At 48.8% G+C, this 130,589-nt stretch overlaps 2 protein-coding genes across 2 annotated transcripts in view; one reads left to right on the forward strand and one right to left on the reverse strand.

Moving 5' to 3' along the window:
• The first annotated feature begins 9,787 nt into the window (after nucleotides 1-9,787).
• On the forward strand, nucleotides 9,788-121,410 carry ABHD2 (abhydrolase domain containing 2, acylglycerol lipase). Its single transcript, XM_039216739.1, has 11 exons — nucleotides 9,788-9,904; nucleotides 37,404-37,504; nucleotides 40,345-40,544; nucleotides 77,531-77,706; nucleotides 80,697-80,864; nucleotides 97,297-97,480; nucleotides 105,989-106,081; nucleotides 109,031-109,141; nucleotides 111,181-111,250; nucleotides 112,932-113,016; nucleotides 115,596-121,410. The coding sequence occupies exons 3-11, from the start codon at nucleotides 40,351-40,353 to the stop codon at nucleotides 115,790-115,792; spliced, it is 1,278 nt and encodes a 425-aa protein (XP_039072670.1). The 5' UTR covers nucleotides 9,788-9,904; nucleotides 37,404-37,504; nucleotides 40,345-40,350; the 3' UTR covers nucleotides 115,793-121,410.
• Nucleotides 121,411-127,482: 6,072 nt separating this feature from the next.
• RLBP1 (retinaldehyde binding protein 1) overlaps nucleotides 127,483-130,589 on the reverse strand; it is a 13,387-nt gene continuing 10,280 nt past the window's right edge. Inside the window, exons 6-8 of the mRNA XM_039216667.1 lie at nucleotides 129,604-129,762; nucleotides 128,308-128,418; nucleotides 127,483-128,036 (exon numbers count right to left, since the gene is read on the reverse strand). Coding sequence (XP_039072598.1) covers nucleotides 127,878-128,036; nucleotides 128,308-128,418; nucleotides 129,604-129,762 — 429 coding nt within the window. The 3' untranslated portion in view covers nucleotides 127,483-127,877. The remainder of the gene's footprint in view (nucleotides 128,037-128,307; nucleotides 128,419-129,603; nucleotides 129,763-130,589) is intronic.

Here is a 130,589-nt window from a genome sequence, read left to right on the forward strand (position 1 = left end):
GTTAAGAGGAGTCTGGAGCTCCACTCAAGCAAGAAGTTAAGCTGCAGACAAGCTGGACGTTTCCTAGAGGGAAGCAGGGAAAGAGCTACAGGCTTCTGGTTGGAAGCCTCAAAGACTACCCGATGTGGCTGGACAAGACTGTGGAGCAGTTTATGCCCCGGGACAGTGTTAAACCATACAGCGACCAGCCGGCAGCTGGTGGAGGCTAACAGCTGGGTGTGATGCCACAGGAGGTAGCCAGCCTAACAGAGAAATCAGGTAAAGAGACAAAGAGAGCCTTGTTGAGACCACTGTTGTCCCAGAAAGACTGGGCACATACCCAAGGCTGTACCCACGGAGAAGGGCACACTCTGGGGGAACTGACTTCACCAGAATAGCCCAGCCAAGTATCTGAAAACTGAGCAAGGAGACAACAAGCCCCAGAGTGAGGAGGCATCTATGTCCAAAGTCACCTAAAATATCCAGTTTTCGACAAAAATTATGACACACGCAAAGAAACAGGAATGTACGGCTTATATACAAGCAAAAACTCAGGCATCAGAAACTGCCTTTGTGAGCGTTCAGCTGTCAGACTCAGCCAACAAAGGCTTCAAAGCAGTTATTACGAACGCGGTCAAAGGAATACAGGAAGCCACGTTTAAAGAGTAAAGGAAGGTCTGGTGACTGTGTCTCATTAACTAGAGAATCTCAGTAGTCAAGAGAAATGATGAAAAAAGCCAATGAAAATTCTGGAGTCAAAAAGTTCACTAAGTGAAATGAAAAACTCCTTAGGGGACCCAGAAGAGGCAACACCACCTTGAAAAAGAGAACTAAGTTGGAGAACTCACACTGACCAATGTTTAAAAACTTGCCACAAAACCACAGTAATCATGGCAATGGAATACTGGCCTCATGAGAGACATACAGATCGATAGAATAGAATGGAAAGGCCTAGAAGGAAACCCACACATCTCGGGCCAATTGACTTTGGACCAGCATGACATTTGAGGGGAAAAATAATTGATTTTCCATAAATGGGGCTGGACAACCGGATACTCACATGCACAAGAATGAAATTGGCCGTCATCCTCACATCACACAAGAATTAACTCAAAATAGGTTGTAGACCTCAATGTCTGAGCTGAAACTGGAAAACTTTTAGAAGAAAATATAGAAGTAAATCCTCGCAGATCTCAGGTCAGGAAAAGCTTTCCTCACTATGATACCAAAAGCACAAATAGAAACAGATGAACTGGACTCCATCAAAAGTAAAAACTTCTATTTCCAAGGATACCATTAAGAATATGAAGACACCTCACAAAATGGGAGCAAGTATCTGCAAATCATATAATCTGATCAGGGACTTATATCTAGAATACATAAAGAACACATAACTCAGTTTAAAAGAGAGAAATGAGGGGTGTCTTGAGTGGCTCAGTCGGTTACAGGGTAGACTCTTGATTTCAGCGCAGGTCATGATCTCATGGTTCAGGAGATAGAGCCCCACACTAGGCTCCACGCACTGTTGGCTTTTAATTCCCTCTCACTCTCTCTCTCTCTCTCTCTCTCTCTGCCCTCACTTGTGCTCACTCTCTAAATAAATAAATATACTTAAAAACTTTTTTTTAAAAGAAATGAAATACTGATACAGGCTGCAATGTGGATGAACTTCAAAAACATCATTTTAAGTGAAGGAGCCACTAGTCCTGGAAGACCACATATTATATTATTTCCTCTATATGACGTGTCCAGACTAGGCAAGGCTAGAGAGACAGAAAGATTAGTAGGTTGTCTAGAGCTTATGGGGGCCTGTATTTGGGGAGCGACTTCTAATGGAGAAGAGATTTCTTTCGGGGGTGATAAAAACATTCTAGGACTGATTGTGGTGAGAATTGCACACTCCGAATACATGAAAACCCATTGAATTATACACTTTAAATGGGTAAGTTGTATAATGTATGAATTATATCTCATCAAAGCTGTAGAAGACAATCACGATAATAGCAATAGTTATCAGTCATAGAGCACTTACAATATACTGGGTATTAAGTATTTCATACACATTATCTCATTTCCAACATTATGACATGGGTACTACTTTCTTTATATTATAGATGAAGAAATAGAAACTTCTACAGTCTTAGTTTACTTCTCTGGGAAAACACAGCTAATCATTGCCACAGCCTGGATTTAAGTTCAGATCTTTCTGCTTCTAAAGCACATGTTCTTCGATTCTTTCTTAGAAGAAGACAACTCTATGGGCGCCTGGGTGGCTTAGTTGGTTAAGCGTCCGACTTTCGCTTAGGTCATGATCTCGCGGTTCGTGGGTTCGAGCCCCGCGTCGGGCTCTGTGCTGACTGCCAGCTCAGAGCCTGGAGCCTGTTTCAGTCTGTGACTCCCTCTCTCTCTGACCCTCCCCTGTTCACGCTGTCTCTCTCTCCTAGAAATAAATAAAACATTAAAAAAAAAAAAAAGAAGAAGACAACTCTAACTCCTTTCCATTTCATTCAATGAATATTACTGACCACCTACCATGAGCTATGCCTCATGTTTTCAAATGTGGATTGAGATGTATCACAGACGATCTTGACAAAAAAATTAACTTTATTGTGGCGAAATATCCACAAAGTTGACCCTCTCAGCCACTTTCAAATGCACAATTCAGCGATACGAAGTATGTTCACGCTGCTATTCAACCATCACCACCCTCCAACTCCAGAACTTCTTCATCTTGCAAAAGAGGAACTCTGCACTCTTCAAAGAACAACCTATTACCCCCTCCTAGCATTCTAGTAGTCTCCATTCCATCTTCTGTCTCTTCAAATGTGACTATTCTGGGTCCCTCGTATAAGCGGAATTGTGCAATATCTGTCCTTTCGTGACTGGCTTATTTCACACAGCATGACTTCTTCGAGGTTCATTCATGCTATAGCATGTGTCAGCATTTTCCTCCTGTTTAAGGTTGGATAAGCTTCCATAGTAGGTATGTGCTATGCTTTATCCCTTCATCCATCACTGGATGGGTAGGTGATTTCCACCCTTCAGCTATTGTGAATAATGTTGCAGTGAACATGGACGTACACATATCTGTTTGAATCAAGTAGCATAGGGAAGAAGAGTGTAAAATGTAATGGCTGTGAAATTATTTTAGTGTAAAGTAGAACAAAATAGAGCCAGCACATCCAGTCTGTAATATCACAGATATTATTGCTTAGATGTACAGGGCTTCTCAACCTGAGTACCACCGACATTTGGGGCCAGAGAAGTCTTGTTTTTTTTTGTTTGTTTGTTTGTTTTTAATTTTTAATGTTTATTTCTGAGAGGGAGAGAGACCGAGTGCGAGCAGAAAGAGAGGGAGACACAGAATCCAAAGGAGGTTCCAGGCTCTGAGCTGTCAGCACAGAGCCCGACATGGGGCTCGAACTCACGAACTGTGAGATCATGGTCTGAGCCCAGGTGGGACACTCAACCGACTGAGCCACACAGGAGCCTCCAGAGAAGTCTTACTGTGGCGTCTGTCCTGTTCAGCAGCATCCCTAGCCTCTAACCACTAAATGCTAACAGTACTCTCTTGAGTTGTGACAACCAAAAAACATCTCCAGGCATTGCCAAGGTCCCCGTTTGGAGGTGAACTCGACTCCCCCCCCCACCCCGGTTGAGAACCAACAATTTAGTATGAGGCTGAAGAAGGTATTTAATTTAAAAAGTGAGTGAACTTAATGAAACTGTTAACAATAAGCAGGTAATAAAGAGAGAGGTTCAAAATTGTTAAAGCGACATGCAGATGTCTAGAGCAGGCTGTGTACTGTGCTTCCATGTCCAAATACTCAGCAGCCGAGATGAACTCAGATGAAGGCATGATCTGCCGTCTATCACGGACCCCTGCCTGCCTTTGCATCTTCTCCCTGGCTGATTCTCCGCTCCGACTCTGCTCCAGACAAAACAGCTTGTTTTCTTCCACTTAGAGGCCTCTCTGTTCCCGTTGTCCTCACCTGCTGGGAATGCCACCCAACTCCCACCCCAACGGCAGCCCCATGGGCCTTCAAGGCCCAGTTCAAATCTCTAAGAACCCACATTGGAAAAAATTGAAAAATTGTTGCCTCCTCTGAATACTTGTTCGCAATGTTGATTACACTCTATTGGTTACCGCTCAGCTTTTTTCTATCTCTTACTGTATCTGTCCTATATCGAGATGGGACTTTGGTTTATGGTTCTGTCTCTCCTGTTAGTACTATATGTCCTGTGCAGTCTGTGCAGTAAAAATATTTACTATCTTATTAATTAATTCAAATATATGGGAAAACAACAGAGAGATTTCTGGTAGGATGCAGCTTTAAAAAAGCTCAATAACATGAAGTTATCCACATCCTTTTAATGCATCCTTATTTAATGCACAAGTTTTATGGACTCCTTTTGAGTTGATAGCATGAGGAGCTCACTTTTTATCACTGTAATTAAGGATGACGTCAAGAGGAGGAATGCATGGTGACTAAGAAGTCATCTTTAGCAAGCTGCCCACCTGATACTCTGTATCAGATAATAAGGCTGAAACATTTGCTTTTTGCCTGGTGTGTGTGTGTGGGGGGGGCGGTTCATGAGCATTTTCAGTGATCGGTCCTATGTATGTTATGTAAGTGTAAGTATCACCATGTAATTTATCACCCAAACTGAGTCCATTTGAGACTAAAGGAGGGCACTATTAAAAATTTTCCAAGGCAGGGGCGCCTGGGTGGCCTAGTCAGTTAAGCGTCTGACTTTCACTTAGGTCATGATCTCGCGGTTCGTGGGTTCGAGACCCGCGTCGGGCTCTGTGCTGACTGCCAGCTCAGAGCCTGGAGCCTGTTTCAGTCTGTGACTCCCTCTCTCTCTGACCCTCCCCTGCTCACGCTGTCTCTCTCTCTCTCTCTCTCTCTCTCTCTCTCTCTCTCCTAGAAATAAATAAAACATTTTTAAAAATTTAAAAAAAATTTTCCAGGGCAATAGGCATAAACCAAGACTATCATGGGCATAAAACCACCCTATGTTTTTTTATAGACAACTTCATAAGGAAGCAGCCCAAACACAAAGTTATGAGTCATCACTGCTTAAAACAGCCGGCAGGAAGCTTTTCCATAACAAAACAAGCCAAACCCTTGAATTTCCTCATAGTTCGCTCTCCTGCAACTATTGCATCCTGGGACTTAGAGCTTCTAAGCAAACTTCATCACCATTATCAAGAAGAATCGAGCCAGGAAGCCTGGCCACGGAGAACTCTGAGCTCCCTGTCTAGACTTTACACAGGCAGCGCTGGGTGTGAAAAGAAAGTAGCAATTTTTGACTCATTAGAGCCGACACTCTTAGGCCTTCTGAGAAATTTCATGAACATCCAGACTGCAGTTTTTAGCACTGTTTTCTCAGCCACATCCTTTCCCATTTTCCTCTCATTCATTATGGTGATGAGGTCTAGCCTCAAAAACCTTGACTCCATCCTTGGAACCCTCTTTTGGTAAGGATATTCCAACAGAGAAGTTTCACCAGCTGGTAGATATTGCTAGTAAAAAAAAAAAGAAAAGAAAAGAAAAAGAAAAATGAAAAAAAAGATCCTGCCTGTTCTGGGGAGGGGATGGATAAATGGGAACTTTCTGTATTCTTTGCTGTGAATTTAAAGCTATTTTAAAAAGTGAAGTATAGGGGCACCTGGGTGGCTCAGTCGATTGAATGTCCAACTTTGGCTCGGGTCATGATCTCACAGTTCATGGGTTTGAGCCCCACATCAGGCTCAGTGCTGTCAGCTTGGAGCCTGCTTTGGATCCTCTGTTTCCCCCACTCTTCTCTGCCCCTCCCCTGCTTGTGCTCTCTCTCTCTTACAAATTAAAAAAAAAATTAAAAAAATAAAGTACATATGACAACAAATCCTAAAGTCTGTGATTACTGTATCTAGGGGATTTAAAAAATGATCACCTTGGAGAAAGGTTCCTTTTTTTTTGAGAGAGAGAGAGCTCACGCACACAGGTCCGGGAGGAGCAGGGGGCGAGGAAGAGAGAATCTTAAGCAGGCTCCATGTCCAGTGCGGAGCTCGACATGGGGTTTGGTCTCAAAACCCCGAGATCCTGGGGTGCCTGGGTGGCTCATTCAATCAGTTAAGTGTCTGACTCTTGATATTGGCTCAGGTCATGATCTCGTGGTTTGTGAGTTCGAGACTTGCACTGGGATAGCATGGAGCCTGCTTGGGATTCTCTCTTTTTCCCTCTCTCTATGCCCCTCCCCTGCTTGCACTGTCTTTCTCTCTCTCTCAAAATAAACAAACATTAAAAAAAAGACTATGAGATCCTGACCCAAGTGGAAATCAAGAGTCAGACGCTTAACTAACTGAGCCACCCAGGTGCCCCGAGAAAGGTTCTTAAGTGGTTTCCTGTCATAACTCTGACAAATATTTATTAAGAGCGAAGTATATGCCAGGCACTGTTTGATGCACTTAACATCTATTATTTGCTCCATTGGGGAAGCATCATTACTGTCACCTGAATTGTACAGAAGAAAGTGGGACACAGAGGTGTGGTACTTGCCCAAGGACACCAGGCGAGGAAGGGTGGAGCCAGGATTTAAGGCCAAGTAGCAGAGCCTCCAAAGTCAGTTGCTCTCAACCATCCCCTAAAGATAGAGAACAATGAAACTGACCAGCTAAGTGAATCACTGATTTTGCAAGAAGAGAATAAACAGAGAACACTATCTGCTTTGACTACCGCTGCTGGCTGTCTCCTGGAGGACCTCACGGATTTTTCAGAGGGTTAGGAAATCCTGTGGAGGAGCCCCCAGGTGACTGTAGAGCCAGTTTGATTTTAGTCGAGTCTCGGAGCTTTAGCCTTTCCAGAACAGGAGTGGGTGTACACATTCTCTCTGATTCTCTTTATAACAAGGCACTCTCATGCTTCCAGAAATATACCTCAAGGATTTATTTTTTATTTTTTTAAGTTTATTTATTTTGAGAGAGAGAGAAAGCACCCATAAGGAGAGAGAAGGAGAGAGAGAGAGTCGCAAGCAAGCTCTGTGCTGTCAGCTCAGAGCCTGACGTAGGGCTCAATCCTGAGAACCATGAGATCATGACCTGAGCCAAAAATCAAGAGTCAGACGCTCAACCGACTGCGCCACCCAGGCGCCCCCAGAAATATACTTCATAGCCATGTTCTCAAAACTGGCTATCCCAGGCCAAGCCTCACCAAATCCTCAGTCCCCATAGGCTACTAACCCAGAAGGCAAAAATGAGTCCATTCTGTCTCCTAAATGGCCTCGCACAGAAATACTTCAGAGAAGGAAATAAGTGATTCAACAGAATACGGCAAGAGCCAGAGAAGAGAGGAGGACACAAACCAGCAACAAGTAAGAAGAGTTCCCTGTGTTGAGGAAGGCAGTGGATGGTTCTATAAGCCAGCCCGAGATGCATGCAATCCTTTCCCTCTTTCTCCTCGGGGCTCATTCTGCAAGTCTTTTTGAGCCTTTGTGATGCAGGTGTGTTTCAGAATTCCTGAACTGGATGACTGTCCCCTTCCGGAACACTTGGCTAAGCTTATATTCCTGACAAGGGGGGAACAAAATCCATCCGGTAGAGTCATCTACTTAGAACAGCTGCTTTCGTGGCTCTGAATCCAGCTGGAGAAATCTTCCCAGATCTCAAGAGCCACTCTACTGTCTTGCAGGGTCTAACAAAACATCTCGGTCTCCTTTAGCAAACACGGCAGGAGCTACCCGCAGCCACGCCGGTTTCCCCAGCACGTGTACAGACATCTGTATGGCCACCAAACAGTCCTGGATGGCCACCAAACATGTCTTTCATTTAAAGACATGAAAACTGTGGAGCAGAACCAAGTGTGTGCGCATGCATGTGTATGGGTGTGCACGCGTGTGTGTGCGCACACACACACACACAGAGGCACACACAACTGGCAGCCCAAGCTATTTTCTGGTAGCCCAAGCTATTTTTTTTAAAATGTTTTATTTATTTCTAGGAGAGAGAGAGACAGCGTGAGCAGGGGAGGGTCAGAGAGAGAGGGAGTCACAGACTGAAACAGGCTCCAGGCTCTGAGCTGGCAGTCAGCACAGAGCCCGACGCGGGGCTCGAACCCACGAACCGCGAGATCATGACTTAAGTGAAAGTCGGACGCTCAACCGACTAAGCCACCCAGGCGCCCCTAGCCCAAGCTATTTTAACAGGAGTCAGAACTATGGCACTCGCTCACTAAAATTCTTTGCCTCTGAAGCCTGGCTTTTTTGCTTCCAAGTTGTTAAGAGAATATAGAGGAATAAATAAGTGAGGCGCAACATTTTTTTAAGTAACGGGACATCTGGATGAAAAATACAGCAACAGCAAAGGATTCTTTCTCCTTGTTCACCCTGGAACATTTTGGGTGGGGGGCTCTCTCAAAGGCAGACCCAAAGAGTCTAGGGCTCAATTCAGGCCAGAGGCTATTTCTGTTCACACTCTTGGACTTCTATGCCTTGAGGATGGGGACTGGGCTTCAGGAGTCCCTGAAAGATCTTATGCAGTGGTTTCTGGTCCAGTGCTGATCAGCCTTCAAAGGGTTATTTGGTCACGCTCCATGAAACTTAAGCCGTTGGACACTTGGAAAGCTGAACAGGATGGGGAAAGCTCCATTCTTCCTTGTCATGATCCTGAAATGTGCTGGGAAAAACGTAACATTGCTACCAATACTGCTTCCCTTCTCTCACTAAATGCTCCTTAAGTCTCATCCTCCCCCCTCTCTCTCTTCCAGCCCTACTGTGGCCTGGTCAGGTGGCCCTGTCCACCCCTTAAAAGGAGTTGCATTTCCAGTCAGTCGAACGTTCTATTCTTAGCAAAGCACATGCCATTGCAAAAGCAGTTTCAGGCTCATAGAATTTTAGAACTGGGCCTACTTCTATGGACCCATGGAGGTGAGTGGGTGGAGAACCAGCTTTGATTAGATGCCTGCTGAGTGCCAGGCACGTCGTGTTTACCAGATTTAATCTCCTCATCAACTACCATTCTTAACTCCCAGTGGCGAAAGGAAGAAATCGGGGTGCATGCGGGAAGGTCAAGCGACTTGCTCCGAGCCACGCAACCAGTACTCGTCAAGGGCAGGTCTGACTCTAAAGGCTGCATTCTTCCAGGCTGCCATTGGGCTACTGTCATCTTAAGGGCTGAACAGGCAAGTGGGACAGTAACAGGTCCACACTGCCCAGCACGTCCCCATCACCCTAACCTAGCTGGAAGGGGCCAGAGGCTGAGGCCTCCACATCCTTTCCTCTCCTTGTGGCTCGGTGATTCACCAACCTCCCTCCCCTCCCGGTTATGACCAGTGTCGCGGGCCGTGTCCTGGGCTACAGGTGAGTGAGTCGGTAGGCCGGGAGCCATCAGATTCTGCAGCCGAGCTAACCACCAGTTGGCCTCCCTCCTCTCAACTCAAGAGACACCTGAACTTAGCCGGCGCCCCAAACAAGCTCGCGGTCGCAATTGCCTCCCTCTCTGCACCCCGCCCCCATCAACAGCAAACAAGACCCATCTTTTAGCCCACCTCCCCTTTTCCCCGCCCCCTCTTTGCTGGCCTCATCCAATAGAGTCTCAGCCCACGGGCTAAAGACGTCAAAAGTAACCAACTGTGGAGGAGTTCTTTGCCGAGGGTCCCGCCTCCACCCTGAGAAGCAGCTCCGCTGACCAATGGAGTTCCCGCTGGTTGCAAAGGGCTCGTAGAGCGGCGGCTTGGCCGCCCAATAAGCAGGCGGGTTCCGAGTCAGGGGCGTGGCAGAAGCGGTTGTCAGGGGCGTGGCGGCAGTTGCTTGGGCGGGGCCGGTAGCGGCGGGAGCTGCACTGGCCAGGGGTTCCGGCTGCATTTCCATGAGCGCCGCCGGCAGCCGCGGAGCTGCGGGAACCGGGCTGGGGCCAAGCCGGACCGCGGCAGTCAACCACGCGCAGGTAAAGCCACGACCGAGCGAGCTCCGCTAAGCCGAGACCGCTCCCTCTGCCTGTCCGGCCGGATCCCTGAGACCCGAGGTCCCTGTCGTGGCTCGGCCCCATCGCGCCGCTGCCTGCGCCTCGGATCCTCCGGGGCCTGTCACCTGGCGCCGCAGGGGTCCCCACGGCCGGCTCGCCCAGGGGCGGGGAGGGAGGCAGCCTGGACCGCGGCGCGAGGGATACGCCTTTTTTGAAAGCCCTTTGTCCCCTCCTGCCCCCGGTATCGAGGTTGGGGCCATCCCTGACTGCGGCCTCCCTGCCGGCTATGCTTCCAGTGGTCCTCACTCGTGGGACCTCTGGGGTTCGGGGAGGGGGTCTGCCGACCCAGGCCTGGTGAGGGAGGTCGGGGATCCGCACCGGGAAGGAGAGGGCCGAGGGGCCTGTTTACAGCTCCAGATATCCGAGGGGCCTCTGCGTTGCAGGGCTCCAGTAATGCACCCCGGATCGGTGGGTTCAAGTTGTAAGGAGGCAGCTTTTGACCCAGTTGGAGGCGCTCTTACTGAGCTTGGCCCCGCGCCAGGCACTGTTCTAGGCGCTTCGTGGGCTTTCCCCACAGAGAGCTGTCCAGCAGCGCAAGCAGCCGTCTGTCCGGCGAGGCAGCCGGTGCCTCGACCTTGGGAGTGTCTGGCAGAGCCCGATGACAGCCACCTGTCAGGGATGCTTAGAAAGGACTCTCAAAGGAGGACTGCATGACCCACCTGTAAGATACACTCTGAGTGACCTTTAAGGCCTAGCTTGAGGAGGATATTTCTGGGGGTCTGTTGGTTTGGAAGCGGGTGTTGAATTCACCGTAATGAATTTTGGGGTCTCAACTCGGAAGAGTGGGTGTTGGCAAAGAGAGTGGAGTATACCAAGAAGACAAGGTTTATTTAGCCATCGTGAAACTGTAATTGGAGCTACCTTGGAAATTCCATGTTTTAATCTCCCCAGTTCCTCTCTTTTGGTTGCCCCACCTCCAGTGTGTCAATTTCACCTGCATTCCAGTAACCAGATCCAATGGTAGGTTCCAGGAACAGGCTCCTGAGAGGGGCCTGGGGTTGGTAGGTTTGGCACAGCTCATGTGGTCTGCGCCTAGAGCTTTTCCAGGGCCATTCATTACAACCGCATTAAGTCGAGTCCAAAAGAGAGACCGTACAGTACCCCTTTCATTACTCTCTGTCATTTGCCTGAATGGAGAGGACATAATAATCTTCTGAAGGTCAGGAGGCAGAGAAAGGCCCTTACTACCACTTGCTGCCTGTTTTAGGATGAATTAATCTTTGAATATCCTGGTCAGAAAACAGACCGGGCCATATACTGTAGATCGTCGGCATGCACGTGGGGCCGCTTAGAGCTGCCGATCCCTTGGTTAGAGCTCACCTAATCTGGCTTTTCAGCGCACAGGTGAGGAAACTAAGGCCCACAAACTGCTCATCACAGAGCCGTGACTAAGGGGTGAGCTGCTGACCCTGGATTTCACACATACATGACTTGTATTTCTCTGGCCCTCTTGATGTTTAAATTCTAAGGGAGTCCAGAGAGATTAGGAGCAGAGATTTTGGTGCGAGTGCCCGGGTTGGAATCCTAGCCCTTACTTCTTACAATCTGTAACCCTGGGCAAGTAAGTTAACCTCTCTGTGCCTCTGTTTGCTCACCTATAAAACAGAAATGATAATGGTACTTAGATTAGAAGGTTGTTTGGAGGTTTGCATGAGTTACTATATCTGAAGCATTTAGAACGGAGCCTGGCACATAGTAACCGCTTTTAATGTGCTAAGTTCGATATTCAGTTGCCTTTTCCTATGTCCCCCCCCCCCATATCTACCATCCAGTATTTTCTATCAGGAGCTAATTTTTTTCACTGTCTCCTCCCCCTCAATTCATTAAACATATTTCAGATTTCATTGTAGCAGAGACGTCTGTGGCGTTTTCTGTCACACTGCATTTTTATAAACATTTTTCTTTTATAGAATCATGTAATTCATTTCCTGTTCGTCCTCCCCTTTGTAATTAACGGCTTTTAGACCACAGGTCTTTTTGATTCTCTTTAAAAACGGGGGGAAAGAAATCCTTCAGTGTGATAAACAAAGTCCCTGATATCCTTCCAAATATCTGTTCCCTCTGTTCAGCCTTCCTGCCCATTTGTCAGCGTGATGCAGCTTGATTATAAATGGATGAACATTTTTAGATGAAGATTTCATGAGCCGCTGTATTAAGTGCTTTTTGGAAGTTCAAGGATCGTGTGTCAAATGCATTTAAGCAAGTTCCTTAGTCATTGGAGCAGCGGGAGCACCCACAGCGCCTCTCCTCCTCGGCAGGAGCACAAGCGTGTGACTGATTTCTGCTGGGGATGTAGCTTCTTCACGGGCTTTCCTGTGTTGTCCCTGTTCTTTTCTCAAGCTTGAAATAAACAAGAAAGTGCAGTAGGATGACTTTTCGTGGGGAAAGTTCTCTTCTTTCCCTTTCCTTTTGCCCGTATTTTCACGATTGCTTTCGTGGTTCTGATAAATATCTTACCTCATTTTGCCAGCCAATTCCCTTTTTGAGTTTCATTTAAAAAACAATTTTTTTTATTCTTTATTTATTTTTGAGAGAGAGACAGAGTGCGAGCGGGGGAGGAGCAGAGAGAGAGGGAGACACAGAATCCAAAGCAGGCTCCAGGCTCTGAGCTTGTCCGCACAGAGCCCGACGGGGTGGGCTCGAACTCACGGACCTCGAGGTCATGACCTGAGTTGAAGTTGGACGGTTAACTGATGGAGCCACCCAGGCGCCCCAGGCCTTTTTTTTATTTTTGAAGTTTGTTTATTTATTGTGGAAGAGAGACAGAGGGCAAGCGGGGGAGGGGCAGAGAGAGAATGGAAAGCAGGCTCCTCACTCTCAATGCGGACCCTGATGCGGGGCTCAATCTCATGAACCTGTGAGATCATGATCTGAAACCAAGAGGCGGACACATAACTGACTGAGCCACCCAGGTGCCACAGCCAATTCCCATCTAACTGGAAGATAACCAGTCATCTTTATTTCTGGCAGGAAACCTTTGGTTTTGGTTTCTCTGTTTTTATGAGTTTTCTAGAATGAAGCAAAGATTAGCATATTCATTGATGGACACCTTCTTAAGAGTTGATTCTGAGTTTGCGTTTTTGTTTTCGATAACCTAGAGTTCAGCCATCTTAGAATAATTGTTTCCCTTTCTCTGTGTGTTAATATGGGGCCCCTTTCCCTCCACCTTGCTTTCTTTTCTATAACATCTGGGCGAAAGGCTTCTCATTCACAGTTATTCCTTAATTCTCCCACTTACGCCTTCCTCCTGGTAATCTCTGGAGGAGCCCAGAAAGAGCATAGTGGTTCCCCTCCGCCCAGAACATGAGGTTATTTCTTTGGTCCTCTGGAAGACAGAGGTATAGTCTGGCTTATCTTTTGCGCAAAACCTGGCCCTTTATTAAAAACCCCAGCAGAGAGACCTCTAGAATAATAGAATTTCACGTAGCAGAATTTCTGCTGTGATCTACTGCTAACGTTATTCTGGTTTTTATTACAATGTGGGGTTTGAGCCCTCCTTGACCAATTCGAGAGTGAAGATGACCAGGGCATGCGACGTTTAAGCCTTCTGGTCCCGTTTTGGGCTAAACTGTCCCCAGGAACAGAGCGCTGGAAGTTCGGGCCACCGCTTGCTGTGGTCTGGCTTGAGAATTTTAGAGCAGCTTTTCATGTCCCAACCTTTTTGACCGTGCATGGACATTTTTAACCCCTGTGCTGCTATTTTTGGGTCGATGCTGTGTTCTTGCCGTCATCATCTCCCTCCAGGATCATTTTTCATATCTGCATATTTATTTTTCATACCTACATATTGGTTCCAGGGCATCATATGTTTTGGATTCAAAGGTTTCTTTCTACGAAATGGCTGGTGTGGACAGATGATCAGACCTGTCATCATCTGTGAAGCTTGTGCCTGGGACCCCGCTGGTTGCAGAGCTTGTGATATAAGGGCCCCCTTTTCCGATCTGTGGTAACAGGGAAGCGGCAGACAGGTAAAGGGCTCGCCAGAGACCTGAAACCTTGACATCCTCTGATTTGCCTTGTTTTTGGTTTTCTCTTGTCGTCTTTAAGTCGGGGCTCATTAAGTCCGACAAACGAGCATCTGGCGTGTGCCAGGAGAGCAGCTGTCCGGATGAACAAGTGTGTTCGGTTTGCTGCATAAAGACGGGTTTGTTTTTATTTTACGTTGAAAACGTTTTAACGTTTGTTAATTCAAACTTGAAAAATCGGTAGTGCATGACAAAAGAACACGTTTTGAAGGGCACCAAAGATGAGGCCCTAGACACACCTCTGTCCACGCCTGACTCCTGCTGCCTAATGTGTTCGACCAGCGTCACTGATCTCTTTGTCCTCCAGGGGTGTTCCAGGTGCGGCAGCAAATTTCCCATGAAGGTCTCCTTCCCTTTTGCACAAACGGTAGCGTACTATATACATGCTATTTGCAATCTTGCTTTTTTTTTTTCGTTTATTATTTCTTGGTGGTATGGAAAGGAAGCTTCAGTGTCAATTTTTAAATAATGTTTATTTATTTTGAGAGAGAGAGAGAGAGAGAGAGACGGAGAGAGAGAATCCTAAGCAGGCTCCATGCTCTGCGCAGAACCCAATGCGAGGCTAGAACTCACAACTGACCGTGGGATCATGATCTGAGCCAAAGTCAGGAGTCGATTGCTTAGCTTTAACCAACTGAGCCACCCCAGCACCCCTCAGGCTCATTTTTTATGAAGGTGGTCTATGTTAGCTGTTTTCTGTTTCTGAGGATGCTAAGAACCAATCTTCTTTAGGCAGCAGCTTTGTGTGGAGGTCCTGAGGCATTTTGTGGATATTTGGGGGCGAAGCTGTTTCTTCTCTACATCTTGTAGCTCTCAGCCTGAGAAGAGGCCGGGTGAGGTGGAGGGCTGCTCCTAAAGGTCGTCCTGTGAAGGGAGCGTGGGAGAATGAGGAACTGTCACGTTGAGCCCTTCACCTTCACCCTCAGGGCATATTGTGCTAGAATGGCCAGGGAAGGCTTGTTGTGTTTTCTCTGGTCTCCAGGGAAGGCTCCTGGACCTTTCCGGTACCCGCTTCAGCACCTCTGTCACATCTAACTCTGCCTCCCGCACCGCAGCACTGACTGTGTGTCCTTGCCCCTGAGCATCAGGGAGGAACTGGGCACCTCACTCCCAGATTTCCTGTTTGGGCGGCTCTGCCAAGTTCCCTGCGCCTTGTCTCTCACCCCAGGAAAAACCAGCTCTCCCACCTGCGCCTCTGTCGAGCCTCTGTCCTAAACCAGCATGCGGGAATACAATTTCTGTTGTTGCCCTTAGGAATGTTTCCCAAATTCTCTTACTTTGCCATTTCAAGGTCTGAACCTGACATGGCCTGGCCAAGCTTTCTTCTGGCAGTGACTCTGAGAGTCCCGGGGTCCCTCGTATTTGAATTTTCTAAGGCTGTACTTAGGTTCTGTGTGACGGCACTGAATGATCTTCTGGCCTTCGGTGGCTCCCAGATCTTGCCCGTTCTGTTTCCCTCTTCAAATGTGCCTTAATCTTCATCTTGCTTTTATTTACCTCTGAGTCTAATTTAAAACTTATTTATTTATTTATTTATTTATTTACTTTTGAGAGAGACAGAGACAGAGTGCAAGCAAGGGAGAGGCAGAAAGAGAGGGAGACACAGAATCCGAAGCAGGCTCCAGGCTCCGAGCTGTCAACACAGAACCCGACGCGGGTCTCGAACTCAAGAACCGCGAGACCATGACCTGAGCCAAAGTCGGACGTGTAACTGACTGAGCCACCAGGCGCCCCACTCTGAGTCTAATTTACAGGCACCTTGAAATTGAATTGAAATCTCCAAGATCTGAGTCAGCTGGTCTAATCTGGAGTCATTACCTCCTAGTCTTTGCTCAGCGCTGTGCCACACCGCCCGTCCATCATGCCACAGATACTTGTTATGTGATTCGAGAGGGGGGGTGGCTTTATCAGTTGTGCTTTTTCCCGCCTCCTGGGGGTAACAGAGAGAGAAACTTTGAAAATTACCCCGTTTGTGCACACTCGCTCCTGACGTGTATTTATGCACTGTTCACTTAGTCATGGCAGAGCATAAAAAACAAGTCAGGAAGTCCAGCTTAGGATTGTCACGTGTTAATCTTTTCAGATAAGAAACTGAAAAGCCTTGTCATCTCCTATGTTGCCATCTTTCCACTTGTTTACCTATTTGTTTATTTATCTATTTTTTTTTAAATGTTTTATTTATTTCTAGGAGAGAGAGAGAGACAGTGTGAACAGGGAAGGGTCAGAGAGAGAGGGAGTCACAGACTGAAACAGGCTCCAGGCTCCGAGCTGTCAGTCAGCACAGAGCCAAAGTGCTTCTACTTTTTTAAAAGCTCTATAATATAGTTTAATTTTTACAAAGCACTATCTAGAAATACATAAAGAACTGTAAAACTTCTCATACACTTTGACCAAGTATTTCCACTTAGAGAAAACATCTTAATATAAAACATACCAATTTTTGGAAATGTCAGTTTGTACAAAGCTTATACCACCACAATTCCAATTGTTTTTTTAAATGGAAATAACTCAGAGACTTAATAAGAATGTTATTAGTGAATCAAGTTATGAATCCTATATGGTGAAATTCTAGAATTCAAATGTGGAAAACTATCACATCATTAAAAAAAGTATGCATAACAATAAGTAAAGTCATATAAATAGTTTAGAAATAAAATAGTTTACAGCTACATNAAGTCGGACGCTCAACCGACTAAGCCACCCAGGCGCCCCTTATTTATCTATTTTTAAGTAAGCTCCACTCCCAACACGGGGCTTGAACTCACAGCCCTGAGATCAAGAGTCGCACATTCTGATGACTGACTGAGCCAGCCAGGTGCCCCTATTGTTGCCCTCTTTTAAGAAAAGATATTTTAATACCAAAAATGCGGGAAGGTCGGTGTCCCAGGGTAAAGAGCAACCTTCTAAAACCTTCTAAACAGAGCAGATTTAGATTGCCGGAAAGCTTGAGCTAGTGGAGATGGAATCATGGCTTTAGGGGAGCCTGAAGAAGAGGGTGCTGGTCAAGGAGGGTTCCACTTTTCTGGGTTCCTTAAACGGTGCTGGGAAACCAGGCCATACATGTAGCCAAGCTGCCAACCCCCTCCCCGCCCCCCCCATGCATCGTTCAGTGTGGGTTTGTGCCTGGTGTTTTCAGGTGGTGTGGACTACACAGTGTCATAATGCAGTTGTAGTATCTTAGAGTGATATGAGCTGATCCTGGAAGTTGTTCTTTGACTCTGTGGGGTCTTGATTTGTTTGTCTAAAGTACTGTGCTGTGGTTCTTTTATTTTTTTAAGTTTATTTTTAATTTTTTTCTAACGTTTATTCATTTTAAAAATATTTTTTAAAATCTTTTTTAATATTTTTTATTTATTTCTGAGAAAGAGAGACAGCGTGACCAGGGGAGGGTCAGAGAGAGAGGGAGACACAGAATCCGAAGCAGGCTCCAGGCTCTGAGCTAGCTGTCAGCACAGAGCCCGACACGGGGCTCGAACCCATGAACCGTGAGACCATGACCTGAGCCGAAGTCGGATGCTTAACTGACTGAGCCACCCAGGCACCCCACTAATGTTTACTCATTTTTGAGAGCAAGACAGAGCATGAACAGGGGAGGGGCAGAGAAAGGGAGACCCAGAATCTGAAGCAGGCTCCAGGCCCCAAGCTGTCAGTGCAGAGCCCAACGTGGGGCTCGAGCTCATGAACTGTGAGATTGTGACCTATACACAAGTCTGACACTCAACTGATGGAGACACCCAGGCACCCCTGAAGCTTATTTATTTATTTTGAGAGAGACAAAGAGAGCAGGGGAGGCGTAGAGAGAGAAGAAGAAAGAGAGGGAGAGACAGAGAGTCCCAGGGCTCGAACTCATGAACCATGAGATCATGACCTGAGCCGAAATCAGGAGTTGGATGCTTAACTGACTGAGCCACGTAGGCCCCCCGACCATGTTGTAGTTCTTCTTTTTTTTTTTTTTTAAATTTTTAATGTTTTTATTTCTGAGAGAGAGAGAGAGAGAGAGACAGTGTGAGCAGGGGAGGGTCCGAGAGAGAGGGAGACAAGAATCTGAAACAGGCTCCAGGCTCTGAGCTGGCTGTCAGCACAGAGCCCGATGCAGGACTTGAACCCATGAACCATGAGATCATGACCTGAGCCGAAGTCGGACGCTTAACCGACTGAGCCACCCAGTCGCCCTATAGTTCTTAAGGACAAGGAGAGTCGGGGAGGCTGGGACGGGACCTCGGCCACTCATTGGAATGGAGACCCTTCAGTGTTTCTATACATCAGCCTCCTGAAACATATGCTTAAACCTGTTCTTGAGTTAATATTGTCAGGCGGTGGCTCATATTGTTTCCAAGGTAGATTGTGACTTGTCATCCGAGCCCCATGGTACTTCCCGCGCTACTCCAGTAGCACTGTCACACTCCATCCCAAATCAAAGGACAAGGATATTTTCTAGAAGTTCCTTGCGTTCTCCTTAAATTGAGAACATTCAGACTTGTTGGCTTCATGTTAACACTAATGGGAAATATTTACAAAGCCTGTCCTGGGTCATTGGGACGGCCTCATACTGTCAGGGTCCAGCCACATGGCCTCGGTGTCCCCCACCTGTGTGTGAATTTCCTGTGAGCTGGAGCCAGGTAAGCCATCCCAGAGAAAAGTACAGAAGGACTTAGTGTGGAGAGGACGGGCTAGCGTCGGGGAAAGCCAAGGGAGAGCACAGAGCACTGCGCAAAGCAAGGCTTCAGCGACGGTCCCAGCAGAGAAGGGGGGACGCGAGGGTGCGGCTGTCGCGCTGTGCCTGGCACTCACAGGACCTGTCGGAGCAGGCAGGAACACGGTGACATCGTCCAGGGCTTTCAGGCCTGGAAGACGGCAGCAGCCTCACTGTGCTAATGTGGTTAATCCGACTCTCACTGTTTGAGGAATATTATTTGTATTTATTTGTACATTTGTCTCGGTCGCCATTGTTGTATAAGTGCTAAAAGAAGTTTATGCCACATTTTATGTTTGGACATTTGGAGAAATCGTATAATAAATAATCATTGAAAATATAGCTCAATTTAAATTTGAGGATTGATTAAAAAGTCCTCAGGGGATCTGGAAGGACTATTTTTCTTCCTCGTCAGAGGGGACCATTTAGCACCTGCGTTTGAACACCGCGCCGCCCCCACCCCCGCCCCCGCGCGTAGGAACCCTAAGCTCTGTGAGGCGGACACAGGTTTCCTGTCATGATTGTGCCACTCATGGCTCCTTTCCAGGAGGCGAACACTTTAGAAATACTAATTGGCACAGTCGGTTGAGCATCCAGCTTCAGCTCAGGTCATGACCCAGGGTTCATGAGTTCGAGACCCATGTTGGGCTCTGTGCCCACAGCTCGGAGCCTGGAGCCTGCTTCAGATCCTGTGTCTCCCTCTCTCTCTCTGCCCCTCCCCCCCCCCCCCGATCGCTCTCTGTCTCTCTCAAAAAATACATAAACATTTAAAAAAATCAGAAGTATTGTTTGAATTGAAATGAAAAGTTAGTCTGCGTCCTTGGTGCCCTGCCTTAGTAAGAGCCTTTGTGTGTGTGCAGCTGGCACTAAGTGTCTACACCAAGGGAGAAGGGAGCCCCCCAAAAGCAATTTCTTTGGTTCTTTTTGCTTGTTTAATTTTGGAGTTGGGTTTGGAGTTCTTTCTCCATTGAGATTTGCACCACCCGGACCGTAGGAGGAGCAGCCCACGACTCGTTTGCCAGAAGCAGCTATTATTTGCCATCATTGTCCCAAGGACCAAGGAGTCTTGACTATCCCGGAAGTTGGGTGTGAACTTGAGCCTCAGTGACTACGGAGACTATTTGTTGTGTAGCTAAATAATCATTAATTCGTTTATTAGCTTTTATTATGGGAATTTTAAAGGGAGACGGAAGTAGAAAGAGTCGTATGGTGAACGCCCCAGGCCCATCACCGGCTTCCGCAGTGACCAGCTCCTGACTCTGTTCTAGCTGCTCCCCCGCCCACAATCATTTGGAAGTCGATCCCAGACATCGTGTCATTATATCTCTAAATGTTTCCATGATATTTCTTAATAACAAGGATCCTCTGGGGCGTCTGGGTGGTTTGGTCGTGATCTCGTGGTTCGCGAGTTCGAGCCCCATGTTGGCTTCTTTGCTGTCAGCTCGGAGCCAGCTTCGGATCCTCTCTTCAGACCTGTCCCCCAACTTGCCCACGAGCTCGCATGCACTCTCCCTCTCTCGCAAAAAAAAAAAATAAAAATAAGGGTCCCTTTATTAAACATGACTGTAATACTATTATTATACTTTAAAAAGTTAACAATGATTTTTTTAATACCATCGACTATTGAGTCATTATTCAAATTTGTGATTGTTTTAAAATGTCAGAAATGCTTTTCTTCTCCCTTTTTTATTTTTATTTTTTGTTAATGTTTATCCATTTTTGAGAGAGAGACAGAGCACGAGTGGGGGAGGAGCAGAGAGAGAGGGAGACACAGAATCTGAAGCAGGCTCCAAGCTCTGAGATGTCAGCACAGAGCCCGATGTGGGACTCAAACTCACGAACTGTGAGATCATGACCTCAGCTGAAGTCAGACGCCTAACGGACTGACCCACCCAGGTGCCCCCCCCTTCTCCCTTTTTAAAAAATATTTATTTCTTTTGAGAGAGACAGAGAGAGTGAGAGCAGGGTCAGGACAGAGAGAAAGGGAGAATCTCAAGCAGGCTCTGCGCTGTCAACACAGAGCCGGATGTGGGACTCGAACTCAGGAAACTGTGAGATCATGACCTGAGCTGAAATCAAGAGTTGGACGCTTAACCCACTGAACCACACCCAGGTGTCCCACAAGTGTTTTTCTTCTTAAGCTTGATTTTTTTGAATCAAGATTCAGATGCAGAGATTTTTATTTACTTTTAAACAGGTAATACATTTACATGGTAGAAATTCAAAAGGAATGATAAACAGTAAACAATAAAAGACCATCCTCCCCAGAAGCCATGAACGTTGCTAGTGTCGTGTATATTTTTTCCGAGATACTTGCCGCGTACGTAGCCCAGCTAGTGTGCGTGCCTGTCCCTGTCCTAGACCTTTCTTTTTTACGTAACTGGTAGTGTATTGTGCATGTGGTCCTCTTCCTTGCTTGGTTCAGTTAACGTGGAATGATGCATCTTAGCAGATTTACACATGCATTGCTTGGCATCCTGTTAACTTTCTCAGATTTCCAATTATGATGGAGGGAAACCTAACATGCTGAGGAGTATGTGATTGTACTGGTGTTTTTCGTTTGTTCAGTAGACATTGATTGAGCTCTCTGTCTGCGGGGCCACTGCTGTCTGGCCCTTGCGTGGGGGCTGGACCCTCTGCCCCACCATTAGCCCATACTTGGCCCCGAGGTCACTTTCCATAAATACCTCCTCAGCCTCCAGCTCCTCACAGCTAGCTCCCTGTGTGGCCCCAACTGGGCTCCCACTGTGGGCTTATGCCCTTCTCCATTCTGATCATGTAAATAAAGTGCTCACTCTCTCTGTCAGTGCCCTTCTACCACAGTGAAAAATATGTCCTTCTAAATAGTAAGATGTTGGTAAATGCCAAGTAGCTTATAGCTGTGGATATTTTCCCCAATTTGGAAGACACAACCCCTTTCCCTTGGTCTATCATTAATATCACTCATCAATCTATTTATTGACTCCACATAGAAAGCTGGATGTTGCAGCGAAATTGCCAGAGAAATCTTGACTTTGCCACCAAAGAGCTTCTAAGAGGAAGGCAGGGTGTTTTTAAGGCTCTCTTTGGATGGAAGAGGCTCAGGAAGCACCTATTGACAGGGCTAAAATAGTTGGGATCCATCCAGCACTACAAAGGGCCTCTGAGATGTGAAGGCGCCTCCCCTCTTTGTATTGTATTCCTAGAGCCTTACCCATAGCTGGGCACTGGGAAGGTCCCTGGGCGTCAGTTTCCTCACTTGCATTAATGATAACTCAAAGAACTGTTTTGAATACCAAATCAAATGAGGGAATGTCTGAGGACGCATGTTGTAAACAGTACATTAGGTAATTTGTCTCCACTGTGAACTTCAGTGCATTTTGTGATTTGCTTGAGGAATAACTGCTGTATTTAAATCAAGAATTTGATACACTGTAGAGTTACACAAATAGGAATTTTTATTATCATCTGGTTCTCCTCCTTCATTTTCCAGATATAGTGACTTGTTAACTTAACAACAGCCAGAGAACACCCCCAGGGGCCCAGGGTGAGGGTCTTCAAATCCTAACCTGTGGTTTGCAAACTGAATATTTTCTCTGGGTGGCTGACAGAGAAGCTCATGGGCTGGGATGGGAATATAGGTGTGTCCACGTATGACCCACTGGTCACCTGGAGAAGATGGTTAGATTGGCTTGGTCGTGATTGCACCCAGGCAAGTCTGGGAGCTGGGCTAACCAGGCTTGCAGACCCGGACATTTGGCTCTGGACTGGGATTCTTGAGCCTTGTTGCAGAAAGCAAGGTTCCCCTCTGCTTCTGGTGAAGACCCCATTGCCAAGTTCACATTGTGTTTCAGTTTTTAATTATTTAATTTAATAGCCGGACATGTAATGGGTAAGGGAACCAAGGTGCAGAGAGGTTAAGATGCTTGCCCCAAGTCACACAGTCACTAATGGTACAGCTGCGTTTCAGGCCAGGTCTGTCTGTCCCCATAGCCTATGCATTTCCTCGCCCTATTGTGAACGGCCTCACTACCCAGCTGTCAGTCCACACCCACAGGAAGCATCCAGATGATGTAGAAATCTCTGTAACCACAATTGTTCTGACCTATTTACACAGATACCCTAGATGTTTCAGGAGGGAGTTTTCCATTTTCCTTAGATTCCAGAAAGGATCCCTGTGTCATAATTCCACCAACGTTTCCACCTAGGTTCATTTAGGATTCATCGTTTTCAAATTTATATTTATTGGATGATGTCAGAAGTTCACGTCAGTTGGAAAATACCAGAGACGATTGTGTCGCCCCAGATGCTCTGGAGTATGTTAGCAGACATTGTGGGTCTTCCGTGGTCTTTCGGGATTCATCGGAATCCCAACAATCAATAGGTACCTCTCTGTCTGCCTTCTCGTTGGGTCCTTTGCTTCCTTCTGCTTCCTGCAGCAGCCTGTTCAGGCTTTGGGTTCTCTTTATGTGTAAGCAGTTTCTGAAGTAGACTGATTTATAGCTTCTTGAACTTCCTAAGATCCTCGAACTTACTGTGATCTGCTTTAGACAAACGGGGGAAAAGGTAAAAGAAATCTGGCATCAGATTTCCATCCTCTCTGAGTGATGGAAAGTGGAAAGCGTTCATTGAGATGGATTATTATTTGCCCGAACTCTGAGATGTGCTTTAATACCCAAAAAGGGCTGCCAGCCCGAGACCCACTGAGCTTTTTCTCTCTTGCTTTGCAGTAGTGCGGCTGTTATGAACCCCCGTACCTTTCAGCCTAAATTAGTCATCATTTCCTTGTAAGAACATTCTGCTCAAGGGATCAGGGTGGTGGTGTGTTAGGAACTTCCCACGGACTCAGTCAGTAAATATGTAGAGAGCGCCCCCACTGCATGCTCAACACCATGAAATTTAGACCTGTGTAGAATTTGCACAAGGATTGACTTAGAAGGGCATAGCATCCCCAACACAGACGAAAGGAATATGAAGCGCTACTTTTAGGTAGCGATGAGGCTTACAGATTTTTCTCATTATGAAAGGGTGCCTGCAAAATGAAGAGGTGGGAGGTGGTATGATTTTTAGGGCCTTAAGGGGATGGGCCCCTGAATGAAGATTCCTGTGTAGTTCAGCAGGTCGTACAAAACTGGTTGGTGGTAACACTGTGTGTGAAGTATATTTATTAATAAAATATAAATTATTTACTGAAATTAATTAAAAAACCAAACTATTTGAATGCCATTGAGGGCTCGCAGATGGTGAACCATGATGCTTGTCCAACATCCCTTAGACCATTACATAGAGCCAAATAAATGCTTCTCACACGTGCTGCCTCGTGCACTCAGACCCTCCGTGGGTCTGCGTAGCACGCACAGCCAAGGCCATATATGTGGGGCACCATCTTCTTGTAAGCAGAGGTCTTGGGCCTCTTGGGCCACACTCTTGGGCCGGGACTCAGCCTGGGAGCTGATGTCTGTACCCACCCCTGCTTCTCACCTTCCCTTCTGTCCCATCTCTTCCCATGGGCCCCTAGCCATGAGTCCACCTCCCCCTTCCTTCTGCGTCCTTTGTTTGACTTCCTCCCGTATCTGTAGTGGGTACTTTAGGATCTCATACTTAAATATGGAGGGATTTGCACTGCTTTCCAATTATTCCATGGAAGCCATGTGTTATATATACTTCTTTCATAGTCCTCACAGAGCTTAGAATGAAGCTAATGCCTTTGGTACTCATGGAGAGCAGGGTGGAATGTCAGGAGGGGGGTGTGAATTTGCATTACATCCTCCCCACCCCCTGTGGTATTGACACATTTTGGGGGGATCGGGGGACGGTTCTCTCCTCTTCACTTACCAACCACTGCTTTATCCATGAGGGTGCTCCCAACTAGTACTGGTAAATCAACTTTTCAGAAATGGGATCACTCTCTTTCCCAGTTATGGAGAAGCAGTTCCCTCATTTCCGATGGAAAAAACCTTCCTTGACAGCTGGTTCCTCGTCTCTCAGGAGACACGTGCACAGGGGGGAAGCTCGGGAGAGGAGGGACCCCGCAAAGTGAGCTAGTGGCTGAGACGCACCTGTCATGGTCCCCCGTATCTTGTGGTGTTGGGTGGAGGCTGACCAAGGTGGACTCAGAGCAGATGCATGGCTGATACGGGTAAGGTTTAGCCAAAAACCCAAGCAGGAGGCTATGGGTGACAAGGGCAGCAGTTGGGACTTGCCCTTGGGCTTTAAAGAAGGCTGAGAAAGCTTGCTTCCCGAGTAGGAGGCAAGACTGGGTGAGGCCTGGAATAACAGTGAGATGTTTGTGTCTGATGTCCAAGGAGACAGGAAGATTTGAGGGTGTGAACCTGTTTCTGACTCTTTGCTTTGAAAAGGAACCTACTTAACAAAGACCCCAAAAAAATCAACCCAGAGGGCTGCCCTTTTCCTCTTAGAGCCTTTGAATTTTTATTTGTTTTGCAATTTCAGTGTCTTCCGTACAAGGATCTGATAAAGCCAAGCTCAGGACAGCCTGAGGGACCAATTCCATGCTCTTCAAGTATTAAAAGTCCCTAGCTATTGCTTTAAAACTAACATTATTATAATCTTGAAATACTTAATAAGACAACTTTCCTCTAAAAACCTCGAGGCATTTTACAAACCTTATCTTGAGTATATTTGTGGGTATTTTATAATTATAAAGCTTTTTTTATCTATATAATTTCACTAACTACCTTCTCTTAATAACCTGTAATGTATATAACCTCTTCTCTCCCATTTTATAGAAGAAAAAGCAAACTTTCATAAACCTTAGATAATTCTGGACACCTGGGGGGCTCAGTCGGTCAAGCATCCGACTTCAGCTCAAGTCATGATCTTACGGTTCAAGGGTTCGAGCCCCACATTGGACTCGCTGCTGTCAGCATAGAGCCCACTTCATATCTTCTGTCGCCACTCTCTCTGCTCCCCGTCCCTGCTCACGCTCTCTCTCTCAGTTTCAAATAAATAAATAAATAAATAGAAACATTAAAAAAAATAAAAAAATAAACTTAGCTCATTCACCCAGGGCTACCTAAGGTCATTTGTCAGAATCTGAACTTGAACCCAGTCCTCCGATTCTAAAATCTGTTGTTCCGTTATACTACATGGGCTTCTAGGGTAAGCTTCAAAATCCTCAGAGAGGGCAAGTGATCTGCCCAGATCCGCACAGCACAGCATATTCAGAGGAGAAAATAGTTCCAGATGGCACTGGAGGCAAATAGTGTGGAGATGCAAATGGGACCCTTCCCTCTTTGGCCCGCTAAGATCCAGCACATCTTGGGCTGTGACCTAGAAGCTGAGGACGAGGCTCTGTTGAGTGCCCGGAATCAACAGAACGGATGGCAGAGGCTGGGTCGGGCCTCCATGGAGACCAGTGTGGAGGCTGGCTTGGTTGGGACCAGATGGGTGACTCTCACCATATCCTTCCCATCGTCTTTAACCCGAGGGCTTGAGCATGAATCAGTCCTTCATATTTATCCGCATTTCGCTGGTGGAGTTTGTCTTCTGAGACTTGGGCGTTTGTCACAGTGGAGTCCACGGGACCTTTAAGCCTCCTCTAGGCTGGCATGCGCTCCTGTTTCTCCTCACAGCGTCTGAGGTATTTATAAAACAGAAATAAGTAAAGCCTGCCTCGAAATGCCACGCACATTGTATACCCTTGCCTCCGCAACCTTCTTAGCCTTGGAGGGACAAAGAGCCCAGAACCTTTCCTGCTTTCTAGGCCTGTGTTAAAGGGTCTGTGGCCGAGCCCCGAGGGACAGAATTCATCCTCAGAGACCCGCAGAGCCAGGAGGTGCCAGAGAGCGAGCGAGCTAGGCCTGCGGGCAGCGTCTCTCCCGTGGGGCAAGGGCAAGGGGCTTGACCTGTTGGTATGGTCTTCTCACACATCTCATTCATTCATTCATTCATCCCTTTTAAAGAGAAGAGAGAGCTCTTGAGTATACATGGGCAGGGAAGGGGCAGAGGGAGAAAATCTCCAGCAGGTTCCCCGCTCAGTATAGAGGCCGACACTGGGCTCGAACCCACAGCCCTGGGATCATAACCTGAGCCGAAGTCAAGAGGCAGACCGTGAACCATCTGAGCCACCCAAGCGCCCCTCACACCTCTACTTCTTGGTGCCTGCGCGGTGAAGGGCAAGTGCCAGAGTTGTGGTGGGCTGCGTATGTTCCTGCTCTCACGGCAGGGTGTGGACCTCGGTGTATTAGCCACGTAGCTGTGCTCTGCTGTGGCGCAGGCTCCTTTCCCCAGTTCCCTCCTTCTGGCACTTTGCTTGCAGACATTGAGGACTTGGTGGCATCCGTACTGTTCCCGGGACACGCCCGGGTAGTTTCTTTTGTGCAGTAAACTGGAGATGCTCTTCTCTCCAATTGTACCCCCCCTTTTTTTTTTTAACGTTCCTTCATTTTTTTATAGAGCGTGAGCAGGGGAGGGGCAGAGAGAGTGGGACAGAGGATCCGAAGTGGGCTCTGTGCTGCCAACACAGAGCCAGACGTGGAGCTCGAACTCACGAACTGTGAGATCGTGACCTGAGCCGGAGTTGCTCACTCAACCCACTGAGCCACCCAGGTGCCCCTCCAATTGTACCCTTCTCTTTTTTTTAATTTTTTTAAATATTTTTATTTATTTCTAGGAGAGAGAGACAGCGTGAACAGGGGAGGGTCAGAGAGAGAGGGAGATACAGACCCTGAAACAGGCTCCAGGCTCTGAGCTGGCAGTCAGCACAGAGCCTGACGCGGGGCTCGAACCCACGAACCGTGAGACCATGACCTAAGCGAAAGTCGGACGCTTAACCGACTAAGCCACCCTGGCGCCCCTAATTGTACCCTTCTCTTAAAAATTCCAGGAAACTGGGCATTTGAGTTTCTTGGGTTCTGGTAAACTGAGATTTGCTTTTGATATTATAGAATGTGATTACGAAACAGGTTTTGTAACACCATATTTGGGACTATCAGGTATCTTTGTTAAAGTGCCCGTCCTTTTAGAAAATTCTAGGCTCTCTGGGGCACCTGGGTGGCTCAATCGGTTAAGCATCTGACTTCAGCTCAGGTCATGATCTCACGGTTCGTGGGTTTGAGCCCCGCGTCGGGCTCTGTGCTGACAGCTCAGAGCCCGGAGCCTGTTTCAGATTCTGTGTCTCCCTCTCTGACCCTCCCCTGCTCACGCTGTCTCTCTCTCTCAAAAATAAATAAAACATTAAAAAAAATTAAAAAAAAAAAAAAAAGAAAATTCTAGGCTCTATAGAGGAAACTCCTGGCTCGTGATTTTCCGTTTGTTCTCAGGTAGGGATTAAATGGTTTCTCTGTGGTGGAGAAAAGAATTTTGCTTGTGATTTTACTAAGTGCTTTGCCCATTCGTCTTCTGGTAGGAAGTATGGTGGTGTTTCAGCAGAGCTGTTTGCTAATGGAGAGGCCGGCTCCCTTTCTGTATTTGAGTAAGGGCTTGTAGAAGAGCTCGATTAAATGTGCGTGCTTAACTGTGACTCAGTCTCCAGCTATTTTTAGGTTAGTGATTTTCTTTCGGGAAAGCTGGTGGGTTAGTAGCCGTCCCTGACGTTGAAATGAGCGGGTCACGTTTTCTCACCGAGGGTAGCTTTCCCCCGACTAGGAACTTGGCGGACATCTTCCGAAACGTAGCCGGTTTGGCGTGTGACCTTATGACTCTGTGGAAACATACAGTTAAATAGAACAGTTAACCCATGAGTGACTTCGCTCAAAGAGGCAATTTCAAGGCCCGAATTTTGGCCGCAACTGAAAACGGTGTTAACAGAGATGTAGTTAATTACCTGTAAATTCTTCCCCCTTCTCTTTACCAAATTGTGTGTGACCCTTCATTCTGTAGCATCTGATTTGTAGGAGGTGCTAGATCCCCACGGGGCTTTCTGCTTCCCGGCTGTGTCGTCCCCTCCCATCAGCCCCTTCCTGTCACCATCACACACTGTGCTGGTGGCCACCGGGTCTGATTTGCTGGAGGACACCTAGTCCAAGTCCTTTGTGGTCAATGTTCAAAAATACACCTGCGGCATCTGTTGAGAACAGGATTGGCCCTGTCGCTGCCCCAAGGGCTGTCTGTGACTTCGGGCTCGAGGTGGTCACCCCGAGGGCCCATCCAGCAGAACGGTCCTCGGGAGAACAGGCCTGGAACAGCCTACAAATGCTAAGAGGTCGGTCTGTGGGCGGCCGGCCGAGGGGCCAACCCAGGGCATGGAAGCCTCCCCGGGAGCGAGAAGGGGGCTCCACGTCAGCCCAGGCTGTCCGAGGTGCGCAGCTCTGGGTGGACTGGGACGTGCCGTGGAACCTTCTGGAGATGCCTGACGCCGTTCCAGCCCTGTGGCCAGGAGCGCACAGGCGGCTGGGCTTTGTGCGATCAATCTGCCCTGGGCCTGTGTCTCCCTGGCCTGTGGAGTGGCTGCTTAAGATTGTTAATTTAATTTCTTTTTTCTCCTCCTGCTCTGCCTTCTTTAGTTAAATAGCAGACAACGCAGGGGAGACACGGGCCCTTTCCCTCCCCACTTTCTCCTCAGCGTTGTCACGTCATCCACGTGTGGGGTGGACTGTGTTTTATCTAAGCCACCACTGATAAAGCCCTCATCGGGGTGACACTAGGTTTCGGTGGGCCGTGCGCCGTGGCCTCCCACCGTCCCGACGGACCCTTCTCACGGGGCCTGCGGAGCCTGCCAGAGGCTTCCAGTGTGGGCCTGGGGCTTATTTCAGGGCACCGGCAAGGTTTGTCAGCAGAGCCAAGCCAGGCCAGAGTAAGTTCACCTGCAGGAAGGGGGTGCGGGTGAGGGGTCAGCCCCTCCAGGGGAAAGGACGGACCTCCCTCAGCAGGAGAGAGAGGGCGCGTGTGTCAGGAGCACGGCCGGAACCCCTTTCCGCACAGAAACAATCTTGGACCTGTTGACAGAACTTGGTGAAGAACACTTAATGGTCCAGTGACTCATTAAGTATAACTTGGTTCCACATTAGAAGACTCCAGAAGAGTGTGTCCTGGGCTGAATTTCGGGCTTGTTGGAGGAGGGCCACGCAGTTAGTCAGCCAGTTACTTCCTTGTTGATGAGGACTCTGTGTCAGGTGGGAAAGAAGATCTTTTAGGGTGATTTCTGTCAGAGAAGAGAGTTTACTAAAGAGAACGGGAGGAGGGCGTGGTGGTGGTGATGGTTTTGCTAATATTTGGGGGCACTTCACGCCATCCCAGGACCGTTTTTAAGATACTGTCTCTGGATCAGCTCAGTCAGGTCGCAGATGAGGCCCAAGGACAAACGCCATAAGTGGCGGGGCCAGGGTTTGACACTGAGCTATCTCGCTCCGGGGCCCGAACCTAAACAAAATCCACATCCAACCAGGCGGGAAGAGGAAGAGAGAGCGATTCCTCAGGAGTTTGCTTTGGTGTGGTTTTCCTTAAGACGTATTTACTGCGCAGCCCACGGAAGGACTGGAGCTTATGGGTCAGGTCCTCCAAGGTAGGAGGAGACACCCCCTCCCCAAACGTCTCCATCTCGGGCTCCCTTACGTCACCGATACTGGGAGAGGAAAGGGTGGTGTGACCGCTGAGCCACAGAGGCAGAGAAGCCAAGCCGAGACTATGTGTGCACCGAATACAGTTTGTACTATGTTAATGAGTAGCCTGTGAGTGTTCCTGTCAGTTAGCTGACTGGGGCCTGAGTTGGTTTTGGAGCTTCTGTGGGTGACAAGGAACCTTTCAGAAGGACGTGACAGAAGGTGTCTTCGGCCTCTGGGGACAGAAGTGGGGAGCTACGGAGTCGTGAGAGGTAATTTGGGCCCGTTCTCTCACAGTTCAGAGAAGGTCTGAAATCAAGGTGTCGTCAGGGGGGCTTCCTCCCCGAGGGCTCTGAGCGAAAGTCTGCTCTGTGCCCTGCTCCTCATTTCGGTTACGGGCAGTCCTGGGTGTTCCCGGGCTCAGCGACGCACCGCTTCAGTCTCTACTTCCATCTTCAAGGTTATTTTTTTTTTTTAAGTTTATTTATTTTGAGAGAGACAGAGAGCACGAGTAGGGGAGGGGCAGAGAGGGAGGGAGAGAGGGAATCCCAAGCAGGCTCTGTGCTGTCAGCGCGGAGCCTGACGCAGGGCTCAAACTCCCGAACTGTGAGATCATGACCTGAATCGGAACCAAGGGTTGGCCACTTCAGTGACTGAGCCACCCAGGCGCCCCTCTGCTTCCATCCACCTTTCAAAGGTCTTCTCTGCATGTCCATCTGTGTGCAAACTTCCTGTTCCTTCCGGGGCCCCCAGTCATGGAGTTAGGACCAACCTTAATCAGTGTGACCCCGTCTCCATTACATCTGCCAAGAACCGATATCCAAAGGAGGTCACGTGCACCGATCGCGGAGGGTCAGGAATTGGGGGCAGGGGAGCGGGGGCCGCTGCACGATGCATCCGCCACCCCACGTAATGAGTTTTCTGTGGTTGAGGTCTCTGCTTGGTTTTTTCTTTCTTTCCTTTGCATTACCAGTGAACATTAATATTCCAAAGCTGACATCCTCACTCACCCGTGCAGGTGGAAGGAATATGACAGAATTATTGGCATAGATGATGCAGCCGCAAATGTCTAACCATTCAGCTTATTTGAAGGAAGAACAAAGGCCATGAGGGTTGTTGTTCTTGTGGGTTTTGTTGTTAATGGTGCACAAAGTCAGGTGGCCAACGGGGGCCATCTCTTGTTACAGAGCACAGAGAGTTTTTCCTGTGCCCATTAGCCAAGGCCTGCAATTCCATCCCTAGAATCTCAGACATTTTGAGCTGTGGGAGACCTATGGCATCATCTGCTTCTAACCTAATCCTCTCATTTTACGGATGAGGCCTTTAGGGCCCACAAAGGTGAAGTGACTTACTCAAGGTCACTAACTAGGATGGAGCAGGGCAGGCACTAGGACCCGGGTCTCAGAGTCCCAAGGCTAGAGGCTCTCCCAGCCCCGGGGCCTTCTCTCCCTGCATCTGTGCGTCCATCTCAAAATAACACCCTTAGCCGTGGGAGAGCAGTGGTGGAAATACTAGTCAAGCATGTCGTAGAGACTGAGGCACTCCTGAAAGTCCATTTCCTGGTGGCATTTTGCAGCACCTTGTACCTTGGGCTTCCTTGTTAATGGAGAGATGACACATGGGATTTTAACTATCAATTATAGCCTTTTGTGAGTAAATCCACTCAAAACGACTGGTGGGGGGCAGGAGAGGTGTGTGGCTCTCTGGCTGAGGGCGGATCCACCAGATATGTGGTAAGCCCAGCCCTTCTTTCCGTGGAGATGTTGGAGGTGGGGTGGGGGCGGGGGAGATGCTTCCTTTCTGTCTAGCACATACCCAACCCCCACCCCCACCCCTCAGCATCGTCTGTGGCTTCTTTTCCCCACCTGGGCTGCCTGATGTTCATATTAACCAGACCTCGTCTGCCCAGAAAATGGAGAGGGGGCACCCGAAATAGTACAGTGGCAGCTTAGTTTGCTATGCCTGGAACACGTTCGGAATATTAATACTTTGTGGCAGATCGAACTTGGAAAAAGAGAGCACCATAAAATAAAATGCAGCAAGGTAGATTAAAATGAAGGTCAAGAACTTTGTTCTGAAATTGCCAGTTAATTAATGCCTGGTTTTATGCACATGCACATATTCCTGTGTGTGTGTGTGTTAAGTATGTATTTATATATATAATATGTATAGACTGTACACACACAGACTCTCTCTCACACTTACATGTATGTCTTCTTAAATTCTGTATTCAAGTCCTAGTTGTAGATCTAGCTGCTCCACAGTCCTTCCTTGGTTAATTTTTTCCTAGATGAATTTATTCTTGTCCCCAAGTTTCTTAAAGTATAGATAGCCTTAAGATAAACTTCTTTTCAAACTCTTCTTGCACAACAGTGCAGTGGGAATGCAGAGAGGTGCAGCCACCGTGGAAAACAGTACGGAAGTGCCTCAGAAAGTTAAAAGTAGAATGACTAAGGCGCCTGGGTGGCCCAGTCGATTAAGCGCCCGGCTCTTGGTTTTGGCTCAGGCCATGATCTTGCGGTTTGTGAGTTTGAGCCTGACGTCGGCGCAGAACCAGCTTGAGATTCTCTCACCCTTCCTCTCTCTCTCTCTGCCCCTCCCCTGCTCGTGCTCTGTCTCTTTCTCTCTCTCTCAAAATAGATAAATAAATATTAAAACAAAGGTTTGTTAAAATAGGACTACTTTAACGATCTGGTAATTGCACTAGTGGGTATTTACCCCTCAAAGTACAAAAGCACTCATTCAAAGGGAAACATGCACCCCTGTGTTTATAGAAGCATGATTTACAACAGCCAAACTATGGAAGCAGCCCAAATGCCCACTGATGGATGGATAAAGACGGAATATTATTTAGCCATGAAAAAGAATGAAATCTTGCCATTTGTAATGACATGGATGGAGCGAAAGAACATCATGCTAAGCGAAATAAGTCAGAGAAAGACAAATATGGGGCATCTGGGCCGCTCCGTCGGTTAAGCGTCCAGCTCTTGATTTCACCTCAGGTCCTGATCTCACGGTCGGTGAGATGGAGCCCTGCATCAGGCTCTGCAATGATGGCCTGGAGCCTGCTTGGGATTCTCTCCCTCCTCCTGCTCTCCCCACCCCCCCCCCATTTGAGCTCACTCTTTCTCCCTCCCTCTCTCTCTCAAAATAAATAAACTTTAAAAAAATGGAAAGGCAAATACCAGATGATCTCACTCATATGTGGGATTTAAGAAACAAAACAAACGAGCAAAGGGGAAAAAAAAAAAAAGAGAGACAAACCAAAAACCAAATTCTTAACTATAGAGAACACGCCGCTGGTCACCAGAGGTGGGGGGGGAGGGGGGAGGGGGATGGAGACTCAGGGGAGCACTTGTCACGATGAGCAAGTGGTGATGTATCGAACTGGTGAATCACTGTATTGTACACCTAAAACTAACGTAACACTGTATGCTAACTATACTGGAATTAAAGTTTTTTTTTTAATAAGCTTCTTTTCTCCCTGGTTAAAATGAGAATTCTACATCATTGTGGTCCTACGCAATGGTTAGTATAGTGCCAGGCACATGTTAGATGGCGGGGTCCTTGATCCACTGAGGTGGCCCTGGGGACACCCTGCTCCTTGGGACTTCAGGTCCAAGCCTTGGATCAAGGCTGCATATTTGGGCCATAATAATTAAAATCTCTCGTAGGGTTGCCTTCACGGAGTTGAATTCAATTTAAAAGGCTTGGCATTTTTGGAGGGTTGGGGAAATTAATTCTCTATTGCATTTGCTATTAAAAAAAAAAGTTGTAGGAGGACATTGCCTATCACATCATTCAAGGCCTCCTTATATAAAGTCCCGCAGAGGTTTTGTTTTTTTTTTTTTTAAATAACTCTGGTGCCAGAAAAGCCCTGCTTCCCCTTCGTGTCTGTCATGCTTCCTGGGATAAGAGCACAGTACATGTTCTGTTTCTTTCCATTCTGGAGAGCCATAGGCTTGACTGGGTTTCCGTTTTTCCTCTCGCGCTCAGAATGCTCAGGTCCATTTCTAGGCTGGTTCCCGTCTGTAATCGTGTATGTTGAAGAGGTATTTTTCTTGTGTAGATATTTTAAATTTATTTTTAGATTTTGTTAGTGGCTGTTTTAAAGCTTCCCCTCCCTCCAGTAACAAAAATATTTATTATGAATTTTGGAAAAAAAGAGAAAAACTGCCTATGCTCTAATAACCCAGTGATTGTAGCATCCGGACAGATTTGAGCATAGAGTATTTCCTGGGGGCGCCTGGGTGGCTCAGTCAGTTAAGTGTCTGACTTCAGGTCACAGTCTCATGGTTTGTGAATTCAAGTCCCGGGTCAGGCTCTGTGCTGACAGCTCGGAGCCTGGAGCCTGCTTCGGATTCTGTGTCTCCCTCCTTCTCTGCCCCTCCCCTGCTCACACCCTGTCTCTTTCTCTCAAAAATAAACATTAAAAAAATTTTTTTAAAAGTATTTCCTTCTGTATCATTAGAAATTGCAGACCAGAAGATTCTAGAAGTAAGCATGCAAGGGATTATTCTCTCATGTAAAAAAAAATCCGGAGGCAGGCACTCTAGGTCTGATATGACGGCTCCATGATGCCATTAGGGACCCCACGCTCCTGTCTTTCTACTCTGCTGTCCTCTTAACATGGCTCTTAGACTGACCTCAAGGGCACTTCATGGCCCAAGATGGCTGCTGGGGGTGCAGCCATGTTGCCTACATTCCAGGGATGCAGGAAGGGAAAAGGGTGGAAGAAGAGTTAATTTTCTGCCTTTTAAGGAGCCTTCGGAGAAATCAGACCAGCACCTTCAGAATTGACTAGAATTGAGTCACGTTGACTCACCCACCTGCGAGGGCATCTGGGATCTGTAGTTTTCTCCAGTGAGGCAGGCCCGTTTTACGGGTCTCTGTTACAAGGAAGAAGTAGAGGCTTCCTTTTGCGAAGCAGTGAGCTTTCTGCCACATTTCTGGATAGTTCTCGATGCATATCCATTCAGTGTTTTGTTGAAGCCGTCTCAAATAGCGCGTGGAAAAAGTCAAGGTGCAGGTAAATGGCAGTGTGAATGACAACAAAATGCCAGGTCTGAAGCGCCACTTCCGTAATTTTTCTATGAATTTATTGTTTATCTGTATACTGGCAGTGGACGTTCTGAATATTCGGTCAGTACAGACCTATCCAGGGCCAGAGGGGTCTTAGGCAGGTCTCTCCTCAGCTTGCGTATTCCAATGCCCACAGGCGCCACTCAGGCGTCCTGAATGGTTAAGCAGGCTGGGCGTCTGTGTCGCCGACTGCGATGGAGAGAGGCAGGGACCGTGGCGGCTTGGAGGTCGTAGGCCCCATCTGGAGGGGCGGCTGCCTCTCAGCTCCATCCATTGTTGCCAAGTGAGAACGCAAGCTCGGTGCTGCCAAATCTTCTGATTTTTTTCTTTTTTCTTTTTTTAATATTTGTTTATTTCTGAGAGAGAGAAAGAGAGCACAAGTGAGTAGGGGAGGGGTAGAGAGACAGGGGGACAGAGGATCTGAGCTGTCAGCACAGAGCCTGATGTGGGGCTCGAGCCCACGAACTGTGAGATCATGACCTGAGCTGAAGTTGGACGCTTAACTGACTGAGCCACCCAGGTGCCCTGTAATTTTTTGTTTTCAAGAGAAATCAGAAATTCAGATTTTTATCTGAAATCTCCAGTTGTTTATAAGTTGGCAGTTAATAAACTCAGTCTTTGAAAATGCCAGCCACTGGCAGTGCCATCCGGGGGCTGCTGCTTTAGGACGTTCTGTCTGCTCCGTCCCATTTCCTGGCTGGCAGCCCAGGAGAGGTCATCAGGTACACTGTGATGTGGCTGGGGACTTTGCTCTTTGGTCCCCCCCCTCAACAAAGCCTGGTCCTCCGTGGCTGATTTGTCTCTGAATATGAAGAAATAATAAAAATCTGAGGTTGAGCAAGGCTACTCTGAAGGTTAATTGAGTCCCCCCTTCAACTGGCTTTCATTTCCTGTTGAAGTCATTTCAGCATGGTGGAGTCGGAACACTGGGCTCGGCTCCCAGCTCTGCTGTCTCACCGCTGTGTGACTTTGGGCCAGCCGCTGGTGTCTCCTCTGTGTTTTCGGCCTTGTCCGTTTTCTTTCTTGCCTGCTTCTCTCTCTCTTCCTTTCAAACAGCACAGCATGGTGGTTAAAAGGTGGCTCCTGGGGGCACCTGGGTGGCTTAGTCGGTTAAGCCTCCGACTTTCGCTTGGGTCATGATCTCGCGGTTCGTGGGTTCAAGCCCCGCGTCGGGCTCTGTGCTGACTGCCAGCTCAGAGCCTGGAGCCTGTTTCAGAGTCTGTCATTCCCTCTCTCTCTGACCCTCCCCTGTGCACGCTGTCTCTCTCTCTCCTAGAAATAAATAAAACATTAAAAAAAAAATCTTTAAAAGGTGGGCTCCTGGAGTCCGAGACGAATCCTGGTTTCTCTAACTGATAGATGGGCTGCCTTGGACAAGTTTCTATGCCTCAGTTTCCTCATCTGCGAAATGGGGATGATAGTAGTGCCTGCTGCATAGTGTGCAGCAAGGATGGAATCCACTGGTGCACGTGAAGCACCAGGGACAGAGCTTGGCACGTGGATCACGCTATGTAAACACTGGTCGGCCCCTCTCCCCCACCCTTTTCTCTTTCCTATTTCCTCTGCTGCTTTGGAGGCCATGCATTTTCAGCACAGTGGGCCTGCTCTGGGTCCCCGCTCACAGGGAGCACCTTGCGCCCCTGGCCCCCGGCCCTCAGCCCCAACGCAAACCGCGCAGGCAATGCGACTTTCCACTGCAGGCTTCCAGTGCTGTGCTGCTTCTGGTACGGGGTCTCTGAGCCGTCCACGCACTTACCCTTGTGACATTTTTTTTTCTGTCGTTGCTATATGTTTGGGAGAGAAGGAATGAGTCGATTGACCGCTGTCTTGACCTAAGGCCGTGCTCAGTTAGTTCGTTTGGTCACCCAGGTGATCCCTGTCAGGCGCTTTTCTGAAGATGATGCTATGAGATAAAGCATGTGAGCCGTGTGGATTTGCTTTAGCCAGAGCCGCCCGTGTGTGGCTCCATCAAGACTGTCCCCAGCAGGTCTGGCCAAGTGGCCAAGAGTGTGGCACCCGTGTTGATGAAAGAAATGGCCTTTCTCCCTAGAGACTCAAAGTGAAGAGAAACTTAGCCCATGCCTTTATTTTAATTCCGTTGCTTTCTCATCCTTTAGAACCTGACCATCCAATCTTTTCAGCTTTTAGGGTAATTTGAAGAAGAGATCTGACCTGAGCAGCCCCGCCAGACAGCTCTGCAAGGACAGTTAACCTTCTCCGTAGAGAGGAACAAGGGACATAGGTATGTATGGCCCAGACTTCTGGTTTTGCTTCTCTTCACTTCCCTTTACGTGAGTAGTGAGAGGAAGTGGGGAAGGAGGCACTTATTCTCTTAATTCGATAACATTTCAGTTCTTGACCAGCGAGGAAACTGGTAACGCCATGTGCTGTGTTTCTCTGTTCTCTTTCCAACTAAGGGGACGAGAAAGAGCATATGACCAGCATTGTGTCAATGACATTGGAACTCTTGCTGGATCTTGTTTTGGACCCTTTGCTCACTACACTTAAAAACCCATATTCATGCCCAGCGGCCTCTTGGATGTTTGTCTCCCATCGGCTCGATGGCCTTAGGTGGCGGGGCTCCCTGGTAGATCGAGGGACCAACGCTGTGGGTGATGCCCTTGGAGTGCGTTGCGGCTCTACGTGCGTCCGGAGGCCACAAACCCCATGGAGGACCTGATTACATCTGCAGATCGTCACATACACACAGACCTTCACAGAGAATTTCAGGGTGTCCCCTGACCCTAGGATACCCTAGGGGACCCACAGACCCTAAGTTAGGAATCCTGTCTTAGGGGGTTACAAACAGTCAGACTTTAGGCTGGTCTCCATGGCCCCAGGAGTGACATGTGTCCGTAAGTTAGGTTTTAAGGCAACTGTATGATCATAGAGGCTCAAAAGTTGACAGAGCTAAACGTATAACTTGAGATCTAGCCTTGATTCAAAATTGTGTTGGATAAATTTTTTTCAGGTTTTTTAAAAAAGTTTTTATTTATTTATTTTGAGAGAATTGACTGAGTGGAGGAGGGACAGAGAGAGAAGGAGAGAGAGAATCCCAAGCAGGGAGCCATGAGATTGTGACCCGAAGTCAAGAATTGGTCACTTAACCAACGGAGCCGCCCAGGCACCCTGTTTTGGATACGTTCTTTAAAATTATTTTCTTGTCTCGGTGGTGGAAGGCGAGCTGAGCCATGATCTTTGGCTGCCTTTCCTCCCAGAGCTGGAACCCCGCCAGAAATCATCGGCAGTATGTGAGGGTCCTGTATCTGCCAGAGTCACCTTGACCTTAGAAGAGGGTTTCTGGGGAAGAGGAAAAAAAAGGGGGGGGGGGTTTCTGAGTCCCCTTTGGCCCCGTTGTAGGACTCTAGAGCGTTCACGCGGTCACGCCCCACACACGTTTTCGGGAGATGGCTGTGTCTTGTCCCTCTGTCTGCACTGTTGGCCACCGGAGTTCTCTGCTGCCTGTTTTTAGTGGAGGCTACTTGACACCATTCCAGGGAGGCTGTTGCCATAGCTACCTTGGCTGTGAGTTACCATTTTCTCCTTTTTGTTTGCTTGTGGTTCTCCTGATTTTTAAGGTAACAGCCAATGTGCTGTTTGTCTTCAGAGCAGCAAGGAAAAGACTGGATTTTTGTTGCTGTTGCCTTTGTTGCTGACATTTGGATGTATGTGTTTGGAAGGGGTGTGTGTGTGTTGTATATAAGGTAAAGCTGCAGCAAAAGATAAAATATTAGGAGAGCTTGAGGGAAAAGCCAGGCCTGTGTACACATTTTCGACACTCCCAATCTTCAGTTTTGGTCTGGCGGTCCACTTTGACCCTGATGTGGGGACGAGTGGCTGTAGTCAGGTACCTTCGGTGGGAAAAATATTGGCCGGGTTCCATTCCACACTATACGAGACCCCCAGGATTAAAGATCGCCGCCACCTGGGCAGAGTCTGAACTTGACTCCAGCACCGGGGCTGCCTTCCCCCCCCCCACCCCACCCCCACCCCCCGCCCCAGGAGCAGATGGCTGAGTCAGGCCTGGGGCGCGCTCTCTCCTCCGGCTCTGAAAAGAGGGAGTAGTGCCTGAGGACAGCATAGTCACACCTGTAGGCAGGAGCGTCCATCTGGGTCTCTGTTCCAGGCTGTAACCATGACACTTGGCACACGCCTGGCGCAGGGCGATTCAGGGCCGCCTGTCCACGGAAACCGGTGTGCCGTCCCCGGTCCAGCTTGAGCCTCTCTGGCTGGACTTCTTTCTCCTGCCCCGCAAAGGATGCTCCTGTCAACATTTTCTTTTTTTTTTTTTTTTTTTTTTTTAATTTTTTTTTAAATTTATTTCTAGGAGAGAGAGAGAGAGACAGCGTGAGCAGGGGAGGGTCAGAGAGAGAGGGAGTCACAGACTGAAACAGGCTCCAGGCTCTGAGCTGGCAGTCAGCACAAAGCCCGACACAGGGCCCGAACCCACGAACCGTGAGATCATGACCTAAGCGAAAGTCGGACGCTTAACCGACTAAGCCACCCAGGCGCCCCTCCTGTCAACATTTTCTAATGTGCTTATCCTAGAAGTGCTCATTAGATTAAAAACCAAACAAACAAAAAAAGCCCTGCCCAGTTTATCAGTGCCCAGGACTGTGTGTGATTTGGGTTGTCGCCAGTCTGTTGATGGCTCAAAGGCCGTGCTAGCTGTTACCCCAGGTGGCCCGATGGCCACATGTCTGGATTGGGACATGTCATCACTGGCTTTGCCTCTAGCATGGGGGGCTCCTCCCCTCCTCACTGTGCTTCTTCTTTCTTTCTTTCTTTCTTTCTTTCTTTCTTTCTTTCTTTCTTTCTTTCTTTCTTTCTTTCTTTCTTTTATTTATTTCAGAGAGAGAGAGAGACAGCGTGAACAGGCAAGGGTCAGAGAGAGAGGGAGACACAGAATCTGAAACAGGCTCCAGACTCTAAGCTGGCTGTCAGCACAGAGCCCGACGCGGGGCTCGAACCCACGAACCATGAGATCATGACCTGAGCTGAAGTCAGACGCTTAACCAACTGAGCCACCCAGGCACCCCCTCCTCACGGTGCTTCTAACCCTCAACATGTGCTTCTCCTCAGATCAAGATGAATGCTATGCTAGAGACCCCCGAGCTCCCAGCCGTGTTTGATGGGGTGAAGCTGGCTGCGGTGGCTGCCGTGTTGTACGTGATCGTCCGGTGTTTGAATCTGAAGAGTCCCACCGCCCCGCCTGACCTCTACTTCCAGGACTCGGGGCTCTCGCGCTTTCTGCTCAAATCCTGTCCTCTTCTGACCAAAGAGTGAGTAGACCTCGCGCCCGCCGAATGGCCATCTGCTAATCCTTGTGGCTGGTGCAGTGTTCAAAGAATCGTCTCGTGTTTTGTCCTGAAGGCGTCCGTGTGAGATCGGGTCATTGGTGTGAAAACCGCCACAGCTTCAGTACAAATCTGGTGTTTGGGTCCTGGAGGGTACGAGACAGGGTCAGATCTTTGTTGCCTAGAAAGATCCTTCGCTGCACGCTGTGGCGTCAGCATCCGTGACCAGAGCTTTGCGGAAAGCAGTCGTCATTTTTAAGTAGATTCTGAACCTGTGGATGGTATTCTAGCCCTTTATGGAATGTGCTGTGCCCATCCTCAGACAGAAGAACCGCCCTCACCTAAAATAATCAGTAGGTAAAAGAAAGCACTGACTTCCTAGTTGGGCTCTCTCCATCTACGTTATTGAAAAATGTACTGAACATTAGCTAACCTGCCTGTGAGGGGGCCAGGGTTCCCTGCAGAAGCCCCGGGCCTGGAGTTTGGAGACGGCAAGGGTGAGCTCTGCTTCTGACAGAGGAGCCCTAATGGTGAAGTGACGGGACTCTGCGTTCCGTCCCACCTGTTTTCACAAGGTGCGCGGTTTAATTTTTCCCTGGTGATGTCTTCCGAACACCTCTGTCTTCCTCTAGGGCTCGGGCCACACCTCGGGCACGAAGCATTCCCCGCTGTCCTGGGTCTGAGTCCCTCTCTCCCTTCTCCTTATTGCCGCTTCACCATGTGTCCATCTTCTGGCTGATTCCACTCTGCCAGGTGCATCTTATCAGATGAGAGCCGCTTGCAGAGCTGTCTTACGAAACCGCGTCCCCTCACTCAGCGCAGGGACTCAACTCCATGGGGTTTCTGATACACAGTGCATAGCAGTAGAAGATTTCCCTCTTTCCTGATATCACCTCTCACCCTCTCTGGGGGGCTGGTGGCATGGGGTAAATGATCCTCTTCTAAGAGTGGGCAAAAGGGCAACAGACACATCTAAGAGTTCGGGCTCTTGCTTTGTCTTGGGAGATTGTCTAGTTGATTTTTCCTTGCTCTTAGCCAAGGGTGATGAGCTGCCCTGTGGACTTTACTTGTTTGGGGTGTTTGCGGGGAGTTTTCTTAGTTGCAACAGTGATGCCAAGACCCAAAAGTTAACTACCAAGTTGAGAGTGACTCATAACTCAGTCGTGTGGCCTAAAATTGTGGAGTGCCGCATACAGCATAGGTGTCATCACGTTGAACTTGGAACCGGTGGGGGGCTTCACATCACCATGGGGGGATTGGACAAGTGGGTGGTAGAAAACGCATTCTTATTCGCAGCGTTTGCAGTGAGAAAGCTCCTCCCTGAGGGGTGTGCACAGAACCTGTATGTATGCTTTCCAGATCAGCCAGCATTTTTCTTCACTACTTAATTTTTTTTTTTAATATTTATTCCTTTTTTTTTTTTTTTTTTTTGAGAGAGAGAGAGAGAGCGCATGAGCAGATCAGGGGCAGAGAGAGAGACAGAGAAAGGATCCGAAGCAGGCTCTGTGCTGACAGCAGCAAGCCCGATATGGGGCTTGAACTCACAAACCATGAGATCGTGACCTGAGCCGAAGTTGGACACTTAACCAACTGGGCCACCCAGGCGCCCCCTCACTACTTAGAGAGTTCACTAGTTTGGACTGGCAAGTACCATTGCCACCTGTTTTTGTATTGAGTGGAACCCAGCTAGACCAAGTCCCTTGGCCATCTTATTTTTAGAGAAAAAATGAAGGTATTAAGTAACTATATAAGTTAATGTGTCAATGAGTGTAAATTTCTACCCATCATTGTTCCTGAGTAACTAGAGGAAGCCACGGAAAAGCTGCTGTTGTCCAGGCTCTGGAAAAACATCACATGTAGTTTGATTTCATACTAATTGTTCCAAGCTTAAAAAAAAGTTGATTATGGCAGATTTTTACCTCTTGTCATGTTTTCCTTTAAAATATAACCTAGAAACATAAAGCCCAACGGTTCTCTTTGTTCTTTGTCCTCCCTGGCACACTCACTCCCTGAGCCTGAGGTGTGTGTGGCACCATGTGACGTCCCTGTTGAGGTGGCCCCGCCCACCCTCCTGGGGTAGAATTGGGTCCCTGGCCACAGCGGACTTCCACCGCTACACCAACGCGGCATTAGCCGCCGCATGCTTCCTCCTGGTGAAGCCCAAATTATGGAGGGGTGGCGATCAGCCTTGGTTACTTACCCACAGTTTGAAGGGAGTTCCCCCAAAACTGTTTCCTTCCGAGACCTGTCCCTTTGAGAATAGGACCAGCCTTCTCTGAACATGTTGGAACACTCCTTAAACAGTAAAATTCTAAACATCTGAGCTCTCTGACTTGAACATGACAAATGATCAAAGAACGAAAGGATTCACTTTTTCCCCTCCATCTTTTAACCTTTTTTTTTTTTTAATGTTTATTTTGAGAGAGAGAGAATAGGGGAGGGGCAGAGAGAGAGAGAGGGAGACAGAAGATCTGAAGCGGGCTCTGGGCCGACAGCAGTGAGCCCAATGCAGGCAGGGCTCCAACTCACAAACCATGAGATGGTGACCTGAGCTGAAGTCGGATGCTCAACCGCCTGAGCCATCCAGGCGCCCTGACTAACCTCTTATGCTTTATTTAGGTTCTAATCTTAGGAATAAGCTACTCATATAGCTCATCACCAGAATGTTCTCACGTCACCCTGTTTTGTCTGCGTTTCTTCACTTTAAAGAGGTTTAGCGTCTCTTGTAGACATTAGGCATTTAATCTTCTTAATGACTTTAAGGTTGGCCTCATTTTTCCTCTCATTTTGAGGATGAGGAAACTTCCCAGGAGCAGAGATGGTAACTGAATCCAGCCTTGGTTCCCCTCTTACGCATGGAGAGACATGGACAGACTTCTCAGGGCGCAGAGAAGTGAGCACAGAGCCGTAAGGGGCCAGCCCGAGATGAGAGTCTTTGGCAGGACTGGCCCCAGAGTGGCCTTCCGATTCCCACGTGACCCTTTTTCTATTTTAATCACTCTGCTGGGAGCCACTGTCCTTGATGTTCTTTCTCTGTGCCACATTTCTGTAACGGCCTCCCATATATTTGAGGCTAAGGACAGGAAGCATGTCTGTTACGGGTAAAAGTGCTTCTCCTGAGACTTTGAAGATTTTTTTCCTAGCGGAAGCCTGTCTGCAGCCTTCACAAACAATGGTCTGGGCTAGAAAGTTCAGTTGACTGATTTCCCACAAGCTAATGGTGTTACTCGGTAACCCTGACTGAAGGCAGCCGGTTATTATGACTTAACGTGTGGAATCAGATCTTACCCCCTGCTGTTCGGCTATAGGAAAAAAAAGCTGATGAAAGGTGAAGATTGAAAACATGTTATGAGAATAAAGACCTTTTTTTCCCTTCCTTTCAACATTAAAGTTCGGTTTTGAATCTGTTTTAAGATAGTCTATCCAAAGATACATTAGAAACCCATCTTTTAATGTCTAGAGGAGAACATGGCGTGATGCATTTCTTGATCACTTAGCAACAGATCAATATTTACCTAGTGATTCACTTTTTTTGTTCTCAGGAAATGTCTGCTTTCAGTGAAACAAGCAGACTAAAGCTTGGTTCAGAATTGGGAGAAAATCCCGATGATGCTACAAATCTCCACTTTTTTTCTGAATTAAAAATGTAACGCACGTTCATCTTCTAAAAATGAAAAATAAAGGGAAGCATATGAAAATCATCTATCATTCTCCTACTCCAAGTTACATCCTGTTACTACTTGGGTGATTGTCCCTGTGGGGTTTTTTCTTCTGTAGGTACTTCCCCCCCACAAGATCAGGGGTCTGTATAGCGTTGGGTGGCCTGCTGTAATACTGAGTACACCATGGACGTTTGCCCATACTGCTATGTATTTTCTGACACTTGATTTTTAACAGCTGCAGAATCCTGTCAACCATTCAAATTTCTAATGGCTGTTGGCAGCAGCGGTACAGAGAAAAAGCCTTGAATTGAAATGTGGCCTAGGATGGAAATCTGGGTCTTCTACTTCAACCTAGCTGCGGAAACCAGGACTGTGTGACAGCCCTCCTGGCCCCTGGCTTCCTTCTGTGTAAAATGAAAGAGGCAGCACTCCCGTGGTGCCCTTCAGCACTAGCAACCTGCGTCTAGTACCATCGTCATCACCACGCCTCAGAGAAGTCCTCTTAGATGGAGGACCCTGGGGGTGGGGATCCTGGCTATAGAGTAAGGACAGAAACCCAAAGAGAAGGTTTTCTTATGTATCTGCCATCTCCTACCTGTTTCCATCCCCTGTTTTCTAGGATGGGCTGGCAGTAGCCCCCTTGGGCTTTTGGGCTTTTTTAAGGACTTTTTTTTTTCCCCAGTCTTTTTTGTGCATACATGTTTATTAACATAATTGATTGACACTATACCAACTCTTTGGCCACCTGAAAGTTTCAATTAGAAACATATGTCATAAAAAAAATTTCATTGATAAATTTAATGCCATTTCATCGTGTAAAGCATCATAACATATTTAACCAGTGTCCTATTTTATTGGGCATTTGTGTTTCCATTTTTACATCTTTGTAATTTTAACTATTGCTATGGTGGATGCATATATAGATCTGATTGCTTCCTAGGGTAAATTCTTGTTAATATATTTGCTAAATAAAAAGAAGTACACAGTTTAAGGAATTTACATATTTTGCCAAATTGTTTTCCAGAGGAATTTTTACAGTTTGTTTTTTTTTTTAGTTTATTTTGAGAGAGAGAGTGAGAGAGCACATGAGCAGGGGGTGGGGGGTGGGTGGGCAGGGAGCCAGAAAGAGAAGGAGAGAGAGAAAATCCCAGGCAGGCTTTGCACTGTCAATGCAGAGCCCGATGCCAGGCTCGATCCCACAAACCGAGAGATCATGACCTGAGCCAAAATCAAGACTTGGACGCTTAACCGACTGAGCCCCTCCCCGAGCGCCCTGGAATTTTTACAGGTTATAATCTCAGGAGTGTAGTAGGTTTCCCTTTTCTTCATATTGTTGCCTCTGTTTACTCGTCTGCAAAACAGGAATAACTATAATACAACCTATTCCCACATTCTGGGCTTATTGGAAAATAGGTTGCAATAGCATGTGACAGTGGTTTCTATAAAGAATTAGAAGCTTGAAGTTCCAAGATCCTGGTGGACTTTTTTCCCCCAGTAAACTGCCCTTCTCTGCCTTCCTGTGGCTTCCTTCAGCCTCTCCTGTAGTTGCTGATTCTCTCTCTCTTTCTCTCTCCGCCCCCCCCCCCCCATTGACCTCCGTGCTAGCCAATCACTTTACACTCAGTACAAATAAGAGAGAGAACCTGGAAAGGTGCGATCGTGACCCACTCAGCATGCCAGTCTATGCAACTGCATCTCCTCTGTATCTACTTTATCCTTAAAGTAGTTAGAAATAACCTATCTCCCTCCCAGATTCTCCAGCCTGCTCTGTGTAAGGCCCAGAAAAATCCAGCAGGTTCCTTAATCTAAAGAGGGGAATGGGTCATTCCCTCTCTTTGTGTGCTCCACATACAAGGGGTATTTTGAGTTATCATTTACATATAGTAAAATGCACAAACCTTAAGTATACAGGTCAGGACCTTTTACATCTGTATTCGCCAGTGTAACTGCCACTCCCTTGGGCTTTTATAGGAGTGTCTCGAGCCACCTCCTTGCCTCTGGCTCACCCATGTGTCACAGCACCACTTGAAATGGCTTCCTCCAGCAGGCCAGCCCCCAACACACCAGTGTGACCCCAACCTACCTGCCCCACCTCTCCACCTGTGGCGTTCTGCTGCCTGCAGAGTGCTCTGGCCCCAGGCTGTCCCCAGATCCCCCTCCTTCCTCCCTCCACCAGAGTGCCTCTGTCTTAGCATCTATCCTGAGAAACTCTCCCTGATGTCTCTGCACCTCTCTCCAGTCACAATGAGCCCTTCTTCTTCCGCCCTGCGTATCTGCCCAGCATGGGGTTCCTGTGTCCAGTTAGCCCGTTCCACCTTGTTTTCTAGAAAATTGTATCTCTCTCCTTCCTACATCTGTAAAGAACCGGTGTCCCAAATGCAGAGCCACACTTATGAGGAGAAAGGGCAGGATCCCTAGCACATCCAGATCTTAAGTATAATGCCCTTCGGTCTTTTGTTTCCCATCAATAGGCGTGGGTGAGGGATGTTCCCAGTTTGGTGAGTGCCCTGTGGGTTTGGGCGGGAGAAACCTCACTACCTCCAGCTTACGAAACCAGGACTGCCAAGGGGCGCAGGCGCTCCAGAGAATCCACTTGCCTTTAGCTCTGTTTTGGGGGACGTCACTTACCCTGTTTCTGAAAGAAGATGGATTGGGGTTTGGTTTTTTTTTTTAATATATATGTTTTTGGTCTTAACTTAAAGCAGGGCAACCCCGGATATAGGCATAAAGGCAGTTTGCAGCCTCCACCCTTCCCTCGGGCCTCATCGAAGTTTCCATCACCAGGCCCTGGTTAGGAAGATAGGAAGCAGGTGCCCCCTTTCGGGAAGCCTGCTGTTGAAATTTCCATATTCCCGGTGGGAAGCCAGGCTTCTGCTTTTTCACTCTTGAGCGGGCCTGTCGGTGTGGGTCATAGCGTAGCGAAGGATGAAGGTGTTTAGGAGCGGGATGGAGTGCTTAGCGAATAGACAAGCCCAGAAACAGATCACAGAGGTGCTTTAACTGGGCACAAGAGATGCCTGGAAACCCTCAGCATCTGGGAAAGGAAAGCAGTGTGATCCAAACCACAGCCGCATGTTTGTGGCCCTTTCTCCTCCGAGGCTGTAGTCTCCTGCAGCCAGCGAACACCTGTAATCACAGGAGCTGGGTAATTGTCCTCTGTAGGTCTGAGGGAGCGCTGAGACTTGGAGACTTGGGCCACGCCCATTCCAACACCGAGCCCAGAATAGGAGCTGACTCTGCCCCGAGTCATCACGCCCTCCCTCAGCACTTCCTCTTTGAGGCTGCTTCAGACACTCGCAAGAGAACAGTAGAAACCCCATGACCTTTCCATAGAAGGTTAGTGGGTTCATGTTCTGTGCTTTCCCCAGTTCTCCTCCTCACTCACCAGAGTACAAACCTCAAACAAGGATCCTGCTGAAATGTTGTGCTTATCGTAACGAGCCCGTGCCCTTGGTTTTCTGCCAGTGGTCATCCCTGAGTCTCAGTTAACAAACATTTGAGGATCTACTTCTCTGATTCCAGTGTCGGAGGTATTAAAGGGTCATTTTAAAAAATGTTTTCATTGTCAGGGCACTGGGTGGCTCAGTCAGTTAAGCGTCCGACTTCAGCTCAGGTCATGATCTCACAGTTCGTGGGTTCGAGCCTGGCGTCGGGCTCTGTGCTGACAGCTCAGAGCCTGCAGCCTGCTTCAGATTCCGTGTCTTCCTTGCTCTCTCCCCTTCCCCCACTCATGCTCTGTCTCTCAAAAATAAACATTAAAAAAAATTTTTTAAACGTTTTCATTGTAGAAATTTTCTAGAGGCACTTTTTTTTTTTATCGGTTTCTAGTTATTTCTGAGACGGCAGGGCAGATCTGCTTTCTGATTTTCCTCTCAAACAGTATCAACTCCCTCCCTATTGCTTTCTACATAGTCTACTTCCTCAGAGTAAATATTCATTTCTCTTATCTACCCCCAATAAAAGCCTGATTCTCTATATAAAAATACGATATTTGTCGCAGATGGGCAAGATAGGCTATTTTTGGGTATCAAGGATGTATTAAATAATTAGAAGTCCACTACAGAGAAGCACTAATTCTGATCACATATATAGCACAGTATATGGAGTTATTGGAGATCCTGTATCGTTGCCATTTCCTTCCTTGCCCCTCTTTATAAGGCTGTCTATTTGGGGCGCCTGGGTGGCTCAGTCGGTTAAGCATCTGACTTTAGCTCAGGTCATGATCTCACAGTTCATGAGTTTGAGCTCCTCATCAGGCTCACTGCTGTCAGCTCAAGAGCCCAATTCCAATCCTCTGTCTCTGTCTCACTCTGCCCCTCTGCCGCTCGCTCTCTCTCTCTCGGTTTCTCTCTCTCTCTCTCAAGAATGAATAAACATTTGGGGCACCTGAGTGGCTCAGTCAGTCAAGCGTCCAACTTCAGCTCAGGTTACGTCCTCAACAGTGTTGAGAGAGAGCCTGCTTGGGATTCTCTCTCACTCTCTCTCTCTCTCTGCCCCTCCCCCACTTGTGCCTCTTTCAGAATAAATAAAAGCTTTTTAAAAATCTTTCAGGGCCACCTGAGTGGCTCAGCCAGTTAAGCATCCAACTTGGGCGCAGGTCATGATCTCACAGTTTGTGGGTTCAAGCCCCACGTCAGGCTCGGTGCTGACAGCTCAGAGCCTGGAGCCTGCTTCTGATCCCATTTCTCCCTCTTGCTCTGCCCCTCCCCCGCTTGCAGTCTACCCCTCTCTCTCAAAAATAAGTAAACATTAAGACAATTTTTAAATGTCTTTAAAAAATTAATAAACATTAATATATATATATGGCTGTCTATTTGCAGTGACAGCGCCAGAAGGGGAGTTAGGGCACGGGGCTCAGATACGGACCACTGATGTTTGCTCAGTCTCCAGTACAACATTCTGCAAACGTAGCGTCATGCGCTCCCTTCCAGAAGATTGCTGCCCCCAACCCCCCTAACCCAGGGCGGAATTTCTGGAGCCAGCACTGCTTATTTATAGTGAGTGCAAGTTGAAAAGAATTTCATTATCTTGGGCTTAAATTTCTCTTAATTCCCTCTTGTTCGCAGAGACATTCCAGATCGGATTTAGATCCTTTCTTCCTTGGCTGAACACTAAAGCTTTGTGCTTTTTATAGGATAAACTCCTAATTACCAAGTGTCTTAGTTTCATTGACCTGCTAAGTTACCCGTTGTAAGAGCCGTGCAAATATTTCCTTAGACGCTTGTGGTGAACCATTACCAGCTGATAAGTCGATCTGTAGCGCTGAGACGCTCCTTCCGTAGACACCAGGCCTTCAGAGCACATGTACCTAGAAATCTACATTGTAAGAGGGCCCTTGAAAGATGAAAGGCTCAAAATCTTCTTTACGGAGACTGATCATTGACGGTGAGGTCCCGTTTTCTGGTGACTTCATCTTGAAGTTGCTGTGTCTGATGAAATGGCCCAAACCCAAACTGTCAAGGTGAGAGTTGCTAATAAGCCCGGGATCCTGTCCTCAGTGTCTACGCCAACCACACATCCCGTCTTTCCCAAGGCTGATGGGTTTCCTCGAATGTGGGGCTTTCGATGTTAAACGGGGGCAGTAACAGACAAACGGGAATGAGCTTGCCCCTCTCTGTGTTACTCACCGGCTTCTGCCATCAGATGGTGAGGTTTTTATAAGTGGCTGTGCATTTGGGGGCAGGTGGTTGGTGGGCAGGTGGCCAGTTTCATTGAACTCTTAGCTGTTGCCCACCTGCACTGTCTCTGCTCTAGCAGGTCCCCCATCCAGGAGGCGAGAAGGAAAGTGCTGTCATCCTTGAGGCCACTTGCACTGAATTAAGGTGACCAAGCTGAGGCCGTGGAGGAGATTCATCTATGTCCCCTAGCCTAGGTAGAGACAGATTGTAGCTCCCCGTTAGGGAGTGTGCCTTCGGGCGGGAATTGCTGAGAGATCGAAAAGATTCGGAATCTAAACTGTTCAAGATTCCCTTGATTTAGCTTAGATGGAAAGAGGCTCACGTTCCATGTGCCTTGCCCTCCTTAAGGCAGTCGCTTCCAGTTTCTAAAACTTGATAACCCACCCACTGCCCTGTGGTCAAGCCTGAGTTCCTTCCCCGGGGCTCTTCCATGTTTTTGAAAAAGCAGAAGCGGCATGGGCTACCACTGACATCATCACACAGACTTAAACCCAGCACCTCCGACGGGCAGGTGGGCCTCTGCTCCAGGCAAGCTTGTCCCATCGCTGGGTCACCCCCACTTCCCGGTCTTTCCCGGACTAGGCTCCGGGGTCCATCTTTGTCCACCAATCATCCTTACCTTTGCTTAAAGTACTTTACTAAATGGAATTTTCTTACTGGGACTCGCCAGGGGTCAGATCCGTTTTGTGGTCCTTCCCGGTACGTCGTTGGCTGACAACTGGTCCAGTCCTCAGGAGCAGGAAATGGACCTTATTTTCCAGTAAGCCTAACCTTTCTAAGAGTAGCCACCTTTTCTCAGCTTCTCATGTTCTATTGACCCTGTAACGCTGGTGGTTACCAGTTCTGATCCCAAACTGGGATCTTTTTCTCTGCCCACTTCCTGGCATGTCCCCCTTCGTTATGATAGAGAGGGCACTTTATACTCCAGAGCAGTGTCTACTTTAATGGTAAAGTGTAATTAAGATAGTAACATGGACAGTGTCTTCTAGAAGGTGAGTGAGCGTGATCCCTGTTTCCGTGCAGCGCGGTGGTGCTAAGAGCTGACCGTGGTCCGCATTTCGCCCTCGTCTGAGGCACAATTACAGGACCCCAGTCCTCCTCAGCAGCCTTGAGAACGACTTCCCACCACGTGGAGTCTGGTGAGGGCATTGGGCTCTAGGATCACAACCTACGAGGTGCCATAATATTTATTCAAGGAAGGAATTGTCCTGTGTTTCTAAGGGAAACCTGATGCTCTGCGGAAGTCTCAGAAGGGAGGCTTTCACTGCCACAGAAAGCTGTAATCCTTGACGAATCGATGTCCCGCCTGATTGGGTGAGAGGCCGTCCCTGTTGCCACCCCAGATGACTGTCTCCCAGGTGGAGGAGCACTGCCCTCTCTCCGGGGCTGGTCATCTGCCCAGGGTGGCTGCCTGCAGTATGGCCAGGAGCCACGGGAATGAGTAGCCCTCAAGGTAGCCTTTGAACCACCCTCAGCCTCTGCCAGTTTCTAATCATGGAGCGAGGCCTCCAGGTCAGTGTGGGCACACAGCGTCCAGCCAGACCGCTCAGCTTGTGAGGTGGCCGTGAAAGGAGGCCGCCCTCCAACACATTTGGTAAACCTTGGTGCCTGGAGGCCAGTGGTTGGTCCAGAACCATCTGTGGCCTCCTGGAAAGGCAGAGATCCATGAGAAGCAGCAGGTCACGTATTTTTCCATCTTTCTGCTGCCCACTGATGCCACGGCCACACTAGCCTGATATTTCTGTGGCTTTTAACCCCAGATTCTCTGGTGACGAGCCCCTGAACTGGCGTTTTCAGCCTGATCACCAAAGCTTGAACACGAATTCCTTTCTGATATGAAGTGAGAAACCATGCATGTTTTTTAAAAAAATTTTTTAATGTTTTTTTTTTTAAATTTTTTTAATGTTTTATTTATTTCTAGGAGAGAGAGAGACAGCATGAGCAGGGGAGGGTCAGAGAGAGAGGGAGTCACAGACTGAAACAGGCTCCAGGCTCTGAGCTGGCAGTCAGCACAGAGCCCGATGCGGGGCTCGAACCCACAAGCCACGAGATCATGACCTAAGCGAAAGTCGGACACTTAACCGACTAAGCCACCCAGGCGCCCCTTAATGTTTATTTTTGAGAGAGATAGAGTGAGAGTCGGGGAGGTGTGGGGTGGGGGGAACACAGAATCTGAAGCTGACTCTGGGCTCCGAGCTGTCAGCACAAAGCCCGACGTGGAGCTCAAACCCACGAACCGTGAGGTCATGACCTGAGCTGAAGTCGGAGGCTCAACCGATGGAGCCACCCAGGCGCCCCTGTTTTGTTTTTGTTTTAATTTGAAATCTGCCAAGCATAACAGTTGGGACTTTGCCTTCTTTGGCATTTCGATGAAGAAAGATTCCTCTCCGTGAATAAATAAACATTTTTTTTAAAGTTCGTCAATTAATATTTAGTAACCTGCTCTTCCAGTCTTTCCCCGTGTGTACCTCACACTCTCCTTCCCTCATACACACAGAACCCTTTTTCCCATATTTCTACCTTCCCGATGCTCCCTCAAGGCCGCCTCGCCTGCTGGCTTTTCCAGCATTCTCCAACCCTTGCCCTCTGCTGTCCCTGTGGCTCCCACCTGACAATAGAAAGGAAAGCGGTATCTTTCCCTGTCTCTCTCTCTCTTCAGGCCAACTCTATTCTGAGAGGCTTAAAGAGCGCTACTGTCTTAAATGAATTCTCTATGGCCGCCCCATCGCACCCATTTGGCACTCATTCACCAGCGTTTGCAGAGAGTTTTGGTAGGAACCCATGTGATGAAGGGTCCGAACGAGCAATTCAGTTACATGTTCAAGGCGTTTAGAGAACGCGGGAGATGGTACTCTGGTGGCTTGGATGTTGAGGTTCTGTGTGGCTCTGTAAGGTGAGGCCATTTGGACGCGTGGGGCCATATGAGAGAAGGTAGAGACGTCAGGGTGAGTGAGAACCGGAGGGATCCGCCATCTGGAAGAATGGGGCCATATGAGAGAAGGTAGAGACGTCAGGGTGAGTGAGAGCCGGCGGGTCCGCCATTTAAACAAGCACTCGTGGGAGAAAAGTGACTTAAGTTTCCAGCCAGCACTTCTCATCTACCCACTTCTTTCCCTTGTCCTGCCAGCCCTCTGGCCAGCCTGTGTGGGTCACAGAATGACAGAGGCTTTGCCTGTTTGGCATACTTCCTTGTTGTCGCTGGTTTGCCCTGACCCCACAGCTACCCTGCCCCCCTGCCCCCAGATCCGTGGCTCTTCATTTGGCTGGACTTGGACCGTCTCCCTTGTAATTCCTAACGATTTTTTTGGTGTTCTTTGTGTGCTCTTTGTACCTGCCACTCTCTCTGCCCTTTGCTTGCTGTGCCCTTGATTTTGTTTGCTTATGTGCTTTGGCCCCGTCACTGGCCTGGTCTCCACAGCTGCTTCCTGGCCAGCTCCTTGCCAAATCCCTCCGTCGTGATGAGATGTAACAAGAACTGTCTGATTACAGCAGAAAGCCCCGGGTCTTTTGGGGAGAAAGAGGTCAGATCACATGGGGTCTCAAATTCCCAGAAAGGAGAAGTTTGGACTTGATCCCATGAGCGCTTGTGGGGTTAGGAAAGAATGGAATCAGTAGGTGTGGTGGAAATGGAATGTCCTTGGGTGTTGGCAGAAGGGGCTGAATCACAGATAATGTGAAGGGAACTGAATAGAAGAATAGAGTCGTGGGCAGAAGTAGGGAAGTCACAGGAAGCTGCTTCCTCGGGGCGAGTTCTGTGCTTTTGGACACTGTGGGTTGTGCGGGGGACAGGTGGCCGTGTGGCAGTGGAACCCGGTGTGAGCTGAAGGCCAGACTGTGGGGTCCCGATGAGCTGCCAGCCTGGGAGAGGAAGGCAGAGAGCAGAGGGAGACTGGGGGCTGGGGGCTGCGGCGGGTGAGGGCGGGAACAAGCGCCGGTGAATGAGCCAGAGATGGGCAGCGAGAAAGGTTCGGAGGAGAACCAGGAGCCCTGAGCATCATAGAAGCCAGAGAAGGAAGGCATCAAAGGATAAGGTGGCAGAAAACACAAAAAGTCAGGGGCGCCTGGGTGGCTCAGTTGGTTAAGTGTCTGACTTCGGCTCAGGTCATGATCTCACGGTTCACGAGTTTAAGCCCCACATTGGGCTCTGTGCTGACAGCTCAGAGCCTGCTTCTGACTCTATGTCTCCCTCTCTCTGCCCCTGCCCTGCTCATGATCTCTCTCTCAAAAATAAATAAACATTAAAAAAAAAAAAGTCAGCTGAGAGCAACCAAAAAAGTGTGGAAATGAAGGCTGAAGAAGGAAGGAAAAAGGCAAAAAACTGGGTGAGAAGCCAGATTGGATGAAGATTGCGCCCAGATTGAGAAGGGGATTGTAGAGGTGGAGAGGGAGAAGTTAGCCGCCTGGAGCCCCTGCTCTGCCCCCTCCTGGCTGGGCAACCCCACCCGGCCCAGCCTCCCTCCGCCTCCCCCCTTGTAAGATGGGGATCGTAGTACTTTATAGGCTTAGTATGAGGATAAGGAGAGACAGCATGTGAAATGACCTATAGAATGCCTAGCGTGCGGAAGCCTTGGGTAAGCATAGCTGCCATCATCAGAGCTATTTTTACATTAATAATAACATTAGCCAGATCAGTGGCAAAAATGGCAAAGGGCATAATGTACGAGTTCCCTTGGGTATACGCGAACATCGCGGATGTCAGTGAGCCCGCGTAATACTATGATATAATCAATACAAAACTCAGTTGGACACAGTATGAATCAAGAGAGGCTAGGGTCTACCGTAAACCTCCATGGCCTCTTTTTCATCTGTTTTTGTTTTATTTATTTTTGAGACGGGCAGAGTGCAAGCAGGGGAGGGGCGAATGTTTTTTTTTAAATACTGTAAAAAAGGAGTGAGCGTGAAGCACCAGGCCATCGAGTCTAATTCCTGGAAGGCCCCAGCCATGACCGGTTTCCCCGAGGAGCTGGGAGGCTTCCCCTTTGGGGAAACTGACCAGCCCAAGAGAAAAGTCCCAGAGACACTAATATTTGGGGGTCCTCTACAGAGAGCCCACCGAGCCCACAGGTCTGCCCATGTTGTCAGAGGGCTGTGCATTCGCTTTTCAGTGCCTCTCCCTGCAGTAGGAGCAAACAACCAGGAGTCGCTGGACAGGGGAGGAAAAGCCTTGAACCTGAAAGACAGGTCTAGAGCAAGCAGAAGAAAGGAGGTGGAGGAAGCAGTAAAATGAGCCAAAGTAAAGTTAAGAAAACCCATAATGAGCATAGTTGGAGAGAGGAAAAGGTATATATCCATGTGACAAGAAGAGACTACAATTGGAACATTCCAAGAACAGAAAGTGCTTTTGGAGCTCAAATGAAGAAGATTGATGGAGGGAGTCAAAGATAAAATTGAGGATCGCTTCCAGAAAGTAGAAGTAGACAAAAGATGGAAAGTGGAAGAGAAATTAGAGGAACAGTCCTAAGAAACCTAATATCCCAATAATAGTAGTTCCAGAAAGAGTCTAGAGAAAGTGAAGAGGAAAAAGTGATCAGAGAAATACCTCCCAGCTGTCTCACAAGCATAGGGCCTGAACTCCAGACTGAAAGAGCTTCCGAAATCCTAGCCCAGAGAAGGAGAATGACCCAGTGGAGGCTCTTGGTGAAATTTTGGGACACTGGCCACAAAGCAAGATCTCAGAACTTGCAGAGGGTGAGGAAAGAGATGGCACATTAGGATCAGACATCAGAATGACCCCAGGTGCCACCAGAAGACCAGAGGCTGGACAACAGTAGAGCAAGGCCTTCCTTCAAATCCTGAGGTAAAAAGGGTTTCTAACTTAGAATTCTATACTAGCCAAACTCAACCTAGTGTGAGAGTAAAATAAAGGCATTTTCAGATATGGAGAGCTGCTCTGAGAAAAGGTGTTTTTTGGGGCGCCTGGGTGGCTCAGTCAGTTAAGCCTCCAACTTCGGCTCAGGTCATGATCTCTCAGTTTGTGAGTTCAAGCCCCGCATCGGGCTCTGTGCTGACAGCTCAGAGCCTGGAGCCTGCTTTGGATTCTGTGTCTCCCTCTCTCTGCCCCTCCCCTGCTTCTACAAGCTCTCTCTCTCTCAAAAATAAATATTAAAAAAAAAAGAGAGAGAATAAAAGGTGTTTTTCTTTTTTTCAAATCACTTTTTCTCAAGAAGCTAATGGAAGCTGGCCTCTACGAAAGAAAGGAAGCCGAGAAAGAGTGGCCCAGGATGCAGGAGAGAGGTGAGGGGTCTTCGCAGGATGGAGGGAGGGCTCCCCGAACAGTGTTTCCAGGAGAACATGAACCCAGTGATTGCCTGACGTCTCTGTGCAGAGACCTAGAGTCCCTCAGAGTTTGGAAATACTCTGGCGGTCGATGCGCTGAGCTAATGAGGAAATGACAAGAGTGATAACCTGGAGAAAATAAAGAGCTTTACAAAAAAAGGAGACCTTTCCTTTACAAAAAGATATGTGACTGAGTTGTGACTAATATTTACATAATCATATGAGCACTGAAAATTAATGTAACCAAGGGTGTTGTTATAACAAGGTTGAAAGAATGGAGGAGGAGACGGTGTGCTTTAGAGGTGGGGTGTATTAGAGCTGACGGCCTCCACGGTAGCAAATTCAGTAGGCTACCCAGAAACTGGCGTGGAAGAGCCAACGGGCCACGCATGGCCTCCAGAAATACGGAGGCAAGTATGGGGTGACAAAAGACTTGAAAATAGTGGTCTCTCAGAAGCAGGAATTGGGGGTGGAGAAGGGTGAGGAGGCATCTTGTTGGAATACGGACACATATGTTGACTGAAATGAAAACCACTAGAAAGGGAGCAATGAAATATGGGAAGATATTTTATGGTGGTGGGCAATGGGCATAGACGTGCCCCACGCTAGAGGCAGCGATAGTGTGATGCAGGGGAGAGAACGTGGCGGTCAGGTCAGACACACGCTGGGGTTCAAAGGCAAGGCCTATGCTTACCAGATCTTTGGATGCTTGGTTTCCTGGTCTATAAACAAAAGGTGTTTCCCAATAATAAGAGTTGCTGTAAGGGGTGAAGCACATTACAAAATGCACCCATAGAAGGTACTACATAAATGTTTGCTCCCTAAATTATAGCTAATAAACAGGATAGAATTTTGTACAGTCATCTATAACTGAGTATAATGACATGGATATGGAAAAAAAAAGCAGAGGACCAAATTATATTTATATATTATTATTATGACAAGGTAAATACTCTATATTCAAATAAATACAGATAAAAAGAAAACAAAAATGAAAATAGTTCTGTAAGGGTTGTGAGGATATGGATGAGTTTTGAACTTTTTATTTCTTCTAGCTGTTTCAACTTGATATGAAATAAAGTCAGAGGACTCTGAACATACATTTCATCCTCCATAGTTTTGAAAGCCATGTGTAATTCGTTGCCAATAATGAGTATAAGCATTGACACCAGCCACTCACTGCCTTTCGCATTTGTAAAGAGAGATAGACTTTGCTTTAGCAGAACTTTCTAGAACGTGCTTGTCTATATGGTTTTGTGGTGCTCTGTCTTGTTGTATGGACAAGAACGAAGGTTTGGTGCCTGGGCTGTGGTGACTCTTCCCAAGGGTGGAGTTGCTGACTATTTGAGGAACTATTTTTCTGCATTCTCATATCACAGGAGAAGGCAGCCATTTTGGCAGAGCGACCCCACAACCATCAACAGTGGCTTGTATCAGCTTTTTGGAACCGGGTTCCTCTCATTGAAGCTCTGGGGCGGCTGTATCATTTCCTTCCTCTTACTTTCAGCACGGGGCTTACCTTGCTCAAGAAGCAATGGCTGATTCCCAGAAGTTCTCTCAACCAGTAGTCTGTGACCTTGCTTTCTCCTCCAATGTTGTCCTTCCCGTCATTAGGCTCCGAGTGCATTTATCATCGTATTCGTTCCCAGTTTCTTGATTATTTCATTCAAAATCAGCACTCACACACACATACACACTCACATACTGCTTTTCCTTTTATTGTACGGAGTGGCATACCATATATGCTGTGTACCTTGCTCTTCATGAAATACCACCGAGAAATTTTGCCATGCCGTGCACTTCGTGGTGGCTTGCTGTTCCATAATGGAGACGCCTCTGTTTCGTCCCTCTGCTGATGGAGGTTTCATTGGTCTCTAATCTCCTTTCACATCGCTGTAGCAGGTCATTTTGCATTGACGTTATCATGCACACCTGTACGTGTAGGAAAAACTGAAAATGGAATCGTTGGGTCAGGGGGGATGAACTTGGAAAATGTCAGCTGGTGTCTTTAGGACTGTCCCCACCAGCTCCAAGTGAGAGCATCTCTTTCCCCCATACCTTCCCAACAGAAGGAGGTCTCCTACTTTTTTATATTTGCCAATCTGGTAGGTAAAAAGTATTTTCCTACTGTGAGTTTTATTTGCATTTCACCTTATGAAAGAGGCCGCCGCGCATCCTTTTTACATTTAAGAACAATTTTTCTTTCCTTCTCTGTTAGCTGCATATAGGTCACCACTTCCCATTTTTCTGACAGTCCTTCTTCCTAATCACCTCGGAGAGTCCTTTATGTACTGGGGGTATGAGCCGTAAATATTTATTCTCACATTGTAATTTGTATTTGACTTTGCCCATGGTGATATTTGCCATGCCACATGTTTGTTTGTTTTTTTTTAACAAATAGTTTATTGTCAAATTATTTTCCACATAACACTCAGTGCTCATCCCCAAAGTGCCCTCCTCCATGCCCATCCCCCCTCCCCCCCACATCCATCAGTCCTCAGTTTTTGTTAGCATTCAAGAGTCTCTCATGGTTTGCCTCTCTCCCTTTCCCCCACCATTTCCCCCCTTCTTCTCCCCCTTGGTCCTCCGTCAAGTTCCTCCTAATCCTCCTATACGTGCAAACATATGATATTTGTCCTTCTCTGCCTGACTTATTTCGCTCAGCATAACACCCTCAAGGTCCATCTATGTTGCTACACATGGCCAGATTTCATTCTTTCTCATTGCCATGTAGTATTCCATGGTATAGATAAACCACATCTTCTTGATCCATTCATCTGTTGATGGACACTTAGGCTCTTTCCATGTTTTAGCTATTGTGGAGAGTGCTGCTATGAAAACCACACTGAGATACCACCTCACACCAGTCAGAGTGGCTAAAATGAGCAAATCAGAGAACTCTAGATGCTGGCGAGGATGTGGAGAAACGGGCACCCTCCTACACTGTTGGTGGGAATGTAAACTGGTACAGCCCCTCTGGAAAACAGTGTGGAGGTTCCTCAGGAAACTAACAATAGAACTCCCCTATGACCCATGCCACATGTTTTAAAAACTGTTTGCATAGTTAAATCTTATGATTGTTTCTTTTGGCTTCTGGGATTTCTGTTTTTCTTAGAAAAGTCTTCATTGTATGATTTTTTTTTTAATTCCACATTTTTTTCTAGCACATGTATGGTGCCATTTTCTATTTTGAAATGAGCTCTCTCTGGAATTTCTCCTGGTGCAAAGTGTGGCCCCACTTTAATTTTTTGGTCAATGGCTACCCTTTACCCAATACTATTTATTTAACAATCCACCTTTACCCTGTTTACTGAAATGTCACCTTTCTGTCCTGCTAAATTTCTCAGATGTTTTTAGGCACATTTCCAGTCTGCTACATTCTGGTGATAATCCTGAATATATACCATTAGCACATTTATAGTTTTTAAATGTTTTTACTATAGGCAGTGGGTGTGGTGCTAATCCCTCCTCACTTACTCTTCTTTTTTGTAATTTCCTTGGTGATTATAGCTGGTTCAGTTTTCCATATGAACTTTAAGAATGCTTGTTTGAGGGGCGCCTGGGTGGCTTAGTCGGTTGGGCGTCTGACTTTCGCTTAGGTCATGATCTCGCGGTTCGTGGGTTCGAGCCCTGCGTCGGGCTCTGTGCTGACTGCCAGCTCAGAGCCTGGAGCCTGTTTCGGAGTCTGTATCTCCCTCTCTCTCTGACCCTCCCCTGCTCACTCTGTCTCTCTCTCTCTCTCCTAGAAATAAATTTAAAAACTATTAAAAAAGGAATGCTTGTTTGATTTCAAATATAAAAAAAAATTTTCTTTTACTGTGAATCTGTTAAATTCATAGAAAACTGAGGGAGAATTAGCATGTTTGTAGTGCTGTGTTTTCCAATGCAAGCTTTGGATCTGATCTCCCTGGGAAGGAACAGAGTCAAGTTTTGAATATGGATTCGTAGTGATGACATTTGTAGTCACTGACAGAAGCGTAGTTTTTATTAAATATTTTAAGAACCCATCTTTCTTTCTTTTTCTTTTTTTTGCAACTTTTATTTTTATTTGATTTTTTATTTTTATTTTAATTTTTATAATTTATTGTCAAGTTAGCTGACATACAGTGTATACGGTATGTTCTTGGCTTCCAGAGTAGATTCCCATGATTCATCACTGACATACAACACCCGGTGCTCATCCCAACAAGTGCCCTCTTTAATGCCCATCACCCGTTTTCCTCGCTCCTCCCACCCCCCATCCCTCCCATCCCTCCCCACCCTCAGTTCTATGTATTTAAATGTCTCTTATGGTTTGCCTCCCTCTTGTTAACTTTTTTTTTCCTCCCCTTCCCCCATGGTCTTCTGTTAAGTTCTCAACTTCCATATATGTGTGAAAACATATGATGTCTATTTTTCTTTGACTGACTTATTTCACTTAGCATAACCTCCAGTTTCATCCATGATGTTGCAAATGGCAAGATTTCATTCTTTTTCATTGCTGAGTAGTTATCCATTGGATATATATCTATATCTGTATATCTCTATATCCATATGCATCTTTATCCGTTCATCAGTTGATGGACATTTGGGCTCTTTCTATAACTTGGCTATTGTTGAGAGTGCTGCTGTAAACATTGGGGTACATGTGCCCCTGTGATTCAGCACTCCTGTATCCTTTGGATAAATTCCTAGTAGCACTATTGCCGGGCCGTAGGGTAATTCTATCTTTAATTTTTTGAGGAACCTCCGTGCTGTTTTCCAGAGCGGCTGCTCCCACCAGCAGTGTAAGAGGGTTCCCCTTTCTCCACATCCTCGCCAGCATCTATTGTTGCTGAGTTGTTAATTTTAGCCACTCTGACAGGTGTGAGGTGGCATCTCAGTGTGGTTTTGATTTGTATTTTCCTGATGATGAGCGATGTTGAGCATCTTTTCATGTGTCTGCTAGCCATTTGGATATCTTCTTTGGAAAAATGTCTGTTCGTGTCTTCTGCCCATTTCTTCACTGGGTTATTTGCTTTTAGGGTGTTGAGTTCTTTATAGATTTTGGACACTAACCTTTCATCCCATATGTCATTTGCAAATATCTTCTCCCATTCATCTGGTTGCCTTTTAGTTTTGTTGATTGTTTCCTTTGCTGTGCAGAAGCTTTTTATCTTAATGAGGTCCCAATACTTGATTTTCGCTTTTATTTCCCTTGCCTTTAGAGACGTGACAAGTAAGAAGTTGTTATAGCCGAGGTCAAAGAGGTTGTTGCCTGTTTTCTCTTCTAGGATTTTGATGGTTTCTATCTCAGATTTAAGTCTCGCATCCATTTTGAGCTTATTTTTTTTTTAATATTGACTTCATGTTTTTTTTTTTTTACAAATAGTTTATTGTCAAATTAGTTTCCACATAACTCCCAGTGCTCATCCCCACAAGTGACCTCCTCCATGCCCATCCCCCCACCCCCCCACATCTATCAGTCCTCAGTTTTTGTTAGCATTCAAGAGTCTCTCATGGTTTGTCTCTCTCCCTTTCCCCCACCATTTCCCCCCTTCTTCTCCCCCTTGTTCCTCAGTTAAGTTCCTCCTAATCCTCCTATACATGCAAACATGTGATATTTGTCCTTCTCTGCCTGACTTATTTCGCTCAGCATAACACCCTCAAGGTCCATCCATGTTGCTACACATGGCCAGATTTCATTTTCTCATTGCCATGTAGTATTCCATGGTATAGATAAACCACATCTTCTTGATCCATTCGTCCGTTGATGGACACTTAGGCTCTTTCCATGTTTTAGCTATTGTGGAGAGTGCTGCTATGAACATTAGGGTACATGTGTTTTTGAGCTTATTTTTGTGTGTGGTGTAAGAAAGTGGTCCAGGTTCATTCTGCATGTCGCTGTCCAGTTCTCCCAGAACCATTTGCTAAAGAGACTGTCTTTTTTCCATTGGATATTCTTTCCTGCTTTGTCAAAGATTAGTTGGCCGTACATCTGTGGGTCCAGTTCTGGGTTCTCTATACCGTTGGTCTACGTGTCTCTTTTTGTGCCAATACCATACTGTCTTAATGATTACAGCTTTGTAGTACAGGCTAATGCCTGGGACTGTGATGCCTCCAGCTTTGGTTTTCTTTTTCTACATTACTTTGACTATTCAGGGACTTTTGTGGTTCCATACAAATTTTAGGATTGTTTGTTCTAGCTCTGAGAAGAATGCTGGTGCTATTTTGATTGGGATTGTGTTGAATGTGTAGAGTGCTTTGAAGAACCCATCTTTTTCTAACACCGAGGCTTGCCATTTTATGAATTATTTTCTGCACATGAAGGAAAAGCAAGATATGAGCTTGATGTTGCCATGTCAACATTTTAATTCTTAGAAGTCATCTCTTGATTAAAGCATTCCTGAAGAAAGAGCATTCCAGGTAGATAATCCAGGACCTTCACACTATTCCAAGTTTCCCCCATTGGGAATAGTAGCAAATACAATGTGACTCTTCAGCTCCATCTTCCCTCCTGCCCAGGCCTGGCGCAGATTTCGAGGTGGCCTCGGGCTGAGAAGCAGACAGAAGGCAGTCCTGGATCAGGTGAAGAGCAGATGGCTGACATCTGTGTGGGTGACGGGGGAGGGGTGGCGGGGGAGACAGGGACAAGACAGAGGTGTCCGGCGTGCTGGGCACTGGCACAAATCCTGTTTGGTCGACACCAAGCAGGTTTTCCCAACCCATACTTCAGCAATGGGAAGGGTGAGGCCAGGGAGGAGGGGGCCCTGGGTAAAGTACAGATGAGCCGAGTGAGCCTGTCCTACCTCAGTAACTAATATTTGACTGGCTCTTGGCAGGACAGGCTCTTTCATTTGGTGACATTTGTCAGGCAGAACCCTGCAGCCTCTTAATAAGCTACAAGCCCACTGAAAGCAGCATGAGGACCAGGTCCAGATATACAGGAAAGAGGGTTGTGCTTTCCTCTGTGTAGGGAGGGGTGTGACCAGCCCTCAAAGCTGTTTGTGAAGCAGAAAATAATGGGATCAGATACATTTAACACGTGAATACAATCCTGAGGGTTTCTAACTGGTTTTCTTCTACCCTGAAAATGGAGTTTATTTTTCCTTGAGGCAAAAGAGAGTGGTTTGTTTGTAAGCAGTTTGATTGTGCCTCCTTTGCCTGTTCTGTCTAACATTCTTGGCTTATAGCTCGCACAGAATATAGGTTGGGTCATAGATGTGCCACTTTGGCCTGGTGGCCTCTGTCCCCTGTTTAGAAACCAGTTACGGGAACAGAAGTTGATTTCTCTCTCGTTTCCTTGGGCCACTTTTGGTCACTTCTGGCAGAAACAGAAAATATCTCTGCATTGGAATTTTCCTGTGCATAATCCTGCAGTTCAGGAATAGAGCCATCTAGCAGCGACAGTGACCATGTAACGTGGGACAGCTGGGAAGAAATATTTGCCTCCAGTGGGAGAAAAATGCTGTGCGCAAAGCAGATTTCTGATGAATCTATTAATGGGTGTTTGGGAAGTTAAATCTGCCACTTGCCACTTTGAGATGAAAGCCCGGAAGCAAATGATGAAGTCTTTTCCCGGCCTCCCCTGCGGGACCGCTGTGATGTGGTGCATGGTCTGCTCCACAGTTGGAGAAGGCTGAGCCCGGGGCAGGGGGGGGGGGGTGTGGAGGCTCACATCAGCTGGATGAGGGGAGAGAGGCCGCAGAGGAAACCACAGGGGGCTGTAGTAGGAAAGTTCTGGCAGGTCAGGATCCAGGGTAAATACCTGTAAATGTTTCCACTGACCTCGAAAGGGCCCTACCCATTCCCTGCTTGCTCACCTCCCCTGTGTGCGCACGGGCCCAGGCATGCACGCACGCGCATGTGCGCACACACACGAAGGCCTGGAGCTCCATTTTCCGACTTCTGGTGCTGCCAACAAAGCTTTGCTCCCTGCATGCGCCCCCTCTAGCCCCCCCAACCACTGATGCTCACCCTAATTAACTTCTCCTCCCTCATTAACACAGGATAAAAATGCTTCCCCAAACCAGACACTCTTGCCTTTCCACAGCACCTCCGTCCTCTCTCCTGGGTCTCATTACTTTCAGGGAGGTACGCACTATGATTTTATTAACACTCCGGCCTCATCTTAGAAATAGTCAAATGTGAATTCAAGTTAATCACCCTTCAGATGAATCTCCTGCCCCCCAAAACCTTCACTGACGTTAAGAAGTTGGCTACAGCTGCGAAACCCATGTACAATCGAAGAAATGGTTTTTTTGTTTAATGTATATGAAGAAAACCGAAGTGAAGTTCTAACAAATTCAGCTCTCAATCGGGAGAAACATGACTTAATGTAACATTCGGACAGATGACCAGACAGGAAAAAAACCAGGCACAAAGACGTTTGTGATTCTAACCTGTGTTTGAGGGAGTCGATGTGTCCTCACTGCGCACAGTAAGAAAAGCTCTGAACCGAAGTCAGACACTTGTCCCCTAGTCCTGACGCTGTGAAACAAGGCCAGTCAAGGCTCTGTTTCTCTCATCTGTAAGACGGGCGATGTCGTCACTCAGGGCTGGTGAACAGACTAAATGAGAGGACAAGTTCCGTCCCTGACACGGAGGTCGGATGCGTGGAACGTCCCTGCTCTCTGAGGACCCCACACTTAACGCGGACTGCTAGAACAGAATGCCGTAAAATTGGTGACTTAAACAACAGGTGTTTATTTTTCACTGTTGTCGGAGGCTGGAAAGTCCAAGATAGGTGTCCGCAGACTCGGTTCCCGGTGAGAGCCGTCTTCCAGGCTTGTAGATGACCCGCTTCTCGCCGCGGCGAGGCGGGAGAGCTCTGGTCTCTCTCCCTCTCCTTACCGGGACATCAGTCTCTTCTTGGGGCTCTACCCTCATGACCTCATCCACCTAATCACCTCACAAGGGTCCCGCCTCCACATACCCACACACTGGGGGACAGGGAATATTGAAGGAACACGCACATCCAGTCCTTCACACTCCCTATCACACACCGGGTTATACTGGTACTTCACAGCTATGTGACTAAGCTTCCCCATAAGATCACCCCTTTCTGCCTTTCTGACCCCAGCGCCCACTCCTCTCCCTGACAGTAGTTGTCTGTATACTCCTCGTGTGCTTTCACCCCCAGATTGTGAGCCCTCCACAAGCAGGCCCCATGTCTTGCTAGTCTCTGAATTTTATTGACTCAATATAGAAGAACCAAAAGAAAATATAGGCCGAGGCAGGCTGTCCGAGAACAGGTCTTTGGTTCGGTCCCAGACGCCAGCCGCTTGCTCCAGGAAGCATCTGGTCCATGTTGTCACTCGCAAATCAAATCTCTTGGTCAGGGTAAAGATCATCTTTCTGCTCACTGGAGAAATATTTTTCTTGGAATGGAAATGTTTTTCTTTACCTGAGTGTGTGCTCGGAGCAGAGCAGAGGGCCTCAGGAGATGGGCATTCTGTGGAAATTGAGACCTCCTGAGCCCATGTCTCCTTAACAGCCCCAGCACCTGACTGGTGGTTGGCACAAAGCCAGCCAAGGACGCTGGCAGCCACTTGAAAGTGAGGTTCCCAGGACGATGTAACTCCTCTGCGGTTTGCCCTGTCACTGAAGTGTCCCTTTGGTTTGGGCTTGCGGAAGGAGAGGGAAACGTGAGGGGCAGAGTATAAAATGGCAGACCTGTATCTCTAGAGTGAATAGCCTGCAGGGGACAAAGTCAGGGCCTGTAGACTTGGGAGATTTCGAGTCAAGTGCTGTGTTCACAAATGCTAACATACCGAAGTCACAAATCCTGAGAAAATGGCCAGTCATTTTATCAAACGATCTTTTAAACCTCAACAGTAAGTTCTAGACGAATAGCCAAGGTGGCCGTGGAGGCCTCATGGAATCCTGCAGATAGAATCCTGTGTGTTAGCTCCTTCTTCTGCCTAATAACCTATGAATTTAGGCAGGGTGTGAATTAAAGAGGAATTCCTATTTTTTTTGTTTTTAATTTTTTTAATGTTTATTTATTTTTGAGAGACAAAGCATGAGTGGTTTTGCGGGGGGGGAAGCAGAGAAAGAGAGAGACACAGAATCTGAAGCAGGCTTCAAGCTCTGGGCTGTCAGCACAGAGCCTGACGCAGGGCTCGAACCCACGAACTGTGAGATCATGACCTGAGCCAAAGTCGGACGCTCAACCGACTGAGCCACCCAGGTGCCCCCTTACTGCTTTTTTTTTTTTTTTTTTAATGTTTTTATTTATTTCTAGAAGAGAGACAGACAGCATGAGCAGGGGAGGGACAGAGAGAGAGGGAGTCACAGACTGAAACAGGCTCCAGGCTCTGAGCCGGCAGTCAGCACAGAGCCCGACGCGGGGCTCGAACCCACGAACCGCGAGATCATGACCTAAGCGAAAGTCGGACGCTTAACCGACTAAGCCACCCAGGCGCCCCCCTTACTGCTTTTTTTAATTTAACTATTACCCTGAGAGTCTTTCTGGCGGAGTTACATCACACAGCTATTTAACATTTGCACATTCAACTGTGTACCCCAAGAAAGGACCGTGCACACGCACACATGCTCGTAAGCACGTGCACACACTCATGCACTGTGCAGGCACACATGTGTAGACACACGTGCGTGCACACACGTACTGTCACACACGACTCCATTCGTGCTGGCCTCTCAGCACTTCCCCGCTCGGGTGAGCAAGTGCCTGTCCCTGCTGGCCTGTGCGCCTCTGCAAGCTCCGCAAGACCCGAGCATCTTGCTGCATCCTCACCCAAAGCCGTGGTCTTTTGTTTCACAGCACAGCCCTGGCCTCAAGGGGCCCTCTGTGCTTATGCAGCCCCAGCCACCTGCCGGGTTCTGGGGAAGCACCCCTGGGCCCTGCTTGCTGAGACTGTGTGTTCCTCCCTCAGGCATGTTCAGGGGTATTTGATTCTAGTTAGTACTTTCACCTTTTACCTTGAGGACCGAGCAGAGCGTGGGGGAGACGTGACCACATCGCACTATAGTGGAGGAACAGGTCACTCCCGAATGGCCCATCGTGACAATAGTTGTCTTGAACTCCAGCAGAGCCCTGGAATTTGGTCCGAGTGCTTGTCCTTTCCCCTGTTTGTTGTCAGCTTCTGGGCCTGGGGGCCTTATTCACTGTTTCTCAATAAGCAGATTTATATCAGGAATAAATACCAGGACATGATGTTGCAAAGCCCCTGGTTGGCAATAGCTTTAAAAATGGGCAACGCCTTGGGGCGCCTGGGTGGCTCAGCCGGTTAAGCATCTGACTTGGGCTCAGGTCACGATCTCATAGTTTGTCAGTTTGAGCCCCACGTCAAGCTCTGTGCTGACAGCTCAGAGCCTGGAGCTGCTTCAGATTCTATGCCTCCCTCTCTCTGCCTCTCCCCCACTCATGCTCTGTCTCTGTCTCTCTCTCTCTCTCAAGAATAAACAAACATTAAAAAAATTTTTTTTAATGGGCAACACCAGAATATGCATATGTTAATTTGATATATTTTTAAAGCTAGAGGCTGGCTGTTGACTATTTAAGATATGTGAAGTCCCATTTATGTTGGTTCTAGATAAGTCCAATATTTTTTTTTAATGTTTATTTTTGCAAGAGAAAGCATGTGTGCATGAGCAAGGGAGAGTCAGAGAGAGAGGGAGACAGAGGATCTGAAGCAGGGCTTGAACTCAAAAACTGTAAGTATGTGACCTGAGCCAAAATCAGACGCTTAACTGATGAGCCACCCAGGTGTCTAAGTCAATATTTTTGAAGGATGACTAATGGAGCCCTAGGAATCTCTGTAATGAAAACATCTCCTTGTCCTCCTCAGGCCCATTTTATCATCCAGGTCATCACTGGACACAGTGGTTGGGGACCCAGGTGAAGTCTTAACTCTGCCCTTGATTAGCATAGTGACCATACCAAGCCGTTAACTCTCTGGGCTCTGGGTGCCCATGGTAAAATGGGGCTAACAGCATTTGCCATTTCACAAAGTTTAACCAAAGGCAAATGAGATCATATCCAAAAAGAACCTGGAAAAATGGTTATACATAAATAAAATGTGTTATACATAACAAATACATAATAAAATACATAAATAAGAAAGTGTTATACATCAATGACAGTTGAATTTATCACGCTTCATGTTCAAAAGAGGTAATTATATTGATGGTGTTAGAGTCACAATTACTACCTCAAATACCCCTGACTTCTTTTGTTTGGGGGCTTGGGGGAACATCCTTAATGTGCCTGCAGTCACTAAGGGAGAGGCCCAGGTTTGACTCCAAATGATATTTCCTTTTTTTAATTATTTATTTAAAATTTTTTGATGTTTATTTTTGAGAGAGACAGAGAGCGAACAGGGGATGGTCAGAGAGAGAGGGAGACGCAGAATCTGAAGCAGGCTCAGGTTCTGAGCTGTCAGCACAGAACCCGATGCGGGGCTTGAACCCACGAACCGCAAGATCATGACCTGAGCCGAAGTCGGACGCTGACCAGACTGAACCACCCACATGCCCCTCCACGATCTCACAGTTTGTCAGTTTGAGCCCAGTGATGTTTGAGTCAGTAATGTTTCTTTGCTGTAGTAAGATCCCAGTGGCCTTGGCCTGTATCTCATTCTTGCAGACAGTTAGAACATGGCAACTCTTAGCTCTTCCCTTGTTCTCCATGAAATCATGAGCCCTGTGATTTCCATCTTGTAGCGTAAAAGCAGAACTACTCAGCTGGGCTCCCTGGAGCTCCTCTGTCAGCGGCCTGCCCACCCACCCCTCCACAGACCCTGAATGGCCCCCACATTTATGAGTCGTCTACCCTACCCATTTCTATATTACCTTCCAGCTCGTATAGTCTCCTTTATTGGTTTCAAGTCTCTTGCCTTTCTTGGCCCAGGAAGGAGAAAATGCAAGAGTAGAGTGTGAGCTGGGTTCTAGCCACCTGCACTCCCATCAGGAAGAATCAGGAGGGGCTGAACCCAGGGACGTTTAAAATACAAGTATTTTCACCAAAGTTATGCTAACATTAAATCACTTCAGAGAATATTTTCTGAACAAATTCTGCTGACTCAGTTTGATCCCATGATGATTTTTTAATGCAAGATAGTTCAATTTTATATTCATCAGGTTTGTTTTTCATTTAAGTTTCACTACGAAGCTTCAAATCAGTTTTTTTGTCCACGTTATGTATTACTAACTATAGCTTCTGTAGCAAGTTCTCTCGTGGCTGCTATTTCCGCCAAGTCCAATTCTCTCAGTTAAATTTTGCAAGCCTAAATACTTTTAAAAAAATTTTTTTTAATGTTTTATTTATTTCTAGGAGAGAGAGAGCGTGAGCAGGGGAGGGTCAGAGAGAGAGGGAGTGATAGACTCTGAAACAGGCTCCAGGCTCTGAGCTGGCAGTCAGCACAGAGCCCGACGCGGGGCTCGAACCCACGAACTGCGAGATCATGACCTAAGCGAAAGTCAGATGCTTAACCAAGTAAGCCACCTAGGTGCCCTGCAAGCCTAAATACTTTTACAAAAACTGGATTCTTTCATCAGTTTTTAGACAGTCCTACAGTATACCACGTGCAGTTTTGACTGTTGCCGATTTTATTCTGATTCAGTCCCTTCTACCGATAATAGCCATTGTAGGAATGAACGAGACTGATTGTATGTATTTATTTCTCAACTAATTCATTTTAAAAATTGTGATAAATATTAAACGTAGAGATGGAAGTAGAGACAGAGTGAAAGAAATGGCCTGGAGTCAAAAGAGTAGGTTTAATATCACTAAGATGCTATAACAATTAAAAAAAAAAAAAAAAGCAGTAAAAAGCAAGTGTTGGTGACAATGTGGAAAAATTGGAACCATCATGTATTTCTGGTGGGAAAGTAAAATTGTGCAGCTACTATGAAAAGTAGTTTGGAGGTTCCACAAAAAGTTAAGCATAAAATTGCCATATGACCCAGAAATTCTACTCCTAGATATATACCCCAAAGAACTGAAAACTGGTATTCAAACAAAAACTTGTATACAGATGTCCATAGCACTGTTTATGGTAGCCAAAAGGTGGAAACAACAGTGTCCCATCAACTAATGAACGGATAAAGAAAATGTGGTAGGTATATGCATACGATGAAATATTAATCAGCCATAGAAAGGAAGAAAGTACTGATACACACTACAACGTGGATGAACCTCGAAAAGTTTATGCTAAGTGAAAAAAATCACAAGACAAGAAGTCACATATTCAGTGATTCCATTGATATAAAATATGAAGAATACATAATTCCACAGAAGCAAGAAGCAGATTAGTGGCTTCCGGGGGTGGGAGAGAAGGGAGAATGAGGAGTGGACTGCTTACCACACACGAAGTTTCCTTTTGGAGTGAAGAAATGTTCATCACCATATAGAGGTGATGAATACGCAATATTGTGAATGTACAAAATGGCATGGAATTGTACACTTTAAAGTGGTTAATTTCAGGGGCACCTGGGTGGCTCAGTTGGTTGAGCATCTGACTCCTAATTTCGGCTCAGGTTATGATCTCACAGTCATGGAATTGAGCCCTATGTCCAGGGCTACTTAAGATTCTCCCTCTCCCTCTCTTCCTCTCTGCCTCTCTCTCTCTCCTCTCCCTCCCTCCGCCTCTGCCTGTCTTCTGCTCATGCACACGTGCCCTCTCTCAAATAAAACCGTAAAAGGTTAATTTCATTGTTTTGTGAATTTTACCTTCAAAAAAAATATGTGGGACAAAGTGGCAAGTTGCAAAAAGTGTGCTTCTTTAAGACCAGTAAAGATTGACCAGGAGTCATAAAAACTCTACTTATCTAGATTTCTCCTTTAAAGAAAACAGCACCCACTCTTATATGTGATAAACTTTGCTTTCAGAAAGATGGGTGTGTGATAAAAAAAAAAATACCACTCGAGCAAAGGAGGTGCCTGTTTCTGATCTACACTGTGTGAAAGGTGAAGCAGATGCTTCAGAGTAAATGCATTTGAGAATTATGGGAAATGCCAAGTTGGGACCAAGGATGGGAACAAGGATAGAAAGAAGAGACTTTGGAAGAGCTAGATGGGAATGGGGTGGTTTGAAGGGGGCTTTGGGGGTATCGTGGGCACTAAAGAAGCCTCTCGAAGCAAAGACAAGTCGAGCCCAAAACCTTGCTGGGAGCATCTGTCACTTTCTGGCCGCCCAGGACCCATTCTTCCTCTCCAAGGGCATTTGGGGGAAGTCCTTCTCTCCCATCATGTGCAGGTAATAAGTCAAGATGCCCCGCCCACCCTCTAAAATTCCCTTCTTCCGGACACCCTCCTCGTGGGGTGCTGCTGTATAAGAGGCACATGCGTCCAGTACCCCCAGTTCCTTTCCTGGAAGCCGGTCCTCCAGCCTCTGTTCCTTTTTTTTTTTTTTTTTAATGTTTTATTTTTATTTCTAGGAGAGAGAGAGAGACAGCGTGAGCAGGGGAGGGTCAGAGAGAGGGAGTCACAGACTCTGAAACAGCCTCCAGGCTCTGAGCTGGCAGTCAGCACAGAGCCCGACGCGGGGCTCGAACCCACGAACCGCGAGATCATGACCTGAGCGAAAGTCGGACGCTTAACCGACTAAGCCACCCGGGCGCCCCCAGCCTCTGTTCCTTTTGATGAGCAGCCCAGCATAGTCCCTTCGTAAGTTAGTCGGAGTTGGACTGTGTTACTTTAACCAAAGCATCTTGTCTGAAACAAAAGTAAAATGGTAGCCAAGGGGTAGCTGCTCATGAGCATCTGGTTCACTGGATGGGACCTGCGGGGAGTAGGGGTCAGGGCCCAGGCCTCTGACAGTTTGCTAGAGAGCTGCTGGGGGAATCCGAAGGTGAGATAGCTCAGTCCACGTTCATCGCTATAAAGTAGTTTGATGCACAGCCAAGGAACCCTGGCCCCAATGGAAAGAATCTATTGGTCACCCGCAGATTGAGGGCAAAGATAAGCATTAGTCAGCTCTTTTCCGGCTCTTTTGTAAACAGCCCGGCAACCATCTGTCCTTGCTGATGTGAACTCGGTCTGTCCAAAGGCAGCATGTGTTTGTCTGGGGGGACGTGGGTGGGAAGGAGATCCGGATTTTCCCTTGCGGTCTTTCCCACTGGGCGATAGCCAGGTGTGGTTTATAGATTCAGAAGATAAGGACCCCCTGGTGTCTATACTTTGTGATGGTCTAGCTTCTTTCTTACTAACAAGCATGTATTAACCACTGGCCACAGCACGTGGGACAAAGCCCCGTAAGTGTTAGTACAGAAGACGTAGCCTCTGCTTTCAGGGAGTTAAGAGTGAAATGTGCCCAGATGCTAACTCTAAGAATAGCTTTTTTAAAAATGTGGAAATTTAAAAAAAGGAGTAGAAATGTATGCAGATTCGTGTAGTAAAATCTGAGCACTGGAACGCAAAGCAAGCTATCAAGTTTTACTGTAGGACACAAATACTTGAATAACATAGAGATACTGCACGTTTTTTAATTGGACAAGTAAAAAACTGTAAAAATGTCAGTTTTACCCAAGGTAATATATGACTTTGGTGTGTTTCCAATTAGAAATTCCAAATTTTTCCTGCAACAAGCTAATCCTGTAATTCATCTGGAAAATAAAATGACAAAAATCTGCCAAGAAAATTTTGAAAAAGACAAGTGAGGGGGGGTCCTGCATTGTTAATGCTCCAAGTGGTCCAAAAAACTATATTCATTAAGGCAGAGTCATATTGGCATATGAACAGACAAATAGATCAATGAGTCAGAAAAGAAAATATAGAAAAAAATTTAAATATATAATTGGGAACTTGGTACATATTATAAAGATGACAGTTGGAATCAGAGAAAAGATGAACCATTTGCGATATAAAGTCAATTTAGCTGTCAGGAAAAAATGAATTAGATCTTTACTTTGCACCATTTACAAAAATAAGCTGATTTAAGGGTAATACTTTTTTTTAAGTTTATTTGTTTTTTAAAGTTTATTTATTTTGAGAGAGAGACAGAGTGGAGGAGGAGCAGAGGGGGAGAGAGAGAATCCCAGGCAGACTTCACACTGTGCAGAGCCCCATACAAGTTTCAAACCCACGAACCATGACCTGACCATGACCTGACCCAAAGTCAGATGCTTAACTGACTGAACCACACAGCTGCCCTAAGTTTATTTATTTTAAGAGAGAGAGAGAGGGAGGGAGGGAGAGCATGCATGCACAAGCAAGCATGGGAGGGGCAGAGAGTGAATAAGAGAGAGAATCCCAAGCAGGCTCCATGACGTCAGCACAGAGCCCAGCACGGGGCTTGATACCACGAGCCATGATATCGTAACCTGAGCCAAAACCAAGAGTCAGATGCTTAACTGACTGAGCCACCCAGGCGCCCCAGGGGTAATACATTTTTTTTAACTATAGGCATAATATAAGGAAATATTAGGTAATATATTTAAAATTGGGTGCTAGAATAGCTCTTTTAAAAACAAAATGCAGAACACAAAAGTTTTAATAGAAAAACCTAACAAATTTGAGGCACCTGGCTGGCTCAGTCAGAGGAATGTGTAACTATTGATCTCAGGGTTGTGGGTTCGAGCCCCACATAAAGTGTAGAGATTACTTTAAAAACAAAATCTTAGGTGCATCTGAGTGACTTAGTTAAGCACTGACTCTTGACCTCAGCTTAGGTCTTGACCTCAGGGTTGTGGGTTCAAGCCTTACATTGGACTTCAGGCTGGATGTGGAGCCTACTTGGAAAAAAAAAAAAAAAAAACTAACAAATTTAACCACAAAATATGAAAGTTCTGTAAGATAAAATTGAAATATACTATAAATTGGGAGGAACGTTTGCAACATAAAATAGAAAATGACGTGGTACAGGGGTGACAGTACCTACGAATGAGATGGAAAAAGATAAAAATATAACAGAAAAATGGACAAAGTTTACGTAAGAGAAATGTGAATGACTAATAAACATATGGATCAGGAAAATGCAAATTCAAATAAGAAACTCATCTTCCGTAGATTGGATCAACCTTAAGAAACACAAGCTGAAGTTAAATACCCATTTTTTGCCCATCAGGGTGGCCCAAATGTAAAAGATTGACAGAGCTAATTATTGACGAGGGTGCGGAAGACAGGCACTTGCGCACACAATAGTTGGAAATGGAAATTGGTCCATCTGTTTTGGAAGACAGAACGGTGATGCTCTGAATTTTCAATGCACGTAGTGCTCAATGCGGTGTCTCATCTTCTAGATGCCCTTGGTGTTGCCTTTATCACTGGGTATTGTTGTCCTGGCTCCTTTACAAAATGGCGCCGGACTTCCAAGGAAGGTGCCAGACTTCTCTTTGAAGGGTCAGACCCAGCCCTGCACAGCAGCCCTTCTACCATGTTTTACCAGCCTAAACTGGTCCTAGGCCTGCCCCGACTCATGGCAGGTGGGGAGGGGCGCCCCTACAAGAAGAATGGCTCAAGGGTATGGGGATAGGAGAGGTCACTGACAGCCATATTTTCAGATTAACTGTCACCAGAGTAGTTGGAATAAAGCAGTTTCCTCCACGTACACTTCAGTAGCATCTCTTAAGTGCTTATATGTTTATATCCATTTCAAAAGAGTCTGTTGTTTTGGTCCATATTTCCTCCTTGACCTAGACCACGTAACTTCCGGTTTTTCGTTTTCTTCATTTTTTTCGTGTGATCTGTGGATGACTTCTGTAAACAAAGCAAAACACACAGCAAAACCTGGCTGTCTAAACATTTGGTTTTGTAAAATCTGGTGTTGTGTTATTGCAAAGTTAATTATAGGCAGCAGTTTACCAGTAGATGGTATTGCGGTAGAATTAAAGATTGTGAAACGTCCAGTGCGCACAACTGACCTTACACTGAAGTGAGAAGGTCTTGAGGGCAGTCACTTCTTCTCACGCCCACATGTGTACGTACACACTTATGCCCACACGCACACCTTCAGGATTTTCTCCCAGCCTGGTCTGAGAATGCTACCGGGTAGTCGTGAAAGACAACAGTAACCAAGCCCTGATCATGCTACAACCCAACTCCCATTATCATGGTGCATATTTTTTAAGTACATCTGTGTCTTCTCAGACTTACTAAGTGGGTCTGTACTCTGTTCATTCAGCAGCCCTTCCAACTGCTTAGTGTGTGGAGCGCCCTGGGCACGGGCACAAAGATGACTAAGCCTGGCTCCCGCAGGTGGTGGGGAGGAATGTTCCAGAAAAGAGCCCTGATAGCAGTCGAGCCTCCTGGATGCCAGGACGGGGCTCTGCACAGGGGACTTCGCCAGGAGGCACAGAGAGGGGGCAGTTCCCCCAGACACCTGATTGGAAGTGAGCTTGAAAAACACAGGAGCTGGTGAGGAAAGCATGGGTGTGGATGGAGAAAAGGAGCGTATTCCAGGCAGAAGAAACAGCTTGGCATTTGGGATAAAAATAGCTCAGCACGAGCTCGGCTCCTTGGAGTGGAGACGGGCCAGTGGCTCGCGTTGGTCGGAACCTACATGGAAAGGCATAAGCAGGCAGGGACGGTGGGCCTCCTGGGCCAAGTTAGGGCCCGTGCAGGGGACAGCAGTGGCCAGGTTTACACATGTTGTTTTCCCTCATCCACTGACATGTGAATGCTGGAGTAAGTGGGGACAAGAACAGGCTAGAGGCCGCCTCAGAGAGGGGATGTGACTCCGAACTGGGAGCGCAGCATCAGGATGACCACCCATGTCATAATTATGTGGCCCATCTGTGAATCACCAAGAGAAAATTTTATTTCTTTTTTCAAAAAAAAATTTTTTATGTTTATTTATTTTTGAGACAGAGAGAGACAGAGCATGAGTGAGGGAGGGGCAGAGAGAGGGGAAGACACAGAATCTGAAGCAGGCTCCAGGCTCCGAGCCGTCAGCATAGAGCCCGACGCGGGGCTCGAACCCATGAACCGTGAGATCATAACCTGAGCCGAAGTCGGACACTTAACCGACCTTATAAGCCACCCAGGTGCCTCAAGAGAAAATTTCATTTTATTCTTTCGTCATGTTTTGAGATTATACTGTATTCTAGACAGGATCAGAAGATAGGTATGTGAAATTTAACCCATTCTTCTTCTGACCTGTTTAACCTCTCACAATTCTATTTTAAATTTATATCGTTAACTAGATTTTCTTTGAACTTTCCTCCAGGAGCGACCAAGAATTTGGTTTCTTGGATCACTTCTCTCCCCCCATGCATACTTTATTGTTCAACTTGGTCGTCTGAAACGCTTTATAAATTCCGTATCTAAATCTTGTGTAATACTGAGTTGTCCAGCTGACGTTACTTTTATGAGCTTGCTTTTCGTCACTGTCATAATCCTCTTATAAATCCTCTTATAAATGCCTCTGTCTGCTTTCCAAATGCCGTAGCCTCTGCGCTAAGATTTGCAGAGGTGGTGGTGTCATGCTGGCAAATGGCTTCATGTCCTCAGGTCTTAAAATACTCTTTCCTCCCTGCCCTCCCAGACGAAGTTTGTGTGGGAACTGGCTTGCGTCATGTGATAGCGTCACTTTCTTAAATTTGTGACTTAATGAGTTACAAAAAAGAAAAAGCAAATCTGGTTTAATTTAAGGAGGGCTTTTAGGATCTACTGGTATGATAGAAAAGACAGGCATGAATTGGGTAATAGTTTAAGGCAGGCTCTTAATAAAATGCTCCCCACGGTGAGATCATACAGATGCGAAGGATGGATGTGATTACCATATTTTATGTTCTGTGACTCTATACAGAACTCAAATCCTAGCCACGCCCCAGACCTGGGCCCCAAGCTGTGGCAGAGAAACCAGTGGCTGAAACGGAATCATCCTTGCACTGTGGTTGTGAACTGTAATCGTTTCTTAGTTGTAACCAGGAGCACCTTGTTTTCCTGGTAATTAACTAGTTTATGATATTTGCATTTACTCCCGGGGACCAGAGTCACTCCGTGTTTGCAAAGGCCTGTTGTTAGGGTTGGCGTCGTGACTTGCTTACAAGCCTTTATCCTTCATTTAACCCAGTATTTACACTGCTCTGCCCTTCCAGCACATTCTCCAGTGCACCTACAACATGCGCAGAAGACACCTATAGGCTCTTAGGAGACCTTGCAGCCCTTCCCAGTGTAACAGGGAGCAGCAAGTTAGGTCAGTGGCGTGACCGCCGTCGCCGTGGCCCCTCTTATTCGGGAAGGCAAAGAAGTGAACATTAGCAGTGTGCATCGGTACATTGGCTCATTTGAGAAGGAGGCTAACCCTTTCAAGTATAATATGTTCAAAATGTATTACTTGCTCTCTTTTTAATCTACATTATAGAAATAACCCATATCAAATTACTTAACACTGTAAATTTGCAGTCCTGTCTATGGAAGCACGTCCTGGTGATTTTTAAAGCCAATCTAGGGAGCGTGGGACAACTGACCTCTCCCCTCCTTCTTTCTTAGATACATCCCACCATTGATCTGGGGGAAGAGTGGACACATCCAAACAGCCTTGTATGGGAAGATGGGAAGGGTGAGGTCGCCACACCCCTATGGGCACCGCAAGTTCATCACCATGTCCGATGGAGCCACTTCGACCTTCGACCTCTTTGAGCCCTTGGCCGAGCACTGCGTTGGAGGTGAGCTTATGTAGGTCTGTGACTGGGCCATCACTCGGCAAAGGAGCACTGGTCCGGGAGGGAGCACGGTGTAGATCACCGTCACACCCTGCTGTGGCGCATCACTTAGGGCCACCTCAGGGATTAGCTCCGTCTCACGCTTGCGAGTCACCACGTAGGGCTCGTCAGAGAGCATCGTTGAATAGTTTGTGAATCCTCTTGTGTGATACAGAGGCCAGGCACAAGGGGGTGAGGGAGAACCTGGGGCCCAGGCCCCCCCGGACCACGCCTCTGGTTTGATGACAGCAATAAAAGCTAGATTCTTCTAAGTGCTTTAAATATCCTGTCGTCTCACTTACCCCCGACAAGGTTGGTACCTTGTTATCCTTACTTTACAGATGAGGGAACGGAGGCTCAGAGATGCAGTACAGGGCTGGTCTTGTTTGTCGGGTACTAGCGGGATAGCGCAGGCTCTCAGGTGCCCTCTGCTTAGCTTTCCGTGGACGAAAAGCCACGTTGAGGTCCATTTATGCAGGGGTCTGGGACACCCGTCTGTAAGAAGCCACTCCATTGCCATTGCTGCTAGAATCCGGCATTGCTTGGTCAGCCCACGTGGTAAGGACCCTTCAGAAAGAGTGTCACAGTGACAATTCGTGTTAGCCTGGGGGCTTCCTCTGCTGCTCCTTCCGGGAGAGAACACGTCTTTTGAGTTCTGTAGTGCGCAAGGCACCCAGTGTTTTCTAGGAGCTCGGTAACTATTTGTGAGCAAATTCCAGTAAGTGTGTTAAAGTTCCCAGTTATTCACAGTAACCGGAACTGCTGACGGGCCGGGGATGAAGCTTTAGTTTATGTTCCCTTTGTCTGGAATACTCATCCCCAGACCTCCCTCCCCACGTCCCCCTCCTTCTGGTCATTCAGGTCTCACCTCCGATGTCCCCTCCTCAGGGGGATGGCCCCCGGCTCCCTTCGCTGGTGTTTCCTTCCCGTGTAAATCACCTCACCTTCTGCTTTAGTTCTTTGCGGTACCTGCCACCCTCTCCACTTATTAGGACAGCTGCCTGCTCCCCATCCTCTGGGACACAGAAGCCCCTGAGCCCTGTCCGCTGAGACATAGGAGCCCCCGAGCCCTGTCCACTGGGATGTAGGAGCCCCCGGAGCCTTGAGAGGCAGCCTCCCTCCCGCTCAGCAGTCACAGAAGGAATGACGAAATGAAGGGGTTAGGAGTCCACATTGTGTTTATACATCTCGTAGCTAATCTTCCAAATATTTATTTCTCCACCCTACCCAGTCACATGCTTTTTTCTCTTGCTTCTAATGCTCTCACTCCTACCAGTAAGGCACAAAATTTAACTTAACCACTCGGTTCTTCCTCCCAGGGCCAACATGGAAAATTGAAAAGGGAAAACTTGATGCTTTGTTGTCCTCGGAAGGGGATGGACGAAGGTGGTGCCGCACTCGTGGCCAAAAAATGCTCTAGGGAAAAGCGGCCCCTTTTCTTTCTTCCTTTCGATGATTTTTTTTTCCTGGTAACAAAAGGGAATAAAACTCATTTTGGAAAATTTAGGTAATACAGGAATATTTAAAAAAGGAAGTAAGAATCACCTAGAATCCCACCACCCGGAATTCTGCTGTTGGCGTTGTGTTTCCTTCCAGTTCAATGCATTGTTTTTCCAAAGTCTGAATGATTATAGATTTTATTATATTTTTCTCCTGTCATTCAAAGTCTGAAAGTCTTCAAAACCATGATTTGAACGATTGCTTGGTATTCTACGATATAGTCATACCGTCATTTAATTATTCATCTACTTATATTATTACTATAAGTAATTCTAGGATGAGCATCCTTAACCATAAAATTTGAGGCAAGCGCCCGAGAATTGGAGCTGCTAGGTCTGTAAAATTGTTAAGTTTCTTGATGCACATTCAAGAAGAATTTAAAAGCTGTTTTCATCTTAACTTTTGGAAGGGTCATTTATGATCAGACTTGATAACCTAAATGCCACTTCTCTTTTGAAGGAAAGCTATGCCAAAAAAAAAAAAAAAAAAAAATTAAAAACATAAAGGAAGACTATGTATTCATAGTTTCAAGTAGGTAATCCATGCTCACGATAGACAATCCAAAAGATGACTTCAAGATACACAGAGAAAGTTAAGTCTCTCTTCTTCCCCTACACCCCATCCAGGGCCCTCCCCAGTGGTACCCACTGTTAAGTTTCTTACGTAGGACTCCACAGCTAGTAGATGCTTTTATAAACATAGATGTCTTTTTTCCCCCTCCACGCAAATGGCAGTGTATCATAACCATTTTCTCCACCCTGCTTTTTTTCCACTTAAGACACATCGGAGAGCTTCCCCTATAGTATATGTAGAGATGTCTCTCATTGTTTTTAAGGGCTGCGTAGTATTTCATCACTTGGCTACGCAGTAATTTATTTAACCAGACCCCTGTTTCTGGACATTTTGGTTGTGTTCAGTCTTTTGCTATTACCACCGACACGGTCCGGATCTTGTTTTGTGCATGTACAGGCGTATGTATCATCTGTAGGAGAAATACCTGGAAGTAAAATTGCTTGATCAGAGAAGTCTGTGCAGACACTGCTTTTTACTTTTCTATTCATTCGTTCCGTCATTCATACAGACTTTCCAATAGAAATTAAGAGTGAGGGTTGGGAACTTGTACAGCAGAGTAATCTTGTATCTGTTGAATCTAATAAGAAGAAGTTGAGATTTAAATTTTTCTTCTTTTCGTCTCTCTGGTCACTTTTATCCTCGTTTCCAAAAGTATCTGTCCACGATCAGAAATTTTAAAAACTGCCCTGTCAGCATAAACAGTTTGAGAAGCCCTGGTATAGACAACTCCAGCTCAAAGGGTAGGATACTCTTCCCAGACAACTGAGTGAAATTCAACATGACGTTCCCTCCTGCTGTTTTCTAAGCCGGGCATGTTTAATGGTGGCCGTTTATCCTCACTGTTCACTGGATATGCCGGGATCTCTTTCTTCGCCCCGTAGATGACATTACCATGGTCATCTGTCCTGGAATTGCCAATCACAGCGAGAAGCAGTACATCCGCACCTTCGTCGACTACGCCCAGAAAAATGGTTACCGGTGCGCTGTGCTCAACCACCTGGGCGCCTTGCCCAACATTGAGCTGACCTCACCACGCATGTTCACCTACGGTAAGTACGGGCACGGCCAAGTGGAGTCCCCCTCACTGTTGTTCTTGCTATGAGTGTGCCGTTAACTTGTGTTCTGCTTTACCTTTCTAAGTTCAGGCTTTATGCCCATCTGCGAACCGCAGTGGGGCCCGTGGTTATAAAGCAGCCAGCTTGGACTGGGTATTCGTGATGCCATGTGTCACATCAGCCTTTCAGATAGGCACCGTAGCCACCCCCACCTCATCCTGCCTCCTAGAGACAGAGCGAAACTCACCGGGGAAGGTTTGCCCCAGGTCCCCTGCTGGTTGGTGTCAGAGCAAGTCAGGAGCTAGACAGCCGGTGCCCTTGTCCACTGTGCCGTCCTCATGTTCATTGCTCGGGACTCCGGTGACTGGCGCGCCAGGGCTGCATTTATTATTTATGTGTACATCTACAATATGAAGGGAGACTCACATAAGAATCAAGAATGAGGGCAGTCTGGAAGACAGAACCTTAGCTAAGGCAAGGCTTCAACCAAAGGCCAGAAGCATCTGTCTGAGTGTGAGATCCAGTGCCTACCTTCAAGGAACTTGGGATCCCATGAATAGTGGGTTAAGCATGGGGCCGCCTGGGTGTCTCAGTCGGTTAAGCATCCCACGCACGGTTTCATGGGTTCAAGCCCTGCATTGGGCTCTGTGCTGACAGCATGGAGCCTGCTTAGAATTCTCTACCCCTCCCCCACTTGCACTGTCTCTGTCTCTCTCAAAATAAATAAAGAAAAAATGTTTTAATTTTAAAAAAAAACACATAAAGTATGTGTTTGAGTATGTGCAAACATTGGGGTTATTTATAACCAAATAAATTATTATGCATTTTAATGGAAAACAATTGAAAATTGCATCTATAACCTCACCACAACTGGGCCCCTGGGGACTTAAGTGTCTGACTCTTGATCTTGGCTTAGGTCTTGATCTCAGCATCATGAGTTCAAGCTGTGCTTTGGCCTGTGTACTGGGCATGGTACCTACTTAGAAAATAAATAAGTAGGGGTGCCTGGGGGGCTCAGTGGGTTAACCGTCTGACTTTGGCTCAGGTCATGATCTCACAGTTGATGAGTTTGAGCCCCACATTGGGCTTGCTGCTATCTGCACAGAACCTGCCTCAGCTCCTCTGTCCCCCTCTTTCTCTGCCCCTCCCTCGCTTGCACTCTCTCTCTCATGAAAAAAAAAAAAAACATTAAAAAACATAATAAATGAATAAATAATCTCACCATAACTATAATTTTCTATTTTTCATCTTCCCTTTCTTTTCTCTGTGTACATAGTTTTAAGAGAGACACAGAACGTGAGTGGGGGAGGGCAGAGAGAGAGGGAGACATAGAATCTGAAGCAGGCTCCAGGCTCCGAGCTACCAGCACAGAGCCCCGGGCTCAAACCCACAAACCATGAGATCATGAGCTGAACTGAAGTCGAACACTTAAGCAACTGAGCCACCCAGGTGCCATATCTGTGTACTTTATGTAGTCAAGGCGTGTATTGTCTAGAGTGACCTAATTTAAATAATCTTCCATTGGGGCACCTGGGTGGCTCAGTTGGTTAAGCGTCCGACTTCGGCTCAGGTCATGATCTCATGGTTTATGGGTTCTAGCCCTGCGTCGGGCTCTGTGCTGACAACTCAGAGCCTGGAGCCTGCTTTGGATTCTGTGTCTCCCTCTCTCTCTGACCCTGCCCTGCTCATGCTCTGTCTCTCTCTCTCTCTCTCTCAGAAATAAATAAAACATTAAAAACATTTTTTAATAGTAAACAATTTTGCATTCCCTAACAAAAGCACACAGTCATTGGGGCGCCTGGGTGGCTTAGTCGGTTAAGCGTCCGACTTTCGCTTAGGTCATGATCTCGCGCGGTTCGTGGGTTCGAGCCCAGCGTCAGGCTCTGTGCTGACTGCCAGCTCAGAGCCTGGAGCCAATTTCAGAGTCTGTGTCTCCCTCTCTCTGTGACCCTCCCCTGCTCACGCTGTCTCTCTTTCTCTCCTAGAAATAAATTTTAAAAATATATTAAAAAAAAAAGCACACAGTGATTACGTTTGATCTCTGTAAGAGCCATGTTGCTGTTACGCTCTTTATTTAACTATTCCTCCCTGTAGTCCATTTAGCAGATTGAGAGTTTTTCAGCATTTTTTAAAACAATTTTTTAATGTACATTATTTTTGAGAGAGAGCAGAGGAAGGACAGAGAGAAAGACGGGGACAGAGGATCCGAAGCATGCTCTGCACTGACAGTAGCAAATCAGACACGGGGCTCAAACTCACGAACCGTGAGATCGTGACCTGAATCAAAGTCAGATGCTCAACTGACCCAGCCACCCAGGTGCCCCAGAGTTTTTTTCAGCATTTTAAATAATGATGTTCTAAATATCTTCACATAGAATTTTTTTCTCTTTCATGACCACTTTGGATTAAATTTCCAGGAGCAAAATCTCAGAGTCAACAGCGTTTATGTGTATTTGCATATACTGTTAGATGGTCCTCTAGCAAGGCAGTTTCGGCATATGCTACTTCTGGCCGTGTGTAGGGGTGCACCTGCTGTGTCCGGCCCGAGTGCCCTACACCCGCTGCTTCCCCGCAGTCACTCCCACGACTAAACACACCACGTTACAGACTCTCCTGTTCAGCAGTTTGGTCAGTGGCTTGAAGATAAAAGTGAAGGTCCAGATTTACAGATAACTCAGGCACATGGAGAAGAGCGAATGTGGTAGACAGGATTGGATCCAAAAAGTGGAAATGGGCAGAATCTGGGGCGCCTGGGGGACTCAGTTGGTTAGGCATTCGACCCTTGACCGTTGATTTTGGCTCAGGTCATGATCTCACAGTCATGAGATCAGGGCCCTAGTCCAGCTCTGTGCTGAGAATGGAGCCGGCTCAGGATTCTCTCTTCCCTCTGCCCCTCCCTTGTTTACACTTCTCTCTCTCTCAAAAAAAAAAAAAAGAAAAGAAAAGAAAAAGAAAAAAAAGAAAAGGGAAAGCCAATTCTCTTTTAAAAAATGGGCAGAGAGGTGCCTGGGTGACTCAGTCGGTTAAGTGGCCGACTTCAGCTCAGGTCATGATCTCACGGTTCATGGGTTTGAGCCCCGTGTCGGGCTCTGTGCTGACAGCGCAGAGCCTGGAGCCTGCTTCCGATTCTGTGTCTCCCTCTCTCTCTGCCCCTCCCCTGTTTATGTTCTGTCTGTCTCTGTCTCTCAGAAATGAATAAACGTTAAAAAAAATTTTTTTAACGGTCAGAACCTAAAAAACATTTTGAAAAGTTTTTTATTTTCAAAAATGAAAACAGTGGGGAAGGGTTGTAAGGCCCTGTACTTGGGTATAAAAATCCATCCATACAAGTTGAAGATGGGGAGGCATGGCTTGACCTCAGGACCCCAGGCAGAGACAGACTGGGAGTGCCATCTAACAGGCAGTATGCCAAAAACAAGACCAGAAATGCCAGCGAGGGCACTGAACATGTGCCAACACAGTGCTGCTGTCTCACACAGACGTGGCCCCTGTGATCTCCACAGCAACCAGCCAGACGCTTAGCAGATTCGGGTGGAAAGGCACCCTGTGGCGCGGAGAGGTTAAGTAATTCGGGCAAGGCACAGCGCCAGGCAGTAGGAGAGCCTGGCCCTGGCGGCCCCAGGGTCCAGGATCATGTCAGAGCTAGTAGAAGCGCTGGGTGGGGGTGGTCCAGGCCCCCGGCCCTGGGAGTGCTGTGCCAGGGGCCATCGGGAAGGGACACTGGATCAGGACACCTTCCACACACAAGCCGGGGAGATTGGCTGAAGGAACAGAGAGGGCTCCACGCTCCGTGTGGGCAGAGAGATGGCGCCCGGCCCTGCCGCTGCCTGCCTGTGACCTGGAGCAGCTCCCTAACCTCAGTTCTAGATTCTTCAACAGCAAATCGGGGCTTACAATTTTACAATGAAACGTGGGTTCCTGAGGACTTAGCAGGCAGTTGAGTGCCTAACATGTCATAACCATTTATTAAATGTTTTGTTTATTCTTTTTTCAAATACTTGAAGATCTGTTAACACGAGTGAGGGATCAGCCTGCCGTCTGTGGCTCGGATAAATAAGATAATGTTCTGTAGGCTCCCTCTCTCTCTGACCCTCCCCTGCTCACGCTGTCTCTCTCTCCCTCTCTCCTAGAAATAAATAAAAAACATTAAAAAAAAAAAAAAAAAGATAATGTTCCGTAGGAATAGATGGGACTCTCCATAAACTAGCCCGCACAGTGTGATGGGTGAGGCAGCAGCAAAGAGAAACTAGCCTGGGGGCGCATGGCTGGTTCAGTCCATTGGGTGTCCAACTTGGCTCAGGTCATGATCTCACGATTCATGGGTTCGAGCCCTGCGTAGGGCTCTGTGCTGACAGCTCAGAGCCTGGAGCCTGCTTTGGATTCTGTGTCTCCCTCTTTGCCCTTCCCCTGCTTGCACTCTGTCTCTGTCTCTCTCAAAAATAAACACTTAAAAAATTAAAAAAAGAAAAGAAAAGAAAAACCAGCCTGTCTCCAGAGGCAAGCAGTTGTGTTGCGGAAGGAAGGATTCTTCCGGGAAAAAGCACTGGAACAGGTCCTCAAGGTCACACGGGCCAGAGCTCCTCAACAGAGGAGCGTGCGCGGCTGTGGCCTGTCTGGGCTGGTGAGCTGAGTCTCAGCAAGGGGTGAAGTCAGTCCATCCAGGGAGAACTCAGCCCCCGCCACACTCCCCAGTTTTTTAAAATCCATTAACCGTTCCTTTCATTTGCTGTTGTTGCATTAGAATTTTAGAAGTAAATTCGTATTTTTTGTTAGACCTGAATAGTTTTCCAGCAAGGCAGATGACCTACAAGCTATGTTTCTTCTTCAGTTTTTCAAAAACCTCTTTTTTAGAGAAATGTTCAGGATACACAAAAGTAGAGACGATAGTGCTATGAACCCAAATAAACCCCTGTGTGCCCACCATTAGACCTCAACTAAACTTACAGCCAGGCTTGTTTCACCCATAACCCCCTTCCTGCCCTTTCCTTCGCCCTTGAATATGACTTTGGAGCTGGTCCTGGTGAGTCCGTCATTCCATCTGTGACTATTTTAGTGGATGATGCTAAGATCTGCAGACGCTCTGTAAACTGTTTTAGTTTGCTAGGACTTCGATAACAAAACACCGCAGCCTGGGTGGCCTCAACTACAGGCGTTTCTTTTCTTTCTTTCTTTCTTTTTTTTTTTTTAATGTTTTATTTATTTCTGAGAGAGAGAGAGAGGCAGCCTGAACAGGGGAGGGTCAGAGAGACAGGGAGACACAGAATCCGAAGACAGGCTCCAGGCTCTGAGCTGTCAGCACAGAGCCCGACGCGGGGCTCGAACCCACGAACCGTGAGATCATGACCTGAGCCGAAGTCAGACGCTTAACCGACTGAGCCACCCAGGCGCCCCCAGGCGTTTCTTTTCTCACAGTTCTGGAGGCCGCGAGTCCAAGGTCAAGGTGTAGGCAGGCTTGGTTTCTTCTGAGCTTGTGCATTCTTCTCCTTGTCCTGTGCATTCATGCCTGTGTCCCCCCGACTGGTGTCCTTATCTCCTCTTATAAAGTCACCAGTCAGGTTGGATTAGGCCCCTCCTCCCATGACCCCATTTTACTACAGTTATTTTTCTAAAGGCCCCTCCTCCAAGTACAGTCATATTCTGAGGCAGTGGGGGGTCTGGGACTTCAACACGGTTCAGCTCGTAAATTAACAGGAGCATCATGCCACCAGCACCCCTAAAACACCCCCGTTCCTTAATAGCACTTCACTTTCCCCATCTGGCTTCTTTGTTTTTCTTCCCGTTTAATGGCTTAATTCAGGATGCAAATCCGTCCCCATACATTGCCACTGGATGAGAGGTTTCTCAAATCTTTTATTTTTTAAAAATATTGCTGGCCCTTCCTCTCGTTTCCCTTCCTCTCCTTTTCAGTGGAAGAGGTAAAAGAAAACAGAGAGGCATCTTAAGCCTCTTTTAAATCTCCTTCCCTTCCCTTTTCTTAGCCCCCCCGACCCCCCCAACCAAGTCGGCCTCTTCCCGGCGGGAGGACTGGATGTGATATTAAGGGGCCTCTGCTCCCAGGACAAGATGCGGAGCGCAGGCCAGCACCAGGCACTGGCGTGGGGGCTGCCGATGGGGGCGCTGCCCACGGGAGCCAGCAGCCTCTCTTCTCCCCAAACCCAGATTCCTGCTTGGCCCCTGGAAAGTGCCCTAGAATGAGGACCCGGGGGAGGGACGTGACGTGACAGTTTGTAAGGCGATAGTGGCAAACCGTGCCTCAAACACATGCACCTGGTGGTTGTGGGAGCCTCCCCCGCACAAGCCGCGCTGTTCTTGAACACACCTGGCCATCAAGTCACTGTGATACTGATCTTGACAAGAGGGAGACTAAACAGGTGTTAACAGGAAACCTTAGTTCTTCTTTTCCGCTTCCGCACCACCACCGAGTTCTCTGAGAAAACTGTAACACGCCTCTCCCCACTTAGCTGACCAGCTCCGTCCCAGACCCTGTCGGCACCGGTCCCTTGCCACCAGACCTCTGAGCTCATGTGATTAGATAGTGTTAAAAACAGATCTCTCTCGCACAGAAGAATTTCCTAAATGGATACTTAACGCCTTCTCGTGACTCAGAATCCTTCATGCTACCTTTGAAGGACGAAGCCATTAAAGAAAATGAAAGTGACAGCGGCTCCCATTTATGTCGCACTGATGAGTGCCGGGTGCACCGAGCACGTGTGCGCTCCACTTCACCTGATCCTCACGACGTCCGGAGGGAGGTGCTAGTACCCTCGCTGCACAGGCTTGGGGTCACACAACTAGCACGTGACGGAGCCGGCATTCGGATTGTGTGGTTCTCAACTCCGGCGCGGCACTGCCTCTTTAAATTTTTAAACTCTTTTGAACCTTTAAACTCTCAGCTTTTCCCCCACTGGTGGCCACGCGCAGTACTGTTTATGTTAATAGCTGTCACTTACAGAGCAGTTGCTGCGTGCCAGGCACTGTCGTAAGTACCTGGTAGGATATATGAAATCAGCCATCCCTCTTTTACAGACGACGAGCCTGGCGAGGTTTTGGAACTTGCCCTCGATCACAAAGCTGCTGAGTGGGTGGCCCGGGTACCGGCCCAGACCTGCAGTCCTGAACCTCCTGCTTCTGAGCAAGGGGCTACCTCGCCTGTCTGTGCAAGTGACCGCATCCTGCCGATAGGCTGAGGAGGGAGGGAAGGCTTCCCGCTCAGATGCGTTTTCAGCTTGAGGCAAAAGCGCATCCAGGGGCTCCTCAGAACCACAGCAGAGGCTCGGGGAGGTCTGGGCTCCCCTCTTGTTCATCCTGCATCCTAGAGACATTCACGGGGCCAGCCGCCGTGAGGATAATGCAGGCGGCGTGCAGAGTACCTTCTAGAAGCTCCCCGGCTGGTGAGGGGCTGCCTGCCAGGAGAGGGGAAGAGCACAGAGCCACAGTCCGTCCGAGCAGTGGACACCAAAGGACAGGGACCAGATCTGGCTTTTCCATTTTTATATGAGTTTTTAAAATTAATCTCCTGCATCTAGTATGTCACTGAGAGATGCTCAGGAAATGCCTGCGTAAGGAAAGAGCCTGGGTTTCAGGGTCCAGCAGGTGGGGGTTTGAACACCTGGGTCACAGAGGTTGTGGAGAAAGTACCAGTAAGTGGCAGTGACCGTTGTCTTTATGTTTTCCATGAACCAACTTAGAGGAGAGAAGGTGGGCATCTTAAACGAGCCCACCTCTGCCTCAGCTTCGTGCAGCTGACCGGTCGCACGGACCAGTTTGAGAAGCTATGCTTGTGGAGCAGAAAGTTCTTTCTGTCTCGAGCCTGGTGTAAGTTCTGACTCTGCGTACAGAGACGGGCAGGCCCCAGTGGGGACCTCAGAGGAGGCCATACAGGCTTTCTAACTGCACAACCTTTGGAACTGGCGCCTTGCCCAGTGGGGGGGGGGGGGGCACTGGGTGGGGTCACACGCCTCCAGCTCAGTTCTCCTGGCATCTGCTCACAGCCCGCTCTTACAGTCACCGTGGGCAAGGTGTTTTTATTGTAACACTGCTCTCCTCACTCTATTTCAGCCTTCTAAAAATTATTTTCATTCTTTCTCTTTTAAGTTTGTTTAGAGAGAGAGAGAGAGTGGCATGGGGTGGGGGGGGGGAAGGGCAGAGGGAAGGAGAGAGAGAATCCCAAGCAGGCTCTGCGCTGTCAGCACATGGAGCCCAAGGTGGAGCTTGATCTCACGAATCGTGATATCATGACCTGAACCGAAATCAAGAGTCAAACCTTTAACCTAGCCACCCAGGTGCCCCGAATTATTTTCATTCTTAAAAAAAAAAAATTCCTCACCACCTGGTGCAGTATGGTTCATACGATTTTTTAAGCTAGAAAATATTAAATACATTTCTTTTGTGATGAATTAAATGAAATTATATTAGCTGATCTGACCATACATAAAACGTGACACTATTAGGATGACAAGTGAAACCCACAAGAGTGAAGTCTATCAGTCTTTTAAATTTCTTAATGAGCCCGATACTGTACGGGATCAGACCCAGGACACAACTCTATCCTGTGAGTGAGGTCAATAAGTAACACTCGAAAATGTAAAAAGGTACAGAAGTCTTAAAGATTTTTTTTGAAGTGTATTTATTCTAAAGAGCCTCATCTTTAATTGAAACGCTGGAGCAGTGAACATGTTGGCTTACTCTTTATCGACTGAATTGACTTCCGAACCCAAACACCGTTTGGAATGTAAGCATGTTTGTCGGTGGTGATGCAGGAAACCAGTAAATTAAGGAAGAGTTTGGCTGCATCGTTCTGCCTTTGGCTAAATGCCTTATCCTAGTCATCCACGATTCGTGTTCAGAGCAAAGTATGGCTGGATCAAGTCCACCAGCCAAGGAAGGAGCTGAAAACCAGAACTACCCCGTGTGGTTCTTCTGACCTCTGTTCCCAAGATTGCTCTTGAAGTCGAGCCAAGTGACAAAGGGACCAGGAGTTGATCTTGATTATAAGAGAGAAAGTTTAGCATTTTAAGAGTCACTTTTGTATCCTTTATGAAAGGAATAAAAACAACGTGGCATTGGCCCCCATGAGGTGACTGAGTCCTTAGGGTCCTGAACCTCCTGAGAACGTAGTACCCATCTCTGACCAAACCCAGAGCTGGCACCATGGCATTGCATATCGTCTCAAAAGATTTAAATTGCCTTCCCTGTGAGTTTAAACATGGAAGTAAGCCCTTCCCTTACTTCTAAACACTTGAACTTCTGGCATCAGACATCAAGCCGAGAAGAGGTGTCTTCCGTTGCTTGAAGAAGGAGTTGTGTAGTGTCCGACTGAGTTTAATTAATACTGGGATTTTTTTAACTATCTTTTGGAACCGCAAGGTAAGGCCAGGAAACTTTGCCTTGCTTAGAAGGCAGCATTTCAATCATGGAAGGGAGGTCCTGTACCTGTGGCAACCGTATAATTTAGCATCCCAGCTTGTGAGAGTGCAGGAGGACCTTACTAATGACTGCATCAGTCCAGCTCCGGGACTCCCCCAGAGAAACGAGGACATGCAGCCACCCTGCTGTAGCCAGCTGTAGAGACCACCCAGGATCCAAGCCACCTTGCCGTAAGGAGGTGCAGACAGTGATTTGTTTTGTTTTGTTTTCTTTTGTTTTGTTTGAGAAAGAGAGAATCTCAAGCAGGCTCCCCACTCAGTGCAGAGCTCAATGCGGGGCTTGATCCCATGACCCTGAGATCATGACCCGAGCCTAAATCCAGAGTCGGGTGCTCAACTGACTGAGCTACCCAGGCACCCCTGACAGTGATTTTTAAGGAACTCCCACTGTGTTTTTACTGCTCAATCCGTCTGAAGATCTTTGATCAGAACATGAGCGTAGATGTTTCCATAAGCTTCTCCTATCTACCATTTTGATAGCTGGGGACTCAGTTGTGAATCCTATTCATGATTCCAGATTGACAACCACGAGTTGTGTGGCCTCTGCAACCGTTGGGTATTACCATGGCAGAAGGACACGGCAGGTGGGGGGGGGGGCAGGAGGAGGCGGGCAGAGGGAGAACGTGACAGTGAAGGTGGCGCACTTGCAGAGACTCAAGTATCTTGGAAAGCCATCTGGCGAGATCACGTGCTGGGGAGTCACCACGCATGGCGATGGTGCCGAGGGGCCAGAGCTCGGGAATGTGATGGGGGTAGACAGTACCCAGAGGAGAATCGTGGAGAAGCAGTGATGGGCTCTGTGCTCCCAGCATCAGACCTGGATACTTCACTTTCAGACAGAAGAGGGCAGTTTTAGATACCGTGTACCTGCGGAAAGAGAGCTAAAAGCGCTCACTTGTGAAAGTCTGTGTCAGAGAGAAGGACAAGGCCAGCTCATGTGCTACGCAGGGAGGGCTCTCACTCTGTTTCTGTAGCTGTTTTCGTCCCGAGTGACTCAGCTTTGCCGTGGCTTTCACAACACTGAGAAATGACAGGGGGGCGCTGGCCCCAAACGCCCACCAGAGTCACGTTGTCAGCCTGACCAGATCGTTCTCCTGGATTACACTGAGCAGAGAAGATATTTAGGTACTTCTTTCCCATCCCCGCCGCGGTCACACCGGCCGGTAGTGTGTGCTTGAGTGCCACGTGATTCAAACCTCCTCCTTACGCTGCTAACATTTGTGGCACACCCACCACATTCTAGGCCCAGGCCTGGCGTGGATGCACTGAGATGCACCGAGTCTGTGCCTCCCTGTCTCTGAGCCAACTTAGTCACACGGGTGCCGCTTGGAAATGGCTTCCGTGGCCTCAGCTTTGTCTTTCTCCAGGGCTGTGAGGTTGAAGACGAGACCTTCTTGTTCTCAGTGGGTTGCCTTTCCAGATGGCCCCGTGGCACCCCTCTAAGGCCAGGTTAGTGGCTCGTGTTTCATCTTGTCTTTTCAAAGCTCAGCAAGATTAGACACCTAAATCTTGTTACCGGTGCTAATCCCACAAGGATTAAATACATGGAGCCTCTTTAAAATCCTCCTAGGGTCAAAAAACAGATCCTGGAACAGTCCAGGGAGCGGCTCCCAGTCCGAGGGTGTTTGGTAACTGTCGTCAGGTGGAAATCCCAGGAGGACCTGGCGCCTCCCAGAAGGTGGGCCCTGGAGCTGGCCCGACTGTGCCCTTGGCTTTCCCTTGCCTGGGAGAGGCGGCAGCTTTTCACACCACATCCAGACAGCTTGTCCGGCATTAGACAGGGCTGGCCCTTTATCCACATCAGATGGATTTGGATTTAATTAAATTGAGGCTCCAAGGTGCCTCTGCCATTAGCTCTAATTGCTCTTCAGTAGTGTCTCGGGTCTGAGCTTCGTAACTGCCGCGATGACATCTGGACATCCATTCTAGGTCTCAGATAATTAGTCTCAAACCTGAGTGAAGATAAACAGGCCTGGGGGGCACCTGGCTGGCTCAGCCAGTGGAGCATGTGACTCTTGATCTCAGGGTTGTGAGTGCGAATCCCACATTGGGTGTGGGATTACATCAATAAATAAGACTTGAAAAATTAAAATCTTTGGGGCACCTGGGCAGCTCAGTCAGTTAAGGGTCTGACTTTGGCTCAGGCCACAGTCTCACAGTTCATGGGTTTGAGCCCTGCATCGGGCTCTGTGCAGACAGCTCAGAGCCTGGAGCCTGCTTCTGAGTCGGTGTCTCCCACTCTCTCTGCCCCTCCCCTGCTCATGCTCTATCTCTTTCTCTCTCTCTCCTAAAAGTTAATAAATATTAAAAAATGTTAATTAAAATCTTTTAAAAAAATAACTATTTAAAAATGAAAGATGGGTCACAAAGGAATCCAATGATGAGAAAGCAGAGACTTCTAATAATGAAAAAAGAAACCTCTTCAGTACTATTGCTTGTGTAGGTTTGTGCAAGGATGCCAAAGACTTGGGTTTGGGGTTAGACGTGGGTCCAAAGTCCAGCACTCCCTCTGGCTCACGGGGTGAGGTCGGGCAAGTCATTTCATTCCTTTGGATCTGCTTCCTCAGCTCTGTTTAAGTTCCTGGGACGGGCCTGGGACCCAGCACGTCCAGCCTTTCTCCCATTCACATGGGTGATACTGACTGAACATTCACCAGGCACCCGGACCCATAGACACAGCAGGCAACACAACCAAGATGGCTGTGCTGTACGGAGTTTGTCATCTAATAGAGGTTCCTCGGGGCGCCTGAGGGGCTCAGTCGGTTAAGCGTCCAGCTTCAGCTCAGATCATGATCTCACGGTCGTGGGTTCAAGCCCCACGTTGGGCTCTGTGCTGACAGCTCAGAGCCTGGAGCCTGTTTCAGATTCTGTGTCTCCCTTTCTCTCTGACCCTCCCCTGCTCACGCTGCCTCTCTCTCTCTCAGAAACAAAGAAAACATTTAAAAAAGAATTTTAAATAATAGAGGTTCCTTCTGTGTCAGAATGAAACAAAGTTATAAGTTGTCAAGGGATAAATGAAATTAGGCAGAACACCAAGGAAATGGTGGGAAAGTAAAGATTTTAGTTAACTTAAAATAAGCTCCTAGATACCTTTTTTTTTTTTTTTTTTTTTAGTGTTTATTTTTGAGAGAGTCAGAGCAGGAGAAGGGCAGAGAGGGAGACACAGAATCTGAAGCAGGCTCCAGGCTCTGAGCTGTCAGCACAGAGCCCGAGACGGGGCTCGAACTCATAAAACGCGAGATCACAACCTGAGCCCATGTCGGATGCTTAGCCAACTGAGCCACCCGGGCACCCCGATACCATTTCTTGTGCAGGCAAATAGTGTTCCCATCATAAGCTTTACAAACCTCTGCTCCGGCATGAGGGGTATCCTGGATGTCTTTAGCAACTAGCTGAAACTGGTCTAAAGGGATTTAAATATTTTTTAAACATTTTTATTTTCACTAGGTTTGTTACTTGGCTGGATTCCACTCCTTTGCTGCCACGAGCAGTACTGCAAGACCATTATTGCTCATATACAGTTGCACACGTGTGCATACATCTTTGCACACATACAGTACAAAAGCCCCCAAAGATGGAATTGCTGGGCCAGATATTTATACTTGAACAAACACTAATAGATGTTACCCACGCTGACTCTGATCTTGGGTATCGTTAACCTTCTCTAGTGTGGGTGGTGGAAATGATTCCTTGATTACCTTTATAATTTGCATTTATTTATGTCTGAGTGACAGGGAGCATCTTTTCGAACTGCCCTTTTAAAAGACAAAAGAAACAGAGAGTGAAAGACTTCCTCCACCTTTTGTGGTTCTCAAAGTGTGGCCCCTGGACCAGAAGCAACAGCATCGCCTGGGAACTTGTTAGAAATGCACATTCTTAGAAATTCTGAAGTCGGGCTCAGCAACCTGTGTTTGAACCTGTGTCGAGGCCCCAACCTTAGCGCTTCTGATTGAGCAGGTGCTGTGTGACGCAGGAACGTGCATTTGGAACAGCGCCGATGCCGCTGGCCTGGGGACCACACTTTGAGAACCACTGGGCTACTGCTGGCACTTAATCCTTACCGTCATTTCACCTTGATGCTGCTTTCCTGGTTCATTCTTCACAAGATTACCAGAAAGCACTTGATTTGTGCTTTAAAGACTGGCATTTGCAGGACCTAGAGGGGTGCCTGGCGGGGTGGAGCAGAGACTCGCCCCCTGTAGAAACCGGCTTTGAGGAGATACGCAAAAAGCTGCTACCGGGCCAACAGCCCTGCTTCCAGAAGCTTCCAAAAGGCAGAGCAATGCCTCCACATGTGAAGGTTGCTTCCTGCACGTGGAAGGGAAAGTCTGAAAAGGGATGGCCCAGAGACAAGAGCGAGAGTGTGCTTCAAAATCTGCTTTCCCGTATTTGAGCCACATCAGTGTCCCTTACATCAGTGGTTCTCAGCCCCAGCTGCACTTTGGAAGCATCTAGAGACCTTGAAGGTGACCTCCCAGGCCTGGGTCCCGCCCCCAGATATTCTGATTTAATTAGTATGGGGAGGACTCAGGCATTGGTGGTATTTTACAAGATCCCCAGGGATTCTAGTGTGCCATCAGATCGATGCTTTGGAGAAAAATCTAGAAATCTAGATTACGGCCTTTTCAAGCCGTAAGTTACAATTACTTGCTGAAAGTAATTTAAACAATGGTTGAAATGGTTTGGGCACTGTTTACATGGGTGTAAGCATGTATGAATTCATTGTGCACTTTCCTGAGTATTATTTTATGCCTCATTCAATAAAAATAACAAAGAATAGGGCAGGGGCGCCTGGCTGGCTCAGCCGTGGAGTGTGTGACTCTTGATCTTGGGGTTGTGAGTTTGAGCCCCACGCTGGGTGTAAAGATTACCTTAAAAAAAAAAAAAATAGGGCAGCTTTCTATATACTGTTACACATGGATCCCAAGACGTATTGCTTTAAAAAAAAAGAAAAACAAACAAGATACCAAATAATGTGTATGTCACCACTGATATTTTTAAAAAGAATGTAAGAAATGACCTGTTGCCCTATCTCTAATGTTACTTAAATTTTGTGCTGTGCGCAGGTTTTATCTGTTCCAAAAAATGTTTAATGCAGGTCCCTGGGCCTGACCCCCAGGAGTCAGCTTTGCTGAGTCAGCTTCTCTGGGGGTGAGGCCCAGGGATGCCCCTTCCCAACATCCTCTCTCTCCAGGCGATTGTATACACGCTGTAGTTTGAGCTCTGCGCGGGCTGTGCTGGCCTGGCCTGGGCTGCATCCTCTGTCAGAAGATGCTGTAAGAAACGCTTGTCCCAGACTCGGACGCCAGCCTCCCCCACAGCTTGCTGGTCAGGGAAGAAACTGTTGAGCTCTCACTTAGGGCTGTCAAAAACTCTGAGCTGATGCCAAGGTCAGCAGCTCATGTTTCCACTATGTATATGTACATATATATATTTTTTTACATTTATTTATTTTTTGCACGAGCAGGGGAGGGGCAGAGAGAGGAAGGCAAAGAATCCAAAGCAGGCTCTAGGCTCCAAGCTGTCAGCACAGAGCCCAACGCAGGGCTCGAACCCACAACCGTAAGATCATGACCTGAGCCGATGTCGGCCACTCAACTGACTGAGCCACCTACGTGCCCCCCACTATAAATTTTTTTAAGTCTATTTATTTATTCTGAGACAGAACACAAGTGAGGAGGGGAGGGGCAGAGAGAGAGGGGGAGAGAGAGTCCCAAGCAGGCTCTGCACTATCAGCACAGAGTCCAGAGTGGGGCTGGAACTCACAAACCGTGAGATCATGACCTGAGCCAAAACCAAGAGTCGGACGTTTAAGCGACGGTGCCCCCCAGGCGCCCCGTGGGTCTTGTCACGCCGGTGTGTCGTGTGCACGCATCTTGCCAACAGCCCTCACTCTCCCTGTTAGGTTTTGCTTTAAGTCGGGTCCCTGAAGAGCCTGGGGCTGGGTCTTGGAAGGATGTGACAAACCCCTTCACCCGCATCGGGCGCTGACCTCCTCCTCTTAGCAAAGCTGCTGCACACGGCTTCGAGGGCTTCCCCCTGGGGCCACCTGAGACGGTCCCTCCTGGGCAGACAAGGCCCTCTCCGTGCAGAGATCTCCGTGCCCTTCTGAGCGCGTTTGCGTCCCTTGGCACTCTGTCCTCACGTCACCAAAAACATTTTATTCTAATCCAGTAGGACTTCCTGGCCATCCCTCGGGGCTGAAGTTTGTCTTTCCTTCCTTCCCCCACGCTGACAAGAAGATCCTGTAATAACATCCACTTGGTACTTTTCTGAACAACATGAGTCATTGTACACTAGGGGATAGAATCCTGTTTTGGAGCCTGAGAAGCTAATCCCGAAGGGTTTTGCTCCTGCTTTTGTGTGCGGACAAGCGTGCTCACGCACACCCTGAGTATCAGCTTTATTTATGTGTTTATTTATTTACTTATTATTTGTTTCTATTTTTGATAGAGAGAGCGTGCGAGTGGTGGAGGGGCAGAGGGAGAGGGAGAGAGAATCTTAAGCAGGCTCCACGCTGAGCATGGACCCTGACCCCGGGCTCCACGCTGAACATGGACCCTGACCCCGGGCTTGGCCCCGCGGCCCTGGGATCCAGACCTGAGCTGAAATCAAGAGTCAGACGCTCAACTGACTGAGCCGCCCAGGTGTCCCACGAATATCTGTTTTGATTTCCGTGTGCATCTGGTAGGTTTTTCCACAGCCCACCTTCAAAGAGCATTGCACACCTGTTTGATACATGGTACCTCTCGTACAGGCACTACTAAGGCCATGTCTCCTCCTCTACAGAGGAGCATCTGGAAACTTCTCTCCAGGTAGCCCAAGAGAATTGTCTGTCTGTATATCTGTCTCCCTCTCCCTCCCTCTCTCTCTCCCTCTCCCTCCCCTTATCTCTCTCCACACACACAGACACACCCCTCTCTCTTACTATTTAGTAACACGTTTTCTCCAGTCTTCGTTGCGCCCAAAATGACGGAGTGGCCTTACCTCTCTGCCCTTAGGCTGCACCTGGGAATTTGGAGCCATGGTGAACTACATCAAGAAGACCTACCCCCAGACCCAGCTGGTCGTTGTGGGCTTTAGCCTGGGCGGGAACATCGTGTGCAAGTACCTGGGGGAGACTCAGGCGAACCAAGAGAAGGTCCTATGCTGCGTCAGCGTGTGCCAGGGCTACAGCGCGCTGAGGTGAGTGGCGGCCACCGCCCGCGCCCACCTCTCTCTTCCACCGGGGCCTTCCGTTTGCGCCCCGCCAGTCGAGGTGCCCCAGTCAGTGCTCCAGTGCTGGTCTGGGAAAACCAGAGGAAGTGCAGAGGTGTCTGGGGCTTGGAGGCACCTCGGTTTGCTTCCACGTCGTACACGGATGTTGTCTTACCAGGCCCCTTAACCCGATCCGCAGCTGTATTGGGGGGTCAGAGCTATAACTGAATAAGGTCCGGTTCCCCCGCGGGGTCTCCGTGAGCTGATTGTATCTGCTCGTGCTCCAGGAATTTACTAAGAACAGTGGGTTTACGAAAGAACACACGAGATTGGCAACCCAGGATCTGGGCGCTGGGCCTGACGACCCCAGACCCCTCCTGCCCACATAGGAGTTGGGTCTCAGGAGGCATGGGGAAGGGGTGTGTAGAAACCGTTGAACCTGTGCCCTCACCTTCAAATATTAGACTGCGTGCAACATCCTGGACATACCATGAGGAAGACGACCCTCTAGAGAAAGGTTTATCTGACCCCTTAGTCTCCTGCCTACGGAACCCTGCGCAGGAGGGGGTCCTAGAAGGGCTTTATCCTCTGCTCTCACTCCCCCTCGACATCATTGTTGCCCCAGATCTCTCGAGAGTCACCACACATGTGCACACGCGCACACACCGTCATTCATTCTTCGCCCCCCTCTCCAGACTCTTCAAACGCGTTCACACTTTTCCAGTACTCACTCTTCACGATAATGGCTTTTGTATTACACGTGGGTCTGACCGATTTACTAAAGGTCTCTTGAAGAAATACAGTATCGCACAAGAAAGTGAAAAAAATCTCCCTCATTGATCCAACGTAAGGCCAGCCAGTCCTTAGAGTTAAGAAACGATTCCTTCCTTCTTGCCTCCCCTGTATCTCTCGCACTGCAGTTTAAACCTGTTTCAGCGTTTGCTGATGGGGAGAGGCTGTCTGTTATCTCCAAAAATAGGTATTAACTGGAATTTGAAGCCAGCACATCCAAAGGGCAAATGCAAGCCCCGAATTCAGCTTCCGCCCGTGAAGCGTAAAGCTGGCCAAAAGGGAAGATTTAAAAGGGCCCAAAAGAAGACTTGAAAAAACATCCCTGAGGGACTCCCTTCCTGAGTTCTAGGCCCGAGGCCTGGGTTCCAGCTTTCCTCGCCTGCACGATGGGGAGACAATAATAATAAATAGTACCTGCCTCGTAATGACGCTGTGAGTGTCGAGGGAGCGCACACATGTGCAGGGCAGACGTGCAGAGTCCGTCAGTGACTGGTAATGACCATCATTCACTGTGAGACAGAAGGTGCGGCCAGTGGGTCACAAAGAGCAGTCTGGTGAAGTGGTGCCGGCTTCACTGCAGTCAGAATCCCTTGGCGGACCATGTTAGAAATAAATCTGGTTTCTTGGGCCCCAGCCCTGGAGACTTGGGCTCTGGAATCTGGGGCGTGAGGCCAAGGAATCTGCATTTGCACACATTCCACGAGTGACTTCTGATACTTAGCGGCCATTGGGCCCGGGGACCTGAGGCCCCTCCAGCTCTAGTGTCAAAGGCCAAGTTAGGCCCCTTACGGGAATTCTCCTATTCACTACTCTTTGTGCTCTGGAGAGCCCGCTGAAGGACACACCCTTTTATCTTGGCTAGAAATGCCCAGTTCCCAATTCATGGCCGTTAACGGGAGTTAACCAGAGTCCCACCCTGCCCAGTCGCTGGGATGGCATGGTCCCTACCAGAACATTCCAGGGAGCAGGTCCTGGCATGAAGACCCTGCCTGCTCTCGCCTGACAAAGGGCCCAGTTTTCAGCAAGCCTTCTATCCCCTGTAAGATTGGAATCACCAGAGCCCCTTCCTACACCAGTGCTGCGAGCGTGGACAGCATTTGATAAGTGGGACCACGTAGGGCAAGTTTGTTTCCTTTTTCTCCCCCCCAAGACACACATCTTCAGCGGCATCAGCTTCTATTCATTTTGCTGCAGTAGCGCCATCTGCTGTTGGCAAGAGCATATGAGCCACGCCTTTGGTGAACTAAGGAGTTTGCTAAAGCGAAAGGAACTTAACAAAATCTGCTAAGTTTAGGCTCTGCGAGGTGCCGAGGTGCCGTCCATTTTGCAGACAGTCTACGCCACCTTCCTTTGAGACCTCAGAGATCTTCATACTTACTCACTATCACATCAGTCTCGTACAATAAGGAGAGAAAGAGGTAACTTTACTCCGGAGCACAGAGAACCCACGCGGGGGCTGCCATCGTGTGGCCCTGCGCACACACTCGAAGTGGTGGCAGGTCAGGGAGACACCATCGCCCTGTGTGTGCGGGCGCTGCCCAGGCCTCGGGTGCCCTCAACATTGTAAGGAGATCTACTCCCCCAAAGGACTGTGCCTTCCTTTAAACCACTGTCCCCTTTTTTTCCTGCCAAGGCTTGAGGGCGATGAGCCTTTTCAGCACTGGGACGAAGGCAGCCATGTTTCCTTTACGCCGAGGTGGAGCAGGGAGGGCTCGTCTGCCTCTGCAGGGGCCACACGGGAGTCTATGCTGCTGGTAAATCTCCCCTAGTTGAGTCTGGAGAACCGCTTGTCAGTGACGCCCCCCCACCCGCCCCCGCTGGCTTCTCACCCCAGTAGCACACCACCCCTGTAGCCAGAGCCCGCCCAAGGCCCAGCAGCCATGCCCGCTTGGCGTAGTTAGCAGAGCCTAGCTGCTGCTAGAGAAGCTCACGGATGATGTGCAGAACCACCCGGAAGGAGAGCACAAGACCCCGAAATCGCCCGCTATCTAGCAAACTTAACATAGTTCCTTCAGCACAAACAGCCGCCAGCCAATCCTGGAAACGTGTGTGGTCAGACTCAGTGTGACTGGTTGAATTAACCATTTGAAACTTTCCTGTGAAGACTCTTGATTCTAAATTCATGCAGTGAGTGGTGACCGGCCAGGAGTGTGAGAGGGAGACTAGCAATGCCAGAAGGTTACCTGCAGATCGATTCATCCCTTGATCCATTGGGGTCATTCAGCTAGGACACCCTTCTAGGTAACAGGGACACAGCCATGAACAAGGCAGGACAATTCCCTGCCCCGTGGAGCATAAAGAAAAGGGGAGGGACGCTTTTCTTTGGACCAGTTTTAGGTCAAATCAAGTCTTCATTCCTGAGGGAGCCCTTAACAGTCTTGCATTGCGGAATCTGCCAATAATCATATGATTAAAATCCAAGCGTGTCCGTGCAGTTAGAGGTCGAGAGAGCCTGAGTCTGAGGACCTCCCAGCAGTTCACGACGAGAGAAGGATGTTTCCAAAGCAGCAAACCAACAAAGACGTGTCACTAGAAGATTCCACGCTAGGCATCTGGGTGCCGAGGAAGTCTCCGGTCAAGTGGGGAGGCCCATGGGGAGGGCTTTTGGAAGGAGGTGAGGGTAGGTGAGGTGAAGGTAGGCACAGTGTCTAGGCAAGGGCAGGGGCCCCTTAAGGGACAATAGACAAGTTCCCAGATCTCCGTAAGTGTCGTCAGGCTCCTGGCTGAGGGAGCCTCTGAGTGCCGCTCCGTGTTTTTAGCAGGCTTCCCGGCCGCGGAGAAGACCGGGTGCCGCTCTTCAGCCAATGGTGTGTATAGTCTCTCGTGTGCTCTCAATGGGCAGATTCTAGCCTGTGGCTCCGTTTGTGACAAAAGCAAGGGCCATCATCCATCAAGTCCCTCTATAGACGTGTCCCTTCGTCAGATCTGTGTTTATAAGGCAGGAACTATACACCAGTTTTAACAATCAGTAATTTTGTACCAGAGCCAAGCAAACGGGGAAAATCTGCCAAGTGTAGACAAAACTCTGTGGGCAGAACTCCAACCTAGAAGAATGCTCGGCTTTTCCACCGCTGGGGTGTGAAGCGGACCAAGCTTGCCCTTGGCGTCTTAGGGACATTTGTTTATTCTGTATTGGTCATTCTTTCCTCTAAGAAAGATGAGGGTGTCAGGCCTTTTCACTTAGTAATCCCACTCCTACAGAAGGACATCCTAAGGGGAAATATCCCAATGAGGCAGAGGGGGGATTGGTGGGTGGCCGTCCATACCCTTGTCTGAGCTCCATGCCCCATCCCGCGCCAAAGCCCCGCTGGCTGGAATGAAGGATTACAGACATGGTTTTCTTTCGCTCCCACTCTCAAGCTGAACTAGCTGGAGGCGATGCCCTCTCTGCAGGTCAGCTCTGCCCCTGAACCAGCTGCCAGCCAGGAGCCCTCTTGCCGGGGTCTCTGGGGTCCAGAGCCTCCACCGTCCCAGAGGCCACGCTGTTCAGGGCTGGTCTTCGTCTTGTTTCAGTACGACTCTCTCGTAGGGGCCAAGCTAGAGATAACTGGCGCCTGTCCAGCAAGAGAGACAGGCATAAACCACTATCCACAAGTCACAGTGGAAAACAAGGAAGGTTTTGTGTTTAGAAATCAAGAAAACGTGTAACATAAAAGAATGTGTCTGTTCAAAGTAGTGAGGATACATCAGGCTCTGTGCGGACAGTGTGGAGCCTGCTTGGGATTCTCTCCCTTCCTCCCTCCCTGCCTCTCCCCACCTCTCCCCCACTCTCTCTCTCTCTCTCCCCAAATAAATACAAAAACTTTAAAAGTAGTGAGGAGGGGGGCGCCTGGGTGGCTTAGTCGGTTAAGCGTCCGACTTTCGCTTAGGTCATGATCTCGTGGTTTGTGGGTTCGAGCCCCGCGTCGGGCTCTGTGCTGACTGCCAGCTCAGAGCCTGGAGCCTCTTTCGGTCTGTGACTCCCTCTCTCTCTGACCCTCCCCTGCTCACGCTGTCTCTCTCTCCTAGAAATAAATAAAACATAAAAAAAAATTAAAAAAAAAAAAAAAGTAGTGAGGAGGGGCGCGTGGGTGGCTCAGTGCGTTCAGTGCGTTGAGTGCCCAGCTCTTGATTTCAGCTCAGGTCATGATCTTTGGTTCATGGGTTCAAGCCCTGCATCAGGGCTGCATTGCGCTGACAGCGTGCAACCTGCTTGAGATTCTCTCTCTCTCTCTCTCTCTCTCTCTCTCTTAAAAATAAATATTTAAAGGAAGAAGAAGAAGAAGACAGAGGCTCTGCTGTTTGGCCACGTCAAGGGATTCATTCACTGTCCAAAGAGCCGAGGTCCCCTGTCTTTGGTGCCCAATTTGTGGCTTGCTTTAAACAGCATCTTCCAGATCTCACCCAGATGTTCTGTTCATGTTTTTCCACCTTGGACCTTGGGCTCAACACAGGAATGTGTTTCCTTGCCAGAGAGCACTTTTCCGCTTCTCTTGCTGGAAGTTTCCCTCCTAGACCCCCAGGGTCCTCCACAGGGTCCTTCCAGTGCTGGTGCCATGTTAGCAAGTCCTGCTGATGCCTGGGAGATCTTGCTCGCTCTCCTCTGAGTTTCGTTCACCATGTGTGTGTCCTACCCCCGTTGCTACCCGAGACCGTAACGGCCTCTCCTTCCCTCTCCTTTCCCACTTGCTGGCAGTCAGTGCGCCATGTTGTCGGGGTTTCGGCACAGTGTTCTCTCGCTCCTGATTGATTCGCCGCCGTTTCCAGGCAGATGTCTGTCCCGTCCTTAGGAGACACGCGCTGCCTCTTTCTCAGGAGCCCACCCACCCCCCCAGGTCTCCTCAGCCGGGGCCAGAATCCAGACCCCTACCACTATCAGCAGCCAGCTCTCCACTCGCCACATCCACCATTGACAGAAGCAGTGAAACACCACGAAGATCCCCCAGGGTGACCTCTGTCAGGCCTGTGATACAGCTGTCGAGATACCTCAGCCATAGAGCCATCGGTGTGAAATGGATGCTCTCATTCAGCCCCCTGCTTTGTCAGATGAAGCTTGGCGAGGTGAAGTGGGTCTTGCAGAGCCTGGTGAACTAGGTGGTGGGTTCGGATGGGCCATATTCAGGTCCCGGCTCTGGCTCTCACCACCGGGTGACCTGGACGGCTTCCTTGTGAGACCTTGATCCCACTGCCCTCCCCAAGGCCCCAGGCCCATCTGCCGCACCAGCCTGTTCCTGCCTCCTCTCGCCGCAGAAACAGGGCAGCAAAATGGGAGTCCAGCCACGATGGGAGCTGCATTACGGTTCCACGTAACCCGCCAGTCTCTTTGCCATCCCTGAAAATGACTGTTGAGGCTCACAGTTACTCAGCTAAGACTAACTTTGACTTTTCTCTGTATCTCTTTGAATTTTGAACTCCGCAGCAGGGCAAGTAATTTTCAGTAGCTCATAATCTAAAATGATTTTCTATTTTCTTTCTATTTCTTCTTCCTCTTTCATTATTATGGCAAATATTAGGCACATATAAAAAGAGTAGGACATTGGATCCCCAGGTGCCCATCACTCACCTAAGTGATGCCTAGCTTCTGGGCATTCTGTTGTCCCAACCCCTCAGGCACACCCCGCTCCCCCGGAAACTGGGTTGTTTTAAAGCAAATCCCAGGCATCATATCATTTCATCTGAAGATACTTTACTAGTTTGCACTGAAAGACTCTAAGGACTTTTCCTTACATAACCACAGTAGCATGATCATGGATTGAACCTCTTCCCCCCTCCCTCCTCCCTCAGACCAAGGGGAAGGTGCCTGCCTTAGTCTGGGTCCCACCCACGGTGACTTGGCCCATCCTTTCTGTTTCTGCAGCTTTGGGGGAGCCCTCCCCCCTGTCCCGTACATTTATAGAATGGCCTTTGGACCTCTGAAGGTAGCAGTAGCTTTCCCTTCCAGCTTTACCCCACGTTTTATGAGCATGTCACAGACCATTAAAGCCACAAACCCTTTCACTTTTAACTTCCCACTACCTCTTCTTTTTTAACCACAGTATTATGGGAAATGTTTGCCATTCCAAAGTTGAAGGGTGGCAGCCTTGGGGAAATAACTTTTATAAACTCCTTGCATTGAAAAAATTACCTGTGAACCACCCGGTCCCCTCTTAGGCCATCTGGGATAGGAAACCGATGGACCCCATGTGGGAATGGTGACACCCGGTTCCCCCCCAAGGTGGAAGCAGCCCTCAGACTCAGATGTCTGCAAGGTGGGGGTCAGCACGGACTCCATGGGGCTTGGGGTCACACCCAGGGACGAGGGCACGGAGCGGGGAGGGGGCGTGCCAGGCAGCGGGAATTGGCACATTGGTGTTTGCTTGCCATTCCTGTGGCCAAGGAACTGTGCCGAACAGGTACACCTTCTGTTGACCCTTCTGAGTGTGTGGCGGTCTCCTAATCTAGAGTGCGGATAACACCACCTGCCCGTTACCGCCAGGGGCTCAGGTGGTGACCCTCATGTCAGATGTCAGGCAGACCCAGTCCTGCTGGCTGCGCGCAGTAGCTCGAGGGGCAAAAAGACTTCAGACCCAGCCCCACAGTGGAGCCCAGAGAGGGCGGATTGCCTCTCTTCTCCTTCCGTTTCCTGGCCCCTTAACCGTTCCTAGGCTAGTGAAGAGAAAGCCCACATTGTAGGATTTCCCATTGCCTCTCAGACAGCAGCCAAAGTTCTCTGAGGTGTCCCCCACCCCGGCCCCCGCACTGCCCCTCCACACCCACCCTCCCCTTCCACCCCTTCACTCAGCCCGAGAAACCGTCTTGGGAGGTAGGAAGCCGACTAGAGGTGTTCACAGGCCATTGCTGGCCAGGTCTGTGACGAAGGCAAGGCCCCTGCGCTGCCAGAGGGTGTCGGGACTGTGCCCCCAGACAGCTTCCTCGCTGGGGCCTCGCGTTCAGCACCGCGGCTGTGCAGTTCCCGAGAGCTCGAGTCCACCCTGCGAAGACCCAGGTCCTGGGGCGGGAGCCAGTGCCGCCTCCTCCAGGGGCAGGTGCCGTGAGCCCCTTCTCTGGGTACCAGCGCGTCCCTCCAGGGCGTCCTATAGCGCGTCCCTGAAGCGCGTCCCTGTAGCGCGTCCCCGCAGCGCGTCCCCGTAGCGGGTCCCCGCAGCGCGTCCCCGTAGCGGGTCCCTGCAGCGCGTCCCCGTAGTGTGTCACCGTAGCGCGTCCCCGTAGCGGGTCCCTGCAGCGCGTCCCTGCAGCGCGTCCCCGCAGCGCGTCCCCGCAGCGCGTCCCCGTAGCGCGTCCCCGCAGCGGGTCCCCGTAGCGGGTCCCTGCAGCGCGTCCCCGTAGTGTGTCACTGTAGCGTGTCCCCATAGCGCGTCCCTGCAGCGGGTCCCTGTAGCGCGTCCGTGCAGCGCGTCCCCGCAGCGCGTCCCTGCAGCGGGTCCCTGTAGCGCGTCCGTGCAGCGCGTCCCCGCAGCGCGTCCCTGCAGCGGGTCCCTGTAGCGCGTCCGTGCAGCGCGTCCCCGCAGCGCGTCCCTGCAGCGGGTCCCTGTAGCGCGTCCGTGCAGCGCGTCCCCGTAGCGGGTCCCAGCAGCGCGTCCCCGTAGCGGGTCCCTGCAGCGCGTCCCTGCAGCGCGTCCCCGTAGCGGGTCCCTGCAGCGTGTCCCCGTAGTGTGTCCCCGTAGCGCGTCCCCGCAGCGGGTCCCTCCAGGGCGCAGTCTCTCACTCCCCCCGCGGCTCTTCCAGGGCCCAGGAGACCTTCATGCAGTGGGACCAGTGCCGGCGCTTCTACAACTTCCTCATGGCCGACAACATGAAGAAGATCATCCTCTCACACAGGTGCGTCGCCTTCCGTTCCTTCTGGGGAAACTGTCCCTTTCTGAGCTTACTTCCCAGTCAGAGAAGCTGGAACTCGTGTTTCTCCAGGAAAATGACGGCAGGGCTGCTGCGGGCTCTCTGCCGACTGCTGTGGGACTTGCTTAGGAGCCACCTGGTCCCGAGCTACCACCTCCGCCAACTCGCTTTCCGCCTTCAGGATTCCCCACGCCCCCAAGACGAGGAGCCATTCAACACCATTCTGTCCCCATCAGAGCGATCCTGGAGGGGGGCCTGTCATGGTCTGGGGCCCTCTCTCCTTAGGCTGCTCTTGTGCCGCCTCCTCGTGGCCCCCATGCTGGTCGTGCCCCTGCTCACAGGGCAGCCCCTGACCACGCTCAGAGCAGTGCCCTGCATGCGGGAGAGGTCAGGAAGTGTGCCAGCCGGCTGTGTGGTCGTGAGTGTTCATACCCACACCCCCCTCCCCTGCACCTGCCTTCCCTCCAGCTGGACAGGGCCACTGGGAGGCTCCCGGCCGCTGGTCTCTCCCACACCACCAGGGCCTCACCCAGAATGTCCTTCCCGTCACGTCTGCCCATCCTATACGTCCATCTCAGTTCTTCTCTGTGAAGCCAACTCCTTCAGCCCTGAGTTGTTTTTCAGTTGCTTCCCCGTGTGAATCCTGTGTCTTGAACTAAGCTGTAAAGCGCCAGATGGCCTGGGCTGGTTTTGATCCCCCCCAGAGCCTGGCACATCACAGGCACTCAAGCGGAACAATTTTAGAGGGGTTTTGATGCCATCCCGGGAACGGTGATCCGACTGATTCACTGATGTCAGGGGTGAAAGAAAGTACGGTACTGCCCGACCCAGCCAAGCCCCCCAGATCGGGCTCCCTGTGGGTGGGGTCCACATGGGGCCCCGGCAAGGCTGGTGCTCCCAGGCCCCTCAGGCTGCCCAGCCGCTGGCCCTTGTGATGGGTGCGTGGAGGTACAGAAGGAGACTTCTGTCCCCTGGACTGACTGGATGTCGACTGTTTTCACTTGGCTCCTGATGTCTGAGTCTCAGCTGTAGTTCAGCTGAGGTTCAGGTGGGCCTGGGGATTTGCTGACATTCCAGAAGGGGCAAAGCCAAGCCTCTGACACCCAAACGCAGGTCCTCTGTCTGCCTTCCCACACCTCTGGATGAGGAAGGGACTCTTCCCATGAAACGTTCGTTTGGCCACAGGACCCAGTCTTGCCACTAACTAATTAGTCCAGAAGGTCCCTCATGTGGTTCTTAAGAAACTGAGAGTCCTTTATCCTCTAGGTGAACTTATGTTTTTTAAAATTTACTACAGGAAGCCAAACATTTAGAAATTTTAGGGGCCCTTTAAATTGTGAGTTCTAGGGGCGCCTGGGTGGCTCAGTAGGTTAAGCGTCCAACTTCGACTCAGGTCATGATCTCACGGTTTGTGGGCTCCAGCCCCATGTCGGGCTCTGTGCTGACAACTCAGAGCCTGGAGCCTGCTTTGGATTCTGTGTCTCCCTCTCTCTCTCTCCCCAACTTATGCCCTGTCTCTCTCTGTCTTTCAAAAAAACGTTAAATAATAATAAGTTGTGAATTCTAGACTGTAGGTATACAGTCTTCCTCATAATCTTTTTGGGGGAAAAAGCGTTAAAGAAATGTGTTCCTCTTTGAGAGGGGTGGCGAGAAGACACCAAAACCGTCATGACCTTCCTCACTGGAGGGCCAGACCACAGACTCAGCCCTCCTTGCACTGGGTGCCAGAGACTGTGGAGGAGCAGAAGGTCTAAGTGTGCATGTTTTGATCTCTACCTTTATTATCATCCTCTCAAGATGAATCTTGTTCTTAACAGACATGATTATTCTAAGCATTTACGTAAGCTTTTTAGCTAACTTGTTGGAGAGCCATTGATTTGCCCCCATGCTAAATGCTAAATGGGTTTGGCAGTGTCTTCCTTGTTAAGTGACTGAAACATCTCCTAAAGAGGAACGGGTGATGTCACAGTGTAAAGATAACCCCCACACACACACACTGTTTGGCTGACCACCCACCACTCACCATAGAGCCCTTCCAAAGACACCCCTCCCCGCTGTGAAGGATTTGTGGTAACAGTTGACCCTTGAACAATTTGGGTGTGAATTGCACAGGTCCACCTATATGTGGACTTTTAATTTATTTTTAAAAAATATTTATTTATTTATGAGAGAGTGCAAGCAAGGGAGGGACAGCACTGATGGCAGCAAGCCCCATGTGGGGCTTGAACTCACAAACCATGAGATCATGACCTGAGATGAAGTTCGATGCTCAATCGACTGAGCCACCCAGGTGTTCCTTGTGGATTTTTTTAGTCCAGTACTGTAAATGTGTTTCCTCTTCCTTATGATTTTAGCATTTCTTTTCCCTAGCTTACAGTATTGTAGGAATACAGTATATAATACATGTAACATACGAAATATGTGTTATTTTGTGTGTTATCTATGCTCTTGGCAAGGTGTCGGGTCAACAGTAAGCTATTAATAGTTAAGTTTCCAGGGAGTCAGAAGTTCTATGTAGATTTCTGACTGCGCTGGAAGCTGCGGCCCCTACCCCCGCATTGTTCAAGGGTGACACTCACCTGGGCTCAGACCCCATCTTTAGTTTGTCTAGCTGCCCCTGAAAAAGAAAATAAGACCTCGACAATCATTTTCCTGCAGTTAACTCAAAAGTCAACATTGCGAGCTCAGCCTCTGGGACACTCTGAGGGCTGACCGGATCTCTCTGACTTTCCCATATCCCTCGTCAGAGACTCTCTCTTGGCTTCCCCCCTGGGCCGGGAAGCAGGCTCTGATCTCGGTTATCATCTGCCCTTTAAATGTTTTTTCAGCTTTATTGAGCTGAAAAATAAAATTGTAAGGTGTTTCAAGTGTACGACACAATGATTTGGTTCATCATCTACTTTTTGTTCTGTTTGCCGTTGTGTCTCATTCTAGGCAAGCTCTTTTCGGAGACCATGTTAGGAAACCCCAGAGCCTGGAGGACACGGACCTGAGCCGCCTCTACACAGCCACATCCCTGATGCAGATCGACGACAACGTGATGAGGTGTGTCCACGCGTGGGAGGCCCGGGGCACCAGGTGGGGGGCTGCAGGCCAGCACTGCACAGCTCCAGGGCTTTCCTCTGCCCACTTCAGAGTTAAGGACTTTTTTCCCCTTTGAATAAATGTCTAGTGTTTCATAAAAACTGAAGATTGCACAGAAAAATCCAAAGTTCTAGTAGCTCTTAGAAAACAAGAAGAGGATCTCACCACTCGCTCTGCATTCTTGTGCGGCATAACTGAGCTTGAAAACCAGGGAGTGGGGGTGTGCACACCCTAGTTGTACACAGCCCTTACGCCACCTGCCGTGCGTGCTCTGACCCTGGGGCAGGGATCAGGTGCCACGTAATTTGCTTTTGCAGGAAAAGGAAATATTTCTTGTGCTTATCTAGGTCTCTACCAAAAGCAAAACAAAAAAGAAATAGTCGAAGAGGGCTGTGCTTGAAACCAAAGCCTCTTTCTTTGGGGCAGTGAAGTCTCTCCTGAGTGTAATACACAAACCCCGCCCACTTTATTCCTTTTTCCTTCCCTGCCCCCTTCAGGCACCTGCGCCTGAGGCTGAGACCCTGACTGTGTCCTCTTTCCGAGCACCCATAGTTTCCGGCTGAGCTTAGCCTTAGCTGGAAAACGCAACGTTGATCTCTGACCTCACTGTTCTCTTTGAAAACAGCATCCTTTTTATTTAGTGACTATTTGATACCTTCATGCTTGATCCAAAGCAAGCTAGCGTGCAGCAGAAAATAGGCAGATAATGATCTGAGGGGACTTATCTTCCTTACCGGATTTTAGTAACTTTCTTACACCAAGTAACCTTGAAATAAGCCTGTTAACAGTTACACAAAGGAAATAGAATCTAGAAAATCACCGGTATGTTCAGAAGTTGAGAAAAGATTCTACCTACCCACTCTCCCTTAAGATGGGAAATGCGATTTACTGTGGTCCTAATGACAAAGAATCCCAACATTTCAATTTCCCCATTCATCGTCTGAATATTTTAAGCCCCAGAGAGAATGGTGTTCAACTCTCCCCAAAGCTCTTCCTTTTGAATGGTGTTGGATCATGGCAGTTTTCATCGCCAGCAGTACTGCAGGCCTGGAAGGCTTTCCCGGCCCGCTCGGACCACAAAGGGACTGATTTCGTGCAGACGGGTGTCCCAGAGGTGATGTCTCACTCAGCCACTCCCTGTCGAGTAGACCCTGGCAGTGCAGCCTGAACTTTCTGGAGGCTTCCCAGGCAGAGGTGTCCTTGGGGCCTGGCAGCGGAGGAGAGAGCCACAGCCTCAGGGGACGCATGATACCTTAAAGACACCAGTCAGAATAGAACAGAACCACCATTCAGATACCCGCAGCCCTAATGTGCGTCAGAAAGAGGTTTCCAGAGGTCTTCTGGCCTGGGGGTGACTCGGCCTATTGGTATCAGAGCCCCAGGATGAGCAGAGCACAGGGCACAGAGAACCTATAGGGCTTTCATGCCGGCACGTCACAGGCGTGGTTAAATGTCACTTTCTGACTACTGCCCTGTGGGTGGACGGAATTGGTAACTCAGTCTCTGTCTCATGCCCGTTACCTGATACATATTTCATATTTCATTCCACTTCACAGGGGTCTGGGTTACTTGGCCAGGAAGAATTTTGTTGAAAAGCAAAGTTCTCATAAATGCCTTTGAATGTCAGTTTCCTAGCGTCTGCGATGACATCTGGTTTTATACCAAATCAAAGGACGTAACATCTGCTAATAAATACTGTAGACAACACTGAATTGCTGTGCTGGCATGCACTTTATTTAATGCCATAAATCTCAGTGCCATTAGGGAAGGAACTGTCTCTAGCTCCATTTTACAGAGAAGCTCAGAGAGGCTAAAGCGTTTGCCTGAGGTCACAGAGCCCATAAGTGGCAGAGTCAGGATTTGAACCCAGATGCCAGAGCCGGAGCACCTAACCCTTAACGCTGATGCCCATGTGACGTGTCAGCGTGGGATCAGAGCAGTAACAAAACCCACTCTGCATCCGATCTGTGACCAGTGTTGCTTCATCGTCTTCTTCCCAGGAAGTTCCATGGCTATAACTCCCTGAAGGAGTATTACGAGGAGGAGAGCTGCATGCGGTACCTGCACAGGGTGAGTGACAGCCACCGACTCAGAGGTAGCAGCGTCTCAGAATTAGCGTCACTTTCCTCCAACGCCACGCCCCATGCAATGAGCACGCTCCCACCTTCCTTGGGCTCGACGCCCCCCCCCCCCCGGTAGCTGCTGACTTGGGCTTTGTTTGTGAACCAAACTCTGGCGCTCTGCAGCCTCCGTAAATTAATCCCAGGGCTGCCCCTAAGTCCAGAGCGGGACCTGTCTGCCCCCATGTCCGTGTAAAAGCCCTTAAAATGAATGCAACACCCATTTTTTTTTCCTTAGTCTTCATGTGACAGTGTAATCTTGCCTGGCTTCTGCCATGGTCCCTCATAGATCCATGTAGATTTCTCACAGTTCTGGACTCTTTTTTTTTGGCCGTTGTGCATTTTGTGGGTGTGGTGGCGAGGACTAACCTCCAGCTTCCTGCCATGATCTGGCGAGCCCAGAGGAAAAGAGATGTACTTCTGGTTCAGAGCGATGAGGAAGAGGTCTGTTGGCACAGTAGACTGGTTTCTATGAATGCAGCCTTTGGCAGCTGCCATAAGCTTTGTGTGGATTGAACTAAGTTTGTGGCCGATCATCAGCATCCTGTGTCTTCACCTGCACCACCACCAAACCAGTCTCTTCTCGTTCTTTGTGTAATAATCCTTTCACTCAAACACGGGACTTCCCATTTATCCCAGTCAAGGTCCCCCGGGTGGTCTGGCCCACCACTCACCCAGCTGAAGCAGGTAACAGGGAATGCACTTCTGCCGTCTGTCTGTCATATCGGCCACCCCTCCCAGTTTAGCGTCATCCCCCCCGGCTTTGGGCGCCTTCACTGAGGCCACTACAGAACCTAGTTGAGCTGTCTAGACCGATGTCCGAAACCCCCAGGTTAGCTCGGCCAGTCCTGTGCAGCCTGGGCACAGCTGTCCGGTCGTCTGAGGGCCCCTGTCAGCCCATCTCTCCTTAATGGAAAAAGGCTGTTTTAGGGGCGCCTGGGTAGCTCAGTCGGTTAAGCGGCCGACTTCTGCTCAGGTCATGATCTCGCGGTTTGTGGGTTCGAGCCCCGCGTCGGGCTCTGTGCTGACAGCTCAGAGCCTAGAGCCTGCTTTGGATTCTGTGTCTCCCTCTCTCTGCCCCTCCCCTGTTCACGCTGTCTCTCAAAAATCAATAAACGTTAAAAAATTTTTTTAAAAAAAGGCTGTTTTACTAAAATGGATGTTGAAGGCAACCCCCCTAAGAGCTTCCCAATATTCAACAGCCTACTCTCGTTTTTCACCTTCTCTAGAAAACCTCCCTTGTCTGGAGGGGAGCACAGTCCACTTGTCCTCCACACAGTATAAACAGAATGCATACATGCAGAACCCTCTGTAAGGTCCCTTGTCCAGAAGGTGGGCTAACCAGAATTACCATGAGACTCGTTGAAAAGATTTTGCCACTGAGCCCCATTGAACACCTACCCTCGCTCCATCAGAGCACACGGGCCCCTAGGACGCCGGGAGCTTGGCTCCCGCACACACGTGCCAGAGACCATTCATGCCACCAGGGAACACAGGCAGCCTTAATCACAGTGAGCCTCTGCCCTTTGCTTCAGAGTCCTGTCCAGTAGTTGAATTTGAGCCTTGACTCAGGGGCGGGGATTTAAACAAGGGAATCGATCATTTATTTCTGCTGTATTTTCTTGTCGCAGATTTATGTGCCTCTCATGCTGGTTAACGCAGCTGATGACCCCTTGGTGCATGAAAGCCTCCTAACCATTCCAAAGTCTCTCTCGGGTAAGTGTCCCTTCCTGCCGCTCCCTTGGCCATTCAGCACGTCGCCGTCGTAAACTCTGTCACCTCCACCCTGCTGTCACCTCTTGAGGGTCAGCTTCTGTGGGGAAGGACATCCCATGGCAGGGTTCTCGTCCAGCCTGCCCTGATAGCTCTGGGCTGTGCTGGGCCCTGGGCAGAGCCATCTCGTGTTCTGTCCTGATGTCAGAGACGGCCATCACTTATATCCATGGGCCAGAGGGGTTCGGGGAGGTCCCCAGGGTTTGTGAAATTATCGCGTCAGAGTTATGGCTCCATTAAGTCAGAGAGTTTGATTTAAAGAGGTATTTCAACTTAAAACATGACATGAGGGGCACCTGGATGGTTCAGCTGGTTAAGCGTCCGACTCAGGTCATGATCTTGCAGTTCGTGGGTTCGACCCCCACATCCAGCTGTGTGCTGACAGCTCAGACCCTGGAGCCTGCTTCAGATTCTGTCTCTCTCTCCTTCTCCCCCTCCCTCCCTCTCTCTCTCCCTCTCTCTCTGCCACTCCCCTGCTCATGTTCTGTCTCTCTCAAAAATATATAAACATTGAAAAAAATTTTTTTTAAAAACCTGACATGAAAAATAGAACAAAAAAGCCAGCTCTGCCGCCTCTTCTGACAGCTTCTCCATCTGCTTTGAGGATAAAAATATAAGCAACTGAAAAAGCAAAGAACATTGCTCATGGGAATGTTGCTGTGTTTCAGGCCGGATCGGTCTCACCCCATGCCAGAGAGGGGCAGAGAGAGAGAGAGAGAGAGAGAGAGAGAACAAGCGAGTGCAAGAGCAAAAGGAAACACCTGGGAATCCCAAGGCCGCCCTGCACTGCAGTTTCACTCCCTGGGACCCATTCCCCCCGTCGTCCGTAGCCCTCTGTGGTCACGTTTCTCTCATAAGTATCCTATTTAAGCAGGACGGGGGCACGCCTGGCTCGCTCTCAGCCCAGGCTAGAGGAGGAAATAGTACGGCAGTGGAGCCCCGTGCCCAGCCAGGGCTCAGGGCCCTGCTCGCAGTGGGTGGCATGTGTGATGCAGATGTGTCAGGTGACCAAGCCGCCAGTCCTCAAGCTGCACTCACACCGTAGCAGGCTCCGGGCACGGCGTGAAGCAACCCACTCAGCGGCTCGACGCTCCCTTGATTCCAGGGTAACCCCGAGGCCCTAAGGCTGCCGCCCAGAATCTATGAAGCAACAACTGAAAACGAAGAAGGGCGGGCGGTCACATGGGAAAAGAGCCCTCAGAGCCAGAGCTGTGCACCCCAGGAGGGGCTTCAGAGGCCTGGAGCCGCTGGGCCCTGTCCGTCTGTCCCCTGGGAAGACAGACGTTTTTCTTTGGTCCTGGCCACACATGGCTGCCCGTTTTGCCCCATCTTCAGTAATGGCCTCTCCAAGCCCAGGCGGGACCAGCCGCCACGGGGAGTCCTGAAGGCTCCAGGCTGGCAGCGCTCGGCATAGCCGCTTAGCGTCTTTACCACAAACCGCAGCTTTGAGTTCAGTTTTAGTCTTCCGTTTTTTTCTTAACATTTATTTATTGTTGAGTGACAGAAACAGGGTGCAAGCAGGGGAGGGGCAGAGAGAGAGGGAGACACAGAATCTGAAGCAGCTCCAGGCTCCGAGCTGTCAGCACAGGGCCCGACGTGGGGCTGGAACTCAGAAACCGAAATCATGACCTGAGCCGAAGTCGGACGCTTAACTGACTGAGCCACCCAGGCGTCCCAGTTCTGTTTTAGTCTTAAACGAGAAGCGTCTGTAATGAAAGAACATTGACTCCACTGAAATAAATCACAGCATCAATGCCGTGAACCCCTTCAAAGCCTGGCCCCCACCGGTAGCTTCGGCATCACCCCGGAGCTCGTTAGAAATGCCGAATGTCAGCTTTTCCACCTGGCATGTTAGAGTGCATTGTAAGGTGACGTCCGGGTGATTTGGAGGCACGTGGGAAGCATCTGGCCGTATAATTGAATCACCTGGGGAGCTCTAACGATATCAGTGCACTTGTGCACTCGCTCTCTCACCCCAGGTGATTCTAACATACACCCGAGTTTGAGATCCCTTTAGATTTCAAAGTGTTTCTTTTTTTTTTTTAATGTTTTTTATTTATTTCTGAGAACGAGAGAGAGAGAGAGGCAGTGTGAGCAGGGGAGGGTCAGAGAGAGAGGGAGTTACAGAATCTGAAACAGGCTCCAGACTCTGAGCTGTCAGCACAGAGTCTGATGCGGGGCTCAAACCCACGAACCTTGAGATCATGACCTGAGCCAAAGTAGGACGCTTAACCAACTGAGCCACCCAGGTGCCCCAATTTCAAAGTGTTTCTTAAGCCAGTGTCCATTCTGCCCCAAAGCAGTACCTGCTAGATCCCACAGCCTCGGCCGCCAACCTCATCTCCCTCCCACTCTGGTGCACGAGGCAGAGTGAGGACAAGTCAAGTACATCCTCTCGGTGACCTTCACCCGTGGGCAAAGCCCGGGCCCACCGTGGCGGGCTCCCTTTGGCGCGTCCTGCCCTGGAGCTCACCAGACCGTGACTCACTCATCTGCCTCTCCCCCCCCAGCCCCCCCCGCAGAGAAACGGGAGAACGTCATGTTTGTGCTGCCTCTGCATGGGGGCCACCTCGGCTTCTTTGAGGGTTCTGTGCTGTTCCCCGAGCCCCTGACGTGGATGGATAAGCTGGTGGTGGAGTACGCCAACGCCATCTGCCAGTGGGAGCGAAACAAGTCACAGTGCTCTGACACGGAGCAGGTGGAGGCCGACCTGGAGTGAGGCCTCCCGGACTCTGGCGCACTCCTGGCACCCGTGTCTGTCACTGTCTGTGTCAGGTCCCCCCCCTTCATCTCCCTCAGTGATCTGGATCTCACCTCACACCATCGGCGGGGACCAGCCACCAGGCGCACCCGCGCCGGAGCAGGCAGCCAGTCCCTGGGAGCGCCAGGCTATTTTTGTGCTTAGTTACCGGTTTTCTCCACGGCGACTAGGGGCAGGATTCTCACCCTCCCGTCCGGTCTCGGCATTTGATTGCTTTTAAGCCAATTCCATCTAGTTTCCTTATTAAAAATGTGTCTGAACAGCAGTTTTGCATTGCCAATCAAAAGGCTTGTCCCCGAGAGCCGTGAAGTGTGTATATGCTCCTTCGCGGTGGTCGTATGTGTCCTTATGTAGACCCTGAAAAGCGCTCGCCAACCCAAGCCAATGCCGACTGTGCAGGTCGGCCTGGGAGCCCAGGCGCCTGAGCCTCCCGCATTTCAGTCTAGCCTCCCACATGGCCCAGAAAGTTCCCTCGAGTCTCCCTTACGATCTTCTAGGACAGTCTTCCCACGCTTTTGCCGGTGATGAGAGTTACCTGGGGCACTTGGTAAAAATTCAGCCTCCCAGGTCCCTCCCCTGGGACAGGCCGCTCAGGTGGGTCTGGGAAGGGGTCTGGAGATTTTAATTTTTGACAAGTGCCCCCGGTGATCCTCACCACCAGGCAAATTTGGAGAACACTGTTCTGCAGGGCCTTTAATTTAGAAACGCCTCGGTAGCTCATTTTACGGAAATTTATAGGTAGATGTGTCTCTTAGCTCCCAGGGGCCTGTCCCATGCCAGCTGCCTTGTGTAATCACAGTGTGACGTCTCAGAAGGGGGCCTGGCGGGGAGTATAGTTCAGGCTCCGCCGCACTCTGCTTTTCACTGGCTGTATGACCCTGGAAAAGTCCCTTGAACTTGAGTTTCTTCACCTGTAAAGCAGGGGACTTGGACCAGGTGGATTGCCGAGGTCATTGCCGGTTCTAAAGATGCATGACAAACTCAGCTCGCCGAGGTCTGGGAGGCCTCCCACGGACGTCGTCAGTCACCTTTTTTTTTTTTGTTCTGTCCCTCATTTTCCTATAAAGAGGTGTTTTGGGTTTTTTGCAACATTCGATTATAATTTTACTTTTTTACCCCAAGTCTTTCTACTCCTGGCTTTTGATACCAAACAATTCAAAAGCTGGGTCTGAGTTTGGAGAAAGATCTTTCCAACCAAAAGGGCTGTTATTTTGAAACCAGATATTTAATTTAATAGCCTATATTTATAGTCTGTTGGAGAGATCTTTCCAGAGTGTGTCTCTTCAAATGAAAATGTTATTCGTTTCAAGTACTCCTTTCCTCCAGTCCTGTGGTACTTGAATATCTAAAAACCCTGCACTTTGAAAAATCGGCAGTTGCTATCTGGAACTAAATGGAACCGAGAGTGAAATTGTCTGGATACTGTTTTGTTTTGTTTTGTTTTGTTTTGTTTTGCTTTGAATGTCCCTGCTTCATCTCCTTTGCTCCAGGAGAGATAGGATTATAAACAGTGGGTCTGTGTGAATGTTTCTGGGGTAAAGGGAGCCTAGATACGCCCCTCAGGGTCGCAGGTGGATGTCTTCTGGGCATCGGTCCAAGTGGCCTTGACAGTCACGTCTGTAACCTGAAGTTGTTTTCTGACAATCACTAGATCATCCTCATTAATAACATCAAAAGCAGCCACTGTCTCAAGAGATGGAGATTTCTGTGGTCTCCACACTGCGCTGTGATTTCTCACACACCCCAGATTCATCGTTGTGACTTCCCCCCCAGCTGTTACTCTTCTAGTGCACTTCTCATTCATGTTCTTTTAGCACCAACTGGCACTTTATCGTCTACTCCCTCAATTTGGAAGCCGGCCCCTCCCCTCTGTCACTTCCCCTCCCACCTGATAACGCAGCTGTAACTTACAAGATTCATGGTCCTGTTTCCCACTACTCCCTTCGTTTCTCAAGCAAGACCTTTTGTGGAATTAGGTAAACGAAGCAATAACTAAGTGGGGCTGAGTCACCATCCCAGGAAGCAAGAGGTGCCTTAGCCTTAGGTCGCGTCTCTTGACCTGTTCTGACAAAGCAGCGGCCATGTACCGGCTCCATTCGGGAAGAGAGGAGACACCGGTCTGCGAGGGGGCTCAGAAGTCGCTGGGGCCTAATGAAGTTGAGGCAGGGGCTGGGCCCTGGCCTTGGTCGCGCGCGACCGGAATTTACCCCCCGAGGACCGTGGGGGCCGTGCCCCAGCTGAAATCTCTCTATGTGTGTGACTCTGAATGGCACTCACATTCCATTTTGGCTCACATGAGATCAACTGAAGCCCTTTGTTCAGGCTTCGGGCTCTCGGGCCTGGAAATGAGAATGTGACCGCAGCGGTCTTACAGGAAAATTCTTGTTCGTCCCTGAATGAGAGCACAGAGGCATTGAATTTACAGAGATGCAAACCTGCCTAATAAACAAGGGAGCAGCATTTTATATGTAGGTCAGCTTTTTCCTTCCTCCAGCTTTCTGTGCTTGTCTCCCTGAAGCCATTCATTGCTGATGACAATGGGGGTGCTCCCCTGGCTGTGACAGTCCCGTTGGCTTAAAACAAGGCCGAACGTTCAAACAGCATTTGAATATTATATCTTAAAATCAGAATAAAGATATAACTTGCATAGACCTAGCCAGCTCTATTGCAGGGATGACACGGGGAACGCCACGGAGGGGACGCACCCACATTTCTGAGGTCGTCTTGGCCTCTTAACGGGTTAGAGGACAACTTGGGAGCAGCTGTTCCCGGGCAAATTAAGATTATCTGAAAAGATTGTCTGGAAAATGCTGTCATGTCTCCTTGGTACATCGTGTGACCAGGGGCTTTAACAGACTTCAGGAAAAGCCCTTCTTCGTCCCTGCTGCCGATTTGCACCAGTGACCCCAGAGCGGAAAGGAAGCAGGAAGTGGTTTGTTGTCACCGTATCTTCATCTCTCTTTAGCACCTTACACTTGCAGGGGACCCTGTGACATATCGTAAGAGGCAAAATTTCTTGACCTCATGGTAGGGGACCAGGGTCCAAGAGACCCGGGTTCTTGTCCTGATGGTCTCTGATTCAGGCCGGATTGTGGGCAACCGCTTCGCCTCTCTGAGCCCCAGCTGCCTCACCTTGACCGCCTCTAGGACCCTTGACCTGTGTGCGCACCATCTGCCAGAGGAACCCCCCCCTGCAATGGCTGTGTCCAGGCTCATCGTGGGGGGACTCGGACGGAGGGAGCCTTCTGCACTAAGCCTTTGCCGCTGCAGACCTTGATGTTGCCCACAGCCCCGTGTCTCTGACCAGCGTCGCTTCAGACTCTCCGCTGGCATCTCCGTATTCTTGCTGTCCCGAGGGTGGTCTTGTGATGGGGCGGGTGCTGACCTTTGGAATGAGGCACATGTCCCCAGCTTTCTATGTGACTCGGGCAGAGCACTGAGATTCGTAGTCCCGTTTCCCAGGGCAGGAACCCTTCCCGCTCAGGCTTGCGTTCTGAAACTGCAGGCTTCCTTAAAGCTGCGCTTTCTGGGGAGCTGCGCCTGTATGCCTGGCATCCGAATGAGAGCTCTCTTTGTAACCATGGGACTCAAGGTCCCTTTCGCCAGCTCCAGGGGAACAATGCATGTGTTCTCGTTGCTCTTTGCCAGGCAAGCAGATGCCTGAGATGTGAGAGGCCTTTCTTTCCCTGTGGCATCGATTCGTAGAGCTCAAGGCCCCCCACAACGTCACGCGGAGTCCGGAGAACTCTGGGCTCCGTCCTTAAGGCAGGACAGGAGAGTTCTTAAAAAGCGTTTGGCCACAGCCCCGCTCACACCACCGCCTGGGCTTGCTCTCTGTGCCCAGAAGGCCTTACTTTGCCTGGTAGAGTGTCCCCTGCTAGTCTAATAACAGGGCGCGCTGGGATTTAAAATCTCCTGCCGTGGAAGTTTGAAGCGAAGCCACAGCAAAACTGGAGGATCCCTTCGTGCGGCCTGTGCGCCCCTTGTTACGCTAGCCCCCCGCCCCCACTCCCCTCGACAGCACGCATGGTTCACGACTGGCCACAAGTCTCATCCCCTGATGCCCCTCTTCCTTCCCGGCCTCGCTCTGTTGTTCAAACCCACTCGGGACTACTTGGATGCTTAGCGAAGCCATGAAAAGTGGCCTGTCTGTGGCGTTTGGAGGCCAAGCCGTTGAGGGAAAGGGTTTTCTCTCCCTCCGTTATCTAAGCAGAAGGGAGGACCCCCTTCTTCATAAACTAGGATTGCTTTTGCCAAATTGCACTCGAGGCTGAGGGGATGGGCACCGGCCCCTGCTGGCAGTGGGGGCTGGACCACTCGCCGAAACTAAAGCTGCTCCCTCCACCTGCCTCGCTGCCGCCGCCACGCCCGGATGCCACGGCCCAGGCGTCCTCCTCCAGGGGCCTTCGAAGCAGTCCCAGTCCCCGGACTCGGCCATTCCCAGTCCCCGGACAGTAGACAGCTGCCCCTTCTGGAAGAGTCAGCCCCCCCCCCCCGCAGCCCACCCCAAACTGTTTTTCCTGGCACGTATGTGGGGAAAGGGGCCGTGTATCTCTGTGAACGAGCTGGAGTCCATTTCTAACCGGTGGGCTGTCTTTGACCTTGACTCCGGTCAGTAACAAAAGCTATAACCTACCTTCTCTCCCTTCTGGTCCCCGTTAGCCAAGAAATCTACTATTGCCATAAGTTGGGGACTGTCTGCTTAGAGCAGAAATAACCTTCATCTCAATGAGCATTCTCCTTTGAGACCACCCACGTTGAGCAGCCCAGTCACTGAGGGGAGTACTTGCCCGCCCCCCGCCTCAGTCCCCGCGCCAGCCTCTTCTCTCCCAGACTGTTCCCAGGGACTTGGTCCCTCCTGGGCGTAGGACTTAGGTTTTGTCTGGCTTTTGTTTTGTTGTGGCCTCTTCAGTTTTCCTAAAGCACAAGTCCATGTAGAATCCTGTCGCCTCTCCACACCAGTTCCAGACAATCCGGGTCTCTCCCCACTGCCTCAGGAAGACCTCCACTGTACCTGAGCTTTTGACTTCTGCCAATGCAGCTGCCTTAGCAACACCAGGGGTGGGGGGCGGGGCGGGATGGGGAGCCGGGGCCATCTCTCCTTTTCCCGGTGGGACTCGGTCAGCCGCGTTCTTCTGTTGGCAGATCCGCTTCCAGATTGATTTTTGAGAACCATCACTTCCACATTCCTGATTTGTGTCTGTTTCATTTGTATTTCGTTTCATTTGATTTTCTGAAACATAAAATGCTGCCCTGAAAATCATGCGTTTTTGAGTTTGTGTTCTGACAGCCTCCGTGCTGCTGGATTTTGGGGGGGAAATACAGGATCTTCCAGCACAGAGGTGTTTAAGATTTGCAACTAGCAATGCAATTTTTTCTAAATATGAGGATATTTACCTTTATTAAGAAATTATACTAAACAATGGTGTCCTTGATCATTTTATGTTCTCATATTCTTCTGGGCTCTATTTTGATTCTGTGTGGTGGTAAACGAAGATCATTACAAACGAAAACTGTAATTTTGTTATCTTTGATTCAATGGAATTTCTTTACTTAAATAAAAGGCTAAAAATGTAGCACGGCTGTGTGTCCTTTGTGCAATAGAGTTTCTGTCTAAAAGGATTCTCCCTGGGGTGCCTGGATGGCTCAGTCGGTTAAGCGTCTGACTCTTGACTTCAGCTCAGCTCAGGTCATGAACTCACAGTTTGTGGGTTTGAGCCCTGAGTTGGGCTCTGCCCTGACAACATGGAGCCTGCTTGGAATTCTCTCTCTCTCTCTCTCTCTCTCTCTCCCTCCCTCCCTCTGCTCCTCCCCCGCTTATGCACATGCACGGGCATGCATTCTCTCCCTCTTTCTCTCTCAGAATAAGTAAATAAATTTCAAGTAAATGGATGGATGGATGGATGGGTGGTTTCTTCCGATGCCTTAACCAAATGTGAGCTTGAAGGAAATGGGCAAAAAGCCAAGTTCTCATCACAAGTGCTTTTCACCCAGCCCTGCAAACAAACACCAAAGAAATGACCAACCCCAGCCTTTCTGGGCAAGAAGGCCTGGGTGTGAGATCCCAACATTGTAATCACTTGCTCTCTAGAGTGACCCTTGTAGACACAAGGTAAGGGGGGATGTAAATGGTGGTTACCACACGTGATTTGTATGCTTTTCTAAGAGTATTCTTTCAAAAGACTGAGTGAGGGGTGCCTGGGTGGCTCAGTCAGTTAAGCGTCTGACTCTGGGTGGCTCAGGTCGTGATCTCACCGTGCATGAGACTGAGCCCTGCGTCGGGCTCTGCGCTGACAATGTGGAGCCTGCTTGGGACTCTGTCTCCCTCTCTCTCTGCCCATCCCCACCCTCCAAGTAAATAAACTATGAAAGGAAGAAAAGAAGGAAGGGAGGGAGGAAGGAAAGACAAGATTGCATGCATGAACATCACCTAAATTTAAGATGATATTGGGTGAGTTGATTGGTGGTAGTGGTTTCTTCCCCTTTGTATCTGTCTGAATCCAAGCTAAAGGGCTTCCAGGCCCAGGATGCCCCGCCAGGAGAGCTGTAAGAGTCCATGCTCTCCCAGTTTTCCTCCCTCCATGGCTTTGCAAAACCTTTGACGGACTAGGTGGGGTAGGGAGTGTTGGTTTTAGAGGATGTGCATTAACATGTCCTGAGAATGCCCAACACCAGATTTCGGAAATGCATCCGTCCCCAGTGAGCAAGCTTCCTCCGCTTCCTTCCTCCACAAAGTAGCCAGATCATTGTGATCCAGGAAAACCACCTCGCAAAGAATACGACCAATGAAAAGAACCATATGGAAGAGAGGTCCGGCCCAGGGTGTGAGGCTGGTTGGTTGGAGCACCTTCCCAGTGCGGTCGGCACTTGGCCAAGCCTTTCCTGAGGCGACCCCATCTATAGATCTGTGCTCGGGGACACTCATCTACACTCGCCATCCCAGTGGTGCTAGGTTTTTTATACTTTTCATGAACAGGACCCTCTGCTCTAGCCTCATTCTTTCCCATGGCAAGGACACCCAACTGGATGGTTCTCCATATGTATGGTAGCCTTCCTCCTCATTCCTCTCTTGGATTTCCCCCTTAGAGGTTATCTGTATCTGCATGGTTGGGAAGACATTACAGGCAGTTTGGCCTTGAACTGATGAATCTCTCCCCAAAGGGAGTTAGATGCCCCTCACCTTGTGGCTTTCCACACCCAGAACTTCCTTTTGATTCATGCTCTCTACCCCATTTAGAAATAACCCAGACGGGCGCCTGGGTGGCTCAGTGGGTTAAGCGTCTGACTTCACTTCGAGCCCAGCGTCAGGCTCCAGGCTCTGTGCTCACAGCTCAGAGTGTGGCACCTACTTCAGATTCTGTGTCTCCCTCTCTCTCTGCCCCTCCCCTAGCTTGCATTCTACCTCTCTCAAAAATAAACAAACACTTAAAAATTTTGTTTACAAATACCCAGCATCTCTACTGAAGACGGGTTGGTTTCCTCCTAAGGTTACCTATGATGATGGTGAAACGGACCTGGGATGAATGAAGTTCTAATTTCATTGTTCCGGGTCCCCTTCCTGCCCACACCTCCCCCACCCCAGAAATAAAACATCTGATGCAAAGCATGGGCAGTGATGACATCAAATGGATTTGGAGCCAGAGTTGCTGGCAAAGGTCCCATTCTAGCCATTTCCCGGCTCTCTGATCCCGAGCAGGATTTAACCTCCGTTTGTTTGGGCGGGTGAAGGGCGGGTGGGGGTGGGAGTGGGGCTTTGCCTGTTAAGATACTTACAAGAAGAATGCCTATCACCGGATATTGGGAGGATCAAATGACTATTTTTCAAAGTGCTAGTGTTACTTTGGGGCAGTGGTTTGGCTTTGTCTCCTCGGTTCCCACTCATGAAGTCACCTCCTGGGACAGTGTAGAAACCATAAGAAAAGAATGTATAGCCCCCGCTTGGATGTCTGAACTTCCCGGCCCACTGGGAAAGCTGAGCTGGGCCTGGAAATGGTTTCCAGAAACATCCCTGGGCTTGGTGGTGCCGACCGACACACGCGTGTGTCATCAAACCCTGATCCATGGCTTCCTTCCTTAGGACGGTCACCTTCAGAAATCAAGGGTGCCCACCTGCACACTGCCTGTCTAAAGGCAGGGCAGCCTTTGGGCACAGCCCCCAGGGAGGAAATTGCCCCGATTCTGGGACAGATGGCCTGCATCAGTGGCTGCCTTCCCACAGGGGCTTTCCGCAGCCCTGCCTCTCCTCTCTGCACAGGAAAATAGAGCTGAGTGCAAAGTGTGTGTACAAGTCCTTAGATATTAAAACTTGCCCAAGCAAGGTCCTCTATATCCTCAACACACAGGCCTTGGAGCAGTGCACATCTGAGCCACCTGGGAAGCTTGGGCCATCTTCATGCCCAGGCCACACCCCAGACCAAGAGCATCAAAGTCTCTGGGGATGAGGCCCAGGCCTTCCAAGTTTTAAAGCTCCCCCAGGGAACTCCAGCCTGCAGGGATCTCCTTAAAACGAAGATTCTAGGGGCGTCTGGGTGGCTTAGTCGGTTAAACGTCCGACTTTCGCTTAGGTCATGATCTCGCGGTTCGTGGGTTCGAGCCCCGCGTCGGGCTCTGTGCTGACTGCCAGCTCAGAGCCTGGAGCCTGTTTCAGAGTCTGTCTCTCCCTCTCTCTCTGACCCTCCCCTGCTCATGCTATCTCTCTCTCTCTCTCTCCTAGAAATAAATAAAAATTAAAAAAATAAAATAAAAAAAAAAACAAAGGAAGATTCTAATTGAGCAGATCCAAGGTGAGGGAGGCCTAAGATTCTGCAAGGGATTCTAAGATCCTGTTAGTTTCCAGACCCAGCACAGCCTGAGGCCCCTCAACACCAGAGCCACACCACGCCCACCACAGGAAGGGCGATGAAAGATGGTCCGATTCACTCCTCAAGTGATTCTTCAGCCCTTTTCCTGGCTGGCTTCAGATCCCGGCATCCCTCTCCCCGGAAGCTTTGCAGACCACCAGGTAGCATTAGACTCCTCCGGCACCCCCCTAGGTAAACCAGAGACTGAGCAGTGTGGCCAGTCTCGTTCAAGGCTCTCTGAAGCTGGTGGCCCATCTCCCTACCGAGGCCTCCACCCACACCCCAACTAACTGCCCCCATCTGCTGACAGTATTCCCCAGAGGCCACATGAGGCTGGCAGAACTGCATCGTTGGGACTTCGCAAACCCTCACTTTGTCCAAACTACTTCTAAGTGGTACAATCCCTGCCTCATCCCAGATGTCTCCAGAAAGAAGGCTGTTGAGGGCAGCAAAGGGCTATCATAAAATTCAGGTTTCATTGCCCCCCACTCCATACTTGGTGGTTTTCAAAAGAGTATCGTATCGTCTCTCTGCCCCTCCCGTAGTCGTGGCCGTGGTAGGCACATACAGGAAACCAGCGTGTAGGCAGCTGGGATTTTGCGAGGCTGAGCCCAGCTGATTCTTTTTTTTATAGTTCTTTTTTTTTTTTAATGTTTTCATTTATTTCTAGGAGAGAGAGAGAGAACAGGGGAGGGTCAGAGAGAGAGGGAGACACAGACTCTGAAATAGGCTCCAGGCTCTTGAGCTGGCAGTCAGCACAGAGCCCGACGTGGGGCTCGAACCCACAAACTGTGAGATCATGACCCAAGCGAAAGTCGGACGCTTAACCAACTAAGCCACCCAGGCGCCCCTGAGCCCGGCTGATTCTAACATTCACCTTTAAGGTCCTCAGACACGTTCTCCCAAAAGTGGCACCACCTTCCTGGACAAGATATGGCCCCGTCTGCCCACCACCTCTCTTTCCTGTGGGGCTGGGGTCTGTGCCTGGAGGGGCAGTACCAGGACACGACCAGCAGGGGGCAGTGCCGGCCCGCAGTCAGAGCTGACTCAGGCTCCCCACCGCACAGCCTTCCTGGTCAGACCCGGGCCCGAGTGAAGACGCTAGCCCTGCTGACCGTAGGGGAGACCCCAGTGACCCATTTGGATCTTAGAGCCAATGCCCCCCCCCCAAGAGCCTCCTGGTCGGCATCTGCCTTCGGGTTTTCTCCACATCCTGATCTCATTTGTAAATTAGAGCCCCACGAATCAGAGGGTGGGCCCCGGCAGCATCGACAAAGGCTTCTAGCAACTGGGGGCCCGAGGGAAAGACAGGAATCTTCCAAGAGGAATCTGCCTTAGTTTCCCTCAGATGGGGATACAACTCTTTTACAAAAGAATTCGAAGTATATCTTGAATGCTTTAAAAATGTCTTTAACTCAGCCTCATCCCCACCCCACCTCTACCAACACCTCTACCGAGGGGTCACCAGTGCCCCCCATCCCAGCGAATGCAAGTCTCTGTTCTCTTATCACTTGACCCCTCAGCACCAACGCACAGTGGTTCCTGCCCTCATTCTGGAAATGCCTTCGCAGCTCTAGATGTCGTAGAAGATCCGTTAGGGTACAATCAGAGCAGCTCCACCCCTTCCGGCTTAAATATGAGAGTTACGGGTAAGATTTGATTTGGAAAAGGGGACCCTCGCCTTTTAAAGGGTTTTGGAAGAATTTGCAATAAAGGGTTCGGGGAAAATCCTCACTGGTCAAGCCTCCCACCCCTCCACCCACAATAATTTGCTATGATTACTCCTCCAGCTCAGAAGACCTAGGCAAATATCATTTATGACCATAGATTGTCGACTGTGAATATTATAAAGAAGGAAGTTACTTGGGTGATGAGCATACACTGCAAGCCCTAGAAATGAAAGAAGGGATATAAGAAATAAATGCATATATATGTACGTTCACATATACACGTACACACACACACATATATATATATATATATATATATATACCCACCCTGGAAAACAAGAACAAGGACACTCAGTGGATCAGAAGATTCCTGGACTGGGGCGCCTGGGTGGCTCAGTCAGTTAAGCGTCCGACTGCAGCGCAGGTTATGATCTCACAGTTCGTGAGTTCGAGCCCCGTGTCGGGTTCTGTGCGGACAGTGCAGGGCCTGGAGCCTGCTTCAGATTCTGGGTCTCCCTCTCGAGACTCTGCCCCTCCCCTTCTCGTTTTCTCTCTCTCCCTCTCAATCCCTCTCTCAAAAGTAAATAAACATTTTTTTAATTAAAAAAAAACCAAAAAAGTGGGGCGCCTGGGTGGCTTAGTCGGTTAAGCGTCCGCCTTTCGCTTAGGTCATGATCTGGCAGTTCGTGGGTTCGGGCCCCGCGTCGGGCTCTGTGCCGACTGCCAGCTCAGAGCCTGGAGCCTGTTTCAGTCTGTGACTCCCTCTCTCTCTGACCCTCCCCTGCTCACGCTGTCTCTCTCTCTCTCCTAGAAATAAATAAAACATTAAAAAAATAAAAACAAAACAAAACACTACCAGTCCAGGCAAGGTGTCTAGAGAGAGCCTTTGGCGGAGACCCCAGGCAGGAGGGGACGCGACCGTCAGCCTGGAAGGGGGGTCCGCCACCACACACGTCACCACACACATCACCACACACGTCACGCTACCCCGACTGAGGGGACCAGGCTATGACAAAACGCAGCCACTTCAAGGCTACTTCCACCCCAGAATTCCATACGGAAAGCCCCTCGCCTGCCTCCCGGCCGCCAAAATTGCCAACATTGCCGTGTTTGCCAGATCATTTTATAGCCCCCGCTCTTTTATCCTATTATCTTATTTATTGATTTACGTAGGCGGGGACAGACCTAGCAATCAGCCTCTCTGCCTGTCTTCAGACCCCCGAGGCAAAACTGCTGGAAAGGACATCGTAGAGAAGCTTCGTTAGAGAGTCTTTGAAACTCGACCCAGCGCAAGACACTGTCCTAAGCTTCCGAGTCAGTGGGAATGTAACTGCTCCCAATTCTTCTCGTTCAAGGGAACCCCCCTGTATTATGGCCCCCCAACTTGGGAGGAGGGTGACGGCTGAACTCATCCAAGCACGGGGAGGCTCAGGGGAGCCACCTCAGGCAGCCCTTCTCCCACCTTCCGGGCTCCGGGACGGCTGAGGAGAGCCCAGGGTCGCTAACTACGGGTGGACAGCCTGACGGAAGTCCTCAGAAGGCCGTGTTCTCCGCTTGGGCCCGGGGGCCAAAGAGCTGCTCAGCGACGGCCTTGCCGTCATACTTGGGCAGGGTGCCCCCGAAGTCAGCGGGCAGGATGTCCTCATCAATCTCCTGGAAGAAGCCAGAGAGGTCATCGCCATGGACGAAGACCTGCAGGGGAGACAGAGCTGAGTTGGGGGGGGGGGCGGCGGGAGGGGGTGGGGGGTGCCCTCGGGCTGAGGGACGGAGGAAAGGAAAGGAACAGAGGAGAAAAGCACAGCATGCCCTCTCTGCCTGGTGGCATCCTCCTCTGCATTGTGCTGTCATTGGGCTTGGGGACCGTGCCCACCCTTGTCCCCTCCCCTCCTTCCCGCAACCACCAGCACCGCCACTCACTCACCAGAGAAGCACTGGGCGCCTCCGCGGGGGGCCACGCACTCACCCTTTGCAGCAGCTTGCTCTTCAAGAAGGGCTTGACCATGTTGTAGGTGGTGGTGAAGTACCACGGCTGGTGGATGAAGTGGACGGCTTTGAACCGGGCTGGGAAGGAGTCCTGCGGTGCAGAGAGAGCGCCGCCCAGTGGCCGCCGTGCCCTCCGAGGCCCCCGTGCGAGGCCCCCATGCACTCCCCCTCCGCCTCTCCCCACGGCTGGAGGACAGACCTGCCTTCCCCCGTGCTTTGCCCCCAAAGCACAGCCCCCCGAACATTCTGCCCCTGGGCTCGCAACCGGGGAACCTGGGCTTCACCGAGGCTCCAAACTGCAGGGAGGAAGCCCCGGAGGCCAGGCAGCCCAGCCCTCTCCCTGCTGAGGCACCAAACCCCGCCATTATTAGGCAGAACAAAGAAATGAGGGGCGCCTGGGTGGCTCAGTCGGTTAAGTGTCCAACTTTGGCTCAAGTCATGATCTTACAGTTCGGGAGTTCGAGCCCCAAGTAGGGCTCTGTGCTGACAGCTCAGAGCCTGGAGCTGCTTCAGAGTCTGTGTCTCCCTCTCTCTCTGCCCCTCCCGCGCTCGTGCTCTGTCTCTCTCTCTCTCTTTCTCTCTCTCTCAAAAAAAATAAATGAACATTAAAAACAATTTTTTTAATGAAATGGTAGCCTTGCTTGGTTTTTAGGTGACCTGAGTTTTTTCACACCCATTAGCCTGCTGAGTGGATTGGAAACTACTCTAAACCCCAGAGACACTGCCGTCATGTCTCCCTATCCTTCAGTGCCCCCTAAACCCCGGTCTCCCACCCCTCCTTTCCCAGATACACATAATCTGAGATAGAGGGTTCGCTCTGAGAAAGGAGTTCTGACACGTCAGTATACACAGGACTGAGTTGTCGGAGCCATTGGCCATAATGGCAACAAAGTCGCGTTCAGAGAGAGACAGTGTGACATATGTGGACAGTGAACAGGATTCCAGGTCAGAGATTGTAGGGTCAAGTCTGACCTCTGCCACTTTAGGGTTTTATGACCTCGAGAAGTCACTCAAACCTGTGAGCCTCGGTTTCGAGGTTTGTAAAATGAAACAGGGAAGAGGTGGGTACTGCTCTCAAGGAGTTAAGGAGTTAACGTGCGTACGTGGCTCACTGTCCTTCACCATGCAAGTGCCTGTGGCTGCCGTCGCTCATCGTGGCGCTAGGTGGTCCCCTTCTTAGGTCCTCAGTGGCACCGTTAACCCAGGAAACTGGGCCCAGCCTCCCAGCCTCCCGACCCGTGAGAGGCTCCCTCGGGACCAAGTTCTGAGCCCTCACCTGGAGCATGTCCACCATCTTCCTGAGATCGGAAGCCCGGAGTCCGGCAGCCTGCTGCATGGTAAAGCCCTTGAAGTTCTCAATGATGCAGAAGCCATTAATTTGAGTCTCCTCATTCTCTAGTAGCTTCTCCAGGATGAAACAATATGCCTGCAAGATCTTGGACACAGAGTGAACAGGCAGTAAGACCCAACACGGGTACATCCCTTTACTGGAGGTAATTTGTCACAGGCTTTAAACTGGGACGTTCAACCTCTGTGGTTGTGTCCCAAGAAAATAACCTTGAATGTCATATCCATGGTTAGGTGCTAGGGTGTTTATCTTGGTACGCTTATAATGGTAGAAACGCTGGAAATAACCTAAGTGTCCAACAATAAAGGACTGGTGAAGTTATGGTACATTCATGCCATGAAATATTCTGCAGCAGTTAAAATTATATGTATTATATATAAAAATATAGAGCAAAATCTTCATTCACTATGTATTCTTGTAGAGTATGATCCCATTTTTTTAAAATTTTTTAATGTTTTATTTACTTTTAGGAGAGAGAGAGAGAGAGACAGCGTGAGCAGGGGAGGGTCAGAGAGAGAGGGAGTCACAGACTGAAACAGGCTCCAGGCTCCGAGCTGGCAGTCAGGACAGAGCCCGACGCGGGGCTTAAACCCACGAACCGCGAGATCATGACCTAAGCGAAAGTCGGACGCTTAACCGACTAAGCCACCCAGGCGCCCCTGATCTCATTTTTATATTTAAAAAATGTGTGTGTGTGTGTTTCTAGAAAAAGTGGATTGGAAGGATGTCGGTGGTAGAAATCCCTGAGTAGTAAAATCGTGGATGATTTTCATTTCTGATTTTTTTGCATTTTATAACATGTAAATATTGTTTAGTAATAAGAAAAAAGTATTCTTAAAATAGTCTTTTGTAAAGATTTTATTTTATTTTTTTTTTAATGTTTTATTTATTTCTAGGAGAGAGAGAGAGAGAGA

Source organism: Hyaena hyaena, unplaced genomic scaffold (genome assembly GCF_003009895.1).
Source record: "Hyaena hyaena isolate Hyena2069 unplaced genomic scaffold, ASM300989v1 scaffold_13, whole genome shotgun sequence".
Classification (NCBI taxonomy): domain Eukaryota; kingdom Metazoa; phylum Chordata; class Mammalia; order Carnivora; family Hyaenidae; genus Hyaena; species Hyaena hyaena.

What these genes read in the sequence shown, in the direction of transcription:
- ABHD2 (XM_039216739.1), top strand. Translation starts at nt 40,351, where the DNA reads ATGAATGCTATGCTAGAGACCCCCGAGCTCCCAGCCGTGTTTGATGGG. An exon ending in GGCCGAGCACTGCGTTGGAG is followed by an intron (nt 77,707 to 80,696) that starts GTGAGCTTATGT and finishes TTCGCCCCGTAG; the next exon opens with ATGACATTACCATGGTCATC. An exon ending in ACCACGCATGTTCACCTACG is followed by an intron (nt 80,865 to 97,296) that starts GTAAGTACGGGC and finishes CTCTGCCCTTAG; the next exon opens with GCTGCACCTGGGAATTTGGA.